Genomic DNA, 137769 nt, shown 5'->3' on the forward strand with positions numbered 1-137769 from the left:
ATCACAAAACCATGTGGTTATTTCCCCATCATATTCCAATTTCCCATTACTAATAAAGTGGCCACTATGGTGGACCACCACTTCAAAACGGTCAACAGACATTCTATTTCTACACCTGTATACATTGCCCCAAACCAATTCAAAAATTACAAATCATGCCAACACAGACAACACAGAACCAAGCATTCAGAACCAAGCATTCAAATAGGGGACCACAACATTAAAAAACACATACAACAATGCATATACGGTGACCGATTAAAAAATACATTGCAATAGGGGACCACCAATAAAAAAGGAACTCGATGTCGACAATGGGGGGACCAACAACAGTATAAAAACAATACAACATCATACCCACACAACAAAACATCAAAACCCCAATACAAAGCCAAAACCCCAACACGCGAAAAAACCCTACAGATATTCAACTACAACAACTCGTACTTACCTTCAGACTGGTGCTCAACCACGACCACAACAAACGCTCTGACCTCCGATTGCACTCGCTCTCACCTCCGACAACGATTTACTTCACTTTCGTCCACGCACACGGGGTTCGCAATCCACGCCTCTGATTTTTCCAATCCAATCCCTAATTCTCTAATTACATCATTTAGGATTTTTCAAACTTTGTTATTTCTAATACAGTCCACGCAGTCACTGTGCCAATCTGAAAAATAATACATAACGCCACGTCAGAAAATCAAAACCAAGTTAACGTTAAAAAATTTAACACTGTTACTGATTGCCCTGATTTAATACTCAATTACAAAAACGAGGACGAAATTGAGACCAATTAAAGTACGAGGACCAATTTGAGATTTCTGAACCAAAACAAGGACCAACGGAATATTTTAACCAAAATTAAAAAAACAAAAACAAAAGACATCCCACCAAAAAGAATAATAACCAATTTTAGTTTTCTTTCTTAATTTTCAATTTTATCATTATTTTCTTAATTTCAGTTTTTCTCTTTTCTTATTTTTTTTTAAATTATCATCATTGATTCACTGGATAAATAAACAAATAAATGTCCTTTTATGTATATTTTTTATGAGACAAACATATGAGCTAACACAGAATAAAATGGTCCATGAATATATTTCCCAATGCAAACAAAGAAAATATATTGAATTGATTAATCAATTTCTTAGTTTTAGTTTTGTGGTGTGCAAACCTAATTGATTATTGGATTTTGTTTCACATTCAGTCGACTTCCTTCTAAGTTCTAACAAGCAATATCAATGTCAATAGTAATTTTGACTGACCAGCAAAGAAATAAATGGACATTGACATCCAAAAAAGTTGTTTAAGCACACAAAAATGTGTATTATAAATAGCTTGCACCTAGCACCAAATTCCAAGCACCTAGCACCAAATTCCAAGCACCAAAATCAGAACTATCCATTAACAAAGATCATAGAAACATGAAGTTTCTCTTCCAAAACCTTCTTTCTCATCTTTCTTTAGTCATTCTTTGGTCTTTTGCCATTGTTACTCAACAAACCAGCCTTGTGTTGAGTCTTCCAAACAATGAAACTGTGCCAGCAGTTATTGTGTTTGGAGATTCTATAGTAGACACAGGTAACAACAACTTCCTCAACACCATTTTCAAATGCAATTTCCAACCATATGGTAAAGATTTTGGTGGAGGGAATCAACCAACAGGAAGGTTCAGTAATGGTATAATCCCATCAGATATCATTGGTATGAAAATCCCTGCTTTTGCACTAAGTTACTTTCTTTGTTTTTTATCAACAAATATTAGTTGTTAGAATTTGATCGGTGAATGAGTTGAATCCAGAACTTCTCTTCAAACCAACGTTATAACATGCATATCAATGAACACTTCTTATATTTATTTTTTAACATATTTCTTTTGACCTCTTCTAGCTGCAAAATTTGGAGTAAAAAAGATTTTGCCACCTTATCTTGATCCAAAACTGCAACCTCAAGATCTCCTCACTGGTGTAAGCTTTGCATCTGGTGGTTCTGGATATGATCCTCTAACTTCTAAATCAGCAGTAAATAACTTCTCTAAAACCCTATATATATATATATATATATATATATATATATATATATATATATATATATATATATATATATATATATATATATATATATATATATATATATATACTCATACATGTATATCTACATTAATCATTTTCCATAACATACTAACCTCACTTTCTTTGCCATGTGTCACACAAGTCTGTGCTATCACTGACAGATCAATTGAACAAGTTTAGGGAATACAGGAGCAAGATAGAGAAAATAGTTGGAGAAAATAGAACAGCAACAATAGTATCAAAAGGCATATACATATTGTGCACAGGAAGTAATGACATTGCCAATACTTACTCCTTCTCTCCAATTAGGCGACCACATTTTGACATTCCTGCATACACAGACTTAATGACTTCACAAGCAACAAACTTCTTGCAGGTATATGTTTTACCAAAGAAACCAAAGAATGGGAAGTTAGAAAGCTAGCATATTTCTTTGCATGTGTTCACTTTACCGTAGAATTAGAACCTAACAGATTTTGACGTGCTAAATGAAGTTTCCAATAATATTTATTACTTGTTTATCAATTAGACATAAGATCAATTTATCATATTTTTAAAAAATATATATTGACGGATCTAAAATCCTATAGGAAAATCAAAATTAAAAAAACAAATATATAAGATGAGGAACAAAATAACTTTTTTTTCATATATTTGATAATAATTTTAATAAAAATAGGGATGCGCTTGCACACCCGCATATATACACAAGTCCCCCACTATAAACAAATCATATTTTATAACTTCGTTTTATAAAGATAAATTAAACTTAAAATTCAATTTTTAATATGATAATTTTAAGACATAATCAAAATGGTCAAAATAAGTTAGAACAATGTGGTTGACAAATGACACTGTCATTATTAGCCTAGGCATCAGTCGCTGTTTCTAGTTAGCAATTTTTGATTTTTTGTCAAAAGTTTGCTAAACAAACAATTGGGTCAAAGGTAAAAGTGAGTGTATATCAAACATGTGTGTATAAATGTGTTTATATGTGCCCCCACATGTGTGAACCACATGCCCAAATGAACAACTTGGTTTAGACTTTTCTAAATCGAAACGCCGTCTTACATCTCAGTTCATATTCATAGGTATATATCTTCGGGTTCAGCGACTTTTCTCCAGAGAAAATAACACAATTTTAATATTTTTTTACTGGTTTCTTTTATATTTTTCTTCTTGGATAATTGAAGTAGATCATTCTATACATGAATGAAAAATGATTTTTTAACTATTAAATTTTGACAATTTTTTTTACAATCTTATGTGATTTTTTTAAGTGGTTTTTCATTTTTCTATTTTATCATTCTCAATATTTCAAAACCATTTAGAAAATAACACGTCATGTTGTAAGAGAAGGTTGTCAAAATTTATTAGTCAAAAAATTTTTAGTAATCAAAATATCATTGTCCATACATGAAATACACCAAACATGATTTTTTTTCAAAAAAAAAAATCACTGTCTGTATATATTCTTAATATTGATATTTTAAAATGAACTGAACTCAGGAACTTTATGGACTTGGAGCTAGAAGGATTGGAGTGATTGGTTTACCAGCTCTAGGGTGCGTGCCCTCGCAGAGAACAATCAAAGGAGGCTTACTCAGAAATTGTTCAGATTCTGAGAACCAAGCAACAATGCTCTTCAACACAAAACTCTCATCGCAAATAGATGCATTGAATCAAAAGTTTTCAGAAGCTAGACTTGTCTATCTTGATATTTACAACCCTTTACTCAAAATGATTCTAAATCCTGCTAAATATGGTAATAATCATATAATTTTAAAACTTTTAGTTGTTCTGTATTTACATTTCTATTTGGTTGATTCATTATTGTTTATGGTTTTACAATGGTTTAGGTTTCGAAGTAGCAAACAAAGGATGCTGTGGCACAGGAAATTTTGAAGCAGGCATACTTTGCAACAGTTTAACCCCACACATATGTTCAAATACCAAAAACTACATTTTTTGGGATAGTTTCCATCCTACCCAAGAGGCATATAATGTGCTCTGTTCTCTGGTGTTGGATAACAAAATCAATGACTTCTTCTAAAGACAGTTTTGTTTTTTTTTTTCTTTTTTAATTATTCCCATTCTTGAATTTTAAATTTTAATGAAGTTTTATTATTTACGGTTTTTCTTTTTCTTGTTCATGTGTTGTTTGTAACTTGGTTGCATGATGGAAGTTATACAAAACCTCATTAGAATTGGTTACATTTTGTTAAGAAAAAAAATTTAATCATTCTTTAGAATTTGAGAGGACAATACTTTGATTCAAATCTTTAATGTTGTATATGTAGAATTAATTAGTGACGGGATAAACAGCCATATTAAATTTGTAGCAGTTACAAATACCAAATAAATTGGTATTTGTAATGGTGAGGGTGCTTGAGTTTTTTTCTAATATTGTGGGGCTGCAAGAAACAATAGCCCTATCCGTAGTATAACTGTATATTGTGGTGCATTGTTTCAAGATTTAATAGCCTCTTGCCACATTGATTATAACATTCATACTTTCATACAATAAGACTATAATCAGTCCAAGATCATGCTTGTTTTTCTCTATTGTTATACACTGAAATACTTGCCTACTCTTAACTAGATCTCCCCCAACGGCAAGTTGTCCTCAATCCTAAACACTGCAAAATTTGACAACCAGAAAGACGCACATGGGGCACTATTAAATTTGTAAATGATGACTGAAACAAACTCATTCCTTCACCAACTCCACCTAGGAAGCCACATGGCCGTAGCTAATACCACTGTAATCATTAAGCATTTCAATATTTTCATGCAATAGGAATTTTTGGTTCTCCCAAGTTTACAAAAGCCTCTGCAAAAGTCAATCGGGCTGCTGCAGCTTCCCAAGATACAAGGTGGTTCAAAAATACATCCACATACTTTGCTCTATCATTCTGTTCAAAAGTCGCAATGATTGTTAAGTTTATACCTTTATGGAAAATATCAAATGATTTATGATGATTAAACATACCCTGTAATCCAAGTAGTATGCATGCTGCAGCAAAGAGAAAGAATTCAGTTAGTGATGACTATATAAAGGTTTTCATTAAGTAATTTGCAGGTGTAGTTTGAGTTGTTTGTTAGAGTAAGAGGAAGAGAGAGAGAGAGAGAGAGAGAGAGAGGGCATACCTCCCACAAATCCAAATTGATAAGTGGCTGCATGAGAAAATATGATTATATTCAATTACAATATTAAATCAAATAAATTTTATGGAGGAAAATGGAAATTAACTTACTATGTCATTCCACACAATTGGACAAATGGCATTTGAAGTTTTGACTATCTCCAGTCTTTTCTCTTCTCTTTTCACTAAACCAACCAATGAATATTAGCATCAATCACCAGCATAGTCAGAGCAATATATCAAACAATAAGGTTACATATAAAATAATATATAGTTCTACTCTACCTAACAAATCTTACATTGCAATTGTTCTTGAACTAAACCAGCTAGTGAGAAAAGACTAGTTACTACCTTAATCAGAGAACATTAAATATTCTCAATTAGAATTTAACAACCACTCAAGAGAAAACAGAATAGAGGCTCTAATTACAAGGAAAATTCAAGGATTTTTGGCATATTAAGAAGATAATATGGAATGAACTTACAAACTAGCCAAACCCAACCAGAACCAAATAATGTGAGGGCAGCTTCTACAAATTTCTCTCGAAAATTCGTAAATGATCCAAAATCCTTTTCGATCTGTTGAAGGAGACCTAGTTTGGGCATATCACCCCCTCCTGGTTGCATGGATTCCCAAAAGAAATCATGGTTCCAAACCTGTGTGGAAGGAGCAGAATTAATCACAGACAGCATTTAAATATGAAAGCACCTAGAAACCACAATTGTAATGTCATCATTACTACGGATGACTAGGCAAGATAAGCTTCATCACAAGATAGGACAGAGTACTCTCAATATCATGCCAACTATAGAAAATTCAAACAACCAAGTAAAATTGTGATAAATATTTAAAGAAATAAAAATTACAATCTAAAGAAGGGAAAATTATTTCATAAAGACAAGAACAAACGGAAATGGTACAGGAACCAACGGAACAAAGATTACTAATTTGTTCCATTCCCAGTTACATTTGTTTGTTTTCAAACTCAGATTGTTATATTAATACTTTTGTGGTGATACAAACTTGATATCTCTATTGCAGAGAGAGATATAGGGACAAACTTCCTATTTTACAGAATAGAACATTCACATACACTCTACTTCTTCATGGGACTGCACCTCCCAAAGACCCAAGGCATATTCTCTTGCAAATGATAAGATATCCCTCCCTCTTCACCTCTCTTCTTATTTACGGGCAACATGCTTTAATGAAACTATCTTACAAACAAAACTAACTAAAAGTATAACTAACAAATAGATAACTGAAGCATCTGCATTGCCTAACATACAGACTTTTAACATACGGTCTCTATGCGAGTCCTACGGACGACTCTAAGGCAGGTTTTCTGATCTTGACTAGGGCACATGACAAACTTCCAACAGTGTTCTCATCAATTGTACATCACCAAAAACACAACTTAGTATATCTACTCTTTTAGAGCCCTAAAATTTAATAGATAAAAAATATAAGCAAAAAAAAAAAAAAAAGATATGTAAGTAGAAAACTGGAGAGAAAACTCCAAATTTCACATTCTCAACAAATGCATGAAAAATTCATTTTTCTCTAGGCTGACATTAAAGGAACTATGTTAATTGGGTACCTGCCCTAAAAGTCATTGATGTTTTCTTAGTATTAATTGTCATGTTCAGTACCTATCCTATAGCAATAAACAAGTTACTTGTCAACATATTGACCCCAATCTTAAGTTCAAGCCATCCCTGCAACCACAGATATCCTAGTATGTCAGAATAATGAATCCCCCTTACAATTTTGAAGCTAAAAGATGAAATTGCAGTTTTTAAAGTGCAATAATAAAAATTTGCCTTGGTTTACATTTCATGAAGATTATTCACTCTCCCATTGAATACATGTAATCCCCCTTACATTATCACTCTTCATAGATATAATTCATATATAAGAGATACTTTTTGTTTACTTCTTTGAATAAAAATAACCCAGACTACATTACACTTGAGATTTAACAAAATTAATCTCAACTTCCCTCTTCAATTTTTCTTTTCCAGTCATATATATACCATTCATATACAAAGGATAAAAGGGAGTAAGCGTAATTTCTGAAGAAAGATGAGAGGTGAGTGTAAATTTGCAAATCTTGGAGGATGTTTAATATTGTGAACATTGTGTGTATCCTAATTTTCCTATATGATATAGAACGGAGCATTTTCAATAGTTTTACGAATAAGCATGCAATTTCAGAATTGATTTATTGTTCAAAGCCTATAAGCAATCAGTCTAACAAGTACCTCAGCTGCATTGTTGAATTCAGGGAAAGGATTTCCACTGTTGTATGTCACTTTGACTAGTTCATCCATGGTGTAACCATATAGTATATCATCCTTCTCTAACTGTTTGTTCAACCCTTCTATAAGACTCCGATGATATTCACCCCAATGCTTGTCAATTGTCTTCTTACTCATATGCGGCTCTAAGGCATCCTAAGAAATATTGAAGCACCAAAATAAAGTCAGAATTATCAATGTTGACACAAATGACCAATTAGTGGCTGCCTATGATGCATGAATGTGATGAGTATCAGATACAACAAGTATCTAACATAGCAATTTCCCTCATCTTGAAAAATATAAGATTCGATACATTCATATACATTTAAAGTAGGTATTTATGCATATATATAATTCACAAAATAAAATAAATGTTATCGTACTTTCTTTTAAGAAATCATATTAAAATTGACAATCATTATTAAATATTACCAAGTTAACTTATGAAACTCAAATGTATGTAGAACTTATAGTTTTATATGAACAAGTGGCGAGGGTGAGAGTTACTTCGATCAACATTTGTTATAGGAACACTTGTTCTTTAATTAAATGGTACTCAAGTATCAATTCCTAAAACTGAACTCACGGAATAAATCACAAATCACATATTTTATGTATGTTTAATATTTGGAAATATATAAAAATAAAAATGATGACATTTATATATACTAGTGGAATGTTATATATGAGGCTATTTTAGGAAAAAGGGTTTGGGGGCGTAGGATCCTTCTTACGGGCTGTCTTATTTCTCAAGGTTAATAAATAAGCTTTTGGATTAACAAAGCGAAAGCACACCTAGAGATAAGAGCATATAATTCACATAAAAGTACACAATAAATTTGATGTGGTTTGGCACTCTAGGCCTCTATCCATGAATACTAAATAAAAATATTATTATTGAGCATACAATTTTTCAAGCAAAAAACTGTATAATTTCACATACATGACAAAATTGCAAACCTTATCGTACAACTTTTCTAAATAGAATTAAAAACCTTCTCGTACAGTTTCTAGATAGAATTAAAAACCTTCTGGTACATTTTTTTTGGGACAAAATTGCAAACCCATGAATACCCAAGAGATTTATTAAGTTGAGGAGAAAACACCAAAATCAACTATTCCCTTTTATAATAGAAAATTTCTTATTTCTCTAAACTCTTTCCTCTGTAAAAAGGTGTGTTTCACATGGAGCAAATTTACAAGTACCTTTTTGCCATTTTATCCACAATAGATAACTCAAAAAATTAATTTAGATGTCAAATTATAGAGCCTAAGCAGGGAAGACGGTAAAGAGAGGAGAGGAGTACTATGAATAGTAAGATTTTATTGACATTGGTGGGTAATGACATGATACTAAAGACAAAACACTAATTCATTTATACTAGTGGCAGTGATAGGCCCATTATGCAAGTACACAGAAGGAAAGGGAGGAGGGGCGGAAGGAATAGGAGAATGGGAAAACGGATTCCAGAAACCACGCCAGCTCGTCTACAAAATGAAAGAAACACGTCCCAGCGCTGAGGGGAGTAGAAGAGAGAGAAGAGAGGCATAACAAAAAGGAAAGCTGGAAGGAGATTGGAGGGGGGAGGATATGAAAATCATGCAGATAGGGGAAGGTAACTGATGAGGGGGAAGTAAACTGTTTGGCCTGGCTAACTGAACAAACAGGTCTTCCTCAGGAAAAGGGTGTTGCATGGTCTACATTTCCTATTCTCCATTTCTGTAAGGAGCTGTGCTCCAACGATAACTGAAATCTGGAAAAATAGTCCTAAAAGTGAGAGACATTGAGAAATGTGTTATTTAGACAATACTGATGCTTTTTTTGTATTGAGAAAAAGGAATCAATATAATAAATACAAGAATTTGATATCCTCTAACAATGAATATATGATACAAAAATAAATAAAAACATTTCTAATAATACATATAAAATCTAGATATCTCGATTATATAGGATTCACTACTTATTTCTATAATCATAACAAGATCATATAACTACTCTAAAATATAAGATCCAATAAGACATGCATCTTTGTCCCAATAAACAAGATGGTTGTAATAAAAAGAAATGACCTAAGAGAAATAAGTTGTCACAATTTATTTCAAAATGGTAATTTAAATTTTAAAGTTCATTGAAAGTTGGATAATTGTATGTTTCTCCATAAACAAAAGTTCAATGTAATGCCATCCCTTTCCTAGTTTTTCTTTTTCTTGATCATTCCAATGGTTGAAGCTCAATGATAATTATAACTAGCACCTAGCTTGAGCACAAGTGAATATAACAATTAACCTACAAATGCAATTATTTCTCTGATAAGCTTGATGCTGAAATAGATGACTCAACTAATCCAAGCATATACGACAAAACAGTACACTTATTTCCAGACTAAATGGATTCAGACAACTAAGTGAATCACTTACAAGTTCATAAGGAGGGGTCTTCAAGCCGTAAAATGAAGTGATTTTTGAGGATCTGGGTGAGCCATCAAACCTCTTTTTCTGCTTAAAATGTAATGATGAAAACATGTCAGCACAAATAAGAAAAGGAAGTTGCCTTAGCGAATAAATCTCCTGTCAGGAATCAGGATTCAGGAATGATATAAAATCAATTTTAATCTATTAGAGAAGCCGACCATGGCTGATAATGAAACTCATTTAGCTTGCCCAAATACTTTAGAAGTAAACCTTCAATGATTCTTCACCAATTTTCAATGTTAAGGAATGATGATATACCAATAGTTACACCATGCAGTCATAAACCTTTTATACAAAAAACCATATAGAAACTGACAAAACACGTATTCTGCAGACAATCAAAACTTCAAAGTGTCACTGTTACCGACATTATGCCAATTAGTCATTTACTCATTTACTTTTTTTGTAGGATTAACATTCATATTTTTTTTTCCTTAAGAAAATGTTATGAATTTCAACACTGAAAACCCACCTAAAGGCAATGGAAACATTGCAAATCTAGGCCTTAATTTTGTAGCTTTATCGGTTTCAATCTCATGCCCTTTTCATGCAAAACATTAGGCTCACTCAATTCATTGATTTTTCACGCCTTCCACAAATATTAAATTAATTTCATTGTTTGTATGTAACTTCATTTATCAAAAGTAACAAAAAGACAAACATGACACCAAAAGGTTGACACAGAATTAATCTTAAGTGCAATGCACGTTCATGTTTAATTATATCCCCAGGAAAGATACCTTAAGAAATTACCATAATTTAAAAGGGGAACTAATCAGTAAGACAATGAAACAACAAAATATCAGTCCAAGAAAGTTACTCTGTGAAGAAGCTTTGGAATCTTGAACTTTCTAGATAAGTTTGCTGAAACGAGATGAGGGCTAGTAGAGATAGGATTGAAATAACAGGAAGCCATCGCTACTTTATTCCCTAGCATTTACATCAGAATATCAATTCATCGGTAAGCTGTGGATTATGTTCCAGAAAACAACAATTATAACCAAATATGTAGATTTAGTATAGCAACAATTTATTCTCACATCTGAGTTTTTCAAATTCTACATGAGAAACAATGCACTGAAGAACATAAAGTGATCACAGTATTTTCAAAACAAAACTGAGGCCAGCCTCCACCTAGAACATGCCTTTCCCACATAGAACAACAAATAGACAAAAAACTAAATTGAACAGAATTTGTCCCAAGGATTCACCTGGCATCAGTTATTAACTATGGATATTAACTTTCAGTTAAACCTAAAAACGTAATAGTCTAATAGTGCATCTTTCCTCTTGTATGTACAAAGGAGATACAACATAATTGCTACTGAAAAAGATTGTTTTGAACCAGTGTAATCGTTTACTCTTTTCTGTAAACACTCAGCCTGATAAGCTTCATATAAGGTGTGCCTCAGTGCATGAGGGCTGTGATTGCAACTGGAAATAGACTGGGCAATAATATCACTAGATCTCAGAATGTAAAACTGAAAACTGTTGTGATTTCACACAAAAACACAAACAAAGCATGTAACAATTTCATACATGATGAAATATCCCTAAAAGACAAGAACAACAGCACGGAGCTTTGAGATACGGTTGCGAAGCCCGGTTAAAAGTGTTGACAAAACAGAAGGAATAGAGTCTGATACTGTAATCGTTTAGACATTTAAACAAGCATTTGTCACGCATGTGAACTTGGTATTTCAATGAGACAAAAGACAACGACCATTAGATTAAACCACAGTACAGTGTTGAAACATAGGCCAACTAGTCAAAACACTCTAAAGAGTTCCACCTCTCTTGCAATGCTAAACCATCCATTTTTACTACGAATGTATCTCATAATACTACCTAAATTTGAACTTCTCTAAGTCTGAGGTTGTAATCATTTAGACATTTCAACTAGCGCTTGCCAAGTTTATGAACTTAATATTTCAACAAGACAAAACACCATGTCCGTCAGATTAACCACCATTATAATGGTGAAACATAGGCCAGGGAGTCAAAGCACACCAAAGATTGCACCTTTCTTGGAATGCTAAACCACCCATTATGACTTAGCCCACCAAAGTAGCTAAGATTTTAACTAGTGAGTGTGGAGGCTAGGATTCAAAAATGAAATTAATAAAAAAGAGAGACATGACTTAGCCACAAAAAGTTTGAATTGTAAAAGCGATAGGTGGCATAAATTCAACATAGAGAGAGCAGAAGCAACGAAAAATACACGAGCATATAAAAAAAACTAAAAAAACATGAAAAACAAAAAAGACAACGTCTTGATGAAAACATTAAACCCAAATATAGGAAATTCAGAGAGAGCAAAGGGAAGTTACGAGAATTGCTGAGGGTGTTCGTGCTAAGGTGATGTCGGCATAAACTGGAAACTAAACCTTCTCAGAATGGTACAGTTGTTGTTTGCTCTTCTGGTGAACTATAGAAGATAATGTAACATCTACATTTTAAATAATTACCATTATTTATTTGATTTAATTAAGTTTTTATTAAGTTACTGACTTATTCACTCAATTCGTGTAGTTGATTCAATTTAATTTCTTTATTATTGAAAATCAATTCGTTAGTTGTTAAAAAAGGATAGCAATTTAGTCCTTAAAAGAATAAATAACATGAATTAGTTATTGAATAAAAAAAAAAAGTCTAATAATTTATGTTTGGCAAAACTATTTTGTTTATTTTAATAACTAATTTATCACTAAATTGAGAACGAACTTGTTAAGTTATAATATTTCAACATAAATGTTAAGCTATAACATTTCACTCTGCATCGTACTAGAGAATTTCTTACAAGGCAAATCATTAGTAAAATAGAAAATTATGTAATCTAGATATATTTTACTACAATGAAATCATTATAATGAATTTTGTGAAATAAAGTAGTGCATATAATAGACAAAGTTAAACACTATATAAGAATAAAAACCCATAACACCATTGTCTTAAGGTTTTGGGGTTAAAAGTGGTATCAAATGTGTTATGTGTAAGACAAATGTTATATATATAGAACTACAATCTCTCAAATAACCATAACCTATATATGTGAAATATATATATATATATATATATATATATATATATATAATTCCAACAGTGGTATCAGAGCCGATGGTTCAAAGTGATTGACTTCATAACCATAACAAAAAAGGGTATGACCACATATATGAAAACTCATAACACCATAAAATTTTGGGGTTAAAAGTGTTGTCAAATGTCTTATATGTGTAAGACAAATGTTATATATATAGAACTACAATCTCTCAAATAACCATAACCCATATATGAAAAAATATATATAACCCATCAGGATGGCTTTAATGAATTGATTAAATGTGAAGGAAGTTTAGAAGTGGAGGATGTTGGAGATAGGGTGTGGAAAAAACTATAGGAAGCAGGAATTATTTTGACGTTTGTTTGATTTTTCAATATGGTTCATTGTTGTAAATATCTTGAGTAATAACTTGGAACTTTGACTATAATTTTTTTAACGATTATTGTGTAATTTTTAATGTAGCAATCTTCAGTAAGATGATATGTCATACCATAACCTCTTATTTTCTAATGCTAACTGTTGTATGGGTATTTTAATCATGATGTTTGGAAGCTTGTTCTCAGAAAAAGTGCTATCATTGGCCATAAAAGCTACCATTAGTAGCACAATGATGTCCACTGTCATCTAAGCTTTCTGTTAGTTTTATTAAGCTATTCTAGCTATATAAGTTTGTTAGTGAGTCATAGCCCTGTTGCTATACAGAGATTTTTTAGTATTTTATAATACCAATCACAGCCAAACTGTTCTGTTTTGTGTATTCTTTATCAGCATTACCATCACCTAAGATGTTATTGTAATTTATATAGTCTGCTAAGCGGCCTAACATGAAATATTTGAATGGGAAAAGGATTAGAATACTATATTGGGACTGTGAATATACTCTCATTTAAATTTAGTTTAAAACAAAATCAACTACCTCGTGAACTTCAAAATCAAACAGAAAGAACTCCGGAATCAAACAGCAGTAACAAAGTAGAATGTACTAACTACTACTTCAGGTCCAACAACATAATTTTAGCAACACATAAGTTGACACACCGATCCAAAACACAACATAGAGCAAGAAATAGATAGAGAAAAAGAAAGAAACTTACCCCGAGAGAAGAAACAAGAATGAGATATCTTTAGTTAGTGTGATGGAAAATAAAAGAAGCAGAAGGACAGTGAGGATTGGGTTTGAATGGGTGTGCTGGCTTCTGAAGGCCCTCGAGAGTGAGTTAATAAGTATTTGAATTGGAATGCGAAGAGAGACAGAAGAAAAAAAAAAGAGGAACGGGAATAATGTAATGAACTAATGGCCAGATAAGGTAATCAACACAACACCTATTCGGGTTTCATCGGATAATAATACGTATTTGAACCATGCGAAGTGTTTTAGGTATTTATGTTGTCGTTTTGTCCTTCTTTTTCTATTTTACTGTTGTCGTTTATGTGGCCCAAACAAAGCTGGGGTACATGCACTTTCTTACCTTTGCATAAGCCATCTTCCTTTGTGTTTTGCTTTCTTTCCCTTTTACAAGATAAAGAATTACACTTTTTAAAAAATATAATTATTTAATCACGTTTTTTTTTAAAACATCTTAATTTTAATTAATATTTGACCTTTAATTACATCAACATAGTATGTATTTTTTTAAAGAAAAATATCAATGATTATGATTGGTAAAATTTACTGAATTCATTTCTTTCTATTTTATAAATGATAACATATGTAATACTGTTTTATGTTGATATAGAGTATGTGCAAATGCCAACAAATTTCAAAAGCCAAAAGTATTATGTACATATTTAAGGTACAGCTCATTTGCATCATACTACATGGTATGTGGAGCATCTTTCGTATAGCTCATAAATTTTGATTTACTTTGTCATGAATTTTATTTTATTTGTTATGAATCTCACTATTTCACTTTTTTTTTAAAATAACTTCGTGTTTATTTTCTCTTCAAAACAAATATTTAATGATGTTTTATTTTAATATCAATATAAAATTATTAACCTTTAGGTTTAGGACTACTAATTTGGACAATCCACTTGAATAAGTTCGCATCAACCAGTCTCGATCGTCAACCCAGGTTAAATTGTCTCAGTCGTCGGTTCGGGTCAATCAGTCTTGGTTGTCGGTCCACCTCGATCGTCGGTTCGACCCGACTAGTCTCTACCATTAGCCCCGACCAACTCGTCTTGATTGATGGTCTGACTTGACCTGTATCGGCCAATGACCCGGCCTAGCCCGTCTCAGTCGTTAGTCCAACACAACACGGTACGCCATGATTGTAAACTCAACCCAACATGGCCTAACTCGGTTGTGGGCTCGAGTCAGTTAGTCTCAATCGTCATCCTAGCCCAACATCGTACGACGCGATCGTCTGACCGGCCTGTCTATGTTGTTAGTATGGTTTGGCTCGTCTCGATTGTGGGCTCAGGCCAGTCTATCTCGACTATCAGTATGGGTTGGCTCATCTAGGTTGTCAACCCAAGATGTGTTGTCTTGAATGTCGGCCACGAACGACCCGTCTATAAATTATCGCCTATGTGGCTCAAATTACTAGCTGAGTAACAATAATCCCATCCTGCACTCATCACCAATACACCCTACAACTAAAAGGACATAATAGCATTACACCTTAGGAACACTACCTTTAGCATCACAATTATATGTAATAAGCATTTTAACATACAAAAATTCAAGAAGAACCTATAAACAAATTCATGAAACATAAAGAAAGCACAATGCAACACATAATAAATAAGTGGTTCGAGTTAATGTCAAAATTGAATAAAACAAACAAAAAGCTCTACAACCAAGCTATGGATTTGAGTCTTAAATATAAAATTCAAACCAATGAGTTTCATAGGTGACATGTGGATTTTTTTTCACAACCTATGGATTTGGTTCCATAATGCATAATTCAAACCAGTGAGTTACACATCTCATAATTTACAAACAAGCAATCACAATTCAATTCATCCAAACTTAACCAAACAAAAGGTTACCCACTATAATTTTTGCATTGTCATCTAAATTTCATCCTAAGTCAAACATGTATACATTAATCAAACCATTTAACATATCTACAACCATTATTTAACTAGAGTCATCGAAGTGGGTCAAAACCCATGGGGCAACTCGGTTCACCATGGGTTTGGGTTGAAATTTTTTCACAAATGTCAATACAGATCAATTTTTGACCCGGTTCACCAAGAATCCAGTTCACTCGGTTATTTAAATTAGTTATTTGGAATTTCTTTGACAATTATGAATATTATGCATTATATTTTTATTTGAATTTATGGTTAAAAATGATGTTAAATATTAAATATTTAGTTTGTAAACACTCACAAATATTCATGAATATTAATAAAATATGTGGGTACTACATAATGAATACTGCGTGGACGTGAGTACGATAAGATACGAATGAACTATTACATATATCCTACCCAACACCCTTGATATCCTAATCGACGATTTTTAAATGTGAAATATCATCTAAGTGGTCATGCGGGTTAAATAAATGACACATGTACTTTTTAAGATTTATTTTATTTTAAAAAGTAACTAATACAATCAAATCAATGTCATTTGTTCTTCTATTAGAAATTACATATAATATGTTTTTCTATTTTTTCTTATTTAACACTTAAACACAAAGATGATACATATATATTGAAAAATTTTCATTTCTTTCAATTTTATTGTCAAATAATATATATATATATATATATATATAAATGAAAAAAAATATAACACTTAATTAAATAAAGACAACATCGTTTACATCATATTATTAATTCGGTCAAACACACAAAATTAAAAGATATTACAAAGGCATAATAATGGCAGGTAAAAGATAAGGTAAATAAATACATTATCTTTGATCATATTTTGTATTTAAATTTTAGAACTACAATATTTTATTTTTACATAGGAATCTGATGATCTACAAGTTAAACTATGATACACTCAACAAAAACTTATGGTTATGCAGAGTGTATGAATTATTGTTGCTAATTGTTTGATACGTGAATGTGAATAAAAAAAACTCTAATAAATGTACAGTTTAAGAAACAAATGAAGAAATTATTTACATTTCGGTAAACATTAACAAAAGAAAAAGTGACCTTTTTGGTAGGTAAAAAATAAAAAAGTGATTGAGAAAGTTGTAGGGGCAAATGAAATGAATATGGATGAAGTGCGTGAGAATGAAATTGGTGAGTGAAAGCATAGCGATTAAGGGTGAAATAGGAATAGTGGAGGTTAAGAGGAGGCATATTGTCCATTCTGAACGTAAATCCCAAGCAGAGACCAGCACGACGAGCAAAACAAGTTGGTTGGACCGGTAGTTAGAGAGAGAGAGAGAGGAATCAAGGCGAAATTACACGGAGAGAGAGAGAGAGGGAAAGTGAGAGAAAATGATGTTAGACGGAACCGAAGATGAAGAGAAGTTTCTCGCCGCCGGAATCGCCGGTCTTCAGCAGAACTCCTTCTACATGCACCGTGCATTGGTAACTCCTCCGTTAAACCCTAACCGCTATCTTTTTCTTCTCTTCCACCGCGCACGATCACGCTAATTCTGATTCGCTGTCTAAATTCCTAATTCATTCCGATCCAATTTCGATTGGTCGCAGGATTCCAATAATCTCCGGGACGCTTTGAAGTATTCGGCTCAGATGCTCTCCGAGCTCAGGACTTCCAAGCTTTCTCCTCACAAGTACTACGAACTATGTGCGTTCTTCTCGGATCCACCGTTACCTTGTTTTTTGTTTTTGTTTTTGTTTTCCGTTGGATCCTTTACCTAACTGCTTCTGTGCTTGTGATTGCTAATTTGCATCTCTTTTTCTCTGAATTCGGTGTTTTAGATATGCGCGCCTTTGATCAGTTACGGAAACTTGAAATGTTCTTCGAGGAAGAGACTCGTCGCGGTTGCTCCATTATTGATCTTTATGAACTCGTCCAGCACGCCGGAAACATTTTGCCTCGATTGTGAGTGAGAGTGTTGCGGAATCCATTTTTTCTTCTTATATTATTTTTTTATTATACACCGTTTATGATAGGAAAATCTTCCCGAATGTTTGCGTGTAATCTTGCTTATAAAATGTGATTGTAAATCATTTTATCTTATGTTTTGTATGTGGAGCAATGCACGATCATGCTGATATTTTTAATTCCTGCTAATGGCGTGTAATTGAGATTGACGTCTATTAGTTCGTCACGACTCGTGGGGAAGATTTTTTGGTTTGTTTAAAAATCAATTGTGTAACTCTGCTCATTGATAACTTGGTGGTTTTGAACCTCATGGTTTGCTCTAATTTTTTGTGGGATTGTTTTGAGCTTTTGCAGTGGTTATGTGTTCACTCTTTTGAGTTTAACATGCTTCTTACTTGTGAGCTGTTAATTTTATGATCACAATCAGGTATCTCCTCTGTACAGTAGGATCAGTATACATCAAGTCCAAGGAAGCTCCTGCAAAGGATGTTCTTAAGGATCTTGTGGAGATGTGTCGTGGTATTCAACACCCTGTTCGTGGACTCTTTCTAAGGAGTTACCTTTCTCAAGTTAGTAGGGATAAATTGCCAGATATTGGTTCAGAGTACGAAGGGTAAGTAATGCAAGACTTTTTGCGCTCCGCTCCTTTCATAGGCACGATTATTTCACTGAGGTTCCTTAATTGAGTTAGATTTGAAGTTTCAATGAACTGAGCCAGTAGCAGTGAACATTTGGAAGATAATTGATGGCAGCCTGAGTATCACCATTTCTCTATCAGGGCTACCAACGTTACCATTATACCATTTTACTTTTGCAATTTAATGCATGATGTCAACTCATGGAGTCTTTAGAATAATTGAGCCTCCTTTTTTCTTAACATTTGTTTTTATTGTTCATCTTTTGATTTCTGCTGTCCTTTTCTGATTCACCTTGTGACTTGTGTGTCTGCCCTGTCATGTGGCAGTGACAATAATCTTAAAGCTGCTCCAATTTCAAATTGAGCTTGATGCAGTAATGCCTAATTTTACAACTGCAGGGATGCGGATACTGTAGCAGATGCTGTAGAATTTGTACTTCAAAATTTCACTGAAATGAACAAACTTTGGGTGCGGATGCAACATCAGGTTGGTTGAATTGTCTCTGCACATCATTACAACACTCATGTTCAGACATGCATGTTGTCTCAGTAGTTGCACGTCATGAGGGTAAAATATATCACGAGGGCATGATTTCTGGTCATGCAGGTGTAGTAATGCATGTGAATCTTTCATACTCTTAGCTGACCCTGAGTTGAGGCTTGCTGTCGGGCTTTCTGGTCTGCAGGGGCCTGCCCGGGAGAAGGAGAAACGAGAAAAGGAAAGGAGCGAGTTGCGTGATCTTGTAATACCTGAAGCCTGTAACTGTTTTGCTTCACTGCAGTGGGGTTGTATACACGATGAAATGCTTATAGAAGGCTTCTATTGCTTTTTTGTCCTTGATATATTATTAGGTTGGGAAGAATCTTCATGTTCTCAGTCAGATTGAGGGTGTTGACCTTGATATGTACAAAGACGCCGTGCTTCCCAGAGTACTGGAGCAGGTATAATTGGTCTATTGTTTCTGTTTCTGATAATCAAAGGTATTGTTTGCTTTCTAACCAGAAGATATGATTGATTTTCCTCAATTATCTTTGGACAGGTTGTGAATTGCAAAGATGAGTTGGCTCAGTTCTACTTGATGGATTGCATAATTCAAGTCTTCCCCGATGAGTATCACTTGCAAACTCTTGATGTGTTGTTGGGTGCTTACCCTCAACTTCAGGTTAGTGAACTTGCACATTTATCTGTATTACTTCTGGAGGATTCCGTGTTTATATGTTTTCTCTCCTTCCAAAACATGAAAGTTCAGATTAGTGAACTTGCACTAATATATAATATTATTTCATTGTGAAGAATCACCAATAGAACATGAAGATATTAATCAAATGAAAAATAGGAAGTAAATATCTATATAATGATTAACAGTTAGCACATCATCTTAGTTGTTAAACTGTTGCACAAGTTTCTGCCAGGTGTAATACTTGTAAAGTTACAACTCAAGAAAGGAGATTTATTTGTTGTCTCCAAAATTTCCCTATAGAATATGATTTTAATTATAAACTTGCGTTAGTTCTAAGCTAGCCTACATATATATGGTCGTATTTATTTACTAATAATGTTACAGTCACCAGTGCATTTTAAAATATATCTTTTTGAGATTTGTAATTTTCTGATTCAAGGTACAAAGGTACTATAAGTTGTTTCAATAAATTAGCATCTCCCTTTTTTGTGTTCTAGTTGGTGTATCATACGCTGAACAATAAAGTGGCCATGTGTGTCAGGGTTATCGATCTATGTTGAATGCCAAGGTTTTATTAGTAAAGTGAGCATGTGTGTCAGGGAGATCAATCTATGTTGAATGCTAAGGTTTTATTAGCTAAGCATACAATTGTTTCCACACTGGATTAATTGATAAGCACACACTTGACAGTGTCTATTGTATCTTTTGCTTAACTATAAAAATTGCATCCAAAATATCCATGACAATCTATGCTGCAAATATGCAGGTATCACCACTCATTAGCTTTCTGTTTTTTTCCCCGCTGTATCTTTCAGGCATCAGTTGATATCAAGACAGTGCTGTCTCAGTTAATGGAGAGGCTTTCAAATTATGCTGCTTCAAGTGCAGAGGTGTTGCCAGAGTTTTTGCAAGTGGAAGCATTTTCGAAATTAAGCAATGCCATTGGCAAGGTATTCTTTCCCATTCCTTTTATCTTGGATATTTTAGCCATGTAGTGCAAATATATGTATCTCTATATTGTTTTGCTGCCACAAAGTCATGGTTTGTCCAATATTTGCAACCAACACGATTTAGTGCACAGTAGTTAATTGCACTATAGCGGATTAGCCTTGTACAGATATGGGATTCAAATAGCGGATTGGTTTTCAATAGTAGCCATTTCAGCTGCAGTAGCAGTTTTTTTGTATGTTATGGTGGTGCTAACAGGATATGGCCCTTCAATAGAACGTCGGTGTTTTGAATAACAGAAGTCAAATACAAGTTTCCTAGTTAGGAATCAATCACCAATCACCATCTTCTAAATCATAGTCTTTATCGTTTTCACTATTATTACAATAATAGATTTCATTTAGAAATTGAAATTCCATAAATAGTTGCCCCCAAACTCCAATGTGTATGCCCAGGGGGACTTTTATTTGGGATCTACGCATAGTGCTTCCATCCATCTGCTATGAGTCCTATTTGGTCAGCTACACGCCCGAAGGCCACTATACTACCGCAGCCCCTCTAGTGCTTGGGGATGGGGATGCCTGCTTAGCTACGCATCAATGGTGGTACTATTTAAAACCTTGTTTTCTCTCCTGGAACACTGTTGTTCAGGTTTTTCAAGTAAATATTCCACACAAGTTTGCGAGTATTTACCTCCATTCTTTTCACAGTTAATATTTTTATTTTTATGCATTCTGTTCTTTATTCTTTCTTTCTACTTCCCTGATGACATATTCTGCCAATTTTATCTAATTTGTTACTTATTTTTTTAATAGTTTCATCATTCATCTTTTGACTTAATATCTTAGTCCTTATTGCCCCTAGATTGGTGGTGATTGTGTTTCAAATGTGACTTATTATTTATCATCCATTTCTTTAATTTTTGGTAATTTTGTTTTATTTTGAGAATTTATACGTGTAGTATGACTGTTCAGTTTGCATTATAACTATTTTGAGTATTTGTACATGTAGTGTAACTATTTTTGGCTTCCCTCTATCCCGCAGTTGTGTTTTCCATAGTTGGACTCCACATGCCACTATTTTGATATAAAGTTCACATAATTTATTTTTGGGTTAAATATGTTTTTGATCCCTGAATTTTTAGTGAAAATTGGATTTAGTTCCTCTTCGAAACTTTGAACCAATTTTGTCCCTCATCTTTAAAAAGTGGGTGAATTTAATCCTTTTAACCAAGTTTTGTTAAGTTTATTTGACATTTTAAACGCATTTCTAAGTAAACATTGAAGCGAAAATGAGTTAAACGATGTAAAAAACTCAAATACTATCATGAAATACATTTAAAACGTCAAATAAATTTAAAAAAATTTGGTTAAAAGGACTAAATACATGTATTTCCAAAGCTGAGGGACTAAATTAATCCAAAGTTTTGAGGATGGACTATTTCCAATTTCCACCAAAAGTTAAAGGACCAAAAACATATTTAACTTTTTTTTTTATTATTATCTTTTATGTGTGGTTAAGTGATGAATGATAAAGTTCTTAAAATACAGACCAAATCTCCGACAGGAAGAATATATTTGAAAGGATTAAGCTGTATTATATAGCATTTAAAGTAATGGTCATCGCACTTCCCTCTATCCTTCCGTGCTGTTTTCTAGAGTTGACTGCTACACGCCACTACTTGAGATTCATAGCTATGATTTAACTACCGACTGACTGTAAGCTAATTGATAGATTTGATATAAAGTAGACATTAAGTTTTAAGGTTCATAACTAAGATTTAACTAGACTTACTTCAGGCTAATTGATACACTTGATACGAAGTAAACATAAAGTTTTTGGTTTTTATTATTATCTCTGTATCTGGGGTTCATAAGTGATGAATGATAACGGTATTAGTGAAGTAGCCAAGTCTCCAAAAGGCAAAATAAATTTGAAAGGATTAATACAAATACAGTGTCACTTGTTAATCATATTTAAACATTGTTGAAATTATACAGAAGTAGAGATGGAGGAAAAGAGAGAAAAAACTCTAAATAATAATGCAAGTTTAGAATATTTTAATTTCAATGGTTTTATGCAAAAGCAATGTACTAATCCTTAAATTACTAATATTAGACTCATTTGTCCTAACACAGAACATAAGATATTATAAAATATGGAATCTATTCCTAGGAGGTTATATAAAACGTGTTAGCATATTTTATGACATAATAATGATAGGATGAGATGTTTTTCTTGATATTCTAAAGCAAAAGCAATGTACTAATCCTTAAATTACTAGTATTAGACTCATTTATCCTAACTAATTAAGGGAACATATCATAAGATATAATAAAATATGGAATCTATTCCTAGGAGGTTAATTAAAATGTGTTCGCATATTTTGTGACATAATAATGATAGGATGAGATGTTTTTCTTGATATTGTAAACAGGATATAAGTGGTGGTAGGTGATAATGTTTGTGAATGGGGATGGAATCAGAGCATTTATGTTTAGAGGTGAGTTGAGTTGAGAGTTGGCTAACAACAATATCATGGGGTCAGGTTGTGTCCAGGACTAGAGATGATGGGTTAGTCCATGTCTAGAATTGGAGATGAGCCAGATCACTTTAGGTAAAATAATAGGGGGATAATACAAGAGCCTAAACCAATGCAAGAGCATAGATAACCATCCCAAAGACTACCTAGAAACAATTCAAAATTGTCACTGTCAAACTTGATAGGGGGTGGGAGAGAGAATGTTAGATTTAATCATTGACCACTAAATTGCAGCCAAGGTAGCTAAACAGCCATGGAAAGGGTGGAAATAGGTTCAAGGTGATCTATAAAGTAGAGTGGATTGTGAGGCAGGACACTAATGACAATTAGGGATGACAAAGTAGGCCAAACCGTTGGCCAGGTTGGTATTTTCAGCCCGCTTTGGCCAGCTAGCCCATTTATTTTTAATTAAAAATTAAAATAAAAATGCCTTATTTTTCATTTGGCACTTGAATATTGAAACTGTTGTATTTTTCATACTTTTTGATTTGGATGTTCTTGACGAGAAAAGTGTATTTTACGTCCTTCCCATATTTTTGTTATACAATGTTTTTGTTTCTATGCTCATGGGTTGTGAAATATGATGCCTTCATTTGTTATGTAGGTGATAGAGGCACAACCTGACATGCCCACTGTTGGAGTTGTAACTTTGTATTCATCACTTCTCACCTTCACGCTTCATGTTCACCCCGATCGCCTTGATTATGCTGATCAAGTCTTGGTATGTTGCTTTTCATACTGTTTGCACACATTCATGTTTTCTTTTCTATTCATAAATTATTCTTACCCGAATGTACCCATCGGCATTATTTATTTCATAGTTCATGGTAATGCACCAATACTTTAAAAGAAAAATACAATTTTGGTAGAAATTTATGATAAAATAATTGCATTTAGTGTGTGTACATTCGATTGAATTTGTGGCAACATTAGTTCTTTTCATTTAAGGAAGCAAACTTATTCCTGTGTTTTGTAAGATCTGTGCACTGACTGTATGTACTTATTAGGGAGCATGTGTGAAAAAACTATCTGGCAAAGGGAAAATTGAGGACAACAAGGCAACTAAGCAGATTGTTGCTCTATTAAGTGCTCCACTAGAGAAATATAACGATGTTATGACTGCATTAAAGCTTTCAAACTATCCTCGCGTAATGGAATACCTTGATATTCCAACTACTAAGGTCATGGCAACTGTTATTATTCAAAGCATTATGAAAAATGGAACACACATTTCTACATCAGAAAAGGTATGTTATATTTTACCTGTCTGTTTTTTTGGTGCGACTTCTTGTTATAACATAACTTGATTTGCTTGTAGGTTGATGCATTGTTTGGACTGATAAAGGGTCTCATCAAGGATTCTGATGGGGTTCCTAAAGATGAGGTCACTTCAGTACCATAACTAGTCTCATTTTGCTATTTTTTTTTACAATGCCTATTTGACCTCTCCCATTAAGGTTGCTTTTATAATACATTTATATGTTCCCACAAATGTAAAAAGCTAAAATAATCCTTATTTTTGTGATCCTTACTCCTTATTCCCTCCCCTAGCTTGATGAAGACGATTTCAAAGAGGAGCAGAATTCTGTTGCCCGTCTGATCCAAATGCTTTATAATGAGGATCCAGAAGAAATGTTTAAGGTTAATTACTCATATTTATGTGTTCTGATGATCATAATTTTTTTTGTACTTGTTTTTCTGCTGGAAATTTTAGCTTTCAAACTCCAGTTAGTAATTTTAGGCGGCTCCACTTTTTACTTACCAGTACTTCCCATACTGAAGCTGCAGATGAATATTACCCAAGCAGTTATTAAAAAATAAATCTTTGACGAGCACTAAACTGAACTTGTTATCTTGGGATATTGCTTTATCATTTTAATTGGTCATGTAAATATTTCTCAACTTATCAGTGATTTTAATATTTCTAACATGAGCATAATATTGTTTGATATTTTTCCTGTGACTGCAAGCTACATTGTTGACCCCCTATATAGATGGTAGGAGTTTGTGTTTATTTTATGAGTTCAATCTTTAATTTATCTAACAATTATTGTGCACTAAATCGCAGATCATTGATACTGTGAGGAAGCACATACTGACTGGAGGACCATCACGTCTGCCTTTCACTGTTCCACCTCTTGTTTTTTCTTCTTTAAAGGTTTGTGTGACCTTTTTTTAACAGTTGCTTGCCTTTATTTGTGCTATTTTGCTTACATAATGATGAACTGATAGTGCTGGACATCGAAGCCTTAATCACCTACTTCTCTTTTACTTCATGCTTTCTTGATGTTGCTGCTGTTCCGTGTTCCTGTTTTATCTTCAATGTTAATGACAATCGCCGTCTGCCACTACGTTATTTGCTGCTTATATTTTTAGTAAAGAAAAGAATAGTAGAGTTTATGCAGTGTATGTTACTTTACTGTCTACAGTTGGTCAGACAGTTGCAAGGTCAAGAAGAAAATCCTTTTGGAGATGATGCCTCAGTAACACCAAAGAAAATTTTTCAGCTTTTAAATCAGGTAACGCATTTTTTTCCTTACAAAAAGGACGTGGGTTTTTATTTTCTTTTTAATGGTGATTTATGCCAGCATATTTTTTTTTTAATGATGATTGAATATTTAATAATATAGAGATCGTGACTATTTGTTGTTGAAGCAACTGATAATCGTAACAGTTTGTATTTGCGAGATATCTCTGTTTTCAGTTTGTGTTCAATACTTTGCATGTATTTTTAAAGGTTATGAACAGTTAACGGGTAAATTTATTTGATGTTACATTTATCTTCCTCAGACCATCGAGACCTTGTCAGGTGTCCTGGCACCAGAATTAGCATTGCAGTTGTACTTGCAATGTGCTGAGGTAATGGAATGTATTTCGTTGTTATCAAAAACGATATGACCAAACTCTATTTGCTAATTCTTGCTTCTGTTCTTGAATTGAGGCTGCAAATGACTGTGATTTGGAACCTGTTGCTTACGAATTTTTTACCCAAGCTTATATTCTATATGAAGAAGAAATTTCTGTAAGTACCCCCTTCTAGTTTTCTGCTTCCCTCCCTGGGATCTGGTGGAGGAGTGCATACGTTGACAAAATGTATTGGTTAGCCGTGCTCAACTATGTGTTTGTTTTTTCAATATTAGGATTCCAGAGCACAGGTCACAGCTATCCATTTAATAATAGGAACTCTTCAAAGGATGCATGTCTTTGGTGTTGAAAACAGGGATACTTTAACTCACAAGGCCACAGGGGTAATTATTCAATTCCATTATGCACACTAGTGCTCAGTATATACTTTTATACTAAATCCTCATTTTTTGGTGCCTTCTCATCGGACAGTATTCTGCAAAGCTTTTAAAGAAGCCAGATCAATGCAGAGCTGTATATGCATGCTCACATCTGTTTTGGGTTGATGATCATGATAACATGAAAGATGGAGAGAGGTTTGTTTTCTGGACATGAGATCTTAGACTTCTAAAGAATTGTTTCTCTGCTTGAACAGAAATACCTGGTGAATTTTAATTGTTTGCATGTCCAAATAATGAATCCCGTTGTAGTATTGTAGTATAACTATCCAGTATCCAGTACATTGTAGATGTTTTTAAATACGTGAGAAAAAAAAAGAAGCAAATTTTAAAAATATTAAGATTGCACTATCGGTTCTAAAGTAAACTTTTAGATTTGGAAATAGTTTAATTAATGAATTATTATTGTAACTATGATTTGCAAATATTTTTCTGTACTTATTGTTGATTGAAGAAAAATTAGGATAGACTAAACTAATCGAGAAAACTAAAAGTCATCTTTGATTGGATAACTAGTTAAAGAGAAAAGAAATATATTGATTTGATATAAAAGCTCAAAACGTATTATAAAATGAAGACAAAGTGTAGCTGCATAAGATAGTAAGTATAAAGGATAACTGTGTTCAAGATTAAACCCTCTATAATATAGGAGTGTTTTAGAGGAGAGTGAGAATGATTTTGTCCTATGCTGGGCTCTCTTACGGGAGTGAACATATTTAAATTGACCCCGGAGAACATTATAAGTGGGAAAAGCATCGTGGCGATAGAAAATAGATGTAGGATATTTTGAAAAAGAAATTTGGGAATTTATTTCTTAATTTATTTTATCATGATTCTTACTGCTTTGGTTATATTCGAATTTAATTTTGAACCAGGGTCCTATTATGTCTTAAACGGGCTTTACGAATTGCAAATGCTGCCCAACAAATGTCAAATGCAGCTCGAGGTAACACGGGATCAGTAATGCTCTTCATTGAGATATTAAACAAGTAAGTTAACCTCTAGTCAACATGGCTTCTGATTGGTTCGCAACATATAAAATGGAAGGAACAATGACTGTGTCTGTATTTTTTAGGTATCTTTACTTCTTTGAGAAGGGAAACCTACAAGTCACCGTTGCTGCTATACAGGGCCTAATCGAGTTAATTATGAACGAAATGCAGAGTGATACCACGACTTCAGATCCAGCTGCCGATGCTTTCTTAGCCAGTACTATGCGATATATAGAGTTCCAGAAACAAAAAGGTGGTACAGTGGGCGAGAAGTATGAAGCCCTCAAGGTTTCACACGCAGGATGAACGATACCCTTCATCTTGTCATGTTAGCTTTTGAAGAAACCTGTTTTTGTGCTGCTCAAGCAACTGTTTTCAATTCTCTTTGGATTTCATCTCCACAATCACAAGTTTGTGCCTTCCTCATCTGTGCTGACAGCAAAACTACTTGGTCATTGAGTTAGAACACCGATTCACCGTGTAACTAATCAGACTGAACCACTGTTGCTAGATCTTTCTTCTTTTATTAAATTTTACAATAGTTAAGAGAAATTATTTGTAGTACAGTTCCTATTTAAATCCATAAAGTGTGCGCAAAGTTTACTCGGTCGGACTCGTTGATTTGCCATGCCAGACGAAATTTCTATAGATGATTTATGTTTTTTAATTTTAAAAATAGTAAAAAACGCATCTTTCAAATAATTATTAGAGGTTATCAAATGAGTTTCAATTTTTAAAAAAGGAAACAATAATTGATTAGTGAATTGTTAGACCGGAATGGACTGTTCAATGTTTTTCGATGCTCTGTAGATGTAATGTCATCATATATAATCCCGGTACTTACCCCTTAATCATATTTTTAATATTTATTAATTTGAAGTTAAATTTCCTTAAACTTTGAGGGGGTAATATAAATGCTTACATATGTATAGTTTTGAAATATAAGAAACCTTTACAGCTGAAATTATGAATGCAGCTGTAAGAAGCATATGAACACACGTTTTGGCAAAAGCTAAATATCGGGCTAGGGACGAGTACCACAGGTGCGATGTTTTAAAAACGGATTATTAATAAAGGATAAAACATGATTAGGATTTAATATTTCTATCTTTTAATGCTTCGTTTCATATTTTATCTTAGTAGGGTAATGCACAAATGTTTTTGTTCGTTGTTTCCGGTCTCACAAATAAATATTCATGGCATTTGATCGCGGTTTACGTTGTACTTCATAATTTTTATTTAGAGTTTCTATTACTAACAGCGCAAGACCATAGTGTTTTGGCGAAAACAATTGTCAAGTCGAGTCTAACATACAACTGTCTTGCGAAAATTATAGTTCTTTACATGCAAACATAAGCCATCATTGTACATTAGCAAAATCCATTCTTAGCGACTTAAAAAGTCATTATTATGAAAGAAGTTAACAATAAACTCCAATAAAATTCTTTTAACACTGCTATTATCATTGACGGAAATTTAGAGAAAATTAAAAAAAATTACAAGTCTCATTTCTTGAATTCAACAAATCTCAAATTTATAATTTTAACACATTTTACTCCTCTCGTGAATTAATAAATACATAAAGCAACAAATATCTGACTTCTTGTAACGAATGATTTTTCTTTTTCGTGAAGTGGATCAAAAAGTCACGAGGTTGACTGTAATCTGAGTTTTATGCAAATTGATTTGCTATATTCATAACCTACTAAAACACCTTTTAATTAAGGTCAGGCCAAAGCCCAGCAATTTGCACTAACATAGAAAAATGTGCAGAAACTCGTGTCTAAAAAAAAAGAAGTAATAAATATTAAGTGAACGAAGAAAAATCTATTACTATTTGACGTTTGTTTTTCGCAGAACTTAGAATTTGTGATGGAGACAACTTCCATAAATATAACGCGAGGAAACTGCTTCAGTCAAAGTATTTAATCCAACCAAATGACTACTAAGAATCAACTAAAAACCTGAATGAAGCCTTGAATCGAAATATATATTATAATTTAAATATATATCAATCAAACAAAGTCGTTATCCTAACTGGGATATTCCAGTCTATTAATACATAAATAAAAAGGGAAGTTATAAGAAAAAGGTGGGAAGCATGGAATGCAAATTTGACTATTAGAGTTGACAATAATTCAAAGAAAGTAAAGAGCATTAAAGCACCTTATGCTTCAAGGAGATCTAGAGTATTTGTCTGAGGAACACCCACATAAACTCCAACTTCTTCAATAGCAAAGAAATGGTAAAAAGAAAGAAGGGGAGGGTAATACAGGTAGGTAGTCAAATGTTAACACCTAGTGAATCACAATATCGAACAAGCCTTTTGTCCTTTACCCTTCTTTTTCTTCTGCTTAGGTGGTTGAAGGACAACTCTTATGGCTGCATCAAACACTGACTTCACGTTCTACAATACATGCCACCAATGAATTTAACCAACATGTCAAAAGTTAACCAGTGATTTAGATTAAAAAGAAAAAAGTAATGCACTTAACTCAACCATTTACCTCCTGTGTTTTTGAACTGCATTCAATGTAAGCTGGTGCATTGATCAGCTTCCTAAGCTCTTCCCCCTTTAAGATAATGCACATGTCAGATTTAATTAATTGAAATCACTAAACAAAATTCCAGAGCACCATAATCAGTATTCACCTGAGCTGCGGTAATAGGCACGGCACCAGGATGGTCTTGGCAGAACTGCTTATCATCCCGAAGATCTATCCCGTTACAAACCAAAAAATAACAATGAATGGACTCTTAGTTGACAAAAACCATGAATACAACATGCAACAATGGAGAAACTAAAACACAACCATTTGTCACCTCAATAGAACAACTTAGGCAATGAACCTAACTGGAAGATTATTTGAAAATTGTAAGACATATTTAGAGGTAGGGCATGCCTTTCTAAGTATACAAGGCATGAATAAAACTAAAACTAACAACCTACCAGAAACATCAACAAAAATTTGATCCTAATGGGAGTATCAACTACGTTGGGAAAACATTGGAGATGAAAATCAAAAGAAAAATGAGAATAAAATGCACCAGAACTCCAGCCGCTTCTGGCCAAAAAGAAAACAAGAAATCTGATTCAGCAGTTCACTAAGATCATGGAGAATTTCTAAGATGCTGTACTAGTATCTAAAGTCAATATTTATGAAACATGAAATCCATTGGGTTAAGTTTATATATTTCATTGTAACACAAACCAGAATAAATGAAATCAATAGATAAGCCTCATGGGAGCATCTGATGAATGACAATAGCAGTATCAAATTTTACACAAACAAACATACCAAGTTTTGTGCCAACCAGAATTATGGGGACACCAGGTGCATAATGCTTCAACTCTGGAATCCACTGAAAGTGAAAACAACACATTCATTTTATCATCCATTTTTTTATAAAATGAAACAGTTCCTTAATGTAAACAAGATCCATAGATTACCGGCCATACAGAAACCTTGTATTGTTCTCAAAATAAATGACAAGAAATACACCCAAAACACAGGAGAATGAAAAGAAATACACTCAAAATACCTTTTTAGAGACATTTTCATAACTGGCCTTGCTTATGAGAGAGAAGGCCAGAATGAAAACATCGGCCCCACGGTAACTCAAAGGTCTTAATCTGTTGTAGTCCTCTTGTCCTGCTCCACAAATAACCCAATAAATCCAGAGAAAACTTTCTACAGTATCACAAATGTCACAGAAACATAATCACACAACAGCATTACCGGCAGTATCCCACAAACCCAGATTCACAATGCTACCATTGACAACCACATTTGCACTGAAATTGTCGAAAACAGTCGGCACATAATCCTGTTTCCACGTAAAACAAACCAAGCGAGAAAAAGAAGAAGACATTAAATGCTTGTCTCTTCCAGAAAACACAAATACAACAATATCAATTTGCTAACCAAACTTGATATAATAAAGCACCCATTTTAATTTCGCAAATGCCGTTTGTTGGCTTGTGAAACATGTCCCATCACTTCCCGAAATGCAGATGACAAGAAAAATGTAACTGAATTTCTTCAATTAGCGGAACTGAACAACCACCCAGACCCGAAAGTTAACGTTTGAAATGCGAAAAAAGAGAAAGGAGAAAGAAACTAACGGTGGGGAAAGTGTTGCTGGTGTAGGAAATAAGCAAACAGGTTTTGCCCACGGCACCGTCCCCAACAGTGACGCACTTGATGAACCTAGAAGCGCTCATCTTTTTAACTCGGAGAAAAGAAAAGAGACACGAAAAGCCTCAGATCTTCACCTGAGGACCCGATCACACACCCCCTCCAATTTCTTCTTCTTCTTTTTCTTCTTCTGTCTCAATTACACATCTGCGGCAACAAAAAAGTAAATGAAAAAAAAACACATACACACACACAGAGAAGAAGAAGACAAAGAATGAGGAGAAGAAGCGAAAACGGAGAAAGAAAGAACAAACCCTAATTGCGAAAATGCGGAAAGAGATAGAGCGGGAGAAAGCAGGGAATGGAAAAAGGAAAAATGAGGAAACCCTAAGAAAGAGACAGACCCTGTTGTGAGAGTGAGAGGAGAAGGCATTGACGAAGGGGAGAGAGAGAGAGAAAGGAGAAACCTTTTTGGCCCGCGAGATTTTCCTGTTGAACCGTTCATGCAACACAACACACAGCACAACACTACATAACAAACAAACTCTATTCTTATTAACCCCTCTTTTCTATTCCTTTGTTTAAAAATAAATTTTCACTCAGACAAATTCGGATCCTTACTGCATCAATTCATGCTCACCCATTCATGCTTCTTCATCACCTTTTCTCTCTTTCTTTTTCTTTTCGTTGCTCTTACATCTTCAATTTCACTGTGTTTTAACGCAAATTCGGGGCTTCATTATTCCAATTAAAGCATGTTCATTCAGCTTTGGACAGTCCAAAATTATACACATTTTTACACTGTCAAAGTTTCAAACTTTATTTACATTTTCAGATTATTCACAGAGTAACTTTCTGTAAAACAAATATCACTAAAACAACTTCAGCTGTTCAATTATGGAAATGTTAAACAACTGTTTTGTAGTGTGAGAGAAATGTAATAATAATAATAATAATAATAATAATAATAATAATAATAATACATTATTGTTTATTTCATCTTTGAGATTAAAAGCTATGGTATGGTAACACCTTCTCATTTTTTCAAACACTATGTTTTCAACAACCTAATTTGTTCTTTTTTCTTTTTCAACAATGTGAATATATCTATTTTTTTGGTATAACATACCTAGCATGCTGTGAAACTCTACACTCAAACCAAACATTATTGCTTGATTATGATGTGACGAATGTGAAGTGTCAACCAAAAAATTGATCTTTATCATTAATTGATAATTGACACAACACTTGTATTTCAAATTTTTTCTTGTTTTCTCTGTTGGGTTTTCAAATACTTCCAAATCAGATAATGGACCTTTCATGGTGGTTCCTCTACCTCAATATATATCATTCTCATAATTTTCTTTTTAAATATTTCAAGTGGCCCTAGTTCTATTTGCACATGCATGGAAAAGCTATCCAAATTGATCATCAAATCAAAGGGAAATATTTTCCTTTCAATTAACAAAGTAAAATCAGTGTTGTTTTGTCAATACAAGTCTTCTCATTCTTAATTTTTCATCTTTTCTTTTAGAAGTTGTATCATGCCTAGTGTAAGCCAAACATAAGAAGATCTTATGAAGCAATTAATCTGCTATATACTATGGAAGATTAATCAGATCAATGAAAGTTTAATACTCAATTATAATTTACATGTGAGCTTGACAAGTTATGATTCTAAATTCACCAAAAAAGATAAAAAAAAAAGATAGGATATGTTAAGAATTTAATTGGAATGCAATATTAGGATTCAGACTCTCACTTAAATTATCATCATGCGTAATCAGAATGTTGAACATTTTTTCCACAAAACACCCATAATTCCTTCGATTTTTTGGGTTTGGAAAAGTATGGATTTTCAAAAAAATTAATCTTATGATATGTTGAGAATCTTTTATGATAGTCATCCGTGTTTAAGAGTATTTTAATGTCTGAAATTGGATCGGATGACCTTTACGTAAAGATTATATCATTCCAAATTTTTATGAAATATAATATGCTCACTAAATGATAAAAATAATAAATTAATTCAAACTTCTACAATGAAAGATATTCAAAGAATATGAGTACATTCTGTTATACATCAGATAAAATAATTGATTAACATTAAATCATGCAAAATAATAAAAGTTGCATTCAGATATTATTACGTGAAAAATCACAAAATTCAGAAATAATAAAATGAATAACTATAAAGTTTAAAATAAGATAGGAGTTTCTTAAGATTCTAAAACAAAAATAATACTTATTTCTTATTTTTTATTTATTTAAAAAAGACATGTTTAAACTAATTTATAATTAATTAATTGTATATTAACTAGTTTATAACTTATTTGCTTATTTAACAAAGCCTACAATATTATTTGACTAAAACATAATCATTTCATAAACAAAATTATTTTGCTAAATTTCAACCATTTTCGATCATGGTTTAAAATAGTGTTTGATCTTATAGTTCGTTAGTATATTTACCTTTAATATTTATACATTTCACATTATCGTTTCCTATTATACTATTAATTTGTAAAGTTTTCCTTTAATATTACTTTACCTCTCTTGTTTATATATAATTTCAAATTCATTGACTGGTTTAATAATTGATATTGCTAAACAGTGTACTAAATCTGTTTAACAAGTTCTACTACAAGTTATTAAAAAAAAAACACTGAATTAGTTTATCAGGTAAATATCAAGAATATAAATGTGTGTGCACGTTTGTGATTAACATGAGCTACAAGAAGGTACGTTAACTTCACATTAAACTCGATTTTTACAATGACAATGAAAGTTATTGTGATATTAGACATTCTATAACATTTTTTGAATAATTCAAAAAATTACGGAATCTACAATTGAAATCACTTACCCACTTCTAAATTTTACCCAACTACATTTTTCAATTGTTGCTTATACGACCTGACCTTAGTGAAATAGATTTTTGTTCAATTTGTCTCACATTCTCCTTAACAGAGTTAATTAAATTTTAGTTTCTGGACATTTTTTTAATTTTAGTTCTTATCGTTAACTATTGAAGTATTGGTTTAAATATAGATCTTTTTTAAATATCGAAACATTAAATCTTATGTTGGAAGGAAAATTTTAAGATTAAGAAATATTCCAAGATAGTTAAACCATTAAAAAATTGCATGTATACATTCTTTGCTATTTATGCAGACTTAGACTGTATTGTTTGCATCCTTTTAGCTTTTATGAGTATCTAAATTCACATTTGGATTTTGTACACAAACTATTTGGTTCATCAGGCAATAAATTTTACATGAGCTAGACAGATTTTTTTTTTGGCGATAATAAGCAATTATAGTTGTGAAGAATGACAAAAAAAATAATATTATTCCTCTGTTTTTATCATTTTACATCTCTGTTTTTATCATTTTACATTTGCATACATCATAGTTCTTTACTTTAAATATTATTTGGTTTATTCATCTACAGACGCATGAAAATTATAACTGTACATTTCTAAGCTCCATGGAGTATTTTGCACATCTATCATGTTCAGGTTGTTAACTTTAACCATACCATCTCTCCTTAAAACAGAGACAGATATATTCAACCATTGTTCTGAGCAATGAAGATGATGAGAAAAATATGATATGATCAAATAATAATTATTGATAATGCCTCAATCTCTAATAATAAATCCGTAATATACTCTTACTTACATGATATATTCTACCATTATTGTTCTGGGCAACAAAAATATGAGAAAGATCTGATATGCTCAAATAATAATTATTGGTCAGGCCTCAATTTCAAATAATAACTCCGTAACATACTCTTGCTTACATGATATATTCTACCATTATTGTTCTGGGCAACAAAAATGATGAGAAAAATATGATATGCTCAAATAATCATTATTGATCATGCCTCAATTTCTAATAATACAACTTCGTGATAAACTCTTGCTTACATGGTGGGGAACATGGTCTGCATCCAAAGTACACAACAAACATACAAAAGGACTTGGGTTGTATAAAGAAGCCATAGAAAGATGGAACAAAAAGATTAGGATTTACAGAATGCACGAAGCGTATCATCTAGGGCCTTTCTGTCATAATCCCCTGTGAATACACAATTGCCAAGAGGACCCTTTAGAAGAATAAGCCTGAGCAACCCATCTGCTACCTTCTTATCAACCTGATATACCAAAATAAATTAAGTAAAAAGCTCTCTGATAAGAACAAATTGAACATTAAAAGGGTAGCGACTATCAGCTCTTACCGCCATCACAGATTTAAACATGTCCACAGTCATTATCTCAGGAGGGGCTGTGGGTAACTTAGACTGTTTTAAAATGTCTCCAACTCGCTTCACAAGAGATTCATCAATCCAACCTAGGCGATATGACATGTCAACAGCCATTACCTGTGTGCATTTGAATGCAGATTCCTCAATATAAACTTCCTTTAGTATTAATCACAAATATAAGTATAATTCATGCTATTATATTGTTACAAAAAAAAAAAAAAAAAATACCGTGCCAGCTGCAACAGCCTCTCCATGAAGCCACTGCCCATAGCCAACCCCATTTTCTATAGCCTAAAATAAGAATGAGAGTTAAAATCAAAGAGGAAAATGCAGAAACAACATTTTTGGGAATAGATATAATGCCACGTTTGCATAGAAAATAAACATAGTTATGTTTTAACCATTATATTTTAAAATCTATAGTGTGTAACATTCTTCATGTTCTATCCTTTGTAAAAACTTAAATTCCTTGTTTGAAACAACTGCACCTACCGATTTGGAGCATTGTACACCATCTGAATAGCTAAAATCCCAAACAACACGTGTTCATTTATTCATTATTTTCTCATTATTTTTACAGTTTTATAATTGCTTATCAACACATTAATTTATAACCCAGGTCATAAATATTGTCAGGAGTGTAAAAAATCTACGGAAATTTTTCACAATTTTACAACCTAAAATAAGATAATATCAGTCACAGGCAATCACTCACATGACCAAATGTATGACCCAAGTTCAATGTTGCCCTCAGTCCACTTTCCTTCTCATCTAAGGACACAACCTCGGCCTTGTTTTCACAAGATCGCTTTATAGCATATGCCAATGCACTAGGATCTCTGCAGTGGATGACTTTAACTTGTAAAAAATGGAATAAAAGAAAGGCACTTTGAAAGCAGTTAGACAACATTTAGATAAAAAAAATAGACCAAAGCAACATGAAAATATGAGACCCCAATAAGCTGTGATGCACAGGTAACCAAAAACAGTATCATCGAACATATGAGCATTAGTAACTTTGGTGTATTGTTTTTTTAGATATCCATTGACTTCACAATATTTGCCAACCTCAATTATTACTTAGGGACTTGAGAAAGGAGGAACACATGGACCTTGAAGAGGGATAGGATAATCATATCAAATGTAAGTAATACTATTTCATTTTAATTTATTTTTACTTAAATATGAAAACACATCATATTTAATATTTAGTCAAGTCATTCTTGTATCTTAAAATTCTCAATGAAACTATTGTATTGTATCACATCACATTACTGAATCCGGACCTGTGTAACATAACCAATACATAATGACAAGCCACAAAACTCAAAGTTAGGGATACTTTTTTCTCCAGCAAAAAAGAAAACATATTTTAAGATAAATTCCCCAGAAAACTAGCTATTATGACCTATAAGATGTTTCACCTATCATTACAAGCTTCGAAATGGAAATGGAATAGAACAAAATACTTAGTTAAAAATTTACCTAGCCAGTAATGCGTGCATATTTTTCTCTTGCCACTCAAAAAACTCTGCATCCCTAATGAGGCCATACTTAATGACCTCAGCAAGCCCTGATGCCAGTTCCCTATCTGGTAATGTATTCAATGTGTCCGTGTCTATAAGCACACACTGAGGTTGGTAAAAGGCACCGATCAGATTCTTTCCAAGGCGATGATTTATCCCAGTTTTGCCACCAACTGAAGAATCAACCTGGAAACATAATACACAACCCAATGAACAAGGGAATGAGATAACATAGACAGTGGAGATTAGAACTTATCAACATTAGACAGAACTACACGAAGGCCTAATAAAGACATATCATGAAAAGAAATTTCAAGTGCAGCAAATGACCTGTGCCATCACTGTCGTAGGAATCTGAATAAAATTAACACCACGTAGGAATGCAGAGGCAGCAAAGCCACACATATCACCAATAACACCACCACCAAGGGCAACAAACGTACACCGCCGGTCGAGTCGTGACTCAATGGCCTTGTCAAAGACTTTCATAAGAGTATCCTATCAGTTGAACACACAAACATTTCTTATGCAATTCCCAAACTTGGCAACAAACACCACAGCCAATTCAAACGCACGAGACTTACCATGTCCTTGTACTGCTCACCGTCAGGTAAAATTACACTCTCCACAGAAACATTTGGGTTTCCCCTTGTCAAAGCATCAACAACCTTGTCTAGATAAAGTGGTGCAACCGTTTTGTTAGTTACAACTAGGACCCTCTTCCCATGCACATGCCTAATACAACAGTGGGAAAAGTTCAGAATATATTAAACAAGAAAAAAAAAAATCCACGTTTTATCAAACACTTCAAGGTTTAATTAGCCATTTCTCCCTTTTACTTTGTCTCACCTTTACATTTCAGTCTCTCTATACAAAAAATTCTAAATTTTAATCTCTACACAATATTTTTTTCTTTTTATGTTTAAGTCCCTGTTAGTTCTCTGGTGGTGTAAGACCTTCACAACAAAACGGTATAAACACTAAAACATAAACTAATAATCAATATAAAAAAAATGGAAAAGTAAAGGAAAAAAAAAACGATTAAACAGACCGAAGACCGAACTTTGATTGTTGGAAGTAAGACACAACACAATATATTACACATTACACAATTAATTGAAAATTGAGAAAGTGTAAAACAAAACACACACGTATTGGAAACACTTTAGGAAAAATTAAACAGTAAGTGAATTGACGAAGGAAGCATTATAATTACCTCTGAAGATAGTCGGGTTGGTCTAGTAACCCGGATCCGATGTAAATGGGATAGCTCCGATTACCCAAATCAACTTCGACGGTGGTGGGAAGAATGGGTTCGGATTTCGCAGCGGAGGGATCCATGACTGGAGAGGAGGTGGCGCATATCCTTGAGTTGCGAGCGGTGGAAACAGAGTGTGAAGGAAAATGATTAGATTTGAAGCGTAAATGGTTGTTGTTGTTGGTGGAATAGAAGAAGAAGGATGGTTTGGAGATTGGAGTTTGCTGTTTGGTGCGGAGAGAAAGAGAGAAATTGGTGGCTGCTGAAGCCATTTGGGAATGAGGAATTGAAAGGGTTGGTGAGTGAAGAAGACAACAACAATAACATGCTTTCTCTCTTCAACACAAACACCATTTCAGGGTTAGGTGGAACTTTTTCAAGTGCATGTTTGGTAGAGATAAAAAAAAAGTATAATGTTTTTTTTTTTTTAAATAAATTAAGCCAAAAACTTCTTAAATCATAATAATTCATAATGCGTTTATTTTTCAATTAGTTAGCATATTGAGAATATATATATATATATATATATATATATATATATATATATATATATATATATATATATATATATATATATATATATATATATATATATATATATATATATATATATATATATATATATATATATATGATATTCATTCTGGCCTTGTTCATTTACAATGAATAGAAAACTTAGTTATCTAAAGATATATGTGCTTATATCTATTTAAATTTCGTTATGTACATGGAAGTAACTTTCTTAATAGGTACATGTTTTTGTCATCGACTATTTTTTCTCATCTCGAAATTTTCCAGCGGAGAGCTTTAACACACTATTTATCTTTTTTAGTTTATTAATTATTTTAAATTTTCTATGATTCACATGCTTTAACTAGTTTTTAATTATAATTTATTAAAGCTATTAGTAATGCATTCACATAAAAATCAGATATAATTAAGAATTAAATGTCGATGTATAAATACATAATAATATAACATAAAAATTAAAGTTATTATTACATAGTATGAAATTAAATATATATTTTTCAAATACGAACAAAAAAGTTACTCATTTTCATCTCTATCAATAATATTATTGAAAATAATAATAACCATAAAATAAAACAAAAACATCAATAATAATAATAATAATAATAATAATAATAATAATAATAAATAAATAAATAATTAAATAAACCATATTTATCCCCACATTAAGAAGTTAAGTAGAATAAATAGGTACGTAGTATTTGGTTAGAGATTAAGATATTTTTTCTTACAGTACCTTTTTTTGTCATTATAAGAACCGACAAAAACACAGGTTCTTTTACAATGTATTTACATTTTTATTCTATTAAAATAATATAATTTTATGATTTTAATATAATTTTAAATTATATTATTTTTACACGTAATTAATTGAATAATATAATTTAATATATAATTCTACAGAAATAGTATTAAAAATTATGTGAAATCATTTTTCAAAAAATATTTAATTCTTTTAGAATAAAAAGAACTATTCAATTATTTATTTTATTAAATAAATATATTATTATTATTTGTTTATTAAGAGGTAAAACTATCCATAGTCACAAACAAAAGGACATTTATCAAGTTATTGTAGATATAACTTATTAATTTAGACTTACCAATTTTATACCATAAACATTTTAATTTTATACATTTTATACCATAAACATTTTAATAAATCGTAACTTCTGCTAAAGAAACATGTGCAGTGATAATCTAAAATATTTTTTATAACTAGAAGTAATCAAACAAACGTTTACTTTTTGCCAAACCTCGATTAAAATTTTGTTCTTAGGCAGACTAGGTTGTTCTCAGTATTCTCTGTTCTTCTTCCCCTGTTTCAAGGAATAAATTGTGTAATCTCATCGAAGGGTCAATCTTCTTTGAGAGATCTGGTTTTCTCAAGGTAAATTTTCCTTCTCTCCTCTGCTTTAGGGTTTTCAAAAAGGTTTAACAAAATTCAATTAGAGAATTTACAATTGAATCGCAACATAAATGCCTAAACTGAGATACATATGTTTTTTCTGAGTCTGAATGAAATAAAGTTTATACCTTTACTCTTTTATGCTGTTTGCAAGCTTGCAATCGCACAGTGGATCGTACTAATTTTTGGGTCTTCTTTGATTTGTGTGTCCTCCTCTTACCATAATGTGTGCTTACAATGCTGCCCATTTCATCAGTACCATTCTCAATTGTAATTGGTTGGTTATGCATTTTTTGTATTATGCATTTTTAATTATTGCTAGCGATATTCAACTAGAATCTTAAGTCCAGACGATATAATTCACAATTTGTTTGGAATTGTGTCAAAGACCCACATTGCGGCTAAAATTACAGTGTATTTGTTGTATTGCATCGGGTTACTTGAATCTCATAAATTTAATGTCAAAACAATGAAAGAAGCTTCTTCTATTTGCTACAGAATTGACTCATGTTCTTCGCTTGAGGAGGGAAATCAAACACGGAAACAATGTGTGGCGTATAATTGGATGTCCTTTCTTGCAGTGTGAATGCAGTTCTAAATACCTACAAACTCTTGTTATGTGTACTGTGTTGCCACTTTATCAAACACTTATGTACAGTAAACTATAGATGGCAGGCCAATTTACGAGATCAAGAAGACTAGAAACTCAGCAGCAGGAACAGTCGAGGGCTAGGTGGACGACATCACTAACTAAGATACTTGCCACACTGATGGTTGACCAAGTACATAAAGGGAATAAACATAACAATTTATTCAATAAGAAAGCATGGAAATATATTTGTGATGAGTTTTACAGCAAAACAGGTCTGAAATGGGACAAGGAACAGCTCAAAAACCGATATTCGGTCTTGAGGCGGCAGTATACTATTGTAAAGTCCATTCTTGATCAAAGTGACTTTAGTTGGGATGAATCCACAGGATCTATAACAGCCAATGATGAAATTTGGGCGGAATACATCAAGGTATGTTCCTTCATCTTTTGTTTTGTTTTTAACAAAACATCAAAGTATGGTGCTGCTGAAAGAAGAAACTTTGAACATATTGTCATTTTGTATGCTGTTTGGTTTAAAGAAAGGGAGTAGAGGGGTGGGATTTATTGTATGGTCTAGGACCATGTGCCATGGTTTTGATCAATCTTCATGTGACACATATTTGAGTTTTATTGATTTCGTTAATTGAAAAACTTGGCTGCATGTTATAGAGAGATTGGCTGAGACTTTGGATACGTGGTGGTTTTAAACTATAGAGTAATTTCTCGTGGAGGAACAACTTGTTTGATTTATAAGAGAAGGAGAGGGAAACTAAAATAATTTACTATTATAACGGTTCAAATTGGATGGAAAGTTCTTTGAATTGAGACAAATTCACTACTCACTATTAGATCCTTTTATGACAGCACAGTTGTTCCTTGGAGGCTAAGAAACAGATGGAACAATGCTATAGAGTATATTAAGAGTATACGTTTCAGACTTTTGCACAATTTTAGGAAGGGAAATAGGTTTGCTGATAACCTAGCTAATTCTGGTGTACCTCCATGTATTGCTTATTACTTTTGTTGTGATAGATGCAGTCTTCCACATTTTGTATTCTTTTAGGGGGGTTTGGTTTGGTCCCCCACTTTTGTATTTCTTTCTTTTTCAATGTATTAAAAATGCTGTAAACCTCTTGGTATTCAAATTTCTATGGATAGGAAAGAACTATAACTCAAATGTTCATCTTAAGGATAATTTAATTAGCATGGTTTATAAACATTAGAGGGGAGACAAAAACAGGGAGGTGAGGGGATTTTCCTTCTCTTATCCTTTCCCGATATTTGAACCAAACAAGCTCTTAATGAGTTTCAACATTCAAGAATGCTTTGTATGAAAAATCTGTTTCCAATTTTTTTTTCCTACCAAGGTGAAGATAGAGTTTTGTATGGATAGCTTATCCGAGATTAATTTAAAATTCTCCAAAAGTTTGATTTTCATTGTAATGATAAAATATGGAACAAGTAATGTTAACAACTTGAAAATGTTGTGGCTTAATTTCTCTCTCCATTGAAACCCTGTAGCTTTTTTATGAACGCTGCATTCTTTATTGTAGGGTGAAATATTAAAATTCATGTGGAATTCACAAAACATGTATGGCTGGGATTATTTTGGTGAAACTACATTTTTTTTTTGTTTAAAGCCCTTAGGAAACTAATAAAAAAAAAGCATTAGTTTTCTAAAACAAGTTTAACTAAACACACAATAATAGAAAATGAGGCTAACTTGGCTTTCATGAGGATGTTTAAAAGAATGTGTTTATATTACCATCATTTTTTGTAGTTTCAATTATAACCTGCAGCATCTTTTCTCTGGATAGGGATTCCATTGAACACAGACTTGTGTTCTATAAAATAGTTCTAGATTAACTCTTAGAAATTGCAGAAACATCCAGATGCTGAGACTGTCAAAACCGGTGGGTGCCCAATCTTTAAAGAACTTTGCACAATATTCTCTGAGCCAGCAACCAATGGCAAACATGAATATGTAGCTGCATCTGAGGGTGAACATACTTCTGTAACTCCTTGTCTAGAGCCATTGAACACGCACCATGAGGAGTCCTCATCAGAATCTCAGGACGAGGAAGATGCTAATGATCCTCAAACAGTTCAACCTACTACACCTACTGGAATTTCTAAGCGCAAAAGAGGACGTAAAGGAATTGATGAAGCTATTGCAGATGCCATGTTTGAGATGGCGTCTGCTTCAAAGATGAGGGCAGCTGCCATAGAGCAACAAATTGCTAGATTTAGCATGGCTGACTGTATTAGGGACTTAGATTTGATGCAAGGTGTTGATCAACAACTATATTTTGCTGCTCTTGATCTGTTCAACAAACCTAATGCTAGGGAGATATTTTTGTCCCTCAAAAAGGATAAACGTTTAACTTGGTTGCGTGGTAAGTGTTCTGTTGCATCCAATTTATCTTGTGCAGAATGAAAAAAGAGAAAAAAAAAAAAAAATCTTAGTCAGAGTTTGATCCCTTTCTGTTAAATTATTTGCAAGCTTTGATTATATAATCTCATACATACAATAGTACTTCCGGAATTGTTAATGTTAAAACCAGTATTAATGTGTATTATTAATGTTTGCACGCGGGAGTGGATTCAGTCACTTTTTTTTAGAAAAAATCTCATAATTTTAGTTCGTTCATTTTCATCTGTTTTTTTTTTTTATTTTTTGAAAATTGAAGTGAATCATTCAAGATATGAAAATGAACTAAAGTTACATAAATTTTTCCTCAAAAGGTCACCCTTCCCTTTGCACACACCTATGATGTTTTCAAAACTTTTAAATTGGACCATTAAACTTGAAAAAAGTTTAAATTGGTAATTATCAAAAGAATTTTAAACATATAATCACTTGTTTATTGGGACTATTTTAGTAAATTGATTTCTTTTCTTAAAATATACGCAAAGTTTAATTTGATAAGTTTTTTTTTAAACAAGATCCCAATAAATCTTGTAAGAATTTAGTAATGTATATTTCTCATCTACGAGTTTTTTACAAATTATAACTTTTTATTTTATGAAATTGTACTTGGTATAAGTTAGGAAATATAATAATTAGAAATGTATTAAATATATCAATCAAGTCACATCAAGTAATAATTATATGTCAATAAATATAAAAAAAATTATGTAAAAGTTTAGATGAGTGTGTGTGTGCGCTAAGATATCTTACATTGTTTGAACAAATTCTATCTTGGTGAATTGATTTTGATGGTTGCTTAATAGTTTGATGGGTCAAACGTTGCTAGTACAATTTTAAATGTATGTCACCAAAGCCACAGAATCAGTTGAACAACATATTAAGCACAGTTCAGTGAAATCTGACAAGCACAGAACTAACTACCACATCCAGCAACATGCGTAACATTACATTTAGCATTTCCTAAACATAATTATTAAAAAAAGAAATACTTACGAATATAATTCAAATTTTCAGTGATTCCAATGTTGAAGGATTCTATGAAAAGGAGAAAAAAAAAGTAGAAGTGTTTTATTATACTATAGAGTTTAGTCTGCGGTCCTCGTACCAAATTAAATTCAATTCCGCACATAATTCTTGCAGGAAACGTGACAGGAGCAGAGATTCTGTATTTTTGTTGAATGCATAGACAAGACACTTTCCCAAAGTTAAGAAGAGGAATCAAACCTTAAAAAAAAGGTACAACTTGGCCACAAAATTCTGAGTCTTCAAATCTTCAATTTTTTCTCGACTATATATATTATCATATTAACAGTACACAATGAAACCAAGTAAAACCCATCGTAATAAATGCTTGCGGATTGAGGAATCTACACCAATAGTCTCCATAACAGGTGGTATGAGGTATCATGATTCATGATATCAGATTCATCTATACACGACATATGAACTAGAATTCTCCTACGCCAATATTCTCTTCACGTCATGCTCCTGTTCAGCAACTTTGGCTTTGTTGTATACAGATTCAAAAACCTCCATGCAAACACTTGAAAACCCCACAATCCCTTGAAACACATGAGGGCAACCCATTTGCAAGTTGTTCAGCGTCATTGCCCTAGTCACACTCACTGCCTTCTCGTACTTGTTCTTCTCTTCTTCTGCCTTTGCTCTCAAAGCTTCCACCTTGGCACGCTTCTGGGTCACCGAGTCCTTGTTTCGCATTGAACCAGAGGATTCTGGCATGGAGTATGGACCATACTTGCACTCCAACGACCGAAGCTGAACCACCTTCTTCTCAAGCTCTTTGAACGCGCAATCTGACTTCTTCTTCTGTTTATACTCCTCTGCCTGTTGCTCCACTATGGCATGAATAACCGTCAACAAGCTTTTTATTCCTTCGGATGCTACATTGTCTGGAATGCGATCAACAGCAAGGTGCCATTCTTCACAGAGGGAGTATATCTTTGACTCCTCCGGGGTTCTGCTTAGAGGGTTTTTGCTGAACTGGAAAAGGGTGAGTCTTAGCCAACCTGTGAGGGATTGGATGTAATCGCGGTGAGCCTTGAAGAGGTTGCAGAAAGATTGGTGCCATTGCTGAACTTCAAGCTCCAGCTGAAGAGTTGATTGCCTGTGAATCTCAGAAGTGGGGTTGTTTGATGGTACGGTGTTGAGGTACTCTAGCTGCTGAACTATGTGCTTTTGAACTTGATGACACTCGTACATGCTTCTCCACATGCACATTAATCTGCCAACATAACAAACACAATGCTGAGAAAGCCTTCTTATTCTGATAAACTTCACTAGTACATATATTTTTTTCTCTAATAAATGTTTTTGATTGTTGAATGTTGTTGAATTGTAATGTCAGTTATGTCACTGTTGATAGAAATCCTAGCAGACAGGGATAGTGCTACACATTATTCTGTAAGCAAATCAGAAGCAACAGTGTTTGTGCAAGGACAACAAGCATTCCGGATGAAAGCAAACAAAATGGCGAAGGATGATTTGTATTTTAGATCGTTTGGCAGTTCCCAGCAGAGAGTATACCTCGATTTCAACCTTTCTCGAATTTGTGTTGTTTGTACAGGTTGCCAAAGTAAAAAGGATATCATGATTTTATGAACAGAAAACCCAGATGAGAATCATCATGCGGGGACCATAACATCCCATCCATTGGTACATAATCATTCCAATTGAAAGTCATGTGAGAAACTATATGGTACAAAGTACGCCACAATAATGTCTAGTCCAAGATATGTATAGAGGGTTTAGAAGCGATAAGCACTGATCCAAAGGAAACACCCACGATCAAAAATGATATTTTGGGTTGTACGAATTGTACTCGTCTCAGTCAAGGGCAAAACTACATCAGTGAAAACTATAAAGCAGTCAAAAGCAATATTTTCTACTGTCACTGATGCTCTATGCCTACGCATGTATATATTCTGACTCAGTTTGTAACTCAGTCCCTTGAAGGAAAAGGGTGCTCCCACGGCTTATTCATGCCTCTTCGCTTTTCCCATTCCTACCAGCAAGCTAAGACCCCAAAAGGGTCCCTCCCAACAGAACGAAAATGCTTCCCTTACTTTAAGATTCAGTATCTTATTTGCTACTGAGCTAGTGTTTTTCACTATTGCAGGATAGCTTTTTCCTTTAGCTCGTTATGTATAAAATTAAAGAGGATTCTGAAATGAGAGACTTACCCTTTGACAAGCTCAATGAGTTGAGGGTACAGCTCCACCTCCCTCAGTTTGATTATTTCAGCAGATGTAGTATCAATGGCCTGAGAAGCAACCATCATTTGTGATTCTAATTTCTCCACTTCTTTCTTTGTCTTCTCTGCCTTCACATAATCAGCTCTCTTCATCTCCACCTTCCTTAGCAGTGCCAGCTTCTTCTCATGCTCCATCTTTATAGTCTTCGCATTCTTTTACCAACAAAACCAAATATTAGAAAAGTTAAACAACGATTAAAGGGAATTGTCAATTATCTATGAATATGAACAATAAGCATAGCATCGATAGAACATTAGTTGTAAAGAACAAGATTTCTTCACCAGACCCGCATCAAATCTTATGTTCTCAAAAGAGAAATAAATAACCTATAACTTTTTCCCTTTTCTTTTTCTTTTATTATTACCATCCGCAAAAGAGTAACACACCTTGACCTCTTGAAACAACTTCTTCTCCCATGCATATAGCCTCTCCACGGTGGAGCCATGCCCAACACCTCCACCTCCATTAGCCCCAAAAGTACCAACAGAAACAGGAGTTCCCTCGGCCAGTTTTCCAAACCCATTCAGCTTCGGACTCGAACCCCAAGTCCACAATGACGGACTCAAATTCCACCCATAGCTGTGCACTTTACCTACCACCACCAAGTGAAAACATAACCCTTCAGAATCCAAAATGCTGAAGAAAAACAAAAACTTGAACTACATAGAGAAGTCAAATAAAACCATAAACAAAAGGGTTAATTCAACATGCAAGGGGTTCATTTCCAGTTACCACAAGCAAATCTCAAGAGATTCGCACTCCAGAAAAGGAGTTAGCACTTAAGACCCCTGAAATTGTCACATGCAATGATGAAAATGAGGCTTACACGCTTTACTGTTATCAGAAAACCCAGAGTTTGAAACTTCAAGGATCAAAGAAACATGAGAACCAGCATCAGCGGCTTTGAGAAAATAATCATCAAGCTCTTTGATAACTTCAACAAGATCCTTAGTACTGTTCCTCGAAACAACCATTGCAAGCTCGCTGGGTGTCTCCTTGGAAAACCCGCTCACCACTGACGGCGGAGCCGTCACGCTCGCCGCCGCCATCACTACCACTTCTGATCCGGTAGTGGTTGTAGCCTCCCACTCCTCCTCCGTCACCGACCGGGAAGCCATCGCCGGCGCAGCCGGCATAAACGGGTCCCAGAAATCCCAGGCGGAGGAAGGCACCGGAGGCGGCGGGGGAGGCGGCGGGGGTAGAGCAGGCGAGGAGGTAGTGTCCGAAGTCCACGTGTAAGAGCTCGGACTCATCGGCGGCGGAGGAGGCGGCGGCGGCATCGGGGTGGGAGTTCGAGGCGGCGGCGGCGGGAGAATGGGCTGAGGGCGCGGCGGAAGGTGGTGATGGTGATGGTTGAGGTGGTGGAGAACCGTAGTTTCAGCATTTGCGAACTGAAAGAGTGCTGAACCAGTGGCACGAAGCGAACGAATGTACATAGCATGTGCCGCAGAAAAAGCGTGTCTGGCTTGCACGAACTGCTTCATGTAACGCTTCCTGGCTTTGCAACGCGACACCGTTTCCTCCCTCTCAATCCTCGACTGGCAGCAACCCATCTTCTCCTTTTGTTGTTCGGTGAAGAGAATGAGTAAAGGGTGGTTTGTGTGTGCTCAAAAAACTGTGGTGGTGGTGGTGGTGGTTCTGCAAAAGTTCCCTATTTTAATGCCTGTAACTCTGGCTTTGGGTGGGAAGTGCCAAAGGTACTTTATTTTTGGGTCAAAACTAAAGAACCTCCATTTAAAGGCATTCCTCTCTGGGACACTTGAACTTGGTTCAGAATCTAAAGTAGAGAAGACTGAGAAGAAGAGAGATAATGCAGTTTAGGAATGTGGTTGTGTTGAAGATGGTGCATTGGGTTTTCTCTCTCTATACTATAGTGGGGTGGAGGAGGAGCAGCAATGGAGAGAAAGAGAAGTAGCACACAGACAGACAATGGCTTTGGGCAGAGAGCCTGCAATTAAAAAAAGACAGTGAATTTTTTTGTTTGGTGTTTGAATTTAGGTGGACCAAAATGCCCCCTCTCATGGCCTATAAGGTAAATTTTCTTTTCTCTTTGCATAATAACATAACATGAAGTAACATGCATGATGCAGAGCACGACATACCCGAAGGGCCACTGCCAGATCAGATCAGATGCACTTCTGGGATATCCTTCAGTGAGGGCTTTTTAGATTCAAGAGTACTGATATACCAATATTTTTAAAATTATGTAAAATTCTAAATGAATCTGGTGTTAAAGAAAAAGTTTTATGTTTTACCATCAATAAATAATAAAAATATCCAAAAGAACAAGTTCAAAGTATAAAAGTGTCTCAGTAACATTTATATTAGATCCAAAAGTCATTTTAGTAATATAGTATATGAAGAATGATTTTAGTAAGAAAGCAACATTTTTCTAATTCACGAAATTAACCTTATTGGCTGTTGTTGGAACTGAATGTTCTGGTTGTGAAGGAAACAAATTAGTGACGACAAAACAAATTCTTTCTCTCTCGCTGCAGCAAAGTAATCAAAGGAACGAAATCCCTTCCTTGGTATTGCAGCATCAGCTTCATGTTCATTCTGTTATCTCTCGCTTCATATAAAAACCCTTCACATGCAAAATCCTTTCTGCACTTGCACCTTCCGTTTCATAATCCTCTCTCTCTCAAACCAAAACGCACGAAGTTGCGTTGCATCTGAAATTTAACTCGACGGTGCAATGGCGAAGGCTATAGCTGATGCTGAGTATGTGAAGGAAATTGAGAAGGCTCGTCGTGACCTTCGCGCTCTTATCTCTAGCAGAAACTGTGCCCCTCTCATGCTTCGATTAGCGTATGTTAATTATAATTTGTAGCTACTTTCATTTCTTTATCTCCATTGTTGTATATTTGATGGAGCAAATTTGTATCTTATTTGTAGGTGGCATGATGCTGGTACCTATGATGTTAAGACAGGAACAGGAGGCCCCAATGGTTCTATCAGGAATGCACCAGAGTTGAATCACGCAGCAAACAAGGGGCTGCAAACAGCAGTTCTGTTCTGTGGTGAGTTTTCTTCCATCTGAAATCAATTTTTCTTTTACAGGCAAATTTGTCCACAAATTACAAAAATTGGTCAGAAAATAATTACTGTAGAATCGTGAGAATTTCACATGATTTCTAAATGAATGTTTGAAAAATTGAAGTTTTAAAAGAATCATGACGATGACGACTTCAATGTTATAAAATCGTGATGATTCTTGACAACTTCACTTTTTCATAAATTCATGCAAAAGTCGAGTGGAGTTCTCACAAGTCATGAGTTCACACTCTTGAAGCAGTCGTTATTTTATAACTTGCCCAATTTCATAATTTTTAGACAAATTTGATTCAGATATGTAAAAAGACCCTGAAATTACCAAGTCATCTTTTTGTATCACTTTATAGTTCTCACTGCTGTGGTTTCTTTGTACAACAGAGGAAGTGAAGGCCAAACATCCAAAAGTTTCATATGCTGACCTTTACCAGGTTATAATTCTAGTTTTGGCATGTAGTTTCTCTAATAATAAGCACATTTTTTTACCATAATTTGTAACACATTAATATCAGTTAAGTAAAAAATCATAAAAATTCTGTAAGTTCTCACATGTAACAGATTAATTAACTTGCACGCATTGGATTATTTTGTATTTCAGCTAGCTGGTGTTGTTGCAGTAGAGATCACAGGGGGACCAACTATCGACTTTGTTCCAGGAAGAAAGGTATATATATATATATAATTCACCAGTTTTGTTTAGTCTCATGTTTTTCGATTTTCTTTGTTTTAACTTGATATTTACTGTAACTTTCTTTACTAGGATTCATTGGAATCTCCAGCAGAAGGGCGTCTTCCAGATGCCAAACAAGGTGAATCACTGTGTTGTCTATTTTGTCTGCAGTTTTCTGTCATTTAGCAGATAAAAATATATTGAAGACATCATTGATAAAGGTATTGTGTAGTGAATTTTGAGTTCTAGTAATTGAGAATATATATGGAAGAATTTCAGGTGCATCGCATTTAAGAGAAATCTTTTATCGCATGGGGCTAAGTGACAGAGACATTGTGGCTCTATCTGGAGGTCACACTTTGGTAAAAACTATGTTAAATGAATCCAAAAGTTCTTCAATTAGTGAATAGTTAAAGTGCAAAATTTAATCATTTTCATTAATATTATTCATTGATAAGGGAAAGGCACATAGAGATCGTTCTGACTTTGAAGGGCAGTGGACAAAGGACCCTTTGAAGTTTGATAACTCATATTTTGTGTAAGATGTTCTTTACTTGCATGATCTACTGATATAGTTTCTGCTAATTTATTTAAAATGAAAAAAAAAAAAAATTGAAGTTGCTGATATATATATATATATATATATATATATATATATATATATATATAACTCTGACAGAGAATTACTGAAAGGGGAATCAAAAGATTTATTGAAACTTCCCACTGACAAGGCTCTAGTTGAAGATCCTATCTTTCGCAAGTATGTTGAACTGTATGCAAAGGTAGCAGACAAATCAAAGTGTTGGAAATTAACGTTTTACTGTGATTATATAGAGTGAACTTTTGCTAAAAAAATGGTTTTGAATTGTACTAGGATGAGGATGCTTTTTTCAAAGATTATGCAACCTCGCACAAAAAACTCTCAGAGCTTGGCTTCATTTTGAAGAATCACCGTTCCATATTAGCCAAGGGAATTATAGGATTTGGTATTGCCTTAACTGCAGTGATCTTGGGTTACTTACATGAACTAAACAAACCAACCAATTGAAGAATATATATATATATATACATATATATATATATATATATATATATATAAACTTAAATTCATGTATGATATAGTTCCCAGTACACGACACATGGCTGGTTTTCGTATGTCTTAAAAATAAAAATGTTTGAATTGTAATGAGAAATCTGTATTGTAGTGTTATAACTAAACCATAAATTTGGTATTGAAAAGTCATATATAAAGTAATTCATAATTAATTAATAATGTTCTTTTTTTTTTGTCAATTACAATGATGGTACCAAGAGTTAAATGTAAAATTTCGTGTAAATTATATAAAATTTCTATTATTATTAGGTAAACCTTACGTTAGTGGGATAAAATAATAATGTAACTCAACTATAAATTGCAAGATCTTTTTAACAAAATAATTGCTATTGGTACTAATGAAAAACAAATCATCTTAATATAGATAGTGTGGTACATAGTCTCCCTACCAATAAAACTTTTTAAATCAAACTACAGAAGAGAGTAATTAAGTTTAATCAAGACATTTAAAGATTAGGTTTAATTGTAATAAGAATATTATTTAAATTTAACTCGTTTATTTAAATGAGGCGAATTTTAGCTAAGCTTAGTTTACTTACAAATTTTGGAACCTGGAATTTCAACCACTCAGCTTGTTAATTATAACCAGTTTATTTTGTTTTTATTAATCTCAAATATTAACCCATCTCATGCTTTGTTAGTTAATGAGTTATTAACTTGTTCACGTGATTTTGCTTTGTCATTAATACTTATTCAGTATGAGATATAAATGTGATTTATTATTTATTGAAGTGCTGTTTAAATAGATTAAGTGTCTATTTTTTTTTTTTTTGTAAAGATCAAACCGTATTATTTTTTATGAGAATATATATAAAATAATTAATGATACTTAAAATGTTTAAAACATCAAATGTTTTAAAATAAAAAACGTTAAAACAACAGTTTATTTTATAAGGAAGTAGATATATTTATGTATTTTTTATTTATTAAAGAAACGCTTTTGGCTTTCAAAATTGCCTTATATTTGTTGATTTTTTAAAGTAAATGAAACGTATGAAAACACGATGACAATTTTAATTTTTTTGCAAATTTGTATTTGAAGTTTTATTTTAATAATTTAAAAAAAATTATAATGATTACATATCTCCTTCAACCCAAGTATACTTTACCTACTTAACTCATCAATCGAATGATCAAATAAATAATGAATGAAACTAAAAGTTTGTAATAAAAAAATTCTTTACTGACGGAATAACAAAAAAAATTATGTGGTAGCAAAAATAGTAGTTGCAAATTAATTAGTGGTCGAATCGAAAGTTAATCACTAAATAATCACCGATCGTTAATCTATCGTTAGAAAAGGTTGTCACCTTCTACTGTGAGAACCAATTTAACTATCAAAATTCGATGGCTAAGTTCTTGTAAAAATAAAATAAAATAAATTAGCGACTTTTTTTTTCCCTAATATAAAATAAAAATTATTAAATTTAAAAAACTTTTAATTAGCGTTAATTCAATATATATATATATATATATATATATATATATATATATATATATATATATAAGATAGTATAGCGCTACTTTTTTTTATTACTAATAGATAATTTTTTTTAATTAAAATATTTTTTAGTGACTAAAACGGTTTCAGAAAATAGAAACGTTTAAATATTTAATTATGTTAAATAACAATCAAGTTAGATATATAATGCAGTAAAGAGTGGTATAAAAATTAAAAGTGTAAATATTACATTATCCAATATAAAAACAAAACGAAAATAGTTTTAAATAAATATACAAATTTTGAAGTTGCACAATTAAAATTATAACTAATGATATATGATCTACTATTACTAAAATATCTCCTACATCATCTTCATTATCAGAAAGATTTGAAGGTGCTGCCATGAAATTTTTAATTGATCAAAATAAGTTTCATTTATTTATTTTGTTTGTTCGTCTTGTTGGCACATATTTCATATGATTTTTCATCATGCTCCATCTTTTGTTGAAGTGCCTTATATATCCTCTCATGGTACTATAATAAGCACCTTCAGTAATGTTTGAAGTGAATCTTGTCCTTGGGATGGAAACAAACGACCACAAATTTCCTTTCCTTTGTTCACCAAATAAAACAGTTCTTGTTCTTGTCCTGCAACGAAGGAACAAATTAATACTTTGCTTGCAATCAGCATCAACATCATTATCTTCTTTTCTCTCTCAATATGTGTTCAGAAATCCTTCACGGGCATGCAAAAATAAGCACCGAATACTCTCCCACAACCCTTCCCCAAATTAAACAATTCAAAACCTGCATTTGTTAGGAATTTAAATGTGAGTCTAAGTTCATATCGGTTAAAAAAATAAGAAAGTAGAACATTATATAAAAATAAAACCTAATATTGTCTTAAAGTTCTGGATTAAAAGTGGTGTTAATATTTTATGTGATTAAACTCAGATTTTATTAGTGTTTATTTTTTTTTTTTCCAGTGAAATCTTCTCTGAAAATTTATCCATCCAACTAAATTTGACAATGGTGAAACCTGATGTCGACGAGGAGTAGTATCCGAAAGAAACAGAGAAGGCTCGACGTGAACTTCATGAACACTAATAAATGCGTCTCTTTCATGCTTCGCTTAGCGTAAACGTCGCTACTTTACTGTTTTCATTTCTTTCTAATTCTCATGCTCATAAATTAGTAGATATATATATAGTTCTAGTCCAGAATAGGACTCAATATATAGTGTCAGACAATTTCTGTGATATATATCATGCAAGTTTTTGGAAAAGAAAATCACTATTACCATTCAATTATACCTATCATGAAAATTATAGTTGGAAGTGTAATAAATTCATAATAATTTTTGGGTCTGTCTTCATTAATTTTGAAACTTATGATTTAATTGCTTAATGACGCACAGTTGGAACGATGCAGAAGGAAGAACAGGAGGCTCCAACGGTTATAAACAAGAGTTGAAACTCGACACAAATAAGGGATAAAGCAGTTATGTGGTTAATTTTCTTCTCATTCCTTCCTCTGCCTCAAATTAATGCTCGAACGATGACAAAAATTAAGCGTGATGAGTGACATATTAGGTTGGAAGAAGATTGAAATGAAAGAAAGTGTTACTTTACTCTGTAGATATATGAACATGTTGATAATTTTATATTAATATGGGAAAAGTTTTGTTTGGTTCGGTTTCAATCGACTTACTATCAAATTGGCTAGTTCAATCCGGCTCAACTCATTACGAATTGATCAATTAGTGAGTTAATTTAATTCGATTCATTTATTAGTGAGCCAAAAAATTTGAATATGATCCGGTCCACTACAGGTTAATAGTTTAGACGGATTAGTTCACTGATTCACTTAATTAAAAAATATATTTTTCTAGTCTAAAAAAATAAATTATTATTATGATTAAAATCTAAATTAACTTCAATAGAATCTAAATATATTTCAAAATGATGTTAAACTCCAAATACAAACCAAAATCACGAAAATATAATTTATCAAAGTATTGGCTAAAATAAATAACCTAACCTGATCCAAATACAAAACTAAATATAATAAAAACACATTTATCAACTGCTTAGATCGGATAAAAAATTAACTCATACTAAAATTTGTAAATAAATCTCAACCCAACCCGATCCAAATCTATAATGAACCAGATTAACTCGCATATTCTAATCCATTTTAAAAGAATCACCGTGTTTAATATGTTTATATAATGTACTATTTTATTTGTTAGGACTCACACGAGTTCCCACGAGAAGGATATCTCTTAAACGGTGAAGAAGGTAATAATATCAGGTTGGTTTGAGTATATGTTTTGTAATGATTTTAACGTTTTTCCTTATTTTGTTTAGGTGTAATTAACTTTTACAGCGTTTATTTGTTTTCAATGAAGTCTTTATCTGTTGAATATTTTAAATATTTATACTTCTTTTTATCGAACTTAAATTTTAATTTTTTAGTAATAGAGTTATTTACTCGTGAGATTTTGTAGTTAGTATATAAATTATATTTAATTTAAAATTAATGAATAACTTTTATCGTCATATTTATGCGACTTTCACGTTATTATCTGTAGCATGTTTCAATACTTCCATATCATTACCTATAAGCATATGAGAGAGTGTCATTGTTACCATCATTGATGGAATAGTTTTTATTCTTAAATACATTTTCAATGAAAATAATATATAGTTCCCAAGGCACATTTAATTTCATTACTATTAACTTTAATTAATAAGGGTGAGACACATAAAGATCATTCTGAAATTGAAGGTCAATGGACAAAGGAGGTTTTGAAGTTTACTAGCTCCTATTTCGTATAAGATGTTTAATTTGACAATTGTTTGTTTATTTAAAAAACATTATAAAAAATTAAAATTTCTCGTAACACCAAACCGGGAACTATTGAGTAAGGATGCATCATCTTTACTCAAGAGGAAGAAACTTCAATTAAAGAAATGATTCACAATTTGGGTTAATTTTCTTCTGCATCATCTTCTTCTTTTAATAGATATAATTTGCGAACTTCAGAAGTCTACAACTTCAACATATAATGAACATTTTTTCATTCTTTTTGACCCATCTACTTAATTTGCTGGGTTTTACTTTTGTTTTCCTTAACAATCGTTTTGCTCAACCATATAAAAAAAGTTAAATAAAACAATAACGAGGAGAGTTAAATAAAATATAATATCAATCCTCTTTCATTTATGGGTGATATTATTAAATTCTTTATAGTTCAGCAACTGGCCTATTAGCTCAGCTGGTTAGAGCGTCGTGCTAATAACGCGAAGGTTGCAGGTTCGAGACCTGCATGGGCCAATTTAAATTAACTTTTTCATTTTTGGAAAGGATATTAAAAGTTTCACTTATTTATAAACTGCAAAGATATTTAGTCTAATATTAGCTCAGTTGGTTACATACTTGTACTAATAATCTAATGGCCACAGGTTCGAATCCTACTTGGATCAATTCAATTGTTTTTTTCATTTTATGGCAAAAATATTATAATTTTGGTGCATATTTATAAACTGCAAATATATCAGAGCTCTGTACTCAAAATAAAAATTCAGCCAACATTGGTTTGCTTATTCAATCGGATAGTAGTTGATAATTGGGTAAACATAATGTTTTTTCTTCCGCACAGTGCAGACCTCTATGCACACACCATAGAATAATATGGACTACGTAGAGTGAAAGTAAGAGTAGGGAAAATTGGATTACATGTCAAACTATGATTTTTTCTTTTTTTCTTATGTTTATACGAGGTAAACTTCTATACATTTGTAGGCTCCTTTGTTAGTTTGGACCTTATGAGAGTGTTGAAGATGTTGTTTTAGTGAGTGAAAGAATGGTGGACACCATCATTTTGAAATCAATTGGCTTTGTTAAGTAAGCATCCATGCCCACCTCCAAGCATTTGGCTTCATCACAGGACATTGCATGTGCTGTAAGAGCAACAATGGGAATGTGAAAGCTTGTTCCCACTTCTGATTTCCTGATTTCTTTTGTTGCCTCATACCCATCCATCTTTGGCATCTGTTTCCACAAACAACCACAGAATCAGAATATCAGTGCTCATATTCACTAGCTGTAGAAAGAAGATAAATGCTATCATTACATATAAATTTACATTTGATTTAAGAGTCCAGATTTTCTACTGGTTTTTTTTATAATATACACTAATGTTAGTAAATTTATCTATGTATTTTGAAAACACAGCAGATGGTCATTTTAGAAAAACTCAGCTGAGAATCCAAATTCTTGGTGGTTTAATTGCACTTTCAATTTTCTTACTGTCATTATTTATGTGAATTTGGTCCATCATATATACCTGACAATCCATTAGGATCAAGTCATAGGGACGGCTAGACAGAATCTCTGTTTGAGATCTTGTGTTTCTATCTTTCTGGAGTGATTCCCTTCTGCAATCTTCAGCATTGAACATGCAATTGAGAGCTTCTACTGCCTGTTGTCCATCACCTACAGCAACTACATCAGCTCCCATTTTCTCAAGCATTATAGTTGCAACCCTTTGAAGTACTGGTGTATCTTCTGCAAGCAAAATCTTTAGGCCCTCAAGAGATTTCTTTCCATCTACTGATTTACTGGTGACCCTGTGTGTTTCACCACATTCAGAATCTTCATCCTGATCTGCTGTTGAAATGGATGGTGATTCTTTGGTGGACAGTGATTTAGGTTGGTGTTCTGCAGAATCATGATTTGGGCTGGGACTAGAAGATTCTTCTTTCCTCAAATCATTTTCCTCCATATAGTCATTTTCATTGGTTAATCTAACTAGGCAGTTATTCATATGATATGCTGATGATAGATGAGATTTTTCTACCTTCTCAACTGGTTTATCTCCATTAGCACTAGCAGGATTAGAACCAGCTATATCAGATATGTCAGAATCATCGGAACTAGCAGCATCAAAATGAGTGGAATCAATCTCAAGAAATTCATGCAAATCTCCCTCTTTCATTGTGGTCCTTGGTACAATCATGTTTTTCTTTTGTAGCTCAAAATTTCTCTCCTTCATAACAGATTCCAAAATATGTATCATTTTTCCCTTGTAAAGGGGTTTATTGACCATCAATAAATGCCCTTTCCTTCGGAGCTCCATCTTTACGTTATTGGAAGTGTCATGATTCAGCATCCATAGAAACTTTGCTCTACCAAAGTACCTGTGAAGGAAGTTAAGTTGTTCCTTCCATATATCTGTGCTCAAGTCAAGTAATCCAATGTCAACAACAATCACAAAAACTGGGTTCCTCATATCTCGTATGTTCAGTAGTTTAGTCTTCAATTCCTCTTTTGCTGGATAGTGTGCATCAAAGTCAGTATTATGGACTGAACTTCTTGCATGAAATAGTTCCCTCAAAATTTGAGTTAGTCCATTCCAGTCACATGCTTCCATTGTGCACACCCCGTTTTTCTGAAGCCACTTCGATGTAATTAATCTACCCATGTTGCCATGTAATCCAAGCAGTACCTACATTAACACTTCTTGTTAGGTTCTGCAGTCACTTCAAACCTGTTTATAATCCTTTCAGTGATTTTCATGCAATAGTGCATAGTCTATAACACAATCATGCACACAAGTATGTAATATTTGTTGTTTCAAATTATTGACCCAGAAGATTGATTCTACTCACCACTAAGCCAGTGTCTGTCAAATCTACTGCACACTGTTGTTCTGTGACATCCATGGGCGCACTGAGAAGCAAGCATAATCGCATCAGTGTTCCTGCGCCCTCTTTTTTTACTACTTTGATGTCCCCACCCATCTTGTTAACCTAGTGACGAGATCAAAGGAAATTATATTCATGTCTCAATCGTTCATTCTGATTTTCAAATGATAAGTGTAATTCTGATTTTCATTATGAAAGACTTACCAAGTTTCTGACAATGCAAAGACCAAGACCAGTGCCTCCATGCCTGAAACGAGTAAAAGTTTCAGAATTCCGTAAATCTTGATGCCATAAAAGGTTTTTAATTTTAAACCTTTGGATAGAAGTTTCATATTAATTTTAGTTTAATGACAGTGTTGTAATAATATCATTTGCTAGATAAAAGGTAAATTTTTATTCTTGTCATTGTTGAAAATTTAAATTCCTTACAGTCTAGTAGTTGATGGATCAGCTTGCTCAAAGCTTTCAAACACGGAATCCCATTTGCTTGGATCAATACCTATATCACACAGACAAAGAAAATCAATCACTGTGATTTGTTTATCCTTAAATTGATTTTATTGTTGCACCAAAGGGACGGTTCTGTGTAGTTTTTGTAGACAGGTTCATACCACAGCCTGTGTCCTCAACTTCAAACCAAAGTATTACTTTGTTGTCTTTCATAGATGTTTTTTTTGAATGATTTGCATTTGGTTTCTCTCTGCACTTCTGTAAACTCCATAATTTCTTCTGGTCAAGAGGAGAATTTGGACTTCCAACGGAAGAATTTGGGCTTTCACTCCATCCCCGCAGAACAATATGACCCGCTGCAACACATTTGAAAGAGTTCAGATTAATTTCTAACACAACTTTATTGGTTCAAAGCAATAGACTCTTTTAAAATTCTTCTGAATTTTGGGGTGACATGCTAATGAATGTGGTCAAAACTTTAATATCCCAACTAAAACTAAAACTTTAAAAGTTTATCAGTGAATAAAATCTAAGATCTTCTCTCAGTACTTAGTTAAAGAAATTTAAATAAAGTTCATTATAGAATGAAGGAAGGAATAGAGTTTACATAACCCTAAATGATTGACAACTTACATAATGAAGGTGTTAACTACAAAACAACTAAAAACTAACTCTCATATTGTAGTCCAGTCATTATGTAGTACTCCTCACAAGAGAAACACGCCTGAAAAGAAGAAGCCTTTTATCACCTTCAAACCTTATGCTTCAGGAAAAACAATGGAACTCACCAATGTTCAAGTTTGAGACAAAATTTTAGGGGTTAACATGGACATCATTTCCAATAAACCAATTTTAAAGTTTTGCAAGACGTTTTATTTCATGCTGCTAAACCTCTTTATATATTTTTTTTTCATTACCACTACAGTAACAAAACTAGAACATTAAAGTGTTGACTTACATGGAGTAAACTTGATTGAATTGTTGATCAGATTTGCAAATATTTGAACCACCCTTGCAGAATCACCCCGAACTATCTTTGGCATATCATCTGCAGGATAATAGTTATAGGCTACATGCTTTAAAACCTTGTTAAAAGAACTTCTAATCAATTACTTTTCACTAAACCAAAATGATAATCATACCAGACAAGTCTAGAACAGTCTCCACATTGTGGTTAATGCACTGGACAGAAAACATATCTACAAGCCCTTCAAGTTCTCTTCCTAAATCAAATTCTGCATCTTCTAGGACCAGTTTTCCAGATTCCACCTAAAGTATTTATAGTGTTAGGAGACTTTTGGCAGCAGTGAAGAGGTAAAGGGAATTATTTTTTAATTATTGTCGAACAAAATGTTTGGCTAATGTATCACCTTACTCAGATCCAAGATGTTGTTAAGAAGACGGAGCAGAGCAGTTGAGCATTTTCTTATTTGAGTCACGGTTGAATATTGTTCATTTGTGAGACAGTCATCAGATATGAGAATGTCAAGCAACCCAATTACTGCTGCCATAGGTGTCCTCAGTTCATGACTGTTATTCACCAAAATATAGCAACCATGAAGCACATTTTGAATGCTCAATGGAAAGATAACCTCAGACTTTTAAACCAAATCAAAGGATAGGCCATTCTAATAGCTTGAGTACAGTATCATAAATAGAAAGGATCTAGTTTATAGTAATAACCAATCAACATGTTTCAGAACACAATAAGTTTTAGCAGTACATGAAATATATAAATTTGGTGGTCTAAGATTAATTCCTTATTGGCTGTTTGGGGATAAAATTGTTTATTTTTTCTCTAAAACATAAACTTAGATCATATATTGGATAAAGAAAGCTTTTCTTTTATGTTTTTGAGAACTTTACTTGAAAAACAAACCTCATGTTTGCAAGGAATTGACTCTTGTAATTGCTTGATGCCTCTGCTTTTCTTCTTGCTTCCAGTTGACTTATCAGTTCTGCTCTTAGATTCATTTCCTTTGATACTCCGTTTGTCAATATCAGAATGCAAACACACCCAATGACTAAAATACATAATGATGCAGATATTAGAATAACCAGCGTTTTGAAGGCTCTTTCATCAACCTGTCCCATGATATACTTTCTTGGTATGATAATCACACCAACCTGTACAAAATTTAAATCATAGACACTCAGAAAGTATAATAGGATAGCTGGTTACTGAAAACAGAAATGAAATAAAGGCAGAAACTTTTCCTCCAATGTTTCACTTCACCATATCATGAAAAGTAATGTTATTTGCAAGATAAAATGCAAGAAACAGGTGAAGTATCTTCATACTTACCAAAGGGAGTCTCTTCAAATTTAGAAAGAAGGAGTCAATATAATATCTCTGGTGGCCTAGCTTGACATTTTCTACATGAATCTCGTGACTTGGAGGAAAATTGTTCCCATAAGTTCTCTGTAACCACTCAGCTCCCTGTCGAATGACATCGTCTTCACAGTCAACTGCCATCTTAAGCTTAGGCTTTGTTGAATTTGCCAGAAGAGGCGCATTTGTGGAAGTTGCAAGCAAATAACCCTCTTGTGAAGTCAAGTACATATGGCCACTATGCATCTCAACAAGCTCTCTCATTAACTGTCCTACACTATAAAGTGCAGTTGTGACCCCCACAACAGCCATAATGGTCTCATTAGAAGAATCCCAAACTGGCAATGCTGCTGAAAGCAGTGGTGAATCTGTGAACTTGCTCACTGCAACATGCCACGAAGCTACACCATCAGGTACCTGGGAAAGGCCTGCTATGTTGATCAAGTCTTCAGGAGCAATTTTCATAGCTTTTCCAATCTTTTCACCACTCACAGGGTCAAGTGGCTCACGGTACCAGATTGCAGAATAGTTTCCACGAGGGGCTTTATCATCCCATGCTTGATGTGTTGAAACGGAATTGGCCTCCTTGGAGTTGCTGACTCCCATAGAGTAGTTTGAAAGATCAGAATATATGTAAAATGTGTTGTTGTCCTTCAGATCTCTGTGGAATGCTTGCACAAATCCATTCTTGTAGTTGATGGTTATAGAGTTTAGAGCTTTCCGACTTGCAAATAAAGCCCATGTTACAGCCCTCATCGCTTCATACAGCTGCTAGAGTTGCAATATAAACAACACATAATTGGTTAATATGGGAAGTGTTAATATATAATCAAACACAACAACACAGAAAGAAAAACAAGAATCAACTCAAATAGCATTATTGGTTTTAACTTGATATGCAGTGATCATCAGAATAATAGTACATGATTCAGCTATTGAATATAACTTTGTTTTATTGAACCGTGAGTGTCTTAGATTCAACCTCAACTTGTTCTGCTTGAGTCGCAGGGTTGCTGTGACGTCTTATCACATACTGAGACAGTTTGACCTGAGCTGTAGTAATTTCAGAAGTAGCGTTCAAAATTCTCCACATCCTCAAAACCGGGCGTTGCAGAAGTTCATAACGCAAACCATATGCCAAACTGTTAAGTGATTTTGTTGTATAAATCTTCGTGAAATGCCATGTCAGTATAGTGAGAAGCCCTATCAAGATCGCTAGCATGACCTGCATGAAAACAAAATTGTGGTCAGTTATCAGAACAAGGTTGTCTAATAATCTAGAAGCTGTTTTCTACACAACCATACGTAATTTCAAACATAAGTAAGAAACAAACAAGAACATGTTTCTTCATATGTTAGAGACAAAAAATAGAACGAGAAAAAACACTGACCATGATTGCTAGTCGAACCACAAAGACGCTATAGTACGATGAGAGACAGGGACTATTAGCATACTGGAATTCTTCTTTTTCCACATCTCTGTGGAAAAGTCTTCGACCTTTTGGGGTGGTGCTTTTGTTCCATGAATCGGTAGAACCGCATAATTTATGAAACAAGTATCTGCACCTGCTAGCCATTGGCATGGTTAAAGCTGATGAACATTCAGAAGTTTCTGAATAGGCTTCGTCTTTGTTTTCTGCCATAACTAAACTCCCTCTTCCTGCACAAGCCATGAGCATATAAAGTACCACATCGGAGAGATTCCAACTTGATTGTGTTTATGTTGGTATGAGTGTGAGACAGAGAAGCCTCTCTGCGTGTTGTTTAGTCTTCAATATATAGTGAGTGTGAGTAACATTACCTTGATGAAATTTATTAATAACATAATAACACAACCTTTAATTTAACATTAAGATTAAGCATTGTTTTATTTATCTTCATAATAATGCATTCATATTAGACATACATTCAGAATTTTAAAGCATTCCATTAGTGAACTGTAGTAAGGAAAAGGTGCTAAGAGATTCAACTTCTCCCAGACAAAAAACAAATATATATACAAAAAACAAACTTTATAAATGTATGATTAATTTTATTTTAAATCTCAACTATTGATTAATTTTTTAATAAAAAAATTATATTTTGCTCATTATTTTAATTTCTTAGATAATAAAATTTTTAATTTGAAAATGACTAAAGTTTAGACAAGTGAAAGGGAAAATATGTCAAGCTACACTTTTATATATTTTTTTGGTGATAATAAAAGCAACTTGACAAAACTATTTGCTATCAATTTGACTTCTTTTTTTATTAACAAATCTAAAATTCATGCCTTCCAACACACTCGCACTGAACAACTCTTAAAAAGCACTGCACTCGGTTGTTTCCACCAATTATGCGATTAAGTAACCAAAATATGAAACACTTGCATTGTCTATATATTGTGTAAGTAATGGTTTATGATTTTATAATAAAACCATTTCCAAAATGTGATCTTGCTAATAAAAGCACTAAAATAAATTGTTATTATATAAACTTAACTACTAAATGAAAAATTATGGATAGTACTTTAACAACTCAGTACAAATAATTTAAAGGGTTAAATATGTTTTTGTCCCTCAAATTTAAGTGAAATTTGAAATTAGTCACTTTTTAAAATTTTTGACCAATTTAGTCATTCATCCTTAAAAATGTGTAAATTTAGTCATTTTAACCAAATTTTGTTAAATTTATTGATGTTTCAAGTGCGTTTCATGATATTATTTGAATTGTTTAGACCGTTTGATACATTTTCGCTTTAATATTAACTCAAATATTATCATAAAATGCGTTTAAAATGTCAAATAAACTTAACAAAATTTGGTAAGAATGACTAAATCCACACATTTCTAAAAATAAATGACTAAATTGATATAAAATTTCGAAGATGAACTAATTCTAAAATTCACATAAATTGAGGGACAAAAACATATTTAACCCTAATTTAAATTATATTTAAGCTTAACTAAAGGCTATAATACGTTTTTAATAATCAATATTATAGAAGTTGTCATTATTGTGAATGGAAAAGGTAAAACTTAATCATCATTTATGGGAACTGCATAAGCAAATCAATGTTAGTAACCATTAGAAGTAGATGTTCACTTCATCAATGCTTAATCATTAAGGATTAAAAAAATAATATTTTTAGGTGATTAACTGTACTTCCTTATAAAAAATAGTTCTTGACAAAAAAACATAGACACGTATAGCAATAACATAGTTATCTAAAAAATCTTAGGTAGAAAATATATTGATACTCATAATGTTAACTATAAAAAAAAAATAATGAATAAAAAAACATAAAGGTTAAAGTTGGTTTGTGACACGTCTAAAAGATAGCATAAATGTGATAATTACATCTTAATCTAGAACACGAGAGTAGAGTAAATATCTTAAAGAAGAAAACGAAAGGGATAAAGTTTAATAACCCCATGTAGAGGAAACTAAAAAGTATTTTCATGTCTTTTCATGATAGGTAACAACTCATTTACACTACTTTAACCTGAGTTTAGGGTCTCATTTAATTTTGTGTACTTTAAACTAGTTTAGGGTCTTATTTAAATTCATAAAATTAATTTACAAATAATATTTTTCAAAACTTATAATAATTACATTAGTCATATTCTTAGTGGAGGTAAGATTTACACAATTTAAAAATATGATTCTATTACATGCAAAGCAAATTCTTTAGTAAAACCATAATATATATATATATATATATATATATATATATATATATATATATATATATATATATATATATATATTAATCTCAGATACGAGTTAGATTTGGAATTAGCTTCATAGTTATTAATTGAAGTAAAGAGTGATCAAATAGAATAATTTTTGAAGTTTAATTAAATTTCAATTTTTTGATAAATGTAAGTATTATCAATTAAGTTTTGAATAATTTTGTATTGAGTATTTAAAAATTTATACTTTTTAACTTTGACTTATCTTGTATTTTTTTATGTTAACTCGAAGACATAATTCTTATCTTATTCTCGTTAGCATACTTAATTGTCTCCATATATTAAGAAATATAAAGTTATATAATTAATAAAAAAATTAGATTTTTTTATAAAACACATAGATTTTTTACCAAGATATATTTTTTTTGGATAGAGTAGAATTTCTATAAATAAAATTTATTTTTGAAGTATTTAATACTAATGAATTCCGAACTTAGTTCTTAATATTGCAATAATTAATCTAGATGATTAGAACTATTTGTTTGATTTATTAGATGATTTTATTACAAGAAATTGAGATGAGAAAGCAACTCTTAATGTTAAACCACATAATTCATAATGCAATTAGAATGATAAATAATGAAAAAAAAAAGTAATTAATGTTAATTATAGATACTATTGGTTTTGTTGTGTCATTTCGCACTTGTTTGACAATGCCACCACCTCCTTCTCTTCCACCAATACTTGCTAACCACAAAGATCAACAAATTTCCTCATTTAGATACTATCATATTCGTATTTTTACATGATTTCACAGTGTTTTAAAACATAGATTATTTTTATTTTTCAAGTTTTTTCCTTCAACAATTTAATAAAACTTCTCATTAGTATTACATTATTTATTATAGTGAAATTTATGCTATGTAAACTATGTAAACTTTAGTAAATTGAGAAATTAAGTTTTAGAGTTCAATGTGAAGTATCGAACCATGAAAGTAGATTCAATTTGTTGTTGATGAGTGAAAACATTTTGCTGATTTCATGCATATGCAATGATGTAGAAACAATGTGATTATTTAAATATATTTGGTGAAATAACATTAGAGATATGCATAGGATCATTGTGGAAAAGATTGCCCCATATATGAGAGAGATTTTAATTAGCCTCCAAGGGTTTCAAAACCACACATTTTGGTAGAAAGTAAAGTAATTGTTTTCCCTTTCGAATATAATAATAAAAGTTAAGTAGACTAACTTGCTCTTACAAAAACACATTGAAAGTGCAAATCACCGACTATTGACCAAGCTCGTATCCATGATGATCATCATGTACAGAAAGTATTGAATTAATTAGGGTTAAATATTTGTTTGTCCTTAAATTTTTTCTAAAAGTTAAAATTAATCATTCTTTAAAATTTTGGTTTAATTTAGTTATTTTAACCAAATTTTATTAAATTTATTTAACGTTTCAACACTTTTTTTTTCTAATATTGAAGCGTTGAAATATGTCAAACAGTATAAACAACTCAAACGGAATCATGAAACATGTTTGAAACGTTAAATAAATTTAACAAAATTTGGTTAAGAATACTAAATTCACATATTTTTAAAGTTGAGGGATTAAATTGAACAAAAGATTTGAATGGAGACTAGCTCCAATTTTTACTAAAAATTAAAGGATAAAAAACATATTTAACCCAATTAATTATGTCATCATAGACTCTAACTCCAACAAAGGTTAGCACCATAATTATCTTTTCGCTAAATTAATCTCAATATTTTTATAAAATTCTCTATATAAAAATATTTTATGATTTCAAATACTTTATAAAAACACACCTTAAATAATTAAATAATAAAATGTTAGTTTTAAAATGAGTACACTTAAACACTTAAACATTGTAACACATAAAAGGAGTTTAAGAAAAAGTGTAGTTTGAATATGTTTCGTACTATCATATAAGCATGAAGCATTTTTTCTAGAAGTGATGATAGTTCTTCTCCATTGAGTTGGTTGTTATGAGACAATGCAACCTTTCGCGGCACGTCATCCCAAATTCTTACGCAACAAATTATGTATATATAAAAAAAAATGAAAAATAATTTTTTAATTATTAAATTTTGACAACATTTTTTAATAATTTATTGTGTCATTTTTTAAGTAATTTTTATTTTTCTATTTTTTTATTTTTAATATTTTAAAATCACTTAGAAAATATCATCTTATATTGTAAAAAAAAAATTGTCAAAATTTAGTAGTTAAAATCTCGTTGTAAAAAAAAAATAGGCATACATTTTCCATAACCATCGCCACGCTCAATTGTTTAAACAATTTTATTCCTTCTGTTTTCTTCCTAGCAAACTGATTAGTGTTAAATCGTTTTGATTAAGCCGAATTGCTATAATTTCAGTTCCTTTTGGGCTTTCCAAGTTCACACCACAACATATGATATGAATTACTATAAGTGCTTCAAATCACCAATGCCTAAATATCGCATACTCTGTCAGAATTAAATATGCCATTCTTTTATTAATATTTTCTAACATTTGATAGAAGTTAAAAATGAGATTTTTTTTTTCTAACATTCTTTTCGCCATTTTTTTTATAAAATAACATTAAGTTTACTATATTTTATTATTGAAACATTATAGTTATGGTCAAAATGGAAATGTTAATGTTGACCATGCCAAAAGGTGTCGAGGATTTAATAGAGAAATAATACAAATGAACAAGTATTCAACACTAATAAAAAACAATTCATTGAGAAATCTACTTAGAATTAGAAAGAATATGGTAAGACTAGGATGTCAACGGGGCGGGTAAGGTATGGGTAGTAGCTCTTTCGTACTCTTTCCGTTGGATAAATATTCGTCCATATTTGTACCATACCTGTGTGGGTATTCATTATGCGGGTATCCGTATATTTTTTTAATATCCACATATATGCACAGGTACCTGCGGATATTTACAAAAAGAAAAAGAGAATTTTAATATTTAAGAAAATATTTTAACAATAAATTCAAATAAAAATACAATGCATAATATTTATAAATTTCAAACAGAGTGCAAACAACTCATTTAAATACAAAGAAATGAATTTTTTTAGAAAACTAACTGATAAAATATAACTCATTCAAAATCAATGTGTTAATGTTTTAATAATTTTTTTTAATTTAAATTAGAATATAGCAGGTATGGATACTATGATATCCGTACATGTCCTGTTAACATGGATGTATAAAAAATAATTGTATCTGTTACCCGCAAATATCCATTTACAATATATGTTTCCTACCTGTTGCGAGTTTTATCCACGGAAACCCACGAGTACGGATTTTTTTTTGACATCCCTAGTTGAGATAAATGAGAAGGGGAACAATTATGTGTAGTTATTGAAGATTTAAGTGTAAGTCTAAGTTTTATATTAAATAAAATAAGAAAATTGAACAACATATAAAAAAACATTCATAAATTCATTGTAAGTTCTCAATCAAAATAGTGTTAATTTTGTATGTAAGTTGAATTCAAATCATGTCCATACATTAAAAGTCTTCCCGATAGAAATTTAGGCAAATTCTTCTCAATCTATTTTGTATAAAAAAGAATGAGTTCAATATGTTTTTAATCATCGAATTTTGATGTAAAATTGAGATTCATCATCATCAAAAAAAATTATACATTTTAATTCTCAAATTTTAAAAATAAATTAATATATTCTTTTTAACTCAATTACATTAATTTTTTTATATATCAAACACGTTTTAGATCATCATTTAGTATAAAAAAATAAATTGAAAAAAAGGGACAAATCCCAACAAAGAATAAAAGTAAAAAGAAATGGAAATGTGTGAAGGAAGCAAAGAAGAAAGAATTTATGTGTGAAGTGGTGGAAGGTGGTGATGAATAATAGAAGATGAGAATATGATATTTAGAAAGAGATGAGAGTGGATATTAAAAGAAAATGAATGTGATAAAATGTGGGCCAATGAGGCGTGCACATTAATTTGACTAAGTTGAAGGATCTAGAACACACTTTTGTGCTCCAACTCACTAATCCACACCAAACCCATTCGTGGTCTATCTTCCTCCATTCCAACATAATTTCATCCAATAATTAGATTAGGGCTAATTAACCTCTTTTTAATCTTCTATAATGCCAAATTAAACTACGTGCCAAAACTATTCACAGTATTTCATTTCCATTGCATGGCAAAAAAAGATCATCGACCTAACAACAAACAATATCATACCATCAATAAAATATTATTTCTCCATAAAGTAAAACCAAGTGCCGCACCTTGTTTTATTTTTTACTTTATTTTTTGTTTTTGAAAGTATGTTTTTTCACTGTACAAATATTTCGAAATAGGAAATAAAATATAAATAATTCGATGCTTTTGTAATTGTTTATGAAAATGATAATAAAATAAAATATTTTTTCAAAACCTAACTTATCCACTCTGCCTCAGTATGACCACCCACAGGAATGGTGAAAGATCCTTGAAAATTTAGTTTATGAACAACTAAATATAGAACTTCTAAGTATCTTCATCAATGAAAAATAAAACTGTTCTGTGATATTAATTATATAAAATTACTCGGTTTTCTCATAAATAAGTGGCCGCAAATAAATTTACTTCAAAAGTAAAATAATAACTAAAAATATGTTATATTTTATTTTTCAAAGCCCTTGTTTCTAATGTCTCATTCCTGAAAAGTGATAACTTACTATGAAATACAAATATGCTTCCACTGAAAACATAGTTTTCTTACGGTACAACAAATTTGCATATAGCTAATTACAAAATTCGTCTAAAGATAACTAATCTAAAGGCATTATGAAGCTTTAGACAAAATTTATGCTTAACTATGCCATGTTTGTTTTACTGTAAAAATAGTATGTTTGAACTATTGAAAATAAACCAAATGAAATAAAATAATACTAGGATGTGCTGTAATAAATTCAATACACTCTATTTTACCCTATTAAACATTTCCTTACTAAACAAATAATCCCATTTTTTGTTAATCAAATTACGTTAATAAGAGAGTTAAATATGTTTTTAGTCTTTTAACTTTTTAGATTTGAGTAAAAATTGGAATTAGTCGCTCTTGAAAACTTTGAATCAATTTTAGTTTTTTTAATTCTGTAAATGCGTGAATTTAGTCATTTAAACCAAATTTTTATTTGACATTTCAAACACGTTTCATTATATTATTTTAGTTTGTTTACACCATTTGACATATTTTCTCTTCAATGTTAACTGAAAAATGTGTTTGAAACGTCAAATAAACTAAAAAAAAAATGGTTTAAAAAACTAAATTCATACATTTTTAAAAATAAGGGATTAAATTGGTTTAAGATTTACAAAAAAGACTAATTCCAATTTTCACTAAAAGTTAAATGACAAAAAATATATTTAACCTTTAATAAAATGATAAAAGGGAAGTGTCATATCTCCAAGAATATGTTCGATTCTTAATAAAATCATAAAATTGTAATATCCAAACTAAGAACAACATTGATTGATTTAAGTAAACAAAGTGCTAAATATCGTAAACTTTAAGAAAAAAGAAAGGTCATTTAGATGCTTTGTTCCTAGAAAAATGTCCATTAGATGTTATACTTTTTTTAGTTATGGATTTTGAAAGCCTTTTCACATTCAATTTAAAGTAAGTTAGGAGGTATCAACCTGCGTCAAGTAAAAAAGAAAAAAGAAACACTGATACACACCACAAAATAGTGTGTTTTTATTACATTAAACCCTACCAAAGTTGACTCTTGCTATTCATTACACGTGTAACATAAAAATGGTGAAAAATCGCATAATGAAAAGGAACGAGCCATTAGTGAAAATTTTCATCTGTCATACCAGTTGATTAACTATATACAACACCAAATTATACGATTAATTTTTCGTAATAAAATTAGTAGATTTCCGCGCAACAAAAAATGACATAAAACGAAGTTTTACCTCTTAATGCATGTGAACAATGATGCAAAATTTTGGTGTGTTATGTAGATAACAAATTGTAAAGAAGAAGCTTGATATGCAAAATCGTGGGGTACTAATAAAGAGAAAAAAAATAGATAAAAAGTGTGAATTCTGAGTCAAATATACTCAAAAAGTTTTATATATTCCATGGAGGCAAGAAGAGAAGGAATTGAATTCGAATGTGGTTTCTTTTGGAAAGGGCTTAAGATAAGATGAATTCTTTCCTAATTTGAAGTGATATATAAATAATTTTAAATGACAATAACATAAGTCATCTTCATTGTGATCTGAATGTCAAAATATCAATCAAATCTTGGAGATTATGTTCAATGAAGGGAATCAAATGGAATCTTTGTCTTTTTTGCCATTCTTCTCATTCATTGGATTTGATGCCTTAACCATTTCATTTATTCTCCACCATTTTTGACCCTATGAGGTTTTTCAAATCATTCATCATAATACTAATTAAAATAGATATAATCTGTTAGGTTTAAAGGGTTTAAAGAGGTTTTTCAAGGGATGAGTCCCTTTAAAGGGTTTAAAGAGGTTTTTCAAGGGATGAGTCCCTTCAACGGAAGCATTTTTAATCATAGGGTAAGACTTAAGTCTAACCACATGAGGCATTGACACCATTTTCAACTCAAAATCTTAAGACAATGAGTTTATGAATCTTTATTCTTATATAGTGCTCTACTTTCTCATTTCTATCCAATGTGAGACTTAGACTCATATTTGGATTCCTAACAAATCAAGATTACCATGAAGATGATAAAGAATTCACAAAATCGTAAATTGTGAAATCTTAATATATATATATATATATATATATATATATATATATTATAATTTAATGAGTTAAATATCATTTTTTATTACAATGCCAGTAATAATAATCCTCTCATAACAAATAAGTTTTTTTTTTTTTCTAATAATAGGAAGGTGACCAAACCTTTAAAATGCTGCTTATGTTTAATTTCCTTAATCTAAGACCACAATTTTTGAAGATTAAAGTCCACGCTTATAGCGGATAATAATAGTGGAATAATAAAACAATATATAATATAGAGGATTTGATTCGCTGCAAAAAGAGTTGTAGAAGTTTATGGGCATCAATATTTTAAAACAAAACATCATTATCGTAAGTTAAGTTGGTGCTTACCCTCCCATGCCACCCAAAGAAAAATATTGTTTATGCAACACCTCATCATTCCATAACCCACTACTCATTTTATTCTCTCTCCAAATTTATGTTTCACAAGAAGACACATGGAGATTGTTAATTAAATACTCACGAACAACTCAAACATAGCATGTTTAAAAGTTTATAATTTTTTTTGAGGTCGCGTAATATAATAATGATGATAAGGATAAATATTTAAGTTAATATTTTTTCGATAAAGAAGAAAGTTAATCTTTCAAGTTTATATCTATTCTGTATTACTTCATCCTTTTACTAAAAGTGATATCTCAAATATCTGTAATATTTTTTTAATTGTTGCCAAATTCATCCACTAACAAAAGAATTATAATTAAAACAACCCTTTAACATTATTAAATTCTTAAATTAGTTTTACCGTAGTAAGGATAAACCATATAGAAGCAAACCCTAAACTCTATTCATCATAATTTCTTTAGTAGTGGTAAAATAAGTCGTTTCGTTCTGTTTTGATTTAGTGTGCCTTTGGCTCTCTAAAAATAAATCAAACCGGACTGTTTTATGATTAAAAAATAGGTCTTGCAATCCACCCCTACGAGGACTGACTTATCACTTTTTTAAATTTTTAAAAAAAATTATTTATAAAATTTGTTTGAATATATATTTATAAAAGTATTTAAAACATATTTAATCACATAAATATTTTCTAAACTTTTTGATTAATTAATATTTTTATTAGATAAATTAAAATAATTATTACATTTACTCTATTAAAACTTAATTTACGAGTATTGATGATTTAAATTATAATAGTACTGTATAGTTACAATCTTTATAAAAATTAAAAGATATATGAAAATAGGGCAAAAGCGAATTAGACTGCTAGTTTAGCAAATTAAAAACAAACTAATGTGTTGAAAATTTCAATCCAACCAGTACTATTTAAGCGGATTGGTCTATCAAACCGAGTCTATTTTACAATCCATATTAATCTTATCTATTGGTGGACGCCAAGTATTTTTTGTAAAGGATTATACAAGATATTTTTTTCTATTACTTCACTTCTTTATTCGAGATGATCACCTTCTCTTTAGTTAAAATGTTGAGATGATGTCTACATAGACATTCTAACACTGAAATCAAACATTTTGTAAAGTCCAATAAATATCATAATAAACAAATGTATGTTATCCCGTGAACAATACCTCTTTTGTACCATTTTCATAACTCTTACCTGAATGAACCTACGTTAGATCTAATATAGTAATGTTTCAGACATGCTCATCATCGTATTAATCCACCACTAGGGTATGAGATGGTCTGGGTCCTCGTAAGTTTTTAAAGAGATAGTGTAGCTCTCTAAAAGATCAATATCATAATTTGTAGCAAAATAATGCAGTGAAAAGCTAAATAATGACGTAAGATTATTCAAAACAGAGTACATATAACTTTTCATTAAGATATTGTATATGAGTTCGTTTCCAACATTTCATTTTCAACACAGACAATATATATCTCATTCCGATTCATACACAAAAGTAATGTCAGAAGAAAATTATGTATAACTAACTCAAGTCACAGTGAATAATAATACACTACACCTTATCATGCCAGCTTTTTCTGAAGCATAAAAAACTTGCAATCGCCTACACAGATTTCAAATTTGAGTGTACTAAGTGGCACAGTACACAAAGAGTGAAAGTGATATGTGAATACAATCGCACTTCCCAAACAACTGCTGCCAACAATGAACACACTTCACGGACACCACAAACTAAAACCTTATTTTAATTTCCAACATTCATCACCATATGTATGTCAAACTTCTTGCCGCCCACACCATAGATACACTTGCTATACACAATCACTTGTTATTAAAGAGAGATTTTTCTTTCTTTTCTTTCTTTTTTTCAATAAAACTAGTGGATCTAATGACAAATACCATGGTGGGTTCTGTCTTTTTCTAAATTATAGAAAAACGAGAGGATCCAGATCTCATTCACACAGTGAGAACAGGAAGATAACATCAATACAAACAACAAATCGCGCGCGTTGATGTTCCCATGCCTTTTTTTAGAGAAAAACAAAATGGGAAATTATTTTGGGTACAATCACAAACTCTTTTTAGCACAAGTTCCTTACAAACTATAATGATAATTTATGATTATTTGATGACTTAAATTTTTATAATAAATGTATATATAAATTAAACTCCTAGTTAGTGATAATGTAAAATCTCTATAACAAATAAATCCTAATAATACATTTAATTAAATTCCGAAAACTTTTTAACAAATGATTGGGGCGCAAAAAGCTAACAATACCATTGTTCTAAAGCCCATTTATACAGTTATTGGGCTCTGGTGATTCGGGCTCGATCATAAAAGTTTATAGGCTGCTTCTTCATGCACCTCCTTTTTGTTTCCTGCACTACCATGAAATTTATAAACCTAAGTTACTAAGTTGCAACGGCGCGCCCGCTATATATTACCAGCATAGCCAAAAACCCTAGCTTTCCCATCCATCCTTCTTCCATCTGCGCGGCGGATACACACACAGGTGAATCGGAATGGGAAGGGTAATTCGCGCCCAGCGTAAGGGTGCGGGGTCTGTTTTCAAGTCCCACACCCACCACCGCAAGGGTCCGGCGAGGTTCCGCAGTCTCGATTTCGGAGAACGCAATGGCTACCTGAAGGGAGTGGTCACCGACATTATTCACGATCCCGGTCGCGGCGCTCCACTTGCCAAGGTTACATTTCGCCATCCCTTCCGCTACAAGAAGCAGACGGAACTCTTCGTCGCCGCGGAAGGTCTTTACACTGGGCAGTTCCTCTACTGCGGCAAGAAGGCCACCCTCGTAGTTGGCAACGTCTTGCCCCTCCGATCTATCCCCGAGGGTGCGGTCATCTGCAACGTTGAACACCATGTCGGCGATCGCGGCGTCTTCGCCAGAGCCTCCGGCGACTACGCCATTGTTATCAGCCACAACCCGGATAACGACACATCTAGGTTACCACTCGTGCTTTGTTTTTATTGACTCCGGATTACTGTTTTTGGATTGTTTTGATTGTTTTTGACTCAAAATCCGTGTGAGGTGTGCGTCTATTGGTTTGCGTAGTATTTTATTTTCTTTTACTGTTAACTAAAGTGAATTATATTTGTTAGTATTGTACAAAATTAGGGAACTGAAAGCTCGGCATTTAGTTAAGGATTCTGGTTGAATAAGTTGAGAGTAAAGTGAGATGTAATTAGGGATTTGTAACAGAAAATAGTATTTGTAACATAAAATACGAAAGAAAATGTAGTCAACTTTTCCCATGAGTTATGGTTTGTTATTGAATAATTAGATTTTAGTGATGATAATATTATTGAACTTGCACAAATTAGTTAATAGATAAACTGGTTTCTTTTTTACTTATTTTTTGTTCTATATCACGAAGATGGCTAGCGGCCTATCAGGTTCTTAATGTAAAGCAAGTTATATTCTCAATTTAGGAGTTCATAACCCGGCAGATATATGAACTATGTTCTACATGTTTATGTAATATATGTTCTCAATTTATCTTTTTAGAGTAGTTGGATCTTTTAAGGTGGAAGTTTACTCTTTGGACAAATGTGCAAGAGTTTGAATGCATCTTTGCACTGTGGTGGCAGGATCAAGCTTCCATCTGGAGCGAAGAAGATTGTGCCAAGTGCATGTAGGGCAATGATTGGGCAAGTTGCAGGTGGAGGGAGAACTGAGAAGCCTCTTCTTAAGGCCGGTAATGCTTACCATAAGTTTAGAGTGAAGAGGAACTGCTGGCCTAAGGTGCGTGGTGTGGCTATGAATCCAGTTGAGCATCCTCACGGAGGAGGTAACCACCAGCACATTGGGCATGCTAGTACTGTCAGGCGTGATGCTCCTCCTGGCCAGAAGGTTGGTCTCATTGCTGCCAGAAGGACTGGTCGTCTTAGAGGCCAAGCCGCTGCCACTGCTGCTAAAGCTGACAAGACTACTTAAGGATACTGTTAGAGCTGTTGTGCTTAATTACAAATTTTCAAGTTTTGTTTCTTTGATAGTTTATGTTCAACTTTTTGGCTACTATTTTGAGTTCCATTTCCACCATTAATATGAAGCTTGTAATGTGCGGTGTTTTATATTTGATTAAGATCTCTATTCACGTGATTTCAACTAGTTGGAACTTTTAACGTTCTAGTACGGTTTTGTTTGCCATAACATTCTATTCAAGTGAAGCCACTTCCGACCCCTTTTTTTTCATAGGTCAATTTAGTTTTTTTTGCCAGTATTGAAGTGGGGTTTTCCTATCCGTAGTTTTTGTACTTTGTGTGTTTTGCTCAACTGTTGTTCAAACTGGGGTAGATGAACTGTGTTGGTTGTTCGAATTTGAAAAGGAATGTTGCTAAAAAGCTAGTAGGGAGACCTTGTTTTGGTACACAATAAGCCGGTTGTGTTAGAAAGAAACGGTGAGAAGCTTGTGAGTAGCATGTGAAGCAATAGAATATATACCGCATATCTCATTCTATGGTCGATTGATCTACAAATACAGTTGCTATACACAGGCACATCAAGTATATTTATACACATAATTGGATCCCAACATGCTCTCCAGTATCGAGATACGGTCTTCATTTTTCTTTTTCTCAATAAAACTAGTGCATCGCATGACAAATCATGGTGTGTTCTCAAATGGTAACTACTTTTCTCTAAATATAGAAAAACGAGGATTCAAATCCCATTCACACAGTGAAAACAGAAAGGATAACATCAACAACAACAAATCACGCGTTGATGTTTCCATGCCTTTTCTTAAAGAAAAAAAAAATGGGAAATGAAAAGCCAAAGTGACAGTTTCTGATATTAGGATGGACAACCTAAATTGAAGAAGTCCAGGCATAAATTACTTGGAACTTTTATCCTTAAATTCAGAAGCTGCAGCTTTGGCACCAGCTTTGGCAAGGGTTGTAGGTTTAAGAACACTCTTAGGGTTGATAGCCTTCCTGATCTTAAAAGCAGCCCAGGCAGTACCCAAAGCATGACCAGCAGCAGTAAAGCCTTCACTCGTCGCTTCGGCTGCTTTTTCTCCATACCTGCAGTATAAAGATTGCCAAATTCACTTCTGAATTGTTAGAGAAGCATGATGGCAATCCACTCGTGCTATATTTTATGCTTATATGCTGAAAGCATGTAAACGAAAATGATATACAGTTTCCTAAAGGCTATGGTTAAGGGATCAAATTGAATATTATTTAAAAGTGTAACTAGCTTTTAATGTTTACTAACACATCCTATACGTGATACCCAAAAATAGCATTTCTGAGCACATTAAGCAAATCATTCAAAAAAATAGAATTTAGCTGACTTGCCCTTAAGAGCAAATGTTAAGAAACGAACACGATGTGCATTACTCAAGGAATGAAGTATTGAATGATTTAGTAATTCGAGATATTACAAGCTAATACTTCCAATTTAATAATTGTAACTCTCTTACTAGAGTCCGCAGTTTGGATGGCATCATTGGGATATTACAAGCTAATACTTCCAATTTAATCACCAGTGCAAAATTACTTGTGTGCCGTAGTCTCCCATAGTATCATCAGTTAATCAAATCACAGCAAGAGATATTGATCAATAGTTCAAGAAAGGCAAATATTATACTTCACCAGACTCATTCCCTAATGCATAGGTTTTTATACTCTAGATAATGCATACATCAAGCTTTACCTGTGATCGACAAGCTCGGTTGTCACAGTCGATGACGTTGACATAACATTCTTTCCAGCCACTTCAACAGCATCACACACTTTACCTATTTACAAGAAATTTGAAACTTAAGAGGGCATGCAAATAAGAAAATTCAAACTTTTACTGGATAGACAGACTATTAAGTAATAACTACCTAGGTAAACGATAAAAACCAACGAAATAATGGTTTGCCAATCTTAGCAGTTAAAATATGAGTGTTGGTCAATAAATATAAATGACTAAAAATTAATCATGACCAAGATGGAGGACCCTAACAATACTTACATGACGAATCAAGGAGATCTGATGAGGTAAATCAACTTGAGTTGCTAAATTTGACACAAACATCTGAACACCTAAACACTTGTTGAATCCACCCTAAAACTAGCTATCAAGAACAAAACACTTAAATACTTCACCAAGTATCTCATACTACCTTAATGTGGGACTTAAGCACCCCATAATACTAAATCCTTATCACAGTCATATCAAACAGCATACAATCTTGCTACACTGATTCAAGAAATCTCAATCTCGCAGATCAAACTCAAGTAATTCACTACGTTTATGTATCTCCACAATCAGGTAAGAATGCTATTATTGAAGAGGATAACTTTATCTGAATGAAAAAGGAGTGACCATGCACATGCACATGCACATGAATCTCCCGTGTGAAAATACAATGCCCACATCATCTATCATCACCATACCCAATGTCTAACAATGTACGCTAGGTCTTCACTCAAATGTTCCTCGATCCTACCCAACTCTAGAATCATTAAAGTGTATAGAACATAAACAACATATTAGGATAACTAATCATTATCATTGGTTTTTTTTTTCATCATACAATAATAACTGGTGGCAAGGGTGAAAATGTAGGTAGAAGATCATTTCGTTACAGTCAGACCAAATAGATTGTAGCAGCAGGGGAAAATAATTGACATTCGGTTAACCATAACAATACCTGCTAATTAATCTATTTAAGACACTTCTAACCTGTTATATTTTAGAGAATATTTTCTATGTCTACTTTAGTTTTCATAAATAATTGAAAATGTCACATCTCACTCTAATTTCAGTACTCGAAAATTTGTACGGAAAATACCAAAAGCGGCAAATGTTGTTTTAACTAGTTCATGCATACGTTTTTAAAAACAAGATGACATCTCTTTAATTATTTTGGAAAAGAAAAACAAGAAATGAAAACCGAAAACGTTCTATCAAACCAAACAAATGTTCTATGAAACAAAGTAATTAAGCAAGGTGTTAGATTAGAGCACACTAAACACACTCATAAGAACAGAGTTGAAAAGGGAAAGAGAACAAGGAATAATACTGAATCTGAAATTATATATTTCACACGCATGAATCACAATAGATCATTACTATTTATAGAACTATTATAAGTAGTTAGTTAATAGCCCACTAACTACCTAAGATACAACACTAACAGAATTATCTACAACATAAGACAATTCCAACCAACTCTGATTTAAGCATAAAATTCGCATGTTTACGATGGACAATATTTCTAATTCTTGAATTACAATTTTGATCAACAAAAATAATATTAAACTATCATAAAATCATTTGAGTAAGTGAGCCGATGTTTTTCTTAGAATTTGGATTTAGGACCAAACTTAACCCCAAAATTTGACAAAATAGGTCAAAATTCTAGGAATTACCTTGTGCTAAATTTTCAAGTTAAAACACCCCCATCGAGTAGACAATATGGTTTAATATCATCCATGTGAATGATACGAAATCGGACAGGTTTATTCATGCGTCAAAAAATTCAAAGTCGTCTGAAAGTCATGTTACATTACAAACAATTGTGCGAGTTAAATCGCAAATCAATGGGTTATCTAATTCTTCCTGTCATTTTATTTGAAAGATATTTAATATAAAACTATTGGTCAAAACGAGGAACTCAAGGATTTCAGTAGAAATAATATAGCTGACATACTGAATCCATCCAACGATGCAAGTAGAACTTCCCCCGGTAGAAAGCTGAAAAATTTCTTTCCAGCTTTTGAGTTTACCACTGAACCGGTGAAAAATCCAGAAACTTTCACGACCCCAGAGAGGAAACCATTTGCTACTTTCTCTGTCATTTTAGTAACTCTCTTAACCCTGTAAAAGAAACGCATATCAAACGAAAGGGGGATGTTGTCAATTAAATAATCACTTGAACTGATAAAACAAAAAAGATACTAACTATAACAACATAAAAAAATAGGTGACTCTATCTTCCTCATTTAATAAAACATTTGTTATAGACATGACATGAAATATACTAGCAGAGCTAGATTTTAGGTCAATTATTATTTACCATTTTTAGTAACACACATCAACAGCGTAACACGTTTGTTGATTTTATAATAAGTAGTTTAAAATTCATATGATGATTTCTAATTAGTTGAAATCTTAAAAATAATTACAATAGAAATGCATATAAATTAAACTCATTGCACATTTTGGGCACAGACGTATTACCATACCAATTTGAAGCTTAATTACAAAACCAAGTACTTAAAATAAGAATTCTTAACAAATTTAGTAACATATGAGGCAGACCATACTATAATAAAACATTTCACTAACAATAGGTAAAATTAAAATTTAAAAGTAATACATAAAAAATGTAAAAGGCTTTGTTACACAATCATCCCACTATAGATTGACATATACTCATTTGAAAAATCTTAGTCTCTGTAACAATTATTTAAATCAAACTCCTTGTTGTTGATAATGTAAAATCTTTATAACAAATAAATCCTAACAATACATTTAATCAAATTCCGGAAATTCAAAGGTAAATTACCAAATTTAACAAGATTAACCCGAAAAATCTCACACAAATACCCATGTAGAATTAGGCACATAAATCACAATGACATTAACAATAACAAGATTATGCATAACTAATAGCCCACCTCTTAATCCGCTTCAAGGTCTGAGGACTAACCTCAGCATTCGAACCAGGAGTTATCCTCTTTTTCATAACCTGATTCCCCCATTTCAACCTGTCCACGGTCACATCCCCACACCACAAGATCCCCTTAACCACATGTCCAGATCCTGCAGCGATCATCTTCGCAGCAGTTCCACTATAATCCTCCACATTGGGCGCCAAAGTCGTCCAATACGCAGCGCACCGCTCCTCCATCATCTCCTTCTTCTTCCCCGACTTCAAATCCTTCGGCGAAACCTCCTTCGCCACGCTCTCATCCAGAGCCTCCCCTTTCTTCTTCGCATTCTCCGAAACCCTCTGCACGGAGAAGCAGCTGCAGTTCTCCAAAACAGCGTCAAGCTCCTTCAGAAGCCCCTCCTGCCCCTTCGAAGCGATCGTTAACCCGTAGCTAAGAACATCCTCCTCCTCCTCCCCGGGATCGGAGCCCTTGGGGACGCGGAACGAGAAGAAATAGTGTGAATCGTCGACTTTCACGGCGGTCTCATCCTTCGCCAGTGGCCATTGGATCTCTTCGGCAACGCGCGCGTACACGGCGACAGCGTTGTCTCCCTGCCGGAGGCGGATGACGGAAAAATCACCGCACGCAAGCTCGACGCTGTAGTCCTTATCGACGAGGTTGAGGATCGCACCGGGGATGCGTAGGAGGACCTCCTCGGTGGCCTCAGGCGGCGCGGAGGGGGAGCCAGCAGCTGAGGCATCCTCGGAAAAGAGGTTTTGAACGAGGTCGTTGTAGTCAATGGAGGGGTAGAGTGGGATTTGCGAAGAGGATGAGGGATTGGTATTGAGGAGAGGCGAAGGAGCATCGGGGTTAGAATCGATTACTTGAGGATAGAGAGAATTTCTTTGATTAGGGTTTTGAGAAGCCATTAACGAAGAGTGAACTTAGTTGCAGTAATGGAGTGTTGAGTTTTGAGAGCGCGAGAGGGAAGGAAGGGCCAATGAAGAAGAGACGCGTGGCAATGAGACAGAACATAACTTCCACGGTAAGATTCCCGCGCGAATACCGGTAAGAACTTAATATTAAAATTATCTAAACTCCGTAGAGTACGTTAGCAGTGTCTATTTCTTTTTTACTCTTTTTTTTTTCGTTACAATTATATATAAGTTCAAAATTAATCTTGTGGAAAATTTACGGAAGAGAATTTTGAAAATTCTTCCAACAGTCGAAATATTAATTTTGTTTTTACAAGTGTTTATAAATAAAGTTCAATATATGATTTGATCTTTTTAATAACAGATAGGGATATTTGCTTTTCCTATCTTATAAAGTTCGCCATTTTGATCCAATCCTTAATTTTGTATATATTTAATTCTTACATTTTAATTAATTTATTATTTTTATGGTGCCTAGACGAATGTATTAGGTTTATGTTTAATTGAACAAAATAAATAAGAACTAGGTATATTTTTGTAATTTAAACCTATTTGATAATAATAATGCTAAATCTATATCGAGAATAGATAGTGACTAAAAGTATGTCTTTTTATCTGATTAGAAAGATTAAAAAAGTCAATTTAAAACTCAGGAAACAATTAAACAGCTTTATTTTAAATTTAAGAACCTTAAAAATTATTGTTTTTTAATTTCGAATCTAGGAATATTTTATCATCAAAAGACTAAAATCCTTTGAGATCTTGAAACATACAATGTATTCCTCTTCCGAAAAATAATTATTTCGCACTTAAAAATATATTTAAATTAAATCATACAAATAATACTGTTTGTAACTGTAGAAGAGGTCACAGTGCAAGGTTGGGCAGGGTTTGTCAGAAAAGGAAAAGTCGAAGAAGGACAAGAAGAAGATCAGTGGATCGCCATTGCTAAGTTTCTAATGTGCTTCTTTCTCCTCTTTAAATTAGCTTTTCCTTTTTATATTCATTTTCTTTCTTCTTTTTTTGAATATCTTTGTTTCTGAAACGAAACTGGTTTTGGCAACGTTATTCTTCGAACGTTGTTAAGAACGAGAAGCGAATGGGAAGGAACGGAAACTGAAAGCGCAAGCCAGAAGACACCAGTTTCACAGATAGATGCTTCGTGACAACGGAATTACAGGTAAGTCCGTTTTATTTTTCTTTGGAAAGCGTTCTCTCATGTTTATGTGTTGATTTCATAAAGATTGCGTGTTATTTTATTTGAATTGTGTAATGCGATGCGATTCATATTAAGATACGGAAGATTGAAAGGAACATGTTTTATGATAAAATATTCATATTGAGCTGTGCCATTCTTAGAATTTCAGTAGGAAAGTGCGAATTTCCATCGGACCAAGTTCAACTACAAGAGTGATTTGACTGACAGGGCCACCCCTAACTGCTTTTGATTCTTGTCCCTTGTCCCCTTCAACCTTCCATGTTTTCTTCTTCATTGTTGACCTCTCTTGGTTAGCTGATAAACTGACCTCAGTCAACTGCTTTATCTGCATAATAAAGCACCAAGCAGTAATTATTCCACACAGACAGTAGCCTCAAAAAATATCTAAATAATGATTTTCTAAAGAAGTTTGAGCTTCACAGAAATTTGATCAAAATGGAAATGTATATTTATTTAGTGGATGTTGAGGCTAGCGAGAGTTTTCTGTACCGTTTTTGTGATAAACATTTTCTTCAATTCAACTTTGGTTAAAGTTGAAAGCTGAGCGTCTTCACCAGACTAATCACATCCAAAACAAGAAAGAAATTGATGAGTAATTTCACATATGATGAATAATGATATATATATATATATATTTGCACAATATCTACTGGCTAATTGATATTATCCATTTATTATTATTTTTACTCCATCATATTTATACTTCTTTCTCATCACATTTGGGTTGTTCATGCACTATTTTCCTAAGAGGAGAGTATGTATAAAACAAAATGTGAAGTGGAAAATGATATCTGATATTGATTAAATTATTATACCTCATATAAATGTGCCAAACGGAGAAGCACCATTCCATCATCCAACTCCTGCAAAACTACCTGAGTTAGAAGAAAGAATGACAGAGAAGAGTCAAGTGTGCTCTAGCAAGCTGGTGTAAGTGTACCTCGAGAGTTATCAGAGCTACATTAGGAGGTAAGCTGTAATTAGGGTCAATGAGAGTTCCTTTGGTCTCATGGAAGGCCTTCCAATTTCCCATGTTCTGATCAATAAATATCTTAAGAATATGTAATATGGGGATGATTAATCCATGAAGTAGCTACCATTAAGTCATACCTCTTGTGAAAAAGCCAATAATAGTGGTGAATAAATTTCCTGACCAGTTGTACGGCGCCATTGTGAACCAGCTCTAAGGTTGTGGATGCCCACATGATAATTTCCTCTTACCTGATACAAAGAACAAGATATTATAAAAAGGGGATAGAAATTCACAGAAACTATATGTGGAGAGCATTGGAAATTTGATTATGGCTTCCTTAGAACTAGGTATCATTTTCCCTACAACTAGGAGACAAAGTTTTTTATACAACAACCACCCAAAAACAGAGTAGGTTTTTTATACAACAAGCACTCAAAAACACAAGTTCTTGAACTGGAAATTGAAGCACAAGCCCATTTTTGAACTATATAAGATGTCAGATTCTAAAATTTTGAAAATGATTTATACTTAATTTCACTTAATTTTTTTGTAATTTTGATCAGCATGCATATACATGGACATGCAGAAAACGGGAGCATAAACTAAAATTTTCATTCAATCAATTATATGCACTTGAACATGAACTAATTTGAGACATTGTTGTCATACTTTTAGTCCTTGACAATTATTATTTTGGCACACTTGTTCAGCAAGATTTTCGTCTACTCCTTTGCCATCATCAGAAAGCAGTCGCCTGGACAGGTAAAAATCAGTAATTAGTACTTGGTATACAATCTAAAAGAATCTCATAGTCTAGTTTTGTACCTATGAAGCATAAGTTCCACCTGACCATCTTTTATACTGCCTCCTCCAGTTGCCCGATCAACTAAGATTGATAATTCAGATTTATTATCCTTAATATAAATTCCAAGATTGAGCTGAATGGGAGAAAAATAAGTTAGAAAAGTAGAAGTTAATTGCTCTTCTTTGCTTCAATTGGATATTGATTATTAGCAACAAAAACTGAAACTCCAGAAGAAATTAACCGAGCAAAGAAGTTTACTGGATAGTAGTTGCCTGCTACTGGCTCAGTAACTTTAAGGGGCCAATCTGCCCTATAATCTCGTACCTGCATAATTTTTATTAAAGTCAATTTTGTATGTTTTTTTAACCTCTGGAATACTGCGAGATAAACCGAAGAAAATTTGTAGAAGAGACTTACCCGTTTCAAAAAATCTCTTCCATTAGAATCAGTATAAAACTCTTTGTTTGTCAGCATATTTGTTGTCAATTGTGTGATTACCTCTTTCCCAACTCCATCCTCCGTAGGAATGGAACCAATCTTCACAAATATGTCAGAACATCCTTATGTTATATTTATTTTTACAACTTCCCAATCAACATTAGACCACTTAACAGCCTCGGTATTTATATTTATCTTTCACAAGGCTAGATGATGATGCGACTTACAGTGTATTCAATCTCAGCATGCTCTTTGTCTTTGTAAACCCTGGTAATCTAAACGAAATAAACAATGAACCAGTAAGTCACTTACCCAACTGAAGAAATAGGTTTTAAGTTCACCTCCACTAAACACGGGAATAAAAAATACCCATGGTCATATATAGCAACTAAGAGTCTATCAGTTTGACTAACCTGGTAAATCCATGAACTAAAATTCTGATGAACCTCATCCACTAATGGTCCGCGGATTATCTTGAAGGGCACCTGCATTGCATCAAATAAATCAAAATGCATCTGTGCTTTCAGATTGTTGTTGTGTCGGACCTTTTCCGACACTAACATCTTCACGACACACTAGTTGAACACTCTCTGATAGCTAGGTGTCTAACTAAAACATTATTTTTTGTCAATTCAGACAGTTGAACCTATACTTTAATCAGTCAAATACTTGAGTTTACATCTCACAACAACATACGGATAAACACACTATTCTAATATAACTTTTCTACCACTTAAAAAGTTAAAGTATAAATGACCGTTATCATGGAAAAACTTGTAAACACAGCAAGTTGGTTTCAAAATTTCTAAATAACTTCATTAAAAATCATTATTTTATCTTCTTATTTGTGATTCTTTTTTGATGAAACCAAGTGTTTCTATTGAGAAAAAATGTCTGTAATATTCTTTGGGAAACTCGTCATCATAAAAACAAATGTGAATACACACATATAAAGAAGGCAAAATACCAGGAAATATTTATCAATGAACCACAATCCAGGTGAATTTAGTAGCATAGTCAACTCAGAAGTTAAAGCATTAAGACTCGATGCAAATGTTTTTATTGGGAAATTTAGAAATTACCATAACTGAAACACTTCTATATTGAATTAACCAGTTGGAGGTAGAAACTTACTGATTTTGAAACAATAATTGGAGGGGACTCGGGCTGAAAAGTATATGCGCCAGAATCCTGGAGGAAAAACAAAGCTGATATTATAGCATACTTCGTACAAGAGTAAGTCTTGTGCTTAAAATACAAAATCATAGACCTACACTTACACTAGAATTATACCAGAGATAGCTTTGCTGAATTGGTACATCTACCTGAAAAAATGTTGGAAAAACATGAAAATTCTTCGGTAAAAATCTGCACCCTTCAAAATATATCTCGAAATAGTGTTAATTAACTGAATGTACGAAGAGACACACACTCAGATAATTAGCACTATCTGGAATATTAATCTTCTGCGCGAATTAAGTTTCAAAATTACTTACTCCTGTTCTGGAATTATGCATGCGTATGAGCTGTCCAGATTCTGAAGAAAAAGACAGCTTCAAATTTCCAGGACCTACTTCAACTGTATCGTTTCTCTGTCTGGTGGTGAGGTGTGAAAGAAATCCCTTTCTGCTTTCAACTAATTAAATTGAAACACAAGTAAAGCATATGAAATATGAAAGTGCTGAAAATTAACATTTACATAATTTTGTTATAAAAATTGAATTCAATTAAAATTAAAGTATTGTTTTTAGAAAATTTGGAGAAAAGATGAAAACAAAAATAGAAAATTACGAGTATGGCAATCAAATGTGTATCCAATTAGCATTCTGAGCATGATATTAGACTTTGAAGTTAGAAAAAGGAAAGGGGTAAAGCTTAACAATACCTTTTTTTTCTGGTTTAGAAATGAAATACGTACTCCATCCAAGTGGAGGTACCGAAGCCTGAAACAGAAGCCAGTACTTTGGGGCTTGTTTTGGTGACACCCCAAGATAGGCTTTGACGTAGATTTCTCTTAAATTTGCTGTAACACTATCCACTTCTATGTATTGTGTTTGAACATTATTTCCCAATGAATCTTTGACAACAAGGTTTGCGTCATTAACCTAATGCAAACGAAACCCTTCAGATATAAGTTGGATGCAGTGCAGAAAAATTGATGAAACAATTAAGAGAAGGATTGCATTTGAGCAAAGTGGAAAATTCAGAAAGTGAGCATTACAGTAGTATAACGCCACTTGAATATGCTCAACTTAGAAGAAAGTCCAATAAGTTATGACGTGAGCAAGCAAATGAATAGATACTCACTGGAATTCTTACAATGTCTGTACGATTCCATCCAAGAGGGTTATACACCACTAATACCTGGCAGGAATCGTTAGAACTTGATAAGTAAAAAATTAATCAAAAATTCTAAACAAAATATGGTAACATACCAAACTCTTCGCTTGTGGAATACTATCTTCTGTTGGTGGACAGTAACTGATGTTGAGTAATTGACACTGTCAAATCAAACAATATATGGAAAAACAGGTAAAAAATAACGATATCAGAATTAGAAGTAGAAAGATTAAAATTCATAATCTACAAGAACAAGGCTTACAGAAGCCGCAAAAGAAAAGAACATTCCTAAAATTACATCAATAGCTCCCATGATTCCAAAACTTACTTCAACAAGTTAATATGATTTTGTAGGTTACGTGAACCATGACATTTGAGTCTAATGTTTTAAGCATTCTCTTAGGAATAGAGACATGATGGAATGTTAAGTTTATTTTATGAATATTACCTGGGAAAATGCCGGTGTAGGTGTTGTGCATTTCTTGCTAGTAAGGCAATACAAAGAGGAACTAACAACATCCTCAGCCTACAAGAAATCATTGATTTTATAATATTTGACTGACACAAAAATACCAAAATAGGACACCAAATACATTATGGAGAGTCAAATCTCCTTACCCTTGAGGCTCCAATGGCAAGTCGTTTTGCATAGTCATCAGTTGTGTGTTGCTTGGCAGTGCCAGAGACAGCATCATGATGCTGTGCAATGGCTAGAGCATCTCCAAGGTCTAAAGTGCTTACAGTGAATTTCTTTCCCGCAAAAAATTCAAGTTGGCGTGCTGCCTATATATAAAATAGTAGCATTGAGCAAGGTTTCAGGTTTGCTTAGAATTGTTGAAGAGAAGCCAGTGTTAGAAAATCCACCCTAGTTCATTTGATTACAAAATCTAACTAACAAAATGTGAAGCCAGTGTTAATTATACCAAATAGTATCCACTTAGGATCCTAACGTATCGCTTAAAGGCCGGGCGACTGGTGTAATAGCCTGTCCAATAATCATGCGGATTATCTGCATACCTACGGTAAAAATCATCATCACTCATCAACAATCAATCTTTAGTTTGTACATAAGCATATATCAGAGTATAAGCTACTTCGTTAACAAAACTAGTTGATCCATACGGGAAGTAATCATCAATTTTCAGTGGCCATTGTTGATTTGCAGCATTTTTTGCATCAGTGTAAATAGATGGGGTAGAATACAAAGCATTCACTCTGCCATCCTGACAACATCAAAACAAACAGAAACATGTATTTATTGCCTAATCATGATACAAAACAACGTACAAAAGTGGATTGTTTTTGTTTCCTTCACAAACACAAACCTTGTTAACATGGTGAATTAGTTTATCCATTTGCTTGAACCAACTCTCTGCATATTGGTACTGGAAATCATCGCCCATTGTCCACATGATATGGTTCGTCCTAGTCATATTTGCCTATTATTGATGCAGTCAAATTAAGAACATGAATTTTTTTTCTTTTATTTCTAGTAAAACCACAGTGTGTAATAGCAGAAGATACTGTAGTGAACGAGAGCCTACTTGTGTAATAGCAGCAGCGATGAAGTCTTGGACTCGCTGTTCCACATAGTAATCAAATAGAAGGGGATCATCCTGCAGTCGTCAATTGTAACATTTTACAGTGAGCAATGTGCTTTAACCAAATAAATATGCAGCACAACATTTGCAATGTTCAGGTTTTAGTGGTAAAATGTAAGAACCTGTATGGGAACAAAGTCGTCATTGACTTCAAAATGGAAGCCTTTCGGTGGACCGTAATGAACAGGAAAAGTGTTGGAAAAAATCTGTTGAAGATGTAAAATAGGTAAATTAAAAATTTAAAGTAACTTTGTCAATGATAAAAGATGACTTGACACAACCAAACCTGCTCTGAAGAGCCAAATGTGTTGGAGCCACGCCACACAACTTCAAGAGCTTTATCAGCTATGCGTTTTTCTCTGTCCTGATAATCAATCCTAGCGAAGTGCACAGAATCAAAACCAAGCTGCAGAAAGCATGTTAGTCATTTGGGGTGTTATTTGTCTACCACAATTATTATGATATCAATTCATAAAAAGGAAAATGTGAATTGACATGACACGGAATGGCAATGATCATGAATTTAGATTTTATGTTAGGATTTTCTATGTTGTTTTTCTGTCGTATCTTCGATACGTTGTTTATCTATTGTATCTTTAAAATACATTGATAGATATTGATTTTAATATTTTAAAATATATTAAAACAAATTTAAAGTATTAATATTACTGTATTATGTAAACACATCATCAGAGGACAGTACAAAATATATATCTGGTGAAAAATCTGAACTCATTGATTAGTATAATTATTTTAGCAAGAATGAAGTGACAGAAAGTGAATAGAGGAACCTGAGCACCAAGCAAATAAGCTTGAACAGCAGAGTGTCCAAAGGGATCAATCTGCCACCCTGCACGAGGGACCTTGTTGAATTGGTTTTTGATGAAGCGGTGACCCAGAGTGGTTTGATCAATCATGTCTACGTAGTGAGTAGTTGCTTCATCATGCATGCACCAACCACCATTTCTACACCACAGTAACACATCACACTTCAACTTACTGTATGTAATTGAATGACACAGATTTCTATTCTTCTCTGTTCCTCACAATTACAAGAAAATCCATACAACCCTTTTTCACAAACAGATAGATAAACAATTAGTGGTAACCCATCATATCTTTCACGGCAAAAGCACAAGAATGGTGGTGCAATTTTTCTACAAAGTTACCCAAATGGACAGATTTTAAAAAACATTATAAAAATTGGAACTTTAAATAAGAAAGCTGCTCAAAAATAGTTTTTGAAATTTTGGAATTCCGATTCTCTTTGAGTTTTCAATGTGTATTAAAATATTATATAATTGAAGTTGTGTTGCACGATTTCGGTTAATATCAAGAAGTTGGTACAATTTCAGTTAAATTTAGAAAAAAAAAAAAAATTGCAATGTATTGAAGTTGTGCTACGATTTTACTTTAATGAATTAAAAGTCATGTCAAATTTTTTCATGATGAAGTCGTGCTAAGCTAAGTCGACTTCTCTATTTTGGTATTTTTTTTTAAAACCTGTCAATTTTGATAATTTTGAAGAAATATTGCACCATTCTCGTGCTTTTTCCTATCTTTTACTCAACACAAAATAAATGAACGTACACAAATTCTAGCTGGCCAGCATCCACAAGCTTTGTCACTTGCGCTTGTGTTTCTGGAGATTGTTCCACCCACCATCTATGGAAAAATGCCTGTCATTCAATGGATTTCAGTTTACTCTTTCAATTCAACAAGAAAAGAGTTTCCATGTAATAGATTGTGATTTTGACGTCACTTTAACATGGTTATAACTTATATGTAATTTTGTCAGTAAAAGGTAACAAAATCTCCAAAAACTGAACTGAAACTTCATATTTGACTCAAACTCCAATGTTTTACCATCTCAGCGAATACAAACTTTCTGTTCTGGTCACGCTGCAGGGACATAACCACTGAATCCAGCACATTTTCCACACATGCAGCCTGAAAACAATTAACCATAGAAAAAACATTCACTAACATAATTTCAACAAAAAAAGCAACACACATAATTGATTATATGACTCTAACCTGAATTGAATGGTTGGATCCAACATAGTATTGATCAACGGTCTTGAGCCAGCCAACATCATCATGAGAATGAGCAACGAGATGAACATTCAATTTGCCTGGTACAATACCTGCTCCAGTGTTGTATTTAACACAAACTACGGAACTACATAAAAAAAGCAGGAGAATAACACAAAAACACTCTGAAACTATAGTCATTTTCTCTGACATTTTTCACCCCTGAATGGACCAGGTTTGTGTTTAGGAGTGTAGGCCTAAGAAGGTTTTGATTGTGAAGTTAATGAACTTTCAGCCTTCACACTTCAATGAATAAGTAGAGACGGCAAAAATAAGTCTGCATACAAATTTATTGAGAAACAATAGTATAATTTATTTTGAACCAGTTAAATTTGACTTTCCCAAAATTTTGAGTATTTTTCAATTTATTTTCTATTTAGAATATGTTCATTTAATAAGATGACAGTTATTTTGAACACAGAAAGAGAAAGTTGGACAATGAATTAGAGAAAAAAAATATAAATAATAGTCATCTCATTTCATTTATAGTTAAATTAAATAGATAATATTTAGATAAATTAACGAAGTTAAATATTTAATAGAGACGTATTGTTTTTTAATATTAATTAAAAATATTTAAATTTATAAAATACATAAAACTTGATTAAGTTTTTATAATTTACTACAGTTTTTTTATAAAATTTATGTTAGACATTATCATGTGCTTTGTACTTTGACGTCTCAGCCATCTTCACATACCAATTAAGTTCTATCATTTCTCATCATATTGAAATAATTGATTACAATTAAAGATATCTTGGCCTTCTTCACATACCAAACATCATATTGAAATAATTGATTACAATTAAAGATAACTATTTTGAGTGAACGTTACAAACAAAAATCAAGAAAAAATCATTAAAAAAATGTTTGAAATAAATGAGAACTTATGAGAGTTATAAAAGATGTTATAAATAATAAATAAGTAACGGGTGAATAGTCTTAAATGTTATTAAATATTACACCATTAAATATTCAGAAATCTTTCAATAAAGATATAAAGATTTTAATATATTTGAAATAATCATATCAAAAGACAAGTATACTCCTCATGTGATATTTTTCAAATTCATCCTCATTTTAATGAAATATTGACATAGATAAAATATAGATACTAGAAACAGTCAACTTTTTTAATTGAGTATAAAGATAAAAATAAATATATACATAATTGTCTAGTTTTTATCTCCATCCATATTTAATCATCTTATAATAATTTTATAATAATTTTGATTACACATTTTTTTATAGTTAAATTCAAATGGTGTATTATAATTTTTTCATTTATTAAATAATATAAAAAACACATATTTCATTCTTAATTTTTGTTTTATTTAAAGAACATTTTTGTTAAGTTTTTCAAAATTAATAAACTTTTTTGTTGTTATAATTTTATTTATGTGTAATTATGAATATTTTATATATATTTTTTGGTGAAAAATGAAAAAGGAACAAATAAATTTATTCGTAATATGTAAATGATATAAACTTTTATTTGAGAGATAAAAATGAGATAATAAAACTTGTTTCACCCGTCATCTATAATATACATGAAGGCTTAAGAAGATATTATAACTCAACCAATAGTAGAATAAGAATGGTGTAAAAAGAAAGAAATTTAAGTATTTTGTTCCCCAACCATATTTTAAATTTTACCATGTTAGTATATAATTATTTAATGAAATGAAAATTATGAAAATAAGACTTTGATACGAGAAAAAACCACCTGAAGGAATTAAGGTACTATAAGTTTTATCATAATTTTAAGTACTCTTAAAAAATACTATCGTTAAATATTGAAAGAAGGATATTAAATAAAATTTGAATTTTATAAATAAATAAATAAAATTTTGGTGGAGGGTTTTTTGGTAGAAGAAAATAACTGAAGTTTGAGAATGTGCTGTGATAAATTACTAACATATTTAGAAACAATTTAGTCTTGGAATTATTATACTTTTCCAGAAGCTACATATTTGTTCAAAGCAACGGTTGCACAAAATATGGTCTGTCTAAAAATGAAAATTTAAACTTGAGCATTTCGGAAAAGTAATCATACTTTTTTAAAAACAATAAATTATTTATAAATGTTTTTATATATTAACACGGTATCCAAAGTTTATCACCTAGGACTCATATGAACATAGTTTCTTAATATTGTCAAATCAATCTCGACATTAAAAGAAAGTCTTATTAAAGGATTTAAACCAAATAAAAAAATATCAAAATGATTTTTTTAATGGACCCGTACTTCAAAGATGAAACTACAGCACTATAAATCCTCCCTTTCAAAATTATGCACAAATAATAAAATTTTAAAGTCACAACTAAAATTTGTTTTCGCGACAGAGTTTATTACTCTATTTAATTTCTATAGCACAAAAACATAGCAGTCACTAAATTCTTTCTTCACGACACAGGATAACCTAAGAATATTTGTATACAAATAAAAAAAAAATGTAACATTAAAGTGAAACGGATTACCATAAATATCGAGATGAGGTTAAAAAATACATTTAAATGTAGGAACTTCCTTCTGTATAAAAATAGTTCTTTGAAGCACTTCTCACATGATATGCTCCAACCAAGAATAAGACATGAGAATGAGAATGAAGACCATTTTTAACCATACACAATATTCAACAATACATGCATTGAGTTCCAATTACCTGCGGATAGACACAAATTGGAACATGCTAAAAATAGTTTCCGATTACTAACAGCCGCGAAAATGCTACCAACAAAATAAAACCATACATGGCAAAGTTACTTCTTTTCCTCCTCCTCTGATGGCTTGTCATCGTTCTTCTGTTGAGGCTGGATAAACAATACGATCACAAAACTGATAGAAGCATAGCATAGGATATATATATATATATATATATATATATATATATATATATATATATATATATATATATATATATATATATATATATATATAGAGAGAGAGAGAGAGAGAGAGAGAGAGAGAGCAAAATACCATGTGCCCCACCCCATAAGCAAAGAAAATGTTCAAATTTGAGATAGTAAGTAGCACTAGGCATAAAATATCAGAAGCTTAGTACCAAAATTAATCTATGTATAAAAATCTTGTTATCCATCCAAAAAAGCACATCTAAAAATATACTATTACAGCAAATACTTGTCACGGAACTTCAAGCACAATATTAACCCTGATAATACATTAAAAAATAAAATAAAAAAGAAAGCACACAACCACTGATGAGAGTGAGATAATTTCAAAACTTGGGCTATTAAGAACATTCATTTTCTAACTCCATCTAATAGTGAACGTTGTGCTGTCTTATTGTGTTTCAATATTAAAAATTAAAGCCCACGACTGTCCTCATGGCCTTCAATGGGCAGACATCATAAACGCTTCACACAGTATTTCCATTAGTAGTAGGATATTACCAAGCAAATTCGACTACTTTCGAATAATGAAAAAAATATATCAATTAGAGGAGGAGAGAGTGGAAAGGTTACAGTAGGCCAAGAACTGTAACTATGCCTGCACAGAAATCCTCTAATACGATTTCTTTCAAATCGAATGTATCTTTTTCCATAGTAGAAAGACTAACCTCAGACTGATTTTGCATGGACGCCAGTAAATCCTTGACAGAAGGATCATTTGGGTCAACCCCAGGAAGCTGCAGAAGCAATGAATTATTATTTAGCGCAAAAAGTACACTGCATGAATACACTGTGTTCAAAGAACTAAATAAATAAACATTGGATTTATAGACATACAGATGCAAGGATAGAAGATACAAAGGATTGATCAGCCAACAATTTGCTCATGTCCGACTGACTTGCTTGATCCTTTGCACTATCTGCTATTGACAACTGGAGAGCTGCAAGCAACAAATGCCAAAAACCGGAAAAGATCATAAACACCACTGAAGCTTTAATTGACTTAGAGATCGTAAGATAAAAACTAACATGTTAACCCTGTGTACATGTCATAGTAAGCTTATCAAAATCCTAAAAACAAGTAGCAGCTAGCTGAGAAAGTATGTAAATGCAGACAAAACAAACACTATTCATTGGAATCTATATGATAAAACCTATCTACTTCTCCAAATGCACACACGTGAAGAAATCTTCTCTGCACCATGTTGAAATTTGAAAAGTAGATTAAATTACTATATTTGATAACTAGTTCAATCATCAAGATATATATAAATAAGGCATTTCTCCAAATGTGAAAAAATAGATTCACAATATGCAAAACAATTATCCATGTTTAATGGAAGAACTATGATCCACTTGGACACTTTAAAAAGGAATTGTGTATGTTTTCATACTGGACAAAAATAAAGTCATCATGTTCAACGCCTCGTGGGACACTTAAGTTTTACCGTCTTGAAGAGTATCCATGCCTATATCTATGTTTCTTATATCAAGACTGTAAAAGCACAAAACTCACCAAGAGCCAACTCGGGATCACTTGCAGATGCTTCTGACATATCTGTATCCTTTACATCATGGCTAATGGCAGGATCGTCCATTGACATTGCTAGTGCCTGCTGTAGAAGGGCATTCTCATCGTCCTGTTTCCATTAGAAGTCAATACAAATAACAAAATTACTGCTATAATAGGGCATTCTCATACCATAAGATTCTCATAACCAACCATCATATCACGTGTAATGTTCTCAGCATTAGACATTGCTGCACTGGCATGATCAGTCATCGTTGCATCTTGTGAGCTGGCTTGCTGCTCACCTCCCTTCTCTTGATTGGAAGCATCTTCTGCGGCCTTCTTTGCAGCTGCTTCCTGCCTGGCTCTCTCTTCTTCCATTGAAACTCTTAGAGCAAGAGCCAATTCTGGATCCAAGTTTGGATCCACACCAAATTCAAATCCAGATACACCACCAGCTGCTGCTGCAGCTGCAGCTGCAGCAAAACCACTTCCACCTTCCCCATCACCGGTAAAAATAGGTGTACTGCCACAAACAACATAATATGAATTTATTCAAGTTAGACAAAAAAAAATGGGAGAAACAAGAGATCAAAAAGAAAAGTAAAACATGAAAGTGAACCCATAAACCTTATAAGTACATCAGAAAGAGCATTTGGACCAGATGGAACATGTACGATGTGGCTGGTATCATTATTGTTAACAGCTGCAAGGAGTGCTTCCAGCTTCTCGGACTTCCCCTCGTCTTCTTCACCAAAATTAACAATATCAAGGGCAACACTGTTTTTTTTCAACTTTCTCCCTATCATCTCCAACATCTTCTTTTCATGCTTGATAGGACTGAAAAACATTGAGATAATTAAGACAATAACAACAGAAGATACAACTTCAACAAGGAAAAAACATAGATACACATACCTTCCAGCAAAGACAATAATTCTCTGCTGTTGCTTTTTATTTTGCCGATGCTTAAGAGCCAGCTGTGCGACCTGAATGCCAGCAGCAAGGTTCATCTCACCACCTGTTTCTAGTCCTAAATGAGGGGGGAAACGAAATCATATTTCAACAAAAGCAGAATCCACAACGACACACTCATGGTAGAAAAATATATAGCAGACATGTTTGATTATGCGGGCAGAATCCACTCCCCACCAAAATTTGTTGAATAGCTCTAACTAAAATAGTATTAATTCTTTTTTGGATATTCTGATAGTATTTTAATTATTAAATTCTGCAAAGCATACTCTTTAGAGTTTACAAGTTGAGTCATTGAGTCTACATGTCAAGTTCATGGAAGTTCTGAGTTTGCGTAGACTAAAGTTTGACAAACCTGTTATCTCCTATATATTAACGAGTGACTTAAAAAATATACAAGAACATCAGAATTAAATCATGAAGAAATTGAAGGTAGTTATGCAATAATCCTCACATCATAATTTTAATTATTTTGTCAATATTTTTATGGAACCAATATTAAAAAACAATTCCGTCATACAATTAACTTTTTTGTATAGAAAGCACAGAATGATTTCTGGATTTCCAAGATACGTGATGCTTGTATCAGCCATTTTAGTTACTACTCTAGTTGTTTTAACCTAAGTAATTTTATAAGCGCACAGGATAACAAAACACCAATTCTAATAATAAAACTACAATAACTTTAGCCAATTCATAAAAAGGTTAGATTTACCAACAGGGCATGGTCCAAACAACAATCTAGAGCAGCAACACAATAATAAAAGGGAAAAAAAAAATTAATGAAGTACTGACCATGCATGCAGGCTAAGATCTTGCCCAGATCACTGGTAGGGGTGACTAAAACTCGAACGCCTTTCCCTGCCATTGTGAGAACTCCCACTGTATTTTCTGGATTAGACTGTATGCATTATTAAAATCAAAACAATTCGTCAGCACAGGTGAACCTATACAATTAGTTGAACTTCGAATTTGAAAACCTAATCTGAATCACAACATCAACAAAAAAAATACGCTTAGTTCACCCTATCACTAGCCTGCTTTAACATTCCCATTTCCGAGTCTCATCCTATTCCAACTAATTTTCGAAAACTAAATAAATTAATGAAACGATAACAAATATAAAAGAGAAAGGGGGGAAATGTAAAAGCAGAAACTGTAAGGTTTAGCATAACCTAACCTGAGTCTTTGCACCGCAAATAAGATTGACAGCGTCTGCTTGAGCTTGAAATCGAGAAGGAGCGTAATCCCCGTTACGCATCCATTCCGAATTGTCGATACAGATCATTGTCGCCTGTTGAAGAAAGAAACACGATGAAACTAGTGTTACCGTAACATCAATGAAAAACCCAAAAATTGATTGCTATGGTTGGTGAAATCAACACGAGAGGGGAAATCGGGAATTACCTCGAGCACCATTGTTGAAGATTCAGAAGCTAAAGACTGAAAGAACTTCGCTGTGAAACCAAACCCACCTCTTAATTCTCTGAAACTAATAATCTGGTGCAGCGTACTACAGAGGGGGACGGAACTTGTTGGGCCTACTAAAACAGGCCTGTCTCAATTTATTAGCGGTTTTCCTTCTTGCACCCCATTAGTTGAAAAAGACTAAAGTACCCTCATTCATTTTACTATATCACTTATGCTGGAGGAATAAGAGAAAAAAGAATGCTGTAAAGGAAAAAACACACACACAAAAGAGCTTGTTAATGGAATGTATTTCGTGTGTTAAGAAAGATTTTGTTAAAATGCATCTTATGTGTTCAAGCGTATTTTGAAAAAAACTCATTTTACAAAATATTGTATATATTTCATAAAATTTGTTTAGAAATCTTATTTTAAAAATCCTGTTCTAGAAATATTAATCTGTAAAAATACCTTAAGCTTGTATTTGTTTCTAAAACTAGAAAGAGTACCAGCAAGGAAAAGCAGGTAAAGCCCGAAAATTAAAACATGAAATTACAAAAATCAAGACGTGAAACTTTCTATATTGAGATGCGAATAAAGTCGATTTTAAATATTTAACTAAAAAAATAAACGTGATCTATTAATTAATAAAATATTTAATTTTTATTATAAGATAATAAATCGTTCAACATATATAAACATAAACAATAAATAAATATTTATATTTTAATATCAATTTATTCTTAAATATATATTTTTATTTATTAAAGTTGTACAATAATTATTATTTTAATCTAAAATTTATTTTATCTTTTGTTCTGGTAAACCCAATCAGTTTTACATCACTTAAGAGTCGAGGTCAAGTACAATTTCAATATCCACCCTCCACTCTTTGAGATGTCTTTTAAAGACAAAACCGTGACGACAGTCCAGAGCAAACAATATCTCGATAATGCAATGGTCGTTCCTAAAATATAGTTGTCCGAAATGACTTGAGTTGGATTAGAACATCTTTAATTTATATTTTCAAAACTTATTTTATAAAATATAATATAAATATATTAATATACAATTAAATTTATTCTATCAAATCAATTAAATCTCATATCAACTTAAGAAAACACAAACTTGAAAAATGCATTCAAAATCTCACAAGTAAGCCATCCATATTTAGTTTTCTTTTGCAAAATGTTAATATCTTGTTATAACCCTTTTGTAGATTAAGATTTTCTAACTCTTCTTCATTCAGTTAGTTGATTGATGTGTTGTAAACCGGGTTATAAAAACACCAAAACCTTTGATAACAGTAGTAACCCAAACATTATTCAGTTTAATAGTGATTGTGCGTGAGTAGGTGTTACTGGATTATAAAAACCCAAAAACCAACCTTTGATAGTAATAGTAGCGCAGAAATTATTCAGTTTAACCGTGATTGTGTGCATTTTCACTTTGTTATGCAGAGAACAAAAGTTAAAGATGGATTATATAAAGTATTTCGATTTAACTCATAACACTAAGCAATCTCAAGACAATGGAGGAGATGAATCATGGATTATATCATGAGGATCATTTTCATAGCTTGGAAATGATGCATCTGCTTGAGTCCTTGACACATGATCAAGATAAGAGAGACAAAGATCTTTAGTCCCTGAGGAGCTTCCTTCCTCACTTATTGATGTTGCAGTAAGGAGTGCAGAAGAATAACTTTGTCTCTCCTTCACTCTTCTCTGCCATTTAGAGAGTGATTTTCTCACATTTTCAGACACCACGGTCTTCTTGAACCTTGACCCCATCTGCATTCACATAACAAACATCATTAACTGTAATAGTTCAGCAGTGCAAGATACAAAATGATTTTTTTAACTCCAACAAAAATGAGCAAGAACTTGACCTGTGTGATGATAACGTAGAGAGGAAACGTTATAAAGCTACACCACACTTGGGAGATGACCCTGTGGCAACAAAAGAGCAAAAGTGGATACTAATTTTGGTGGATTTGTGATTCAATTTAATCTGTAAAAAGAGCAAGAACATTGACAAAAAAAGTAACACATACATACCCGAATGACAAGCGAATCACAATAAAGGTTCGGTTGTTCATGAAGCAAGAAGGATCTTTAATTTCCCACTGAACCCAAAATAAAGGCAACAATTCAAGATAATGCAAGTTTACCATTTTTCCCAAGTTCTCACTTTAATCCAGAATATTATGTACTGTCATATGAACGAAATGTCAGTTTCTTACCAAAGACCATAGGAATGTAGCCATTTCAAATGCATTCTGAAATATTACAACAGGGAGAAAGAATATAAGTGTATCAGCAATGAAAAAGCAAAATGGAAACAGAATATTACTTACCAAGAAGGAAATCAATTGAATTAACCGTAATAGGAACCTGGGCTTTCCAAACCAAAAGAGTTCATCTCTTAAGTTAAATTGGTGAGGTTTCAAATTTGGGCAACGATTTATTATTTCAACAGCCAACTTTACTACCACTCGATGCAATTTAGTACCAATAATGAGGATCAACTAGAATGCAAGTCAATAAAAGGAAAATCATTAGTGAAATGTAATAACTAGTATATGGTAAGTGGAAAAGCTCTAGCAAACAATATCAGGACTTACTATTGCTGGAACGAAGGAAAGCCAAAAGTAAAAGTTGCTACCTGAATGAAAATTATGAAGTTTAGTTTCAAACTAGGTCCATAAAAACTAGCATAATATATCAAAAACATAAGACTATGCCACAGTTAAGCAAGAACATAAACAAGCTTAACAGTCTAAAAGAAAGTAATAGTTTTCATCGTCACAACACCCTGCAATATATATGGCTGATGTTGCATATTATTTCTGCATGTCACTCTTCCCATAAGGAATCATCACAACACCCTATAATATATATGTCTGAGCCTGTGTACACAAGGAATTGTCACCACTTTTAACCAAAATCTTAAGACAATGGATTTTATGAGTTTTTTTACTTTATATATATGGTGTTCAATTTTCTCATTTATATTTTACCTTATGTGAGACTTAGATTTACACTTGAATTCGTAACATACTATCACGTTTGAGCAACATGCTTTTAAGCTAAAGCTTACCATGAAAATTTAGGAACATACAGCAGATGGCATATACCCAGAGAAGTACACTGCAAAACAAGTTCAGAAACTATGAAATTTGTTTCACGAGCCAGACCAACATATACCACAAACAAAGAAGTAGAAAAATATAGCTAATCATAGAAAAAAAATCTCCCTATTTAATTAAGTTGTCCTTAAAAATCTATATAGTATGACTCTAGCAAATTCATCTGAATTGAGGAACAGTACCTAACTCCAACAATGTCACGAAATTCCTCATCCATGCTTCGAAGCATATAGTTGTGGAAATCGTATGTTGTAGGAAGATCGTGGTTCTATAGAACACCAGAACAAAGAAGAAAAGGAAGAAATATTAGCTAGTAAACTTAAATTCTCATCTTCAGTTATTCATCTCCACCTTTTTTTGCACAATGAGAAGAAAAGTAGAAAAAGGTTACAACGTTCTCTTATGAGTCATGCATGACTAATTAACTTCCCTTTTTTGTTTTCAGTTTGATGTATTGTACAGAAATATATAACACGTACTACACGAAAAAAAAAAATCAATATCTCCATTAATTTCCTCCATCAACTTGGTGTTGTGTTGTTATTCATTCAGTTCAAAACTATGGACTTATTATGGCTTATCTAAACTTTTTTCTTTGATGGAAGATACTGGTATGCTGTGACAAAAAATTTACTCACAGTAATGAAGCCTAAGCGCAATGCCATGTAATCAGCTCGGTGAATGGAACTCCAAAATTGGCGGCTGAAGCATAGCTGCAATACAGGTTCATCAGTATTCTAAGAAGCCAAGGAAACTGCTACGGCAACTAACAAACACACAGCATATTGGCACAAATTCTTACTGGAAACAATCTTTAGTGAACATGTTTGGAAGAAAGAAATTTTAATTGAACACGTACTACAGTTGACAATGAAATAAGAACAAAATGTAGTAGTTAACCATGAGTAGATGCAAAATTTCTTACATTGTCAAATATGTTATTGCCTAAAGAGAATAATAAGACAGAACAAAATGACTGTATAGAGTACCAGCCAAACAAGAATTTTGTGATGACTCCATGGATGGGATGTATGGTGAAAGATGAATGTATTAAGCCGCCTCAATCTTATGCTTGATGTACTTTGTGAAGTATCTAAACTAAGACAATTTGATCAAAAGGGATTATTGTATAAAGAATATCAAGCTTAATGTACTGCAGAATATGTCAGAACCTTGAATGCTTTGTACAGCAATAGTCTTTGCTTCGTTTTCCCATGTTCTCCAGCTATATATCTGAATGTACTCTAAAATAAGATAATCAGTGCCTAACCAAAGAAAATAGAATAGGGAGATTTTTCATGACTATTTTAACCTTGATCATGGCCAGGGCAACAGCAAGAAAGCTATAGGTAACATGGGTGACCCCAAGAACAAACACAAAGCGATGCAGCTGCTCAAGACTTTCATAACAAGCCAATGATTCGTGACCCTGCAAAGAAAGTGATGAGTTTTCAGCGAAATTGGCCTTTGTGGAACTATTGATCAGAATAGAATCACTACCTCAGGGCAATAATTTCGCAAGCCATTGTTCACTTGCCCTTTGACAACTGTTCTATTTGAATATTCTGAACTCAACCAGACAACACGTTTCACAGAATTCTTTTCCAATGGGCACGGAAAAAATCTGCTGCTTATAACCGATGACTTAACGCAAATCTTTGCCACAAAAATAATCCAATGACCCATCAGCAATGACAGAAGCCCAAAAAGCATCAATTCTGCTTAAAAATCATTCAAAAAACTTGTAATAGTAAGTTCCATTATTATACATAACAAAAGAAAAAGACTAATGAAACCTTTTGGGGTAACAATTCCCTACCTTCTTTGATCTTTTCCAGAGCAGAAAGCAGAGATTTTCTCTTGGTTCTGTCCAACCACTGTGACATTATTCAATATATAAAACACCTATAACAATGAGACATTGGAAGAAGAGACAAACCAATCATAAAGTACGTACCTTTACCAGTTTTTTTAACGTGCCCTGAAACAGGAAACTAAATGAAACAAGGACAGCGATCACAGTTGCCACGGCATAGGTGGGGGTTTCAGCTAAGGATCTTCCTTCACCATTTTCTTCCCCCATGTCTGGTATTCGTCCTCAAAACAACACGCACTGTCATGAAAGTTATGTCCTTCAATGGGGCTTATAACGAAAAAAAGACATCAGAAAAGAACAAACAACTCTACAGTGTGCATTGTCTCTTCAATGCATTACATAGTTTGGGCCATTGATGCGGAGATAGAGTTGGTGGTAGCTTTGCTGAGGCAAAAATGTTGAGACTTTGTCCTCAGAAAATTAATATGCACATGCTTGTGCTGCCACGAACTAGTTGAGAATAATGGTCCCATTTACTGATCTCATAACCATGTCAGGTTCGGTTAACCAGTTATTTCAAGTGGGATCTGTCGCATGGCCACGTTTGAACAACGACACAACGTTATGGTCACTTGTTCACCAATAAGAATACGTAGATCCAACATGTTCAGAATTGGATCAGGATCTTGATGAAGAGAGAAAGCGGAAAATAAATGAATAAACAAATTACTTTTCTTAACAAACCACAAATCATACATATCTACGTGCGTTTAAAGTTGAACAACGCATTTATTATTTTCATATTCATTGAGGAACAATTAGGTCCATTGACCCAATGTCACTAAATCTTGCTCTTGCTTTTTCCATCACGTAGTAGCGGTTGGTGTGAATTTTAATATTGAATGATTGAACTCGTCCACCATGTCATGTCATTCCAACTCCAACTAGTGCCAAAAACTTAATCTAATTACTTGAACTTTATGGATCTTTTTTCTTGTAAGAAAAACGTAGTTAATATTAGTAGAATTTACTAGTAAGTTGAGTTAAGAAAAAATCTGTGATCAAGAAAGTGAAAAACATTAGCAAGGCAAAGTTAAAAAGAAAAAAGAACACAACCCTTGATATGAAACCAGTTTGGTTTTCTTCAATTGAAATAGCAAGATAATCATCAGATCATGAGTTCATGTTGTATGCACACAACACAAGGACTAACGAAATTTAAGAAGTTGTACATTTACAAGAAAGAATTAAGGTCCAATCTTTGGATATTATAGCTCCTCTTTGGCTGCTGGTATCTTCACTGGGAACTTGTTTATAACCCATTCCTCATAACCTCCTCCCATGTCCTTCACATTCTTAAAACCCTGCAATTCAAATCAAACCAATACAAGTTAATTAGTATCACCGGCCATTATCAAATGAAGTAAATAAAGGAAAATTATAGCCAGAGTGATGTTCAGATATTTTAGAGCCACAACTATATATTTTATTCGAGATTAAAGTGAGATGAATAAGTATACTGATGTTGACATGAACTAACTTACATCAGACAGAAGAGCAGAAGTTGCATAGAAAGATCTCCTCCCAATTTGACAACCCTGAAATGCAGATTCATACAAAACATAAACAGATGTTGACTTTAACCAACATTAACCAGTTGAAATTGAAGCTTGTATTTTGAATGCAAAAAAAAATGAATCAAAAGGAGCAAGAGAAAAGGATAGTTACCACAATGATATGATCTTCTTTGTTACAAGCCAAAGAAACCTCTTTCAGAAAATCTGGATTCATTACCTTGCCTGGCGTTCAAAATCACAAACTCGTTAACCGTACAAAAATTGTAACCTAAAACTGATAACTGGTCTTGGTTAGTATTAGGGGTTGAAAAGTTTCTTACCCTTTGGTGTATTCAACATGTATGGAATGTTAACAATATTAACTGCATCAACATACCCTTTCGAGAACTCTTCCACCGTCCTATATATTGTTTACCAAAAGATTTAGCTTCTTTTAAAAGAAACAAACAAACATTATCCAACACTGAAAAAAACCAATTAGGAAAAGAAGAACAAAAGAACTCCTTAAAACATACTACGTATTACATGTGTTACCTAACATCTAGATAAATGGAACCAGTCTGGATAAGATCCTTGGCTGCACGCACATCAATGGTGACAACCTTTGCTCCTGTGTTACAAAAGAAAAGAAGCAAAAGAAGAAACACCGACCAACGGGGTAACAGGGCCACCGAAAATGCCATGTTCAAGTTCTATAGAAGCTGAGCACAAACACGTTATTTATGTGTACTCAGCACGTGGATATATATATATATGACTGATCAAAACTCGGTATCAGGGTGCTCTGTTGCATGGTTTAACCCTTTGAAATCAAACATTCCAGGAAAAAGAACACAACGCCGTTGAATTAAGATACGAGGAAACATACTATGCTGCTGGTGCTTGGTTGCTGCAGCAGCTGTTTCGGTTTCGCTTTCTGTGGGCGTGGCGTCGTCAAATTTCACTCATTATGAAATTATTCTTTATTTGACACTAGGATAAATTCATTGAATTATATATTAATTAGATTTCTTACACTATCGTATCTAATATGGATCACATTGATGATTCCTGGTTTTCACCGATTCAAGTATCGGATTCATAGTTTTTGAAGTTACATTAAAATCAAACTAAATTCAGTTGCCTGTTAAATTCTAGAATGTTATATATTTTTTATTTCAAAATATAATTTAACTATTTTTTTTTTAATAACATTAATGTGAAAATACCCTAAACATTAAAATATAAACGTGCTAGTAAAGGTTAATATTGAAATAAGTAATAAAAATGGAAATCTCACTTCCTATTGTGCATTGTTTACGTACATCCATTCAGCTCCATACACGACGGCCTTTTTGAAACCCTTTTCTAGCCCAACCCACTCCAGGCCTGTGAAAAACCTATTGACCCAAAGAATAATGAAACTTTTTAAAGTAATACTACAATTGGGCTTGTGTTTTCCATAATATTGAAATGAGGGTTTTTCTTACTGCATCCCTAAATTTTCTTCCTACACCCCAACTTTTTTATAATTTCATGCTACCTTTTGATTTGTAATTACGGGTTTTTGAAAACCAGAGTTATTGACTTTCAGAAATCGGTGTTACCAACTCTCAAAAATCAAGATATTGAATTTCATTCTTAGGACGCCGACTACAAAAATATTTAGTTTATAATTTATTTTTATGTTTTTGAAGGACATAATGGTCTTCATAATCAAACTTGAAGTTGAAGGAAGAAAAATTGGGAGTGTGGGAAGAAAAACCCTTGAAAGGAAATGACTTTCCTGTCCATGCAACCGAGAACTAAAAATTGTAAAATAACAACAAATAGTGAATTTAAACTCTATTCCAACTTTAGAAAATGATCCCTTATCAAATCAGAATTACCCTTAAATTTTATTGTGAATACATTGGTAAAAAACTAAAGAACAATAATCATAAAATCTTAAGTTTTCAGGTTTATGATTATTGTATGAACAACTCATTTCGTAGATGTCTTTTTTAGGCTCTAGATGGATCTTAAACAGGTCTTTTCTGGAAATTAAATATGGGAAAAACAATACCAATAAATATAAATCCAACTTACACACTATTTCTAATCTAAAATCTTAGGACAACAAATTTGACTTATGAGTTTTTTATGTGAAAGTTGTTTAATTTTCTTATTTATATTCAATTTCATATTTAGATCCATTTAAATTCTCAACCACCTCTTCCTTAAATTAAGTCATTTTTACATTGATATACTTCTTAAGTGAAAACATTTTCAATGCAGTATTTCAGCGGTAACTTTCTTATATTGTACTTGACAAAGAATCTTTACATTTAAATTCTTTAGGTATATTGTACTTGAACATGTTAATAAATGAATCATGAACTCTAATATCATCAATGATTCTTTTTTAAAAAAAATCACTGAAAAAATACAATACTAATATGACACGAGTCCAATTTACAAATTCAAATTTTTCATTTCTATTTTAAGAATTAAATACTTATATTTAGATTTCTAATACTTTAGAGGTAGCATATCCTTCCAATTTGTCCGAGTAAAGAATTTTCTAATAATGAGTGGTATCAACTCATACCTGCAAGCCACAAACCAAACATTGGAAGCACTGGTCTCTTGTTACATCATGCAAGCTGCTCAAATGAATGCAACATATTTGAAGGTTAACCTTATAATCGAATAAATGTGACTCCAAATGAAAGTGGTACACCAGGATTTAAAACACGAATCCTTTTTAATCCACTTCATCATTGCATCCAAGAAAAGAAAGGAAAGTAACAGCTCTTTTATATTGCTTTGATAAAAATCTTGAATATTGTTGTCTCAGTTATGTGAATGGCGAGAGAACGGTTTTTGTTGAAGTTAAGGTGATACAGTTTTCGTAATTCTATTGGTTTGAACATTCAAAAGGTTTTCTTATCTTGAAGCTTCAAAGTAACAAATGAGAGAAGCTTTCATATAGCTGTAGACAAAGCAAAACTACTAGTGGAACGAAGCTAAACAGGGTCAAGACACAATTTAAACCAAGTACAACATTGGTGTGCATGTTTTTTTTTTTTCTTTTTTTCTTTTTTTCTGTTGTAAGTTGTACTAATAATGCACTTCTATTGAGGTTTTGTTTCCAAGTGTATTAGAAGTCTCACATTCACTAGAGATAAGGCAATTTCATCATAATATATAAGTAAGATACAAACATCATCTTACTGGGGTTGAGTTAGGCTTAAACCATACTTCTAATATGGTATCAGAGCCATTATTTAAAAAAAAAAAGTTTATCCTAGCGAAATTTCTTGGACATTCTGTTCCACCCGTTATCGGATCACTAACGGACCACCCATCAATTTCTACTCCCACGCACAAGATGTATATACCTCGGCGTGAGAGGGTGTGTTGGAAGTCTCATATTGACTAGAGATAAGACAATTATATCATAGATATAAGTGAGATGCAAATCTCATCTTCCAAACCGGTTTTGTGGGATTGAGTTAGACTTAAAAGTCAACTTTTACCATGGTGACAAACATTTTCTTCAAAATCTATGCCTATTTTTATGCAGGCTTTCTAAAGAACTACTTGGCATTTGCCTTTGGCGTGAAGAAACATATGGGAAAAAGTTGAAACTAGAAAGAAAACAAGCACTGAGAAATCATAAGTGATGTTCATATTTTGGGACCAAAAGATGATTTAGTTGTTTTCTTTGTGTTACTAGTCATGTGGGTTTTTATCTGAAAGGCCAAAAGATCCTATTTGGTGAAAGTATGAGTAGCACTCACAACAACCACTCTGTTCTTGAAAACTTGAAATGGAATCTGGTTTGATCAGAATAGAGTGTAGCAATTTGGATGCCCTAGTTTTGGCAAATCTGTAACTTTATTTCATTTTTTTGATAACAACTGGTGTCTGAAATGTGCCTTCACAGATCATAAAAAGGAAAAAGCTTTTCAACTATCTCATCTTGAATGCGATAACAAAAGCCTTGCTTTACTTTTTTTAAAATTGGCTTGTTCGTAGATCGTTACAATATATACTTCTAAATTAATTTAGAATTGTTCTCTTTTTTTTTTTTTCTGAAGTACCATTACAAAAGTGTTAAAATTGATTATATCAGCAATTTACTCACCGAATTAATTAGTTTATTAATCCGTGATGAGAGAATAATGATTGCAAAATTATCTTTCTACAACATTAGAAATTAAGTAATAGCATTTTAGTGAAAAATAGTTAGTATAAGAAACATTACGAAAGAAATTTCACATAAAAGAAATATAAATCATTATATTTTATCACCATTTTTTGTTAGGTCAAATCTTTCTTTTTCGTGATAACGTAACTTTAGATTAGAAAAAATATAGTATCCAAATCTACTCTTCTTATGTGATTTAATTTGATTTACTCTAATATTTTAACTTTAAAACATTTTCTCATCGTTAAGTAAAATTGCAACACAAAAAGTGATGCTAATATTTTTTATTTATAAATTTAATTTATGATTTTAATAAATTATACACTTCTAAAAAATTCATATTTCCTGTTAATTTTATTTTGAAAGTTTTTTCTTAAAAAATAATTACAAATTTTGTTGTGAAAAAAAGTTTACAATAAATTGTTACCAATTTTTTTGTAAAATATTTGGTATAAAATACTTTTCATAATAAATTTTGTAGGAAATAATTGTGAATTTTATAATTTTGTAAGAAATAATTATTTACGAAAGAATTACCTACCGATTAAAATTTAAAAAAAATAATAAAAAAAATATGTTTTTACGAAAAATTTTAACAAATTTGTAAAAGAATATAAAAGTTTCTAGTAATGATAGTAAACAACTAAAAAGAGTTTGACAAAGCTTGATCTTAACTCCACCGATTAAATGTGTGCCACCTTCATCAATGAAAGTTTTTTTGTATGAACACCCTATGTCATCGTGCACAAAAGCTTCATCGATCTTTCAATTCATTTTTTTTTTCACTTTTTTCTATCCTTTTCATGATCTTTCATTTGTATAGAAATCAATGAAAAGAAAGAACCAAAGGTAGCTTCCTTCAACATGACCCTTGAAAAAGGGTTCGAAAATACAAGTAAAATATTTCTTAGCTGTTTACGATATTCTTCTCTCTGCCAATTAAATCATGATAGATAGTTTAAGCTTTTTGTGGACGAAAACGCAACGTTCATCCCAAAGTTATTATCTTTTTCAGATTCCTCACAAATATCTTCCACAAATATCTCATATATGTAAGATTCAAATAATTGAATTCAATAGGAGTAGTTTCTTTTTCCTTTGAGTTCTTACCCTCTTCTCATTTTTTTCTGTTTATCAATCATAGATTGCACAAAGCAATTTTTTTTTTTCAAATAACTATCATTCAAGTTTTTGCATTAACATTAATTAAAAAAATTATCAAATTTGTGTAGTTTTAAAATGTCAATTCATTTAGTTTTTTCAAGTTTTTGCATTAACATTAATTAAAAAAATTATCAAATTTGTGTAGTTTTAAAATGTCAATTCATTTAGTTTTTTCATTATTTTATTTGTTAACATTTTTTCTCCATAAAAACCGTTTTCTTAAAATTTAGGATTAAATATATTTTTATCCTTCAAGTAGTAAAATTAGTTCATTTTCAAAATTTTTAACCAATTTAGTTCTTCATCTTTAAAAATGTGTAAATTTAGTCGTTTTAAACAAATTTTATTAAGTTTATCTAACGATTCAAGCGTATTTCATGATAGTATTGGAATTGTTTACACCATTTGACACATTTTCGTTTTAATGTTAACTCAAATATTATTATAAAATGCGTTTAAAATGTCAAATAAACTTAACAAAATTTGATAAAAATGATTAAATTCACGCATTTCTAAAGATGAATGACTAAATTGATATAAAGTTTTTAAGATGGACTAATTTTAAAATTCACCATTTGAAAGATAAAAACATCTTTAACCCTAATTTAGAAAAATATGCTGTCCAATTGTATGAAACTGAAAGAAATTGGAACCTATGTAGTATTTGTTTTAATGTAAAGAAAAAAAAAGAAATATAAAGAATATAAGACTATAATGTAATGTCGCGAAAGTTAACCCCTTATTTATTTGGTTTTTTGTCTGATCAAGAATATTTTGTTGGTGTGCTTGTAAAGTTCAGAATCAAAAACTCTTATTCCATTTTGTTCTTTTAATTAAAGGACGCCAACTTTTAGATTTATGGTGTCTTGTATGTTTCCTAAAATAGTTTCTTCTTAACATGTCTGCTATATGTATAGAGGATAAAAATTAAAAGAAACCAAGAATTTAAGTATTGTGTTATTTAAAAGCTCAATACTACTTTTAATGTATTTATATAATCAATATTTACTTCTCATGTACAGTTATATCAATCCCTCGGTTTATTAAAAAAAGAAAAATCCACCAAAATTCATCGATCGTGTATGTAATAATATGTAGTAATCTTTATACAATCACGTCAGAAAAACAGAAAAACATACGTGATATAATTGACGCTTTACAGTATAATTTTTTTTATATTACGTTAATAATTATGTTGTGGATGTATATCCGCCGTATAATTTAAAATAATTTAAATATGTTTTTTATCTCTCAATAAAATTTGGAATTTATACATTTTTGAAACTTTGATTTCAATTTAGTCTATTATTTTAAGAATTATGTAAATTTAATCATTTTAACTAAATTTTGTTAAGTTTATTCGACGTTTCAAACACATTTCATGATAACATTTGACTTGTTTACACAATTTGATACATTTTTTCAATATTGGCTAATAAATCATATAAACAACTCCAATGTTATTATGAAATATATTTGAAACATTAAATTAACCTCACAAAATTTGATTTAAAAGATTAAATTCACACGGTTCTAAATTTAAAAGATTAAATTAAACTAACATTTAAAAAATGAATTACTTTCAAATTTTACCTAAAATTAAGGAAAAAAAACATATTTAACATTTATATTACTTATAGTTTAATAAGTTTAACTAATCCATATTTATATGAAGTATTTCACAGCTTTGTCCATTAACAAAATATTAAAAAATTATTATATACACAGGAATAAGATAACTTAGAATACACACTTTGGACCACCTTTCACACTCACTGAATTGTGTGACTTAAAAGTTATTTTCCATCTGAAGTCATCCATTTTCATTTTATTCTTTGCAAAGCTCTCGCTGAAACAATTTTTTTTTTTTTTGAAATCATGTTCTAGTTTAACGTTGCGGTGATCTCAAGAGGGAATTTTAATGTTTATGACTTTAGACTATTCCAAGATTGAATTATGTCTTTAAAGATAAAAATTACCAAAAAACTAACTTAATTATCTTCAAAATATTTATGGATTATCATAAATCTGGATTTATACCAGATATGATCTTGTGGACCACAAACCAACTTATACTTTAAAAGGTTCAGTAACAAAATATTACCCAATCGTTGAAGGAACTTAATCCACGAGAAAGTTAAGTTTCATTCGTCATAAAACCAAAAATCAAGAGACAAAATCGGATTAACTATTAAATAATCTTAATTTGATCTATATGAAGTTCTTGTTTGAAAAGAGATTCTCTTGCTAATGCGTGTAATTAAATTTGAAGTTCATATATATATACACGTTGATTGTGAGGTGTAGTTCCACTTAAGCATAGAAAAATCATATGCAGGCATGGGTTATTATTCCGTGAAATGATTGGATTCATACGTGGTGGTAGCATTTGTTCTTATATTTATTTAACATTTGAAACAAATTTTTGTGGTGTTTTTATTTAAAAGTTGATGATGGGCCTCAAAACCCACTAATTCCCTCTATTATACCCTACCCTCCAATTCCAAAGGTCCAAGATTAAAGAAATTAGAGGAACCTAACCAACAAATGATTGAAACGCTTGTTGTAGCATTACTTTAGAATTTAAAGAAATAGAATTTAGCCATCACCATAGTACTCTGTTCTGATAAATGTGTATGGATGGAGTTTGTGTGAAAGGGAAAGAAGATAGAGAAGGAGAGTGTGCAACGTCACTACTACGAGAGAGAGGGACCCACCAAAAGAGAAAGAATGAAAACAACAACCACCGAAAAAGCCACCTTTGAAGTCACAAAAGAACCTGCTCGCGTCGCGGCCCCTGTCGCCGTTGCCATGTCGGCTAACCACGAAGTAGAAGCCAATTCAGATTGTTCCACCGATGAACCTGTCCCCGTCACACTCCCTGACCCAGACCCAGACCCAGACCCAGACCCGGACCCAGAATCCGTTCCCTTTGGACTCGAATCTGTTGAAGACTTCAAACTGCGAAAACAGCAAAACGAATCTCAATTACATGAATTCAAATGAACAAGTAAGAAGCATAAAACATAGGACTAAACGAAACGAAACTAAGGTTTTTTTTTTTTTTTTTGTAATTTTCTTTACCTAGGAGAAGAGGGGCAAAATGTTATTGTGTAGTCGGCGCCGGAACACGTGAACGTGCTGGTGGCATCATCGTACGCGTAACTGTACGCTTTCGGACATACGGACTTGAAAATTTCGGAGTAAGTAGAGGGCTTGCAAGTCGAAGGGTTACCAAACGCGCCGTTGCAGCAATACTCCGGTTTCCCAAACGCGCCGCACGCGCTCTGACACGCGTCGCCGCCTTCCACTCTCAGTTCCGATGGGCAACGCCGATTGAGATCCTCGCCGCACCCCGTGGTGGCGCAGGACCCCGACCCGCCTCTCGCCGCCACCATCATCGGCAGATTATAGCCGTCGACGAGGCTCACGTCGTAGTAGTCCATGGAACCGGTGCCGAGGGTGAACTCGGCGAGAGTCGCCGGCGGGGAGGCTCCGGCGCCGTTGCAGTCGACCTCTCCGGAACCGCAGTCGGCGGTGGCGCACGTCCCGCGGCCGGAATTGTCGAACTGGCAACCGGTTCTGCCCCAGAATCTCCCGGACCAACCGGTCGGAGCCTGGAAGCTTCTGGAACCCCCCTTGGCGAGTTCAAAGCCCGTGCTTGCGAGTTGCGGCGTGCCTAAAATCCCTGGCCACACCGTGTAATCGCACTTGTTCACGAAAGTAAAGGTTGCCCCTGAAACCCCTGAAACCATGAACGATATAATTTGGTTATTCCTATGTATGAATTCTTTAAGACCCAGTTCGTTAATTTGATAAAAAATTTAAATTTACCTCTGAAAACGAGAAAGAGTGCGATGCCCAGAAGTGCTTGAGAAGGGTGTGGGATATATGAGAACAGAGCCATTGTTTGTTAGGTTGTGGGTTATTGGATTGTGATATGATAAGATATGATATGTGTTATTTACGATAAACAGGGGATAAAGAATTTGGATGAAGAATCTCTGCTTTATGAAGTGCTGCTACTAGTAACATACATATAATTATAAGTGTAACACTCTCTTTCTATGAAGAAAAAGAGTGAAGAAGATGAAGAGATTTGGGGGGAATCTGAATGCTAACCTCTGCATCGTTATTTATAAAGAATGTATCAGCAAAAGATAGTGAAACAGACACACTTTTGTTTACTGTAACTGGAGGAGTGAGCGAGAGAGACAGAGTGGGGAAAGAGGGGTGAATCCAGTTTCCACTCACCTGTGATGTGTTTTCTTTTTTTTTTTCATTTTTTTGTTAGGGAGTGCAGTGGAAACAAAAAAGAAAATATTGGTAGTGTCGGTCAAAAAAATCTAGTGCACCAAAATGATTTTTCTTCTGTTGCAACCGGGTGATGTGGCGTACTATTCATGGCTCTCTTGATTGCCACATCCACATTTTTCACGAGTGCAGGTAAACCAACCCTTACTATATTATATACCATTTATGAACCAAACGCCTTTATTTTTATAATATGTATATACATGATTAATTTGGATTGTAGCCTCTGTCATTATGATAATGCAATTTAAAATTTCTAGGTTTGTTTTAAATGGATTTCTCATGCTTGCTTTCTTTATATTGAAAAAAAAAAAGCTATACAGAAAACATCTTAAAAACTTTCATTTTATATAGTTTATTTTATATTCAAAATGAAATGTATAGAATTTGAGTTTTGAATTAGTTATAAATTAAAAGACGAACATTAGAGTCATCAATATTGTTTCAAAATCTCTCTCTCTCTCTCTATGTTTTAAATAAATTATTATCTTACATATTTTTAACCAGAAATCATTTTAAAAATTGTCTGCGAGTGATACCTTTACATGTGTTCTATATGTTATCATGTGTATTTTCATTATAATACTTATTACATTGCAGTTATTAGCTAACAACTTAAATATTTATTATATATTTCGAATTAAAAAACAATAACTATAAAACATACATTTACAATATAACTTATTTTATACTATAGTTTAATTTTAATTAAAATGATATAAGAAATGTATTGATTTTGTAATAAGAGGGTTATTACATGAGTGTATGAGAAGGAAAGTAACGTTGCAGGAGTAGCAAAACTTTATATCCAAACAAATCATGCAAATTTGGTACCGACAAGCAGCACCGTTTTCTTTGTTTTTCCCTAATTGGTTTGTGAATTTGGAGTACGATGACGTCATGGTACAATAGAAGAGTGAAGAAGCTGGTTAGATCAGGATGAGAGCAATTTATCAAATTCTCTTTATTCTTATTTTTTATTATTAAATCCTCGGAAGTAGGGTAGCCGTGCAGACCTGTCCAGCTTGTTTAGGTCTAGTCTGCATAAGGTTTGCACAACACAGGTTGACAATACAGGTTGATCCGTCTCGTCCTGCATATTTTTTGGTCTGTGAACTTGCGGGCTGATCCGCTTTTTTTATATTTTTTATATATTTTTTTAATTTGTTTTATATGATAAAATTTTTAATGTTTAAAATTTGAGAAACTTTAAGAAGTTCACAAAATTAAGTAAAAACTTTGGAGAATTAGATGATAAATTGATAATTCAACATTTTCATCATATTCATACTATAACATACACAATGTATTCTTTAAATTTTAGCACATTAAAAAATAAATAATACTTGTCTTTTTCAGTTATACAAGAATTTAAAAAGTTGAGGCAAAAATCCATAAAAAAGTAATTAATATACACAAGTACAATTTTTTTTGTTTTAATTTTATGTGGACTTGCGAACCGATCTACATACCTATGCAGGCCTGCGAGCTCACTACTCTGACCCGCTTGCATTTTTTTTATGGGGTCTGCGGGTCGACCCGACAAAATCTTATTTGGTTCTTTAGATTTTAAATATATTTTAATTTAGTGTTAATATAGTACTCATCACGTATCTAATTTTTTTATTTTTTTAATTTCTTTTTTTAAAAAATAATTGTTATGTGTTTAGGGTTTAGGAATAAATTAACATAAACAAAACTCTATCTTACGACCATTTCCTTGAATATCCATTTTCATTGATTTCTTGAGCAACTAATTAGACAACAAATTCAATAACCAGTTTAAATATGAGTCCTCTTATTTAGAATAATTTGGGTTACATGATCAATATATACCATCAACATCAAAATACATAAACAAATATTCATTATTTAATGAACGCTAAATGAATTGTCCAAACTTAACCATTTCTAATTAGATTTTCTGAATCTTTCTAACTAAATCCACAAATTTATACTTATTTTAAGTTCAGTGTTTCTAGTTAATTTGGACACAAGGATCAAGTAAGTAAGAAACAAATTCTTGCAAAAAATCAATTGAAAAGAAACTAATTCAAGAACCAAACAGTTAATAGACAAATGGAGTAATTTACATCTTAAACAAGTATCATATAATTAAATTAATAATTTAAAATTTATTCCAAGTAACTAATTGTAAAGAAATAATCCAAGGGAGCCCATGAAGAACGGCCCAGTTTAGGCATGGTTGTGGTCTTGGGCCAAACAGAAGGCAAGACTAGAAACACTCACCTTAACCCAAATCTTAAAATAATAATCAGTAGTTAATGCTATGACTTTTATTTTAATTATTTTAGTACTTTATAAAGTGGTATTATATGAAAAATAAATTTATTTAATACTTGAAATCATCAAAATACATATTTTAATTGGTTTAAGTAATTTTTTTAGCCTCAAAACTTACCTGTAAAGTTGGAACTTGTATCTATTCTAAACTTTAATATATGTTGGTTTCCTAATTTTAAAATGAATTCATATATTCATTTTAATCCAATGAAATTAATTTTTTATATATAAGACAATGTTTCAAATTGATATTTAAGTTGAAACATATTAAATAGTACATATAATTCAAATGTCAATTTTAAATACTATTTAATACTTATAAAAATCTAACTTCATCAAATTTAAAGAATTACATTCATTTATTTTTTAAATTGGAAAACTAAAGTTTGTAGCTGGCAAATTTAATCTCGTATAAGCTAAAAATATAGGTAAACATTTATAATTTTAATTTCAATAAAAGAATCATAAAGAGATATATAACATTAAATAAAAGTAATTATCCATGTAAGAAACATTATAAAGAAGAATGATGATCCTATGACTACCATATTTTTTCCTTTTATCCTTTACTTTCTAATATGACTGAGTATGAATCATTGATTAATGTATCATTATTTTTTTAAAAAAAATCAATAACTCATACTAAATCATATCATAAAATAAAAAATGAAAGTCAAAAAATTAGAAGTTAAAATATATTTTTATTAGAAATAATTTTTTTTTTTTGCATATCACATCAAGATAGATATAGAATTCCCAATTCATATATGTAGTTGACATGTGACCTGAAGTTGGAAATGTGAGATTCCCTTTCTGTCTGAAACATATCATACGTGGACTAGACAGGAGAGTGAATGGGATTTGTGTTTAAAGGGTAACAAACTCACATGCTTGATGCTTCATTCACGTCTTCTCATGTCCACACTCTATCATTGCCAAACTTTTACTTCAATATCCATCTTATCTTTGGCTAAGGTTTTTTTCTGCATCAAACTTAACCACTTTAGTCATGCTTCTTCATTTTTCTAGTACGGATCTCTCTTTCACAACCTGAGAATCTTCAATTCAGTTCATTCGTTTTCTCATCTTCGTGGTGAAAGTGCCATGTGAAGCTTAGCTGGTGAAAGTGCCATGTTATGGACTTGAAGCAAAAGCTTCTTTGTTTGTTATTATGTTGTTAAGTTATCTGATCTCAATAAGTGATCGATGAACCGAAGGCCGAAGGTGTAATTTTGATTTTTCAAACACCCAACTCACTGATGCAATACAAGTGTATGCCCTTGTATGATTTTCAACGTCAAAAAAGCAAACTTTGACAATTTTAAGAACACTAACACCAAATTTTACCTGCAGTCGGCACCTTATTATAATAAACAAAGTGGTCAATAAACACGTGAAATTCAGTGGGTTGATGTGTGCAAAACGCCAAAATCTGACGTGGTTAATTTGAAAAACACATGGATAATGATCGAGACAGGAGTAACCTAACACCATTAGATAATGAAAACATGACCTAGCTAGATCATGATTTGTAACTATAACTATATAACTATAATACACCACCAACATTGTTAGCATATATAATTGTCACTGTTGTTCGATGTCAACATACATAAAACCATGTTCTTGTTTTCAATCAAAAAGCTCTAAAATGGAAACACAATGGCTTCAATCAAACTCTTAGCCATAATGCGGTCCACATTGATGGGTTAAAAGTAATCTGGAATAAGAGGAATAGTTAATAATATCAATTTCTGTGTTTTATTTTCCACTGTTGATGCTTTATTTTAAAAGTTGACGATTAATATAATGTATTAATGACTATATAAACATGATAACTTGGAAAAGCTTATCAGGAAAATAAGTATAAGACGACTTCAGTGCTTTTTCCTGGGTTTGCTATAGTTGAATATATTTTAAATTTGCAAATGTTATCAGCATATTGGTTTTTGATTCGCTTACATGCGGTGTAAAGTGTGGATAAGATTTCTTTCTACTTTTCAACTTTTTCCCTTTGCATGCACCCTTCATTCTGTGATAAAGATTTGAATCAGCATCTGATCAGCATGTTTGTTGGGGAAAGTGATTAAGTATAACCATAGTAGAGTATTATACATATAAAAGGAAAATTCAATGCTTATATTTTATATCTATTTTGTGTTTATGAGAAAAGATGGAATCATGCAGAGTAATCCCAGAGGAATATATGTAATGGAAGTGTAGTGTAAGTAGAAAATGTTTAAAAAAATGGTTTTTGCAGAAAAAAATAAAACAAACAAGTTATATAAAGGCAGAACCAACTAAGGAAATAAAAGATGAAAAAGTAATCAGACATAGAAAAAGTAGCATCCATCGAATTGCTTTTACAACCTTGGAAAATATGCATGATATCACCGATTCTTTAAAGTTTCTCTTACATATCTCAAATTTTTTAAATAATATTTTATTTTTTATAGCTTTTGAAATAGATTTCGATCTTATATATTTTTATTTGATCGACAAGAAGTTTTATTTAAATTTAGATCTTTCCCTTTATGCCTCAGCCTCTTTAATGTTATTCATTTCGATTTTAATTTCGTAATTTTTGTTTAGCAAAATAATAATCTTTATTTCTGAATCATTGATTCATTTCGCAGGAGTCAGATTCCGTTTTTATTGTCTGCATGACAAAATCCAACACCCGGTTTGAAATAAGCTCTCCAGTTTATCAACCCAAATTAATTTTGAGCATTTGAATTATCTACATCAATTATATGTAAGCAAATTATGTTTTAGTTCAAGTATATAATGCCACATTTAAATACAAAAATTAATTATACATAAAATGATATCTTCCCTTGAAAATATGGCAAACACAGGTTGATTATATTTGATGAAAAAAGTGAATTAGTCAAAGTTTTCATAAAGAATGAAACCTATGAAATGCATGCATTATAGACTTTAATAAGAGTAATTCCATTCATATGCAGAGAAAAAAGCTTATATTATAGAGAAAAAAGAGTTTGAGATTAGCATTTGAGGTGCATGATTCATGAAGGATGATGATGCATATCGTGATAAGATAGAGATTGACAGATTGTGGTGGTGAGAAACTTCGGACTCAACCAATAATAGCAAGTAAAATAAAACACAGTAACATGAGAGAAAGAAGAAAGGTTTCAGGCAGTGACGTAAGCACAGCAATAACCTTTTCTTATAAGTTTTTTTTTTTTTTTTATTTGTATGAAAATGAAATGCCTAGGAAACAAGTTGGGGAATTGGGATGACCCTCAGTAGTTGGAATTGGAACAGAACAGAACATTGTCAACTACTTAGGATAAAAATAAGGATGTGTGGTGGGGTTGATCATACCACTCATATTTTAGGCAAAATTGTGGGCTTGTTTGTTTCAGAACTTGTTTTGGAGACCAAGTCGATGTGGCAAAGCAACCTTTTTCATTGAGCCCATAATTTAATGCAAAAGGCCCATACATGGAAAACATAGGAGCTTTTGGAAAGTTGATGATTTGGCTAATGATCTTATCCATTTATAACCACACTGTCAAATTTTGATTAAACCTCTCTGTAAGGATAAGTCAAACGTGGAAAGTGTTTGTTTGAAAATGGACCAGAGAAAAACTTCACAAGCCAAAATAATAACCTCAACAAGACATTGACAACGAAAGTTCTTACAGCTTGGTTAAAAGTGTTGCCACAAAGCAAGTTTTGTATTATTGTAGAAGAAAAAACTTATCTGATTCTGATGTTTAAGACCGACAGTATGAATTATAAATTCATTGATTTGATAATTACTTATTAAAAGTAAATATTATACAGATTTTGGAATACTTTTAGTTGTTATGGAAAACCTTAACATGGTGAAAGATTGGACATGTTGATTCTGCTTTCCGCAAAAGAGGAAAGTATGAAAAGAGTGAAAAGAACAGTACATGATTTTGCATACGTATGTGTATGGTCTTGAAACTTGAAAAAAACGATGGTTGAACTGAACTGAGTAGAAGGGAGCGAAAAGTAGACATAGATGCTGACACTGAAGAAACGCTTTGTTATGTGCTTCCCATTATATCTATATCATAGCTTTGATTCTGAAATTATAGGTAACGCGCAAATTGGGGAGCCAATATCTTACCCCCTAAATTATACATCTATCCATTCATTATTGGATTGCATTCTTCTTCTTTCACCACAATCCAATCAATTGCTACTACACATTTCCTATCACAAATGACTAAATACAGTTTTTGTGTATAATTTTTCGAATAATACTTATATAATGTATTTCTATCATAAAAAATATATATTTTAGATAGGTGATTGAACTGAGACACGAACGATTGGAAGTGGGAACGGAGTTTCCAAATTTGGAAGAGAAGATGAGATCGAAGTGGGTAATTAGTATTTGATGCTAAATCCATGATTAGTGTGAAAAGGTTGACAAGAGAGATTTGGATGGCTAAAACCAATGACTAATTGTTGTATTTTCACACCCTCCCATGGTACTATATATCCGAAATCTATTAGTATCTAACTTTTAAAAGCTTGAAAGTGTGCAACTTTCCTAAATCTGCATACTTGCTACTACTTGAAGTGAATCCATACACAAGGAAGTTACTTTTTCTTTTTCACGTTGCAAGTTGCAAGTTGCATTAATGCATTTTTTATTGTGAGCAGAAGGTGACCAGAGGGTGATCAATAAAGTCCAGTAGATGAGTGTGATGCCAAACTCTCTCCAACCTCGAAATCACAGCTACAAAATATTACACTTTCTTATGTTCAATTATTTCATATTCAATCTTATAAATCAAAAAGTTAAAAGAATAAACTCAAAACTAATAATATATTCATCATTGTTCTAACATGACATTTATTGAAACTCGGTTACGATTTTGAATTTAACAAAAATTGAAGAAATTTATTTTCTCCGTTCATCAGTTGAAATAAATAATGCGACATGGGTATCGACGAGATCTTCAACCTGCTCAATATCACGACGAAAGGAGGGTTTAATTCTCGTTGTCTTCATCTGATAATGCCAATGGGAATGGCCAAAATTTTGGGACGGAGATGAAGTTATTCATAAGCCATTCGTTGGTGTTAAAAAAAAAATTGAGCAAGTAAATTAATTGTCACAGTCGTTCATAAATTATACAAGCAAATAATTTGAGTGGCGGCATCCACGCCTGAACATTACATCACAAACATCATGGAGATGTTGCTGTTTGTTCTTATTCATTATTTTATCTTCAATTATTTTGTAATTGTAAACCAACCCTTTTTGCACAAACTTAATAAACAAACTGAAAATAGTAGTATTAAAACCTCATTTTGATTTAACTTTTTGTGTTTTAAAATTTGCAAAACAAGTTCTAATAAGAATATACGAAATCATATAACATTTTTATTATCCCAAACGGAGCACATACATAATTATTTTTGAATTACAAAACTTGTGTGGCTAAGAAGTGAAATGCACAACCCAACGGCCAATTAACTGAAAGCCGAACGAACGTATTAAATATTGGAAGAAACAAAATAGATAAAAAATAGAAGTAGTTAGCCTATAGATGTCGAAGCACCGTTCCATTTCTTAAATCGATTAAGAGCCGAAAACAGTAGGTCAAACGCACACAACACAAATCTATTCTCAGCAATCACGCGAGAAAACATCAAAATAACACGTCGAGAAAAAAATAATTGAACCGATCCTTGTTCATGTTCATATTTACACTTGGATGATGGGTTTCGATGTTTTAATAATAAAATGTGACAGTGTTCCTAGAATGTCCTCCTGTGTGTTTGTCCCTGGAGAAAGAAGAGGATGTAAATGCCAGCTGCCTAATTCCGTGTGTGGAAATGAAGCTTCGTACTCCAAACAAGTGCTCGGTTATAAGACACGACCAAATAATGTTTGGTTGTAAAAGTTGAGAAGTGTCAATCTTTGCATAGATTCTCATTGCGCATCTCTTAAAGCACAAGTTGGCACCTTAGATTCCGTAGAATATCATGCAAGTGGCCATTCGCATACACAATTAGAAAATCATTGCCCACCAAATTCACCACCCATTTATTGTGACACTGTTAGTGAAAGCCCACCAAACTGAGTTGTTGCCACAAACGCCACCAAAACAGAAACAACCACCGCCATAACACGGTTGTATCTTCCGTCTGAATCAACTCCAGATGTTTCCACCGCCATTGGGTTCCCCGATTTGATTGAACTGCGTTCAAATTCAAACACCCAGTTAGCATTTAAACATCACATCGCGAAATTATTGTCGACGCTCTATCTGGACGGTGCAATTAAATTAAAACACGACATTTGAAAATAGGGGAAAAAACGTGACAACCATGTTTTTGGTGATATCGCACCCAAAACTGGTCCCCTAATTGACATTCCGCAAAAACTTCATTTTCCTCAGAACAATTTCAACGCCACTAATCAATTTTCCTCTGTTCTAAAACACGTTTTAACAGCTAGAGTTTCCGTGGATCAGTTAATTAATCATCATCGATTTTAATAAAAATTACGTCAGCTATGGGAAAAAGTGATTCTAATAATAATAATAATAAAAAAATTACCTTGTGGTGGGTTGCGGGCAGAAAGTGATGGTATAATCCGCAGAGGCGCAAGTGAAGGTGCTGGTGCCATCGTCGTAAGCGTAGCTGTAAGCGCGTGGGCACGCGCTCTTGAAGAACTGCGAGTAGGAGCTGGGTCTGCATGTGTCAGGCGTCGCGTAAGCGCCACTGCAGCAGTACTGTGGATCGTTGAAAGCCTCGCACGCGCTTCTACACGCCACGCCCTCGCCGCTGCTCATCACCTTGAGCTCCGTGGGGCACGGCGTGTTCAGGTCCACCACGCACCCCGTCGCGGTGCAGTTTCCGCCGCCGGTTCCGCCCTGGGGCTCCACCATCATCGGAAGGTTGTAACCGTCGACCAGGCTCACGTCGAAGAAATCCAGCCCGCCGGCTCCGTTCAGCGTGAACTCTGCCAGCGTGGCCGGCGGCGCGGCGTTACCTCCGGCGCATTCCACGGCGGAGGAGCCACAGTCGCCGGTGACACAGGAGAATTTCCCGGCGTCGTCTTGGGAGCAGTGGGTGCGTCCCCAGAGGCGGCCGGACCAGGCGGGTGGCACACCGACGACGTTGGACTCGCCGGACTGCAAAGCAAAGCCGGTGGTGGAGAGCGGCGAGGTTCCCGCACCGGATAAAAGACCGGGCCACACTGTGTAGCTGCACTTGTTCACAATGGTGAATGTAGTTGAATAAGAACCTGCCCAACATTAAACCCAACAACGGTAAAAAAAAAATGGTTTGACAGTTAATACAAGTGTAATAAAAATCAACAACATTCTATGTTTGTTAATGAATCCAAAACATGCTCATGTTCATGTACTTGAAAATAGTATATCCAACATTTTAACATGAAAGTTTTCACGTTAGCATGAATGGTTGGTTACCTGTTAGAAATTGGAAGAGAAATAGTGTGAAAAAAGAGGTGGAGAATCGAGTTGAAGGAGCCATGGTAGAAAGTTGGAGAATAAATGAATGTAGGAAAAGATGGAAGTGAAAAATAGAATAACTAATATTCGATTTTCCTTTGTGGATGGTTTTGGAGAGAAGTGTTTCTTATAGTGAGGTTTGGGTTGGAGAACTCATATATATAGAGTTTTTCGATGTGGGGCATTTGGGTTTAGGGTAATGGGTGTGGGACCAAGTGTAGCAGTGCACATGCATGCATAAACCGCCAATGTGAAGGTCGGCGATGTCTGGTTTATTTGTGACGATTTCACATAGGCCCTAGATTGGAGGAACCTTAATATAAGTATATAAAATGACAAAAAATATAATAATGAAGGGTATGGGGTTGGGGTTGGGGTTGGGGTTGGGAAGGAATAAAAAACAGTGCTTGAATTGGAGCTGAAAAAGGACGGCTAGGCAAAAATGTGAATAATTATGGGAAGAAGCTTTGATACTCGTGCACTTGAAGCCACTATTATCATTTTTTTCCTTTGAAATAACGTAGGATTGAGGGTGGTTCAGTGGAGGTCAAGTGGAGGACTGAAAGTTCAAATATAAGACATAAGACAGTAGAAGTACTTATTCCATGTGATTTTTGTCCCTTCACATGGACCATCCATCCATCATATGCTCACATGCATTCTCCCTTTTATTTTTCATTCTTCAATAACTTATCCTTTCTCTGTTGCTAAATAATAAACTTCAATAAATTAGTTTTTTAAAATTGCTGTTTGCAATCTCAAAACCAAACCCACACTTCTACTCATATTATAAAATACCCGTACAGATCAATCTATTATAAATCTCACCGGCTTTTTTGAATGAGTAATATGAAATTATTATACAATTTTTTTGTGATAAAAAATTGTAATTTGTCGCTCAGTATTGGACTTGAACACGGCCCAAAAAAATCTGAAAAGGTAGATGAAAAACATCACAGTGCACAGTACCAGCCCATATCACGCAACAACTAACTACCAAACCAGTAAACCACTGGAACGTGGCATTCAAAACGAAAACAAAGTATGATCTATGCAACAGCAAAGTAATAAGACCAAAGATATTTTCTGAATAAGCCGAAAATACTGAAAATTTTGAAACCACTAAAGACAATTTTTCGTTTCAAGTTGTTTTGAAATTTGTGTCTCAAACAAAAGAAGAAAAAATATCTCACCACTGTGTCAGAATACTGACAGCACGTAGCAGAGATTTGTGTTACAACTAACTAAAGAAAATAGAAATGTAACATTCACAAAGATGCAAGTTACCAACTTACCAAGTTAGTTGCATGTTAATTGTAGCAGTTACATATGTGTCCTGTGAATTGATGAAAGGTCAACAACGTTAACGGTCCTGTATTACGGCCTTTGCTGTGTCTTGGGGATGTGACGTAAGCTCTTCAGTGATGACATAAGAAATTAAAGTCTTTGTTTTCAATTTTTTTGTTAGTTGCTTCATTTCATTTTCTACATCTAGCACAAGTTGGTAAGAGATCAATCTACCACCACATTTATATTTTCTACTATATTTTTTTAATCAATCAATCCTAATAACTTTTAATTCTTTTTTATCTACTTGCATATTTAGATTGGCACAAGTTGGAAACAGAAGATGATGAATTTCGTAGCCATGTAAACTTTTACTTTTATAAGTCCTAAAATGTTCTTTTCGAAATTATGATAACCAGCGTCAACAAAACATTATCATTTATGAAAAGCCAATCAATGTATCATATCTTTTTTATTTGACTTATCAGGAAAAGTTTATCTGAAAAACATTAGTGATATTTTAGTTTATTTTTTGTAGATTCAAAGAAGTAAATTAGTGTAGGTATATAAAGTGAATGGCTAAATTAGGTATAACTTTTAGAACCGTCGCATGTGAACCTAGATCATGGGCTTTATGACTCAAATTCTGTATCAGTGACGGTGATTCTGTTATGATTTCTTTTAGGTATAATTCTTTTGTTATTTTTTTTTCCTCAGCAACAAAACAGATAATTTTTTTTTTTATAAAGGATGACATGGCATAAGGAGTGTCGTGTCTTTACAACAGGACCTAATGTTCACTCAATTAGAAGTAACATGTTCATAGCACCAAAAAAAAAAAAAAAGATAAAAAAATATCACATTGATACTTAGAGAAGTTCTTTTTACACAGAGAAAAACACAATATAAATTTTTATGTTACGTTCAAATAGATGAATGTGAATGAATTTTATATAGGATCTTACTTTATAGTATGTATTATTATAAAGTTTGATCTGCACTTGTTTGAAGATATTTTACACAACTACTTTGTTACTTGTCAATAAAACTTGATTCTAAAATGTAAAAATGTGAAATTTCTCATGCACTAATATCACCTTTCAGTTTGTTTGATTTGAGAAAAAGAATGAAGAAAGAAAACACATTTTAATAATTAAAAAAAAAAACTATAGATTGTAATACTTTTTTTACTTAATATTATTATGGGCTTTTAAATTTTTTTGATTTGACATGTAGTTTGAAAGTTATACTTAATCAGGCTAAAATAAACAATTTTACTTATTTTAGTATAATAGTGTATGATTGTTGTTTATGAGGTTTGAGATAATGGAAGAACTCTATCGTGGGATAATTAATTCTAGGGTTAAATATGTTTTTGGTCCCTCAAGTTTCACTAAATTTTAAAATTAGTCATTTTTTAAAACTTTATACCAATTTAGTCATTCATCTTTAAAAATGTAATGATTTAGTCCTTCTTGCCAAATTTTGTTAAGTTTATTTGATATTTTAAATGCATTTTATGATAATATTTGAGTTAACATTGAAGCAAAAATGTATTGAACGGTGTAAATAATTCAAATACTATCATGAAATGCATTTAAAATGTAAGGTAAATTTAACAAAAAATAATTAAAATAACTAAATTGGTCAAAAATTTTGAAGAGTGACTAATTTCAAATTTTATTGAAACTTGAGGGATTAAAAACATATTTAATCCTTAATTCTATATAGATATGATTTCTTTAAAACATAGTAATTTCAATATTGTGTTGCGAAATTTGCCGTAAGTCACTTTATCATATTGTTGACAAAATGGAAAGTTTGTCAGCCCAAAATGAAAAGTTTATTTTAATATCACCAAAGTCCCCAAGCCATTCTTAGTCCCACACCAAACAACAAATTAATGGCCCATGATAACTTACTATTTACACCCCCTATTTTTCCCTTTCCCACCATTTCCCAGATATTAGTTTTAATTGTTTGATGTGAACGCCATTTGTTCCCATATGATTATTATTCCAAGTTTGCTAGTGAGAAATAAAATTCTATTTTAATTCATTCATAAATTTGATAACTACACCGACAAAGGATGTATAAATATCCCAAACGTTACAGTTCATTGTTTACTCATCAGTACAATCAATTTATTCATTTCACTTTGCCCTTTTATATAAAAGCTTTCATTATGAATCAATTAAATAAAACTTTGAATGTGATTTTAAATTAATGACCACAAAGGTTACTAATGTTTAATAATGTAACAAATTTTAACATGTTAAAATAATTCGATTTACAAAAACAGTATAAAGAGAATAATGCATCTTCAAAAGCTCTATTCTAAAGTTATCGTTTAAACTAAAATAAGATCTTAGAGTTATTATTAATCCATACACCTAACCATGTTTTGAAACATGGCAACATAATCTGCACAATTAGATAATATAATATTTGGTTAAGGGGTTAGTTCGTGAAAAACTAGGCACTACAAAATGTAGACAAAAGAAAGATTAAGGAGATTCGTAAAACGAAGTCGATTTCATCTATATTGCATGATCCTCAAAATTATTTCATGCAATGAAGCTTGTTCATAAACATGGTAATAACTCCATGATTCTCAAATTATCTACAGAACAGAGAACAGCAAAATAAATCTGCTGCTGCTGAAAGAGGGACATCATATCCATGCAAGTGCCACTGAACACAGATTGTTCAGTATACTTCCACATTCCATTGTTCTGCCTTCTTCAATTGCTTCTTGTAATCAAACCAATCGATACCTACACCAAAAAAACCAACGAATGATACCCAAAAAGTCTCATTGAATCAAACTGAACAGTGATTGATTTTCAATACAGTTCCTCATCATTTATCAGTTCAGTTCAAACTCAATGAGTTATGATGAGACATAAACTATGAGTAAAAGGAAAGTGTTATATTTTACCATCTTTTGCTGCCAATGACACCATTATCTCATCGATTCCCTGTTCCATTCCTTTCAATCCACACATGTACACAAAAGTGTTATCTTTCTTCAGTAATTCCCATAACTCTTCTGCGTATTCAGCCATTCTTGTTTGGATGTACATCTTTTCTCCCTTCTCGTTTGTTTGCTCTCTGCTCACAGCAAAGTCTAGTCTGAAGTTCTCGGGTGCTTTCTCCTTCATCTTTTCAAATTCCTGTTCCACAAATCACCATATATATGCAACAAAAATCTATAAGTCTCAGATTCAAAACACAAAAAATTGTGGAAGATGTTTCTGAATAAAAACAGTAGTTTGATTCATCTCACCTCCTTATAGAGTAGTGAACTGCTTGTGGGAACACCCAAGAAGAGCCATGCCAAACCATTGAACTACACACACCCCATTAATCGTCAAACATTGATTATGTACAAAATACACTTTTTATAATACTAAAAACTCTTAACTAGTTTCTTATACAGCAAATACGAGGCTAAGAGTTTTCTTTCTTTGAAAGATGAATTTTTGTGTACTTCTATGGTAACTCTTCCCTTCAATCTTTCAATATATAAATACTTAATTAACCCCTTTTACTTTAGAGTGTAAAGTAACAGAGGAAATTGAAATGATTGACTATACACATTGTTGTATCATATTCAATGAATCAAAAACAATATAAGTCTCCGGGTACACTTACCTTGTAGTCATCATGCTTCTCGAAGAACATTTTCCATAAAAATGAGCGAAATGGGGCAATTCCAGTTCCGGTGGCCAACTAAGGAAAAACAATTCGTGAAGATCAATGGTAATGGTAGTAAAAAATCGATGTAAATGTTAGGATAAAATTATAAATTTGATTTTTATACGCTTCTTTTCAAAATTTACAAACTTTTTTTTTTCTATTAAGATGAAGAGGTTTAGGTAATGTGTACCATGATGACTGTGGCATTGGGATCTTTTGGCATAAGCATTTCTTTACCAACAGGTCCAGTAATCTTTACCTCGGCTCCTGGTTTTAAGTCGCCTGAATAAGCATGACCACAAGCCAGTAAATATAATTTCAACCAAAAAAAAGAAAAAAATCACATTTGCTTGATTAAGTACATCTATTAAGAATTATAGACAATAATTACATGCACACAAAAAGGAAAAAAAATTAGGTTTTGCATTGGATTTTCATCCTTTGACCCTATATTATATTATACACACAAAAACTAAAGCCGGTAATCCTTACACAAGAAATTTGAGCAAACTCCCTTGACAATTTCTCCCTTTTCATCTGTGTACACAAGACGTTTCACGCATAAAGAAACCTGTTTTGGAGGCATCATATACATCAGATGGAAAATAAGTTTGAAATCCTGAGTAAGTGATAAATAATTGAGCAAGTTTAACTGCTATGATGTTGCAGAAGATACATGTAATTGAATATATAAATATAGGATTCTAATCTCAAATTCTTTAAGGTGAAAAATTGAAAAGAGTCTGGAACACAGTTCAACATTGATAAAAACTCACAGTTTTGGAATCTCCAAAATCACCAAGGGCACTGCTGGCAATAGAATACAATCTCAGTTTGTGAGGCTTGCCATTCTTGTCAACCCCATCAGCAATTACCCCAATTGATTGTCCTTCTCTGTAAGGAACTTCTCCTGAAAAATCGGAAATTTATACATATTTTCAGTAAAAAAGAGTGTTTTTTCTACAGCAACATCCATGTTATGAACAAACAGTGAAGAAAAAAAGGTAAAAAATTGAGAGAAAAACTACCCTCAGTGCTGAAGACCATGTGCCAAGTTTCTCCAGGTGCATCATCCCCGGTGATCTTTGTGTTGAGAAGACACCTACCAACATATGGGTCTTTGGGTCTGAACTTGTTCACGACCACACCTTCATCTTGTTTCTTCGATTCCTTTTCAACCTTAGCAGGTGCCTCTGTTGTCACTTGTGCTCTCACCGAAACCACCCTTCCACTCACCGAAACATCTTTGTATTGTAACGAAACCTGAGAAACAAAAAACCGGATGGATCATACTCCAATTACAGTGCAGTGATAAAAGTGCAAGCTTTTTGTTGAATAGATGTGAATGGAAGTTACCTTCTTGAAGAAGATTCTATCTGGGGCAGTGATGGAGGTTCTGGTTGGAAGAGAGGTGGACTTAGAAGCAGGAAAGGAAACTGCAGCAGTTACCGCAGTAGCCATGTTGTAAAAACTTGAGACAGAGAAAGAGAGAGTAATGTTTATGTTTAATGAAGTGATGAAATGATGTGTGTGCAGTGAAGAATGAAAGGAGAAAGAATGAGATTTTAAGATTGGGTGGATGAGATTTGTAAGGCAATGCAGTGGCAGATGTGAGGATAAGTTTATTTGTGTTCTTATGCAATGTGTCACCACTCATATTGTTTACAAAGAACACGTGACCATAACATTCAAAGGCTACATACAAATTTATGTTTTTTTTTTATACTTTTTACCTTTGATTTTAAAATAGTGATTTAGTTTCATATTTTAAAAAGTTCACAAATTAATCTTAATTTTTAATTTTGCCTATATTTGTCTTACGGTAAAACCAAATAGAAAGAAACTAAAGATAAAAAAAAATATTTGGGCTCGTACATTCATGCTTTTACTTCCTGGACTTCCATAATTTCTGGCACGCTTACAACTTTTAAAATGATGATTTCATCCTTTCATCCTTTTGTAAGAATAATTTCTAGATTATTTGTTCAGGAAATTTTCTAGAACAAGTTTTCAAAAAAAAAAATTAAATGTAATTTTCAGAACAAAATTTCTGAAACAAATTTTCTAGAGTGAGATTTTTGGAAAAAGAAAAATTAAAACACATGAAATATAAATTGGAATGAGATTTTCAGAACAAAATTTTTGAATCAACCTTTTTAGGACATATGTGATGTCTTCCGGAATAAAATTTTCAGGATAAATTGGTGTAATGAAGTAAAAAAAAAAAATGATATTTTAGTATAAGGTTGCAAGAAGAAAAAGCCTTATGCCTTGAGGAAAATGGGGCAAGGCCCAATCCTAACCTAAAATGGAGCTTCAATTTTCCATCCTAATGCAATCATTCATTTCTTCACAAAACCAATTATATTTATATTTGTATTTTTAAATTTGAAATATATTTTTCAAAAGGTTATTTGTAATTACTAGCGTTCATCCAGGCACGATAGTGTATATGTATACATATTTGTTAAATATAAATAATAATATATTAATAGATAATAATAGTGTTAATAGGTGATAATAGTATAATGTTATTAAGTTAATATATAAAATAAATTTATATTTATTAAAAATAAAGTGAAATGAATAGAAAAATTAATTGTTGATGAATAAAAAAAGAAAAAAAGAAAAATAATTTTATAAAAAATAAGTAAAAATAATCATTAATTTTAAAAAATTTAATAAATAATTATATCGTAAAAATAAAATTATTATTATAAAATGTGAACACAATTTTATATATATATATATATATATATATATATTTTGTTATAGATATAGATCATCTGTTCGCATCTAAGGAAACATTTGGTTGCGCCATCGTCATATTTACTTTTTGATTTGAGAAATTAATCCTTTTTTCTTATACATGAATGAGAACAAAATTTGTGCGATTTACCTCAAAACCACCATACCCTAAACAACAGTATTTTTAAAAGTTTAGAACATCATATCTTTTACTTATAGTGTTAACGCTGCAATTTAAGGATGAGTATGCACAGCAAATATGGAAGAGTAAAATATTTTTTAATATCTATCTCCTTTTTTAGTGTATAGATTTTCTTTTTTTTAATAGTGGATAGAGAAAAAAATATACGTAGTGCCTTGGAAGAAGATGTAAATTTCCATAAAAAGTAAGGGTTACATAAAATTCCTCCCTCAAAGGATTGGAAGGCATGCGAAGTTATTTTAAATAAACTTTTCATTTTGTTAGAAACCTTTTTTAATTTCTGTTAATCATAATCTCCCATATCACTTCTACAAAATTTTAATGTTGAAAAAATATAGACAGGAAGTAAAATTATTTTAATAGCACCTAATTTTCTTTATTTCATTTTCTTCTCTCACAATGTTCTTGAAGTATGATTATTTAATAATTAATTAAATATATTTTTTGTCTTTTAATTTACGATGAAAATTATTAGTCCATTTTTAAAATATTGATCTATTTTAATCTTTTAACTTTAAGAAATACATAGATTTAATTTTTTTAATTAAATTTTATTAAATTAATTTTGATATTTCAAATATGTATTGAAGCTAATATTGAGCTATAAATATATTAAATGATACAAATAACTCAAAAGTTATTAAATACGTTTGAAACAATAGCTAAATTTTATAATATTTTGTTAAAATAACTAAATTTATAATTGAATGATTAAATTAAATCAAAGTTTAAAAATAACCAATTCTAAAAACAGACGTGTAAAAAGAAGATTTGTTATCTTGTGCGTATGTGATAGAATTACTTGTCTTTTTCCCGTACATGTATAAAACAAACTTTCCAACTCTGTAAAGCACCCAAAACTAAGCTTCACCAATCATTGATTGGGTTCGGATCTGACTTACCCGAAAATTTCAATTTTAAAATTTATATTTAACCATTTTAATTTTAAATAAATCAAATAAATATATCAATTTTATACCTAACAAAAACAAACTTGTGTGATTTTTACAATTATTTTCTAAAGTAAACTATTTTATGTAATTTATTATTAAATTTCAATAAAAAATAATCATATCAAAAATACAATTGAAAATTTTAAAAATAATTTCAATCAAATTTAGCAGGATGAGAATATTCAGGTTCGGTAAGATGTGTCTATCATCACCTTCTGTACATATCTGGTGTGGTGTGTATCTTAGCATGCATCTTTTTCTTGAAAAATATTATTTTATAGGTGTGGGAGCAGAGAAGAATGTGGGTATTTGATAAGAATCTTGTGCAAAATATTTTTATAAATAAATGGGTAACAATTTTTTGCAAATTAAAATTTATAACAAAATTTTGTAAAAAATTTAAAAATAAAATTGACGAGAAATATATATCTTTTAGTAATTTATAATTGACTTTGCAATAGTAAATATTGGCAAGCAAAAAACTGTTAAAACATAATAAGAAAATATTTTTTGTGTTAAAGTCGGTGAAAATAATACTTCTCAAAAGATTTTACATCGTCTACGATGATCTATGAGTGAATGTTAGTGTCTATATAATAAATGTTAGTGTCTATATAATGAACTTTAAGTTTATGGTGTTCATTGTCACAAGTTAAAAACACTTTAGTGAGTTAGTGTTTAACTTTTCTTATTCTCTTATAGTAAAGTGATGTGAGGTATAACTAAATTTTTGTTTTGAAGAATGTGAATATACTTGGATCAAAGGATTGAGAGTATTTTTAATGTGTTGTATATATTTACGCATAAATTTTTTTATATTATACTGTTTGTATATATTTGTGTTTATCTTATTTATTTATTAGTAGGATGATTATTAGTGATAAAAAGGATAATATTCTTAATATTCTTAATCAATTGATAATGGGTTTTTTCACCTCGTTCTGTCTATTTTTTTCCTTGCTTGCCAAGTTTGTGAACCTTCTAAAATATATGAAAACAAACACCTCTGGAAAATACCCAAATACCCCTATTTATCTCGCTGACACGTGTCCAATTTAATGGTTTTTCAGTCATTTTATCTCCTTCTGAGTATTGTCCGTGAAGTGCACTGGTATTTTACCAAAAAAACCCTGTTGACCAGTCCGGCTGATATGTTATTGTGTAGATATTTGGGTAATTTACGATTTCCCGCCTGTTTGAGGGTTAAATGGAGGGATTACTGTGCATGAGTTGATTGATGTTGCATGCATTAAATCCTGAGGTCAGATACTTTCAAATTTCGTGTATTTTAAATACAGATGTATTGTGTTGTTTGCGTGTCTGCTTCTTTTTTCTTCCACTTTCTGCGGTATGCTTTGTTTCCAGTATATTGTTGGGTTTAGTTTTGTTGTTATTGATATCGAAGATGTTTTGCATTTTGTCTACGTTTTGTTTTTCCCAGGTTCATTAGGAGTTTTCTTCTTCCTGTTTGGTGAGGTATGTATGGGTTTGAGTTCATTTTTTTTTAAGTTCTGTGTTGTGTATTTATTGTAGATTTTTGGTTTTAACTTAGTACCTTTTGTGTACGTTTTGGTTTTTCGAGTTTCAATAGGAGTTGTGTTTTGCATTTTGTCTACGTTTTGTTTTTTCCAGGTTCATTAGGAGTTTTCTTCTTTCAGTTTGCTGAGGTATGTATTGGTTTCAGTTATTTTTTTTTTAAGTTCTGTGTTGTATATTTATTGTAGATTTTTGGTTTTAACTCAGTACCTTTTTCGAAGATCAAGACGAAGATCTCAAGAAAAAAAACGAAAAAGGTTTCATTTTTATTATTTCTCCATTTTTTTAGTTTGATTTTAATCATTTCTATTCTGTGAGCTAACCCGTTCCAATGTTGCTAAGATTGTGTGTCTTTTTGGAATCTGACGGTGGTTTTTTTCTTTAGGATTTTTCATTTTCTTCTTCCTTTTTTATTACTTCTGTTCAAAGTTTTTAGGATTTGTGTTGGAGAGAAGATCGAAGGTTTTTGAAGATCAAGACGAAGTTCTCAAGAAAAAGACGAAAAGGGTTTAATTTTTATCATTTCCCCGTAGTAACTTTTGAGTTTGATTTTAATTATTTTGTTCTGTAAGCCAACCCGTTCTGATGTTGCTAGGTTTGTGTGTTCTTGGAATCTTGGTGGTTGTTTTTCTCTTTAGGGTTATTTATACGAGGATATAGGTAAACCTTCTTTCCTTTCTTTCCTTTACTACGGTGTGTGGTTCCGATTATGGCATTTGTTGTCCCTTTTATGGATCATGTCACAGATGATAATGTGGTATAATTGTGTTTTCGGTGTCTGTAATTAACACTCAATAGTTATTGTATTCAATTATGATGATTATAAATTTGCAGTTTCTATGTTTTGCAGTTCCCATGATTCCTCCTATAATAGTTTTAACGTTTCAATGCTGATTAATGGATTATTTAACCATTAATACCTTCCTTCGGTTACTAGGATTTGTTTGTTAATTAATAAATTCATTAATTAGCGATCTTTTTAGCCATGGTGCATTCGAGAATATGTAAGAGATAGTTAGGCCATAACTACAAAGGAGAAGCTAGCTACGAGAGATAATAGTTTCAAAGTAGGAAGTATTGGGAGGAGACTTTAGGGTTTCTCAAGTACTCTGGGAGTGCTTTCAATTTTGCCTCTAAGTTCTCACAAATTGGCTTAACTGAATACAGCCATTTTTTTTCTCTGTTCTGCAGCTATTATATTTTCATTTTTCTGCATAATTGGTTTGGTGTTTACTCTATTTTAAGAACAACTACCAGTTGTGTTTGTAAAATTTTTTTGCTGTTAAGAATTGATGATCGCTTGCATTGGGACACACTTTGAGAATTATTTTTTTCACACTTCTCCAGAGTGTTCTAAATGGTGTTGGATATGTTCCCTCTAATACAGAAAGGTATTCCCTTGGAGGCATTATCTCTGCCATTGAGAATGCTTTTCATGCATCTCCTTTAATAATTTGCTCAAAAGATTGTATTGAGGAACTTCATCTATGCTTTTACAAGGACTTCCAGGTATGAAATCTGCTCTACTCTGTAATATATGTTTAGCACACAAGAAACTAAAATATGTGCAAATATTTGTCTTATTTATGGCGGGAGATTGGCATATTTAGATATATCATTTGATGAGTTGAGAGATAAATAGTTTAGTCTTTGGTAGCTAGACTTCTCAATTATTGATACCAGTATTGTACTCTGGTCAATTTTAATGTAATACTGCATAAAATATATGTAATAGTTGTCAGATCATTGAGATGTTTTAGACATGTATGACATAAACATTTAACTCAATGTATATAATTGCTGGAATTTGGTTTACTTTTAGAAATTTAAGAAATATGACATTGGTAAACAAACTTTCATGCACATTATGAGAGAATCCCGATTAATCTATGATTTCATGGTATTCTATTCAAAACAGTAATTTGACCATTATTTATGTATAGAATATATTGTCTGCCATTTTGCAGCCCCGAGATTCTGCTGTTAGTTCTGATGTTAAAATTGGCATGGTTACTTCAAAAGGATCTTGTCCCAAATATGTTAGCTTGCCTTAGCCGCTTTCAGGAAGTAAGTTCATTGTCGTTTCATCTTTTATATCCTTATTTTTAGTTCTGTTTCAGTTGCTCTTATGAAACTAATTTTCTATAACTTACATATTAACATTAGTGACCAGTGGATTAAGGATGAAGGAGATGGTTTATAATCTAAAGAGAGATGTCATGGAATATGTACAGAAGGTTTGTTGGAATTTGTATGTATTGTATTGAGTGAAAAGGAATGAATCAGTTAAAGAAATGGTATACATTTCAAGAATTGGTTGAGAGAAAAATATAGATTCCATTTATAATCATGTCCCTCTTTTTTTCTATTTTTTTTGAAGAAATTGAATTGTAGATTTGAGATTACTTAGTATAAACCAAACTTAAGACAAAGCTAAATATTTTCCTGCTGCTGTTTCTCTAAAAGGCAGAAGACGTTAGAAAATTGACAAAATAACCCCTTTTTCTCTAAGAATCTTTCATCTTCCTAATAGTCCATAATCCCATGCATGAATTATGTGTAACAGGTGAAAACCTGATGCAGTTGATGCTTCGTAAACAACCAAGTTTCTCAGTACTACTTCACTGTTTACGTCTAAACCATTTGTTGGAAGGTACAATGTTATTGTTTTCACATCAAATTCAATGGTTGATATGTCTCCATTGGTGGCCATGAAACAAACCCCAGATTTTGAGAGTTTCGTGACTGAAGGAGTAGCAATTTCCTCCATCAAGGGTGGTTTGTTGG

General features: G+C 32.4%; 18 protein-coding genes, 2 long non-coding RNA genes and 1 other non-coding gene across 44 annotated transcripts in view; 8 read left to right on the forward strand and 13 right to left on the reverse strand.

Moving 5' to 3' along the window:
- Positions 1 to 1397: 1397 nt before the first annotated feature.
- Positions 1398 to 4131, forward strand: LOC114167184 (GDSL esterase/lipase EXL3-like). Its single transcript, XM_028052184.1, has 5 exons — positions 1398 to 1710; positions 1897 to 2027; positions 2221 to 2454; positions 3588 to 3843; positions 3938 to 4131. Exons 1-5 carry the CDS (start codon positions 1431 to 1433, stop codon positions 4129 to 4131), a joined length of 1095 nt encoding a protein of 364 aa, XP_027907985.1. The 5' UTR covers positions 1398 to 1430.
- Positions 4132 to 4545: 414 nt separating this feature from the next.
- On the reverse strand, positions 4546 to 14401 carry LOC114171688 (superoxide dismutase [Fe] 3, chloroplastic). Of its 4 annotated transcripts, none has more exons than XM_028056586.1 (9): positions 14159 to 14401; positions 10824 to 10933; positions 9950 to 10027; positions 7490 to 7681; positions 5710 to 5881; positions 5336 to 5409; positions 5229 to 5255; positions 5071 to 5094; positions 4546 to 4993 (listed from the first exon to the last, which is right to left on the reverse strand). In XM_028056586.1, exons 2-9 carry the CDS (start codon positions 10917 to 10919, stop codon positions 4868 to 4870), a joined length of 789 nt encoding a protein of 262 aa, XP_027912387.1. In that variant the 5' UTR covers positions 10920 to 10933; positions 14159 to 14401; the 3' UTR covers positions 4546 to 4867. The 4 variants fall into 4 exon arrangements, with proteins under 4 accessions (XP_027912387.1, XP_027912380.1, XP_027912373.1 ...); XM_028056579.1 differs by having other exon boundaries at positions 9950 to 10030; XM_028056572.1 differs by having other exon boundaries at positions 10824 to 10969.
- Positions 14402 to 17270: 2869 nt separating this feature from the next.
- Positions 17271 to 28267, forward strand: LOC114173504 (vacuolar protein sorting-associated protein 35A-like). Of its 2 annotated transcripts, XM_028057954.1 has the most exons (21): positions 17271 to 17573; positions 17697 to 17793; positions 17928 to 18051; positions 18482 to 18667; positions 19091 to 19178; positions 19378 to 19434; positions 19544 to 19633; positions 19732 to 19854; positions 20688 to 20822; positions 23967 to 24083; positions 24370 to 24609; positions 24681 to 24746; positions 24914 to 25003; positions 25431 to 25520; positions 25792 to 25881; positions 26153 to 26221; positions 26304 to 26384; positions 26503 to 26610; positions 26699 to 26802; positions 27540 to 27653; positions 27740 to 28267. In XM_028057954.1, the coding sequence occupies exons 1-21, from the start codon at positions 17481 to 17483 to the stop codon at positions 27960 to 27962; spliced, it is 2385 nt and encodes a 794-aa protein (XP_027913755.1). In that variant the 5' UTR covers positions 17271 to 17480; the 3' UTR covers positions 27963 to 28267. The 2 variants fall into 2 exon arrangements, with proteins under 2 accessions (XP_027913755.1, XP_027913756.1); XM_028057955.1 differs by lacking the exons at positions 17271 to 17573; positions 17697 to 17793; positions 17928 to 18051; positions 18482 to 18667 and having other exon boundaries at positions 19299 to 19434.
- A 1358-nt stretch (positions 28268 to 29625) lies between these two features.
- On the reverse strand, positions 29626 to 32499 carry LOC114173408 (rac-like GTP-binding protein RHO1). 3 transcript variants are annotated; one of them, XM_028057778.1, is made up of 9 exons: positions 32417 to 32499; positions 32263 to 32323; positions 31783 to 32002; positions 31397 to 31484; positions 31200 to 31309; positions 30956 to 31019; positions 30309 to 30373; positions 30164 to 30229; positions 29626 to 30063 (listed from the first exon to the last, which is right to left on the reverse strand). In XM_028057778.1, the coding sequence occupies exons 3-9, from the start codon at positions 31879 to 31881 to the stop codon at positions 29962 to 29964; spliced, it is 594 nt and encodes a 197-aa protein (XP_027913579.1). In that variant the 5' UTR covers positions 31882 to 32002; positions 32263 to 32323; positions 32417 to 32499; the 3' UTR covers positions 29626 to 29961. The 3 variants fall into 3 exon arrangements, with proteins under 3 accessions (XP_027913579.1, XP_027913581.1, XP_027913580.1); XM_028057780.1 differs by lacking the exon at positions 32417 to 32499 and having other exon boundaries at positions 32200 to 32388; XM_028057779.1 differs by lacking the exons at positions 32263 to 32323; positions 32417 to 32499 and adding an exon at positions 32110 to 32182.
- A 3035-nt stretch (positions 32500 to 35534) lies between these two features.
- Positions 35535 to 39210, reverse strand: LOC114173404 (3-dehydroquinate synthase, chloroplastic). Its single transcript, XM_028057773.1, has 8 exons — positions 38810 to 39210; positions 38178 to 38328; positions 37924 to 38091; positions 37553 to 37779; positions 36783 to 36906; positions 36296 to 36358; positions 36041 to 36184; positions 35535 to 35956 (listed from the first exon to the last, which is right to left on the reverse strand). The coding sequence occupies exons 1-8, from the start codon at positions 39121 to 39123 to the stop codon at positions 35825 to 35827; spliced, it is 1323 nt and encodes a 440-aa protein (XP_027913574.1). The 5' UTR covers positions 39124 to 39210; the 3' UTR covers positions 35535 to 35824.
- A 1371-nt stretch (positions 39211 to 40581) lies between these two features.
- LOC114173406 (L10-interacting MYB domain-containing protein-like) lies at positions 40582 to 43874 on the forward strand. Of its 2 annotated transcripts, none has more exons than XM_028057774.1 (3): positions 40582 to 40772; positions 41289 to 41812; positions 43265 to 43874. In XM_028057774.1, the coding sequence occupies exons 2-3, from the start codon at positions 41459 to 41461 to the stop codon at positions 43817 to 43819; spliced, it is 909 nt and encodes a 302-aa protein (XP_027913575.1). In that variant the 5' UTR covers positions 40582 to 40772; positions 41289 to 41458; the 3' UTR covers positions 43820 to 43874. The 2 variants fall into 2 exon arrangements, with proteins under 2 accessions (XP_027913575.1, XP_027913576.1); XM_028057775.1 differs by having other exon boundaries at positions 40617 to 40772; positions 41459 to 41812.
- A 1197-nt stretch (positions 43875 to 45071) lies between these two features.
- Positions 45072 to 49076, reverse strand: LOC114173403 (nitrate regulatory gene2 protein). The gene is made up of 4 exons (XM_028057772.1): positions 47912 to 49076; positions 47472 to 47677; positions 47014 to 47237; positions 45072 to 46055 (listed from the first exon to the last, which is right to left on the reverse strand). The coding sequence occupies exons 1-4, from the start codon at positions 48636 to 48638 to the stop codon at positions 45272 to 45274; spliced, it is 1941 nt and encodes a 646-aa protein (XP_027913573.1). The 5' UTR covers positions 48639 to 49076; the 3' UTR covers positions 45072 to 45271.
- Positions 49077 to 49594: 518 nt separating this feature from the next.
- On the forward strand, positions 49595 to 52045 carry LOC114173407 (L-ascorbate peroxidase 3-like). Of its 2 annotated transcripts, XM_028057776.1 has the most exons (9): positions 49599 to 49896; positions 49984 to 50108; positions 50521 to 50570; positions 50738 to 50803; positions 50900 to 50948; positions 51089 to 51171; positions 51268 to 51347; positions 51489 to 51591; positions 51684 to 52040. In XM_028057776.1, the coding sequence occupies exons 1-9, from the start codon at positions 49784 to 49786 to the stop codon at positions 51855 to 51857; spliced, it is 843 nt and encodes a 280-aa protein (XP_027913577.1). In that variant the 5' UTR covers positions 49599 to 49783; the 3' UTR covers positions 51858 to 52040. The 2 variants fall into 2 exon arrangements, with proteins under 2 accessions (XP_027913578.1, XP_027913577.1); XM_028057777.1 differs by lacking the exon at positions 51489 to 51591 and having other exon boundaries at positions 49595 to 49896; positions 51684 to 52045.
- A 4587-nt stretch (positions 52046 to 56632) lies between these two features.
- Positions 56633 to 56706, forward strand: TRNAI-AAU. Its single transcript has one exon. It is a non-coding gene; the product is annotated as a tRNA-Ile (tRNA).
- Positions 56707 to 56952: 246 nt separating this feature from the next.
- LOC114173550 (histidine kinase 1-like) lies at positions 56953 to 63615 on the reverse strand. 2 transcript variants are annotated; one of them, XM_028058020.1, is made up of 13 exons: positions 63252 to 63615; positions 62843 to 63085; positions 61834 to 62628; positions 61408 to 61655; positions 60899 to 61058; positions 60671 to 60797; positions 60487 to 60576; positions 59690 to 59884; positions 59508 to 59577; positions 59283 to 59325; positions 59043 to 59183; positions 57719 to 58879; positions 56953 to 57423 (listed from the first exon to the last, which is right to left on the reverse strand). In XM_028058020.1, exons 1-13 carry the CDS (start codon positions 63537 to 63539, stop codon positions 57196 to 57198), a joined length of 3789 nt encoding a protein of 1262 aa, XP_027913821.1. In that variant the 5' UTR covers positions 63540 to 63615; the 3' UTR covers positions 56953 to 57195. The 2 variants fall into 2 exon arrangements, with proteins under 2 accessions (XP_027913821.1, XP_027913820.1); XM_028058019.1 differs by having other exon boundaries at positions 61834 to 62631.
- An 11547-nt stretch (positions 63616 to 75162) lies between these two features.
- LOC114173860 (60S ribosomal protein L8-3) lies at positions 75163 to 76931 on the forward strand. The gene is made up of 2 exons (XM_028058511.1): positions 75163 to 75696; positions 76342 to 76931. Exons 1-2 carry the CDS (start codon positions 75257 to 75259, stop codon positions 76685 to 76687), a joined length of 786 nt encoding a protein of 261 aa, XP_027914312.1. The 5' UTR covers positions 75163 to 75256; the 3' UTR covers positions 76688 to 76931.
- Positions 76932 to 77217: 286 nt separating this feature from the next.
- Positions 77218 to 82308, reverse strand: LOC114173859 (protein EARLY-RESPONSIVE TO DEHYDRATION 7, chloroplastic-like). The gene is made up of 4 exons (XM_028058510.1): positions 81370 to 82308; positions 80400 to 80566; positions 78410 to 78494; positions 77218 to 77775 (listed from the first exon to the last, which is right to left on the reverse strand). Exons 1-4 carry the CDS (start codon positions 82272 to 82274, stop codon positions 77586 to 77588), a joined length of 1347 nt encoding a protein of 448 aa, XP_027914311.1. The 5' UTR covers positions 82275 to 82308; the 3' UTR covers positions 77218 to 77585.
- Positions 82309 to 83073: 765 nt separating this feature from the next.
- LOC114173861 lies at positions 83074 to 89962 on the forward strand. Of its 3 annotated transcripts, none has more exons than XR_003602617.1 (3): positions 83074 to 83460; positions 85183 to 85234; positions 89570 to 89962. It is a non-coding gene; the product is annotated as an uncharacterized LOC114173861 (long non-coding RNA). The 3 variants fall into 3 exon arrangements; XR_003602616.1 differs by having other exon boundaries at positions 89573 to 89962; XR_003602618.1 differs by having other exon boundaries at positions 89614 to 89962.
- On the reverse strand, positions 83467 to 91994 carry LOC114173858 (alpha-mannosidase-like). Its single transcript, XM_028058509.1, has 29 exons — positions 91694 to 91994; positions 91523 to 91606; positions 91247 to 91335; positions 90448 to 90622; positions 89943 to 90062; positions 89779 to 89862; positions 89600 to 89671; positions 89381 to 89494; positions 89178 to 89278; positions 88979 to 89072; positions 88674 to 88838; positions 88504 to 88581; positions 88151 to 88216; positions 88023 to 88079; positions 87601 to 87820; positions 87212 to 87351; positions 86996 to 87040; positions 86850 to 86906; positions 86129 to 86200; positions 85943 to 85990; positions 85695 to 85814; positions 85536 to 85601; positions 85298 to 85410; positions 85142 to 85226; positions 84610 to 84720; positions 84440 to 84535; positions 84315 to 84362; positions 83989 to 84057; positions 83467 to 83824 (listed from the first exon to the last, which is right to left on the reverse strand). Exons 1-29 carry the CDS (start codon positions 91901 to 91903, stop codon positions 83636 to 83638), a joined length of 2988 nt encoding a protein of 995 aa, XP_027914310.1. The 5' UTR covers positions 91904 to 91994; the 3' UTR covers positions 83467 to 83635.
- Positions 91995 to 94207: 2213 nt separating this feature from the next.
- On the reverse strand, positions 94208 to 98677 carry LOC114174258 (26S proteasome non-ATPase regulatory subunit 4 homolog). 3 transcript variants are annotated; one of them, XM_028059066.1, is made up of 11 exons: positions 98556 to 98677; positions 98329 to 98442; positions 97944 to 98049; positions 97092 to 97206; positions 96804 to 97013; positions 96387 to 96699; positions 96180 to 96303; positions 95501 to 95604; positions 95332 to 95400; positions 94505 to 94564; positions 94208 to 94416 (listed from the first exon to the last, which is right to left on the reverse strand). In XM_028059066.1, exons 1-10 carry the CDS (start codon positions 98565 to 98567, stop codon positions 94514 to 94516), a joined length of 1218 nt encoding a protein of 405 aa, XP_027914867.1. In that variant the 5' UTR covers positions 98568 to 98677; the 3' UTR covers positions 94208 to 94416; positions 94505 to 94513. The 3 variants fall into 3 exon arrangements, with proteins under 3 accessions (XP_027914867.1, XP_027914866.1, XP_027914868.1); XM_028059065.1 differs by having other exon boundaries at positions 94208 to 94564; XM_028059067.1 differs by having other exon boundaries at positions 94208 to 94564; positions 96180 to 96279; positions 96366 to 96699.
- A 1290-nt stretch (positions 98678 to 99967) lies between these two features.
- LOC114173170 (MLO-like protein 4) lies at positions 99968 to 104021 on the reverse strand. Of its 3 annotated transcripts, XM_028057416.1 has the most exons (15): positions 103664 to 104016; positions 103526 to 103583; positions 103207 to 103424; positions 103019 to 103135; positions 102879 to 102939; positions 102696 to 102799; positions 102345 to 102419; positions 101889 to 101974; positions 101658 to 101707; positions 101182 to 101222; positions 100915 to 101085; positions 100801 to 100836; positions 100616 to 100683; positions 100447 to 100507; positions 99970 to 100348 (listed from the first exon to the last, which is right to left on the reverse strand). In XM_028057416.1, exons 1-15 carry the CDS (start codon positions 103787 to 103789, stop codon positions 100079 to 100081), a joined length of 1542 nt encoding a protein of 513 aa, XP_027913217.1. In that variant the 5' UTR covers positions 103790 to 104016; the 3' UTR covers positions 99970 to 100078. The 3 variants fall into 3 exon arrangements, with proteins under 3 accessions (XP_027913216.1, XP_027913215.1, XP_027913217.1); XM_028057415.1 differs by having other exon boundaries at positions 99968 to 100348; positions 100801 to 101085; positions 103670 to 104021; XM_028057414.1 differs by having other exon boundaries at positions 99969 to 100348; positions 100801 to 101085; positions 103664 to 104019.
- A 619-nt stretch (positions 104022 to 104640) lies between these two features.
- Positions 104641 to 106050, reverse strand: LOC114174100 (thiosulfate sulfurtransferase 18-like). The gene is made up of 5 exons (XM_028058854.1): positions 105634 to 106050; positions 105420 to 105499; positions 105251 to 105321; positions 105067 to 105120; positions 104641 to 104886 (listed from the first exon to the last, which is right to left on the reverse strand). Exons 1-5 carry the CDS (start codon positions 105780 to 105782, stop codon positions 104791 to 104793), a joined length of 450 nt encoding a protein of 149 aa, XP_027914655.1. The 5' UTR covers positions 105783 to 106050; the 3' UTR covers positions 104641 to 104790.
- A 6912-nt stretch (positions 106051 to 112962) lies between these two features.
- LOC114174076 (thaumatin-like protein 1) lies at positions 112963 to 114706 on the reverse strand. The gene is made up of 3 exons (XM_028058824.1): positions 114272 to 114706; positions 113522 to 114182; positions 112963 to 113398 (listed from the first exon to the last, which is right to left on the reverse strand). The coding sequence occupies exons 1-3, from the start codon at positions 114342 to 114344 to the stop codon at positions 113134 to 113136; spliced, it is 999 nt and encodes a 332-aa protein (XP_027914625.1). The 5' UTR covers positions 114345 to 114706; the 3' UTR covers positions 112963 to 113133.
- Positions 114707 to 122608: 7902 nt separating this feature from the next.
- LOC114168278 (thaumatin-like protein 1) lies at positions 122609 to 124756 on the reverse strand. The gene is made up of 3 exons (XM_028053034.1): positions 124513 to 124756; positions 123635 to 124325; positions 122609 to 123273 (listed from the first exon to the last, which is right to left on the reverse strand). The coding sequence occupies exons 1-3, from the start codon at positions 124574 to 124576 to the stop codon at positions 123120 to 123122; spliced, it is 909 nt and encodes a 302-aa protein (XP_027908835.1). The 5' UTR covers positions 124577 to 124756; the 3' UTR covers positions 122609 to 123119.
- Positions 124757 to 128348: 3592 nt separating this feature from the next.
- Positions 128349 to 131192, reverse strand: LOC114168362 (ferredoxin--NADP reductase, leaf isozyme, chloroplastic). Its single transcript, XM_028053149.1, has 9 exons — positions 130900 to 131192; positions 130572 to 130806; positions 130320 to 130453; positions 130036 to 130114; positions 129734 to 129825; positions 129499 to 129576; positions 129131 to 129193; positions 128783 to 129017; positions 128349 to 128618 (listed from the first exon to the last, which is right to left on the reverse strand). The coding sequence occupies exons 1-9, from the start codon at positions 131002 to 131004 to the stop codon at positions 128551 to 128553; spliced, it is 1089 nt and encodes a 362-aa protein (XP_027908950.1). The 5' UTR covers positions 131005 to 131192; the 3' UTR covers positions 128349 to 128550.
- Positions 131193 to 134743: 3551 nt separating this feature from the next.
- The window catches only part of LOC114170050, a 3385-nt gene continuing 359 nt past the window's right edge, over positions 134744 to 137769 (forward strand). The window contains exons 1-8 of one of the 9 annotated variants that reach the window (XR_003601045.1): positions 134801 to 134922; positions 135079 to 135113; positions 135190 to 135239; positions 135412 to 135489; positions 135578 to 135642; positions 136330 to 136491; positions 136950 to 137049; positions 137549 to 137769. The exon at positions 137549 to 137769 is cut by the window's right edge and continues 354 nt beyond it. This is a non-coding gene — a long non-coding RNA (uncharacterized LOC114170050). The other 8 variants (XR_003601037.1, XR_003601041.1, XR_003601044.1 and 5 more) reach the window with 8 other exon arrangements.

Source organism: Vigna unguiculata, chromosome 2 (assembly GCF_004118075.2).
Source record: "Vigna unguiculata cultivar IT97K-499-35 chromosome 2, ASM411807v1, whole genome shotgun sequence".
Lineage (NCBI taxonomy): Eukaryota > Viridiplantae > Streptophyta > Magnoliopsida > Fabales > Fabaceae > Vigna > Vigna unguiculata.

What these genes read in the sequence shown, in the direction of transcription:
- LOC114167184 (XM_028052184.1), top strand. Translation starts at nt 1,431, where the DNA reads ATGAAGTTTCTCTTCCAAAACCTTCTTTCTCATCTTTCTTTAGTCATT. An exon ending in CTCTAACTTCTAAATCAGCA is followed by an intron (nt 2,028 to 2,220) that starts GTAAATAACTTC and finishes GTGTCACACAAG; the next exon opens with TCTGTGCTATCACTGACAGA. An exon ending in AAGCAACAAACTTCTTGCAG is followed by an intron (nt 2,455 to 3,587) that starts GTATATGTTTTA and finishes AACTGAACTCAG; the next exon opens with GAACTTTATGGACTTGGAGC.
- LOC114171688 (XM_028056565.1), bottom strand. Translation starts at nt 10,940, where the DNA reads ATGCTAGGGAATAAAGTAGCGATGGCTTCCTGTTATTTCAATCCTATC. An exon ending in CAATTGTGTGGAATGACATA is followed by an intron (nt 5,256 to 5,335) that starts GTAAGTTAATTT and finishes TTTCTCATGCAG; the next exon opens with CCACTTATCAATTTGGATTT. An exon ending in TCAATTTGGATTTGTGGGAG is followed by an intron (nt 5,095 to 5,228) that starts GTATGCCCTCTC and finishes TCTTTGCTGCAG; the next exon opens with CATGCATACTACTTGGATTA.
- LOC114173504 (XM_028057954.1), top strand. Translation starts at nt 17,481, where the DNA reads ATGATGTTAGACGGAACCGAAGATGAAGAGAAGTTTCTCGCCGCCGGA. An exon ending in ACATTTCTACATCAGAAAAG is followed by an intron (nt 24,610 to 24,680) that starts GTATGTTATATT and finishes ATTTGCTTGTAG; the next exon opens with GTTGATGCATTGTTTGGACT. An exon ending in AACATGAAAGATGGAGAGAG is followed by an intron (nt 26,803 to 27,539) that starts GTTTGTTTTCTG and finishes ATTTTGAACCAG; the next exon opens with GGTCCTATTATGTCTTAAAC.
- LOC114173408 (XM_028057778.1), bottom strand. Translation starts at nt 31,881, where the DNA reads ATGAGCGCTTCTAGGTTCATCAAGTGCGTCACTGTTGGGGACGGTGCC. An exon ending in ATGAAAATGTCTCTAAAAAG is followed by an intron (nt 31,020 to 31,199) that starts GTATTTTGAGTG and finishes TTTCACTTTCAG; the next exon opens with TGGATTCCAGAGTTGAAGCA. An exon ending in TGCCTATTACCGCAGCTCAG is followed by an intron (nt 30,230 to 30,308) that starts GTGAATACTGAT and finishes ATTATCTTAAAG; the next exon opens with GGGGAAGAGCTTAGGAAGCT.
- LOC114173404 (XM_028057773.1), bottom strand. Translation starts at nt 39,123, where the DNA reads ATGGCTTCAGCAGCCACCAATTTCTCTCTTTCTCTCCGCACCAAACAG. An exon ending in GTGAGCAGTACAAGGACATG is followed by an intron (nt 38,092 to 38,177) that starts GTAAGTCTCGTG and finishes TTCAACTGATAG; the next exon opens with GATACTCTTATGAAAGTCTT. An exon ending in TGTTTAAATCTGTGATGGCG is followed by an intron (nt 35,957 to 36,040) that starts GTAAGAGCTGAT and finishes TTGGTATATCAG; the next exon opens with GTTGATAAGAAGGTAGCAGA.
- LOC114173406 (XM_028057774.1), top strand. Translation starts at nt 41,459, where the DNA reads ATGGCAGGCCAATTTACGAGATCAAGAAGACTAGAAACTCAGCAGCAG. An exon ending in TTTGGGCGGAATACATCAAG is followed by an intron (nt 41,813 to 43,264) that starts GTATGTTCCTTC and finishes TAGAAATTGCAG; the next exon opens with AAACATCCAGATGCTGAGAC.
- LOC114173403 (XM_028057772.1), bottom strand. Translation starts at nt 48,638, where the DNA reads ATGGGTTGCTGCCAGTCGAGGATTGAGAGGGAGGAAACGGTGTCGCGT. An exon ending in AGTTGTTTCAAGAGGTCAAG is followed by an intron (nt 47,238 to 47,471) that starts GTGTGTTACTCT and finishes TGTTGGTAAAAG; the next exon opens with AATGCGAAGACTATAAAGAT. An exon ending in CTCATTGAGCTTGTCAAAGG is followed by an intron (nt 46,056 to 47,013) that starts GTAAGTCTCTCA and finishes TTATGTTGGCAG; the next exon opens with ATTAATGTGCATGTGGAGAA.
- LOC114173407 (XM_028057776.1), top strand. Translation starts at nt 49,784, where the DNA reads ATGGCGAAGGCTATAGCTGATGCTGAGTATGTGAAGGAAATTGAGAAG. An exon ending in TCTTCCAGATGCCAAACAAG is followed by an intron (nt 50,949 to 51,088) that starts GTGAATCACTGT and finishes GAAGAATTTCAG; the next exon opens with GTGCATCGCATTTAAGAGAA. An exon ending in ATGTTGAACTGTATGCAAAG is followed by an intron (nt 51,592 to 51,683) that starts GTAGCAGACAAA and finishes GAATTGTACTAG; the next exon opens with GATGAGGATGCTTTTTTCAA.
- LOC114173550 (XM_028058019.1), bottom strand. Translation starts at nt 63,539, where the DNA reads ATGCTCATGGCTTGTGCAGGAAGAGGGAGTTTAGTTATGGCAGAAAAC. An exon ending in CAATTCCTTGCAAACATGAG is followed by an intron (nt 61,059 to 61,407) that starts GTTTGTTTTTCA and finishes GGTGAATAACAG; the next exon opens with TCATGAACTGAGGACACCTA. An exon ending in TGATCCTAATGGATTGTCAG is followed by an intron (nt 57,424 to 57,718) that starts GTATATATGATG and finishes TTGTGGAAACAG; the next exon opens with ATGCCAAAGATGGATGGGTA.
- LOC114173860 (XM_028058511.1), top strand. Translation starts at nt 75,257, where the DNA reads ATGGGAAGGGTAATTCGCGCCCAGCGTAAGGGTGCGGGGTCTGTTTTC. An exon ending in CCGGATAACGACACATCTAG is followed by an intron (nt 75,697 to 76,341) that starts GTTACCACTCGT and finishes CTGTGGTGGCAG; the next exon opens with GATCAAGCTTCCATCTGGAG.
- LOC114173859 (XM_028058510.1), bottom strand. Translation starts at nt 82,274, where the DNA reads ATGGCTTCTCAAAACCCTAATCAAAGAAATTCTCTCTATCCTCAAGTA. An exon ending in ACCTTGAAGCGGATTAAGAG is followed by an intron (nt 80,567 to 81,369) that starts GTGGGCTATTAG and finishes TTTCTTTTACAG; the next exon opens with GGTTAAGAGAGTTACTAAAA. An exon ending in TGCATCGTTGGATGGATTCA is followed by an intron (nt 78,495 to 80,399) that starts GTATGTCAGCTA and finishes TCTTGTAAATAG; the next exon opens with GTAAAGTGTGTGATGCTGTT.
- LOC114173858 (XM_028058509.1), bottom strand. Translation starts at nt 91,903, where the DNA reads ATGTCAGAGAAAATGACTATAGTTTCAGAGTGTTTTTGTGTTATTCTC. An exon ending in GATCCAACCATTCAATTCAG is followed by an intron (nt 91,607 to 91,693) that starts GTTAGAGTCATA and finishes AATTGTTTTCAG; the next exon opens with GCTGCATGTGTGGAAAATGT. An exon ending in TATTGGCTTTTTCACAAGAG is followed by an intron (nt 84,536 to 84,609) that starts GTATGACTTAAT and finishes TTTATTGATCAG; the next exon opens with AACATGGGAAATTGGAAGGC.
- LOC114174258 (XM_028059066.1), bottom strand. An exon ending in GATCTTAGCCTGCATGCATG is followed by an intron (nt 97,207 to 97,943) that starts GTCAGTACTTCA and finishes CCCCTCATTTAG; the next exon opens with GACTAGAAACAGGTGGTGAG. An exon ending in CTTTCTGATGTACTTATAAG is followed by an intron (nt 96,700 to 96,803) that starts GTTTATGGGTTC and finishes TGTTTGTGGCAG; the next exon opens with TACACCTATTTTTACCGGTG.
- LOC114173170 (XM_028057414.1), bottom strand. Translation starts at nt 103,789, where the DNA reads ATGGGGGAAGAAAATGGTGAAGGAAGATCCTTAGCTGAAACCCCCACC. An exon ending in TTTCCTTCGTTCCAGCAATA is followed by an intron (nt 101,086 to 101,181) that starts GTAAGTCCTGAT and finishes CTTGCATTCTAG; the next exon opens with TTGATCCTCATTATTGGTAC. An exon ending in TCTACGTTATCATCACACAG is followed by an intron (nt 100,349 to 100,446) that starts GTCAAGTTCTTG and finishes ATGTGAATGCAG; the next exon opens with ATGGGGTCAAGGTTCAAGAA.
- LOC114174100 (XM_028058854.1), bottom strand. Translation starts at nt 105,782, where the DNA reads ATGGCATTTTCGGTGGCCCTGTTACCCCGTTGGTCGGTGTTTCTTCTT. An exon ending in CATGTTGAATACACCAAAGG is followed by an intron (nt 105,322 to 105,419) that starts GTAAGAAACTTT and finishes TTTGAACGCCAG; the next exon opens with GCAAGGTAATGAATCCAGAT. An exon ending in CTTCTGCTCTTCTGTCTGAT is followed by an intron (nt 104,887 to 105,066) that starts GTAAGTTAGTTC and finishes TTTGAATTGCAG; the next exon opens with GGTTTTAAGAATGTGAAGGA.
- LOC114174076 (XM_028058824.1), bottom strand. Translation starts at nt 114,344, where the DNA reads ATGGCTCTGTTCTCATATATCCCACACCCTTCTCAAGCACTTCTGGGC. An exon ending in ACTCTTTCTCGTTTTCAGAG is followed by an intron (nt 114,183 to 114,271) that starts GTAAATTTAAAT and finishes TCATGGTTTCAG; the next exon opens with GGGTTTCAGGGGCAACCTTT. An exon ending in TTTTGCCCCTCTTCTCCTAG is followed by an intron (nt 113,399 to 113,521) that starts GTAAAGAAAATT and finishes CTGTTTTCGCAG; the next exon opens with TTTGAAGTCTTCAACAGATT.
- LOC114168278 (XM_028053034.1), bottom strand. Translation starts at nt 124,576, where the DNA reads ATGGCTCCTTCAACTCGATTCTCCACCTCTTTTTTCACACTATTTCTC. An exon ending in TCTCTTCCAATTTCTAACAG is followed by an intron (nt 124,326 to 124,512) that starts GTAACCAACCAT and finishes AATGTTGGGCAG; the next exon opens with GTTCTTATTCAACTACATTC. An exon ending in TGCCCGCAACCCACCACAAG is followed by an intron (nt 123,274 to 123,634) that starts GTAATTTTTTTA and finishes ATTTGAACGCAG; the next exon opens with TTCAATCAAATCGGGGAACC.
- LOC114168362 (XM_028053149.1), bottom strand. Translation starts at nt 131,004, where the DNA reads ATGGCTACTGCGGTAACTGCTGCAGTTTCCTTTCCTGCTTCTAAGTCC. An exon ending in CATGGTCTTCAGCACTGAGG is followed by an intron (nt 130,454 to 130,571) that starts GTAGTTTTTCTC and finishes CCGATTTTTCAG; the next exon opens with GAGAAGTTCCTTACAGAGAA. An exon ending in AGAAGCATGATGACTACAAG is followed by an intron (nt 129,194 to 129,498) that starts GTAAGTGTACCC and finishes GGGTGTGTGTAG; the next exon opens with TTCAATGGTTTGGCATGGCT.